Source organism: Mustela erminea, chromosome 10, assembly GCF_009829155.1.
Source record: "Mustela erminea isolate mMusErm1 chromosome 10, mMusErm1.Pri, whole genome shotgun sequence".
NCBI classification, from domain to species: Eukaryota; Metazoa; Chordata; class Mammalia; order Carnivora; family Mustelidae; genus Mustela; species Mustela erminea.
In genome coordinates, this window is record NC_045623.1 from 15,584,262 (window position 1) to 15,725,103 (window position 140,842).

The 140,842-nt window shown below is 50.1% G+C and overlaps 5 protein-coding genes across 8 annotated transcripts; 1 reads left to right on the forward strand and 4 right to left on the reverse strand.

Annotated features, from left to right (window-relative positions):
* Positions 1-14,362: 14,362 nt before the first annotated feature.
* On the reverse strand, positions 14,363-15,088 carry UBL4B (ubiquitin like 4B). The gene is given in 2 exon segments (XM_032303492.1): positions 14,363-14,553; positions 14,555-15,088. Coding segments are annotated over 2 exon segments (540 nt in total). The 5' UTR covers positions 14,957-15,088; the 3' UTR covers positions 14,363-14,415.
* A 28,026-nt stretch (positions 15,089-43,114) lies between these two features.
* Positions 43,115-56,058, reverse strand: LOC116568278. Its single transcript, XM_032303825.1, has 2 exons — positions 55,984-56,058; positions 43,115-44,047 (listed from the first exon to the last, which is right to left on the reverse strand). The coding sequence occupies exon 2, from the start codon at positions 43,976-43,978 to the stop codon at positions 43,340-43,342; it is 639 nt and encodes a 212-aa protein (XP_032159716.1). The 5' UTR covers positions 43,979-44,047; positions 55,984-56,058; the 3' UTR covers positions 43,115-43,339.
* A 161-nt stretch (positions 56,059-56,219) lies between these two features.
* Positions 56,220-66,289, forward strand: ALX3 (ALX homeobox 3). Of its 2 annotated transcripts, XM_032303823.1 has the most exons (5): positions 56,220-56,591; positions 59,908-59,979; positions 61,677-61,993; positions 64,662-64,790; positions 65,148-66,289. In XM_032303823.1, the coding sequence occupies exons 1-5, from the start codon at positions 56,315-56,317 to the stop codon at positions 65,454-65,456; spliced, it is 1,104 nt and encodes a 367-aa protein (XP_032159714.1). In that variant the 5' UTR covers positions 56,220-56,314; the 3' UTR covers positions 65,457-66,289. The 2 variants fall into 2 exon arrangements, with proteins under 2 accessions (XP_032159714.1, XP_032159715.1); XM_032303824.1 differs by lacking the exon at positions 59,908-59,979.
* A 3,519-nt stretch (positions 66,290-69,808) lies between these two features.
* STRIP1 (striatin interacting protein 1) lies at positions 69,809-89,172 on the reverse strand. The gene is made up of 21 exons (XM_032303818.1): positions 88,955-89,172; positions 86,304-86,373; positions 85,409-85,483; positions 84,852-84,986; positions 84,633-84,753; positions 84,289-84,357; positions 83,215-83,321; positions 82,975-83,102; positions 81,746-81,928; positions 81,162-81,379; positions 79,950-80,015; positions 79,762-79,825; positions 78,636-78,707; positions 78,068-78,142; positions 77,780-77,877; positions 76,422-76,548; positions 76,109-76,209; positions 75,096-75,162; positions 74,454-74,558; positions 73,682-73,886; positions 69,809-72,608 (listed from the first exon to the last, which is right to left on the reverse strand). Exons 1-21 carry the CDS (start codon positions 89,132-89,134, stop codon positions 72,361-72,363), a joined length of 2,514 nt encoding a protein of 837 aa, XP_032159709.1. The 5' UTR covers positions 89,135-89,172; the 3' UTR covers positions 69,809-72,360.
* Positions 89,173-101,666: 12,494 nt separating this feature from the next.
* Positions 101,667-140,081, reverse strand: AHCYL1 (adenosylhomocysteinase like 1). 3 transcript variants are annotated; one of them, XM_032303821.1, is made up of 17 exons: positions 139,672-140,078; positions 115,821-115,932; positions 113,393-113,536; positions 112,121-112,221; positions 111,606-111,708; positions 110,350-110,444; positions 109,663-109,769; positions 108,728-108,844; positions 108,391-108,454; positions 107,505-107,593; positions 107,068-107,138; positions 106,611-106,705; positions 106,425-106,523; positions 105,978-106,046; positions 105,463-105,541; positions 104,231-104,351; positions 101,667-103,722 (listed from the first exon to the last, which is right to left on the reverse strand). In XM_032303821.1, exons 1-17 carry the CDS (start codon positions 139,789-139,791, stop codon positions 103,716-103,718), a joined length of 1,593 nt encoding a protein of 530 aa, XP_032159712.1. In that variant the 5' UTR covers positions 139,792-140,078; the 3' UTR covers positions 101,667-103,715. The 3 variants fall into 3 exon arrangements, with proteins under 3 accessions (XP_032159712.1, XP_032159713.1, XP_032159711.1); XM_032303822.1 differs by lacking the exon at positions 101,667-103,722 and having other exon boundaries at positions 104,227-104,351; positions 139,672-139,857; XM_032303820.1 differs by lacking the exon at positions 101,667-103,722 and having other exon boundaries at positions 104,227-104,351; positions 106,425-106,705; positions 139,672-140,081.
* Between the last annotated feature and the right edge of the window lie 761 nt (positions 140,082-140,842).

Here is a 140,842-nt window from a genome sequence, read left to right on the forward strand (position 1 = left end):
GCAAGGGCATCCAAGGGATCGTGGCTATCCAGACCAGCTGGCAGGGCCTTCTGAGCCAGCGACATCAGTGGCAAATGTCCCTGCCCCTACCGCTGCCCCGCCTTGGCTCTCCAGAGGCTCCCCAAGAATTCAAGCAGTCCCAGGGAAAGTGATGTAAGTTCCCCCAACAGTGACTGAGGTTAAATTCTCACCATTCCTCTGCAACAGAGTTAAAAGAGATTTGAAAGCTATTTCAGAAAATAAAGAAAAGTTGATTAATCTCACTCCTGAGTTGGAGATTGAGGATCTACCTTCTATACCCTTCTGTATGACTGTGTCCTGTTCCTGTTCCTTCCCTCTTTCTGGGCTGCCCCCGCCCCCCGCACCAGCCTCTCTGTTTAACACTCCAGCTCTGGTCTTGTCCACTCTCTGAATCACCCCACCTCATCCCCCACCCCCAGCACCTCCAGAACAAACATCGCATTCTCTGAGCTCCTCCATGATGGGCCTCCTCATGTCGCATCCTGGAATGCCACAGACATATCTGTCTCCTCCTGGGGGCTCTTCGGGGAAGAGCACCATGCCCATAGCCCGCAGGGTCAGTCCAAGCTTTATTTGTACCTTACAGTTAGCTTCTTGAGGACTGGAGCCCTGTGCTGGGAGGGGAGTCACCAGACTCCCTTCTCTGGTCCTCAGGGTTCTGACAATCCTGGGGTGGGACTGGATGAGAAGCAGGGGCAGCTATGGACAAACCTCCTTATCTAGATGGTCAAGGGCAGGGTGAAGCCTTGGAGGCAGCAAAGGCATTTGTATAAAAACCTTAGTCAGAACATGTCACTCAAAGTCCTGTCCCAGCTCCCATCTCACTTGGGGTGAAAACCAAAGTCCTTAGCATGACTCCAAAGCCCCAAGAGATCTGATCCCCAATATCTCTCCACCTATCTCATGCTGTGCTCTGCCTCCTTCTTCCTGTTCCAGCCACAGCAGGCTTCCTTGAACACTGCACCTCAGGACCTTTGCACCTGCTCTCTCCCATTGCCCAAATGTCACCTCTAGGGAGGCCTTTGCCTACACACACACACACACACACACACACACACACTCCATGTACCTCTTTCCTGCTCTATTTTTCTTCTTATCATTTATCACCAACTGATACCTATATACTTTATTTATTATTTCTCTCCCCCGCTGGAATGTAAGCTCAGTCAGGGTAGGAGCTTTTATCTGTTTGATGTTCATTCTGCTCCTACTTGATTCACATGCCCCCTTCTAATATCCTATAACAAATTCTGAGATGTAAAATTAACTACTGTTAAGACATCTTATGTCAGATGTTAAAGGAATGAGAGAGGGAAAGAGACAAAAAATACTGGCCTAGTAGCACTATACACATATAAACATATTCATAAACAAAGACAGTCCTTGCTTCTATGACTGGTCATAGCAGTGTTTATAATTCCCTCCCCCACCGGCTGGCCCATGCTCCCTTCGTCCCCAGCAAGCTCCTCAGCTGGTTTCGGTCTTGTCAGTGTGAAGGTGGGGTTGCTGGGGCACGTAGCAGGCCTTCAAACAGTATTTACCTACACACATGACACGAAGTAGAGAGAAGGTAGGAGCTAGTCTTTGATTTGTGTAGACGTTCAGAATAGATCAATAATTGACTTTAAAAAGTGCTACTCCTACAAGAACCACTATTTGCTCAGATCGAAGAATATTCTCTGGTCAGTTTTGCATTTCCAAAAGTGCTATGACACACAGTAAGAGAGCTAGTCCTCTGGCTGATGTCGAGGACTTGCCTGCCTCAGTTTCCCCACACCTGCTGATGGGAGGGATGCACAGAGGGTTCTCTTGGGGCTGGATGTGTAGGAGGCCTTAGAGACCGGGGGCAGCACACAGCGCAAGGTGAAGACGGTCCCTCATGCCCCTGCTGACCTCCTTGCTCAACGTCTCCCTCCGGATGGCATTTTCCAGCATCATTACCAATGCCTCTAACAAGGCAGGGGGACCCTGAGGGACCCTTGGGGGATGACTACCAGGGTCCTCGCTGGTGCCCCAAGAATCCCCACTCTTCCTGCTGGCTCAGAGAACTTACCTCGCAGCGGCTTCTCCTGAAAGATGTGAGCCTGAGCACCGCTCAAGGCAGCCAGGTCAGCAGAGAATGCCAACTCCAGACCACAGCTCTCTGAAGATCCAGCATTAGCCCTCACCCCGCCATCCACCCCAGGGGATGCCCTCAACTAGGAGCTCCCCCAGAGCAGGGGAGAACCTGTCTGCCCACCGTCAAATTCCCACCCATAGCACTGGCCACAGGGATGCCGCACGGTTCCAAAGCAGCTAAGGGGACAGGCCGTGCACCTGGGGCTGGGAGGGCCCTCAGGGTCAGCTGGCTCTTGCTGGTGCTGCTTGTGGAGTGAGTCACCAATCACTTGAGTTCTCAGAGTCTCCTGACTCTTCATCTGGAAAGTGGGGATGACAACACCCAGCCTGCCCTCTGTTTAAATGTCCAGATGTGACCGAGTGTTTCGTGCTAAACCAGAGGGTGGCAACAGTTTCACAAACGTTGCAGCAGCAAAGACAGAAGCAGACCTGCACCCGATGTTGGAAAGATGTTGGGGTTCAGAGCCGACGGCCAAGAGAGAATTCTTGAGATGTCTTTGGTGCAAAAAGGTGGTTTTATTAAAACACAGGAGAAGGTCATTTATTACTGCTTCGTCAAAACTCAGTCATGAGACCCTTCAGATGTGTATTGGTGGGTCATAAGCTTGGGGGATGATTGCTAACATTTATCTTGGGGGGTAGAGATAAAGGAAGTTTCCAGAGGACTTTTTTTATGTTCAGTAGTCTCACAGGGTCCTGGGGGTCGGGCTAGGATGGCTTTTTGCCCTTAACAAAATACCAACATCGAGGCAGCTGAGTCCCTAAAGGAAGAAGATCACTCTGCCTGTTTCAAGGACTTGTCCATGGGCTGTAGGTAGTAAGGAAATGTACGGGCCATGGGGCAGGCAGCTGGAGGGGAAGATCCTAGGCAGCCTGAAACCCTCAGGCTCCAGGGAAAGCTATTGGCCACACCGAGTTGTTTCTCGGGAAGGCCTAAGCCTTCTCTTAAAGAGCTTCCAACTGATTGAGTACGGCCCACCCAGGATGATTTCCATAATTTAAAGTCAGCTGATTAGGGAGGGGCTTTTATCACAGGTACAAAATCCCTTTGAAGCAGCACCTGGATATGTGTTCATTAACTGGGAGAAGGACTGTGGAAGCCACTAAAGGGCTGCTGGCTGGCCCCTTCTGGTCTCCATCTCTCACGAGGGTGGGAGCCAAGCACTTGCAGGCCCCCATCTGGAAGCGCGTTAGAAATGGAATTCTGAGGAAAGTAATTTGGCCCAGCCAAGCCGGGCAGCCACAGAGCCATCACACTGCCCAGGGGCGTAAATCTGCAGAAAGACACAATCGTCACACCTCCCGCTGACGCCAACTCGTGGACTCGCAGTCCCCCGGCTACAAAGCCCATTTGCATTCCACTGTCTTGCATAATCCTCTTGACAGCTCTCTGAACGGATTTAATTGTTTCTCATTTTGTGGGTGACTCAGCCCACCTCACACGCAGCTGGTAAGTGACAGAGCTGGAACTCGAACGGGTCTTGACCTAACTCATTCAAGTCCTCATTAGAGGGCTGAGCTTAAGGAGAGAAGAGCTTTGGTTTCTGGATACACATTAGGAAAGATGAAAGGAATAGAGACCCGGATCCTCAACACAATCTTTGCCTAAATTTTGGTTTCACTCCCATTCTGGATGAAACAAGATGACGGTGTTGTGAATAAAGGATTTTACTCTCCCAAACTTGGAGCTAAAAAGGTCACTTTTCTTTCTTAGGTCACATAATAGTTCTTCTTTATCTTTTTTTTTTTTTTAAGATTTTATTTATTTCATAGAGAGAGCACAGGTAGGGGGAGCAGCAGGCAGAGGGAGAGGGAGAAGCAGGCTCCCCGCTGAGCAGGGAGCCTGCCCGCTGCGCTGATGACAATAATGACGACAAGGATGATGAAGACAACCACCTGGGGCTCCATCCCAGGACCCGGGGATCACGACCTGAGTCAAAGGCAGATGTTCAACCGACTGAGCCAACCAGACGCCCCCACATAATCTTTCTTCTAAAGATTCCATCCCCCAACTCCAGAGCAAAATTCTATGAACTGTTACAGGGGCTTCCCTGCCCTCGTCTCTATCAGAGATAAGCAAAGTCTCTGGGGTCTCCCACATCACAGAACAATCAGGGAAGGCCCCCTGGTGTCTGTGCCCTCTGTCCACAAGGATATGCTCACTGACCAGTTCTCATGGTCCCTGAATGGGGGTGAGTCCTCTGTTTCTGGGCAAGTTTGGGGCAAGGGTCTCTGCTCAGAGTCAACTTCCTCTGGGCACCCTGGAACCCTCATCCTCAGGCCCTGCCCCTCCTGGAGCCCCACAGGGAAGCATGGACATGCTCCAACCTTGGGACCGCCCCACCCATCCATCCCTGTTCGCCTGTTTTCCTTCAAACTTCTCTCCACTGTCTCCTCCTACAAGAACAATCCAGCATAGTCCCCTCAGTGAGCCTAGAATGTTACAAAACAAAAGCCAGGAAAGGGTGGCGGTGGTCTTCCAGGGGCCTGACAACTGACGCTTTGGCCCTCCCCTTCCCCAAATATGATCAATGATCATACCGAGCAATGATCAGACTTACTGAAACATTTACTATATTCTAAGCACTTCATTTGTCTCCATTGGTTCATCCCGTGAGCAGGTCTCAAAAGGTAGATGCCATCCTTATGGCCACTCTTTCATGAGGAACAGGGCTGAAGTAACCTTGCCAAGGTCTGCCCAGCTCACAAGCCACTCCCAGCATTCCCACTCCAGGACAAGAATCTAAGTCTGGCTCTGTGCCATCTCCCACCAAAATCTGCTGTCAGGCAAGCTTGCACAAAAACCTGCCTGTGGTCTTGGGATGGAGGAAGGACAATCAGGTACACATACAAAAAATCAAGTCCCACCTTATTGGGTGGGAAGGAAGTGGAGGTAGGAGGAAGTGAGGAAGGAGGGTCAAGTATTCAGATCCTGATTCTGCTGGATACCAGCCCCCTGGTTCTGGGAGTTACGATCTTCTCAAATGTGAGATGGAGAAGGTAATCTCAACCTTCCAAGCTTTTTGAGAGGACCAAAAGAGAGAAAGTATGTGAGAACTCTTTGTAAACTCTAAACTCTGTACATGTGTGCATTAAGGGCAAGGGCAGAACATGCCTGGGCGTGATCTCAACCTCGGCAGGGAACCAAAAGAAAGCCCATTGCCAAGGTCAGGTCACTGTGCTGGAAGCTAGGACCAAGCAAGAAGCTCTCTTAGACACAAAGTCAAGAGGGAGGAGACAGAGAGATTTTGGTTTCCCAGACTTCTTTGCAGCTAGGGCCCACGTGTGACTGAGGAAAATCCCTGGATGAGACTGGGTAGAGGAGTGGAGGTAGAAAGAAAAGGAAGGCAGCAGCTGGGCAAAGAGAGATTAACTCTCCTGAGGCAAAATGGAAACACTAATTGGAAAACATACATGCACACTTAGGTTGATTGCAGCACTATTTGCAATTCTCAAATTATGGAAGCAAAATATTATCAAAATGTGGATAAGGAAAGTGTGTTGTATATACACTGGAATATTACACAGCCGTAATACAAGACCATCTCATGCCATTTGAGGCAACATGGAGTGACCCAGAGGGTATTATGCTAAATGAAATAAGTCAGACCACGAAAGACAAATACCACATGATTCCACTCACAAATGGAATCTTAAAAAACAAAAACAAATCCAAGAACAAAAACAAATGAATAGAACCAACAGCAGAATCAGACCTGTAAATACAGAGAAACGAGCTAATGGTTGCCAGAAGGAAGGGGGGTATGGAGGGATGGGCAAAATGGGTGAAGGGAGTGGGAGAGCCAGGCTTTCCGGTTATGGAATGAATAAGTCACAGGAGGGAAAGGCACAGCATAAGGAATACAGTCGGTTATATTGTAATAATGTTGTAACGAGACAGATGGTAGCAACCTTTGTCGTGAATGTGTATAAATCACTCAGGGATTGTCAAATTGCTAAGTCGTACACCTGAAACTAATGTAACATTGTGTGTCAACTAACACACTCAAAGGCAAAACAAAGAAAGAAAAAAGTGTTCTGGGTCAGCTGTGGGGGGTTTCCAGCACCTCCTCCCTGGGCAGCCATCAGCAGAGCAGAGCCTTTCCTCCAGATCGGTCCTGGGGGTGCTCGGGTGTTCCTCCTGGCTTTGTAATGTCTTGGATCTCTCCAGGGTTCTATAAACTACCTAATTTCCTTTAATAAATTCCTTTCTGCTTAAATCAGCCAGAGTGGGATCTGTTGTCCCAGATTGGTATCAGAAGAGATTCCAAGCAAGAAACCCTGAAGGAAAAGAGAATCTGGGACTCGTTTTCTGAACGAGTTGCATTTCCAGACAGCGGAGTGCTGGTTAGCATCAGAAGGTGGGATGTTGGTGGGGGGTGACACATCATCATGAACTGGCTGCCGCCGTCACCCGAGGTCTCCTCAGGAAGATGCCCGTGGGAGGCAAGGCTTTGGCAACTGAGCAGCTGCTGAAGGTAACCTCCCTTGGTCCCAGTTCACTGGATTGTTCTGAAGCAGATCTCATAAAACACTTCAAAAGTATTTCAGGGTGCTTCTCGAAAAGGTGACTTTGGAAAACGTAACCACAATGCTATTATCCCATATTCAGAAAATACATAAAACAATTCCTTAACACCATCAAATATTCAGTCAATGTTCCAATGCCCCCACTGTCTTGCCTTTTTTTTTTTTAACAGTTTGCTCAGATTGAGATCCAAATAACTCCAGTCTTTCCAATTAGTTACTACGTCTTAGATTTCTTTTAATCTATGGATTTCTTTCCCTCTTTCTCTCTCTCTTTTTCCCCCCTCTCTGTTGAGGAAACAGAGTCATTTCTTCACAGACTTTCCCAGAGATCAACCCCCTTGATTGCTGGAAGTTTTAAATCTGCATTCCCAAGAGTCTTTCATGTAAGCTGTGACCACGACCTAGCTTCTCCCAAGCAGATGCCCCCATATGTGCCTTCTAGGTGGCATCGAGCCAGGAGAGACACAATCTTCACGGTGGTGCTGGAGTGTCTGAGTCCCCCGGGGACACCTGTGGTAGGGCTCTGGGCTCTTGTCCCTGCAACCCCAGGAACCAAGTAGCAGGTGGGGGGTGGCAGTCTCAGTGTCCCTCCTGCTGCAGCTCCTCATCCTCCCAGGGATTCTGTAAGGCCTCCCCTCCCTGCAACGAATCCCTTTAGATGCAAACTGGCTGGAGAACATTCTGGTGACTGGGGGGGGGGGGTGATTAAGAATAAGCCTTAATTCTGCATAGTGCTTTAGAGTTGACAAAACACTTTCACAGGGGGCCCCTCGTTGACTCAGCCAGTTGAGCATCTGACTGTTGGTTTCTTGAGGATCGAGCCCCACATTGGGCTGCAGGGAGTCAGCTTGAGATTGTCCCCTCACCCTCTCCCCCTGCCCCTCCCTACTCTGCTTTCCGTCAAAAAAAAAACCAACAAAACAAAACAAAAACAAAAACCACTTTCACATGTATCATGTCATGGGTGCTCTTAACTACCCCACAATGGGGAGCATTCTTATCCCACTGAATCAGATGAGCACACTGAGGCTCAGACCAAGCATCTAATCCAAACTCCCACTGCTATTCCGCCATGGCGCTGCTTAGACAAGGTCCTGGGATCTGAGCGCCCCATGCTTTTCTCCTTCTGCGGGACTGTGTTGGAGAAGGTGGGCAGCAAGAGATCAGGAAAGGCAGCCACCCAGGCTACCCCATCACCCCAGGTCTGTCACCAAAATCCCTCCAGTGTCCCTGTTTCCATCCCTGCATTTGGAGAGGGTGCAGCTGGTGTTGGTCAGGGCAATAAAGTGGAAGAGGCTCAAGGGAACCCAGGGAACATGGAGGTTCTCTTCAATGCAAGTTTAAGGTCAAGTTTAAGTAGTCTGGATGAGAGGAGGAGCCAGTGGGGGGCTCCAAGGGCCTCTCCCCTGCCACCTCTGATGGACAGCAGCTTTGATCCCAGGGTCTGAGCTCAATAAATTAACGTCCCCAGTGCGGGCACCCTGGGGCTTCTCCATGGGCGGCTGGCTGACAGCAGGGCCTCCATGCACAGCCCCAGCACCACTGCTGCGGGCTGTGATGGGTTTATGGCCAGTCGGCCAACAGTAGTTACCTCAGATTTATCACCCTTCTGCACAGGCAGAGGGAGCCGCTAAAGGCTGCCAGAGAGCCCTTAAATCACCATAATGGGAAATGCTGTCGGAGGGAGCAGAGGGCAGGTAGGTAGGAGCCATCCTGGGGGCTTGGGCTTCCCACTGGCTCCTTGGGTTACAGTCCCTCCAGAGGATGGAAAGCTCTGGAGCCCAGTGGAGCCAAGAAGCCCCCCAGGGAAGAGAGCCAGGAAGGACCACGGGAAATGAGCCAAGAGAATGAGGGTGCCCAGTGCCTGTTGGACTGAGCTGGGCTGGGCAGAGGCATGTGAGTGCAGGGGCCCAGCACCCGAACGGCTAGCCACTTGACTGGGAGAAGCAGCTCGCTGCCATGACAGAGCCTGCACGTGCATCAGCCCCAAGAGTCCCACCACCCTGGTAGCATGACCATCTGCAAGCAAAGCTGTTTGGAGCAACCCTGTGTGTGTGTGCAGACATCTGTGCCCGCTCTCGGGGGGTGACTGTCCAGGGGTCTAGATCAGCAACAAGGTACACATGTGCAGTGAGGCCATTTGCCATTGCACTTGAGCACGGGGCTGGGTAGCTGTGACTGGGAATTACCACTGCAGATGTTGGCAGGCGGGTGCAGGGTCAGGACATACTCCACATAGTAGGTTCTGGGTCCCTGTCCACGCCTGCGCACTGGGTGAGTCTGGATAAATACAGGAGAAGAAGACATGGGGAAGAGGATGCCTGGGTGGCTCAGTCGGTTAAGCATCTATAGGCTCAGGTCATGATCCCAGAGTCTTGGGATCAAGACCCGCACTGGGCAGTGAGTCTGTTTCTCCCTCTCATTCTGCCCTTTCCGCCTGCTTGTGCTTCCTCTCTCCCTCATTCTCTATTCAAATAAATAAATAAAATATTTAAAAAAAAAAAAAAACACGACACGGGGAGGACAAGGAGAGGAGCCAGTGGTGGCGTTCACTAAGACACCTAGGAATGACTGAATGGGATGAGAAGAAAGGGAAGGCGGGCAGAGGAATGGTGTAGAGACATAACGAACAGAGAGAGAGCCACGCTAAATAAAGTGCCCAGATGTCCACACAATGCAGTCATTCAGCCCCAAATGTGGTCAGAAAGAACAGGAGGGAAAGGGTAAGGGAGAGGTACAGCAAGAAACCCAGAAAGGACAGGAGAGGAGGAAGGTGACCCAAGAGGGGCGGAAAGGGGCAAGGTACCCGGCAGGAACGCCATGAGCTCCAGAGGAGAACCCACACCTGGGCTTTGCAAGCCGTTCTCACCTCTGCTTGGCTCCTTTGAGCGGCTGACTCAGCAGCCCCACCTCCCCCAGGGCAGCCTGCCTTGGGCCCACTCCCCTGCCGCAGGCTGGCACCCACCGACACTCAGCTCAGAGCACAAGGAAAGCTGTCCAGTCTGGGGCAGGGAGATAAAAGACAAGCAGAGAAGGGGATCTGATCTCCGATATCCATGGGCTGATGCGCATGTAGGTGCAGGGGCCCCTGCAAAAGACAGCTGCCACCCAGTACCCAAACGTGCGCACCCACCTGTCCAGCTCCTTGTCCCTGTGCGTCCCTTGAACACCCCTGTCCCACATGAGCCATTAGATCTCTTCCTGCAGCCCTAGAGGTTCCTTGGCTTGGCTCAGCAAAGCCTTCCTTTGCAGTCCTTGAATTTGCTGTGTGGGATCTTTTGGCTAGGCTGCCTGGGTGGAGCCAAGGACCCTGGGCTCCAGGAGCCTGAACTCCACAAGGCAAGGACTGGACCCTAACACCGCAAATGGCACAGAACCTCCAGCTCACTCTGCACACCTGGCTCTGCCCTGTAGATGCCACCCTGTGGGTCTGAGGTATAGGAGCTGTCTTTGTGTTTGTAAGTGTGCACTGGGTGTGTCTGTGTGGTTCCAGGTGTCCTGAGGCACCTAGCAAGGTCAGAAGCTGGGTGCACTAAACCAGGTGACATTTCTCCAGGCATGACATGGGGAGCCTAGGTGTGAGGAAGAGTCCCCTCACGTCTCCTTGGACTGCCCTCCTTTCCCATCCTTCACTGGTTCATATGCTACGGCTCCTCCCGGAAAGCCTCCCTAGGCTTGGCTGGATCCATCACAGCCCCGGGGCAGAAACTAAACCTTTAGTGCATTTATTATCAATCATTTCATTCATAAATGCAAACCTATGTACCATACCCCAATATAGGGGACAGGATGCAAGGTGGCCCCCCACGATCTCTCTCTCCTGGTGTCTATGCCTTTGTGAGATCTCTTTCCCAAGAATGTGGGGTGGGACCCATGACTTGCTTCTAACAGAATCAGGCATCCAGGGTCTCTGCTGCACCTGGAACATTGTTAACCCCCTCTTTCTCCAACATCTACAAGAATTTTCCATCCTGGGGCGCCTGGGTGGCTCAGTGGGTTGAAGCCTCTGCCTTCGGCTCAGGTCATGATCTCGGGGTCCTGGGATCAAGCCTTATATTGAGCTCTCTGCACAGCGTGTAGCCTGGTTCCCCTCCTCTCTCTGTCTGCCTCTCTGCCTACTTGGGATCTCTGTCAAATAAAATCTTTAAAAAAAAAAATTCCATCCTGAAAGACATTCCCTGCCCCATCATTTAGGTCTTGGGTTACAGCGATGTCCCCCGGTGCCCCCTTCCCCTCAACAACACAACCTCCCAGCTCAAACATGTGCTGTGTCTGGTCCGGAGGGGCTTCCCGAACTCCCTCTGCTGTCCATGCAGCACGGGACGCAAGGGGGCGCGCTTCCTTCTGCCGCCTCAGAAAGGCAGGGCTCCTCATCCACCTGCTTAAATGACCAGCGCAAAGCCCGGAACGTGGTAGGGCCGCTATTAGTGTTTATTGATCGAAGAATAAAGGACTGATAAAATAACCCAGCAAGAGGGATGCCGTGTGTGTTTCCAACGGAAGACCATTTTGCCAGGAGCCAGGGGATTGAGAGCGCTGGCCTGCAGGTAATGCTCTGAAGGAACCAGAAGCCAGATTGCTCTGTGGATAGAAACATGAAATTGGCTGTCCAGAGAGGCTTCCTCCCTGAGCAATGCTCCTGCCGGTAGGGACCTGTGTGCCCGTCCGTAGTGGAAGAGAGGCACTGTGGGGACTTCAGCGGCAGAGCTACATGCCCAGGGCTGCCATTTAGAAAGAGCACCTTCCCCATAACCATCATCCTTCACCTGGTGAAAGCAGAGGGGGGAGCCAGGAGTCTTCAGCAGGCTCAACGGTACAGGTCTAAATGTGAAATTAGGTGAAACTGGGCCAGGGAAGGATCTCCGTGGCAGGCAGCCTGAGAGCTCGGGTTCTCCATGCAGAAAAGGGTTCTCACCTATTTTCTGGAGGGTCTGCCCCCACCCCACCTCCTCGTGTAGCACCTGTTGCTCCTGATACCTGTGAGTTCTTCCACCAGAGGACAAAACCTGCCAGTGCAAAATGAGGAACCTTTGGCATTGAATGAAACATCCCGGGAGAGGGTAACGAAGGGAAGCAAATTCTCGTGAGGTTCCAATGACAGCGCCTGTGCCTCCTGGCCTGTGCTCAGCTCTGGTGTGCAGGGACAGGGTGGGGGGGGGTGGTTGGAGGTGGAGTCAGCCGCTGGAGGGCCAGAGCACCTTTCCTTCCACTCCCTTGGGAGTGGAGTCAGCCACCCTGGGCGCTGGGGGACAGAAGCCCGTGGAGATGTGCCCTCAGCCAGCCCTGACACCTCTGCTAACTGGAGAGAAAACAAGGGTTTCCCCGTCCTTCATGCCAGCTTCTCTCAGCAAAACGAATAAAACGGCTCACTTATTTTTATCGCCCACAGATTTCTTGGGAAATGGGCTATTAGTTCCCCTAATGTAAAGATAATAGGCTCGTCCCCCCTGGCAAATGGCACAGCCCCAGCCCAAACGCGCTCACGGAACCTTCGGAAAGCCTCTTCTCTGGAGGACGGAGGATGGGAGGACCTGCCTGGGAGTAGGAGTGGAGAGCAACCAAAGAGCAGGCCGGTGGGTGCTGGTGGCAGCCACCCCATGCTGAGTCCTCAGCGCCCCCCCAGGGAGAGGTCACACCTGACATAGCTCACATCCTCAGAGATCCAACTTCCCTATCCTCTTGGCCCACAGGGCAGGGGCTGGGGCACTGGAGGAGGAGATGCTCATTGGCTGAATGAGGGTCTCTCTGCTATAAAGCAGGCTCACTGAGCCAGAGACCTGGTTTCGGGGGCTCTTCCGGCCATGCCCCCCCTCAGAAGACATCACTCTAGATTGCACATTCTTCATGAAACCCTCACCAACATCTGGCGCTGGGAAGTAGAGGCTGTTAGCATTGCCCTGCTGGTAATCACAGGCTGATGAAAAAGTGAATACAACGCGAAAATTCGGGCTGATGCATGCTTACCCTCCCTCCCTCGTTCCACATGGGAATTCCTCCTCTCTCTCCTGCCCTCACACAAGGGGCTGAGACACCGTCTGGCATTATAAGACAATTAACACTTAAACAACACATAGTTTAGGGGTACTGAACCCCTCCCCCACCCTGCCCCACACAGTAAAAATCCACATAAAACGTTTGACTCCCCCTCAGACTTAACTACTAACATGCAACTGTTGACCGGAAGCCTTACCAATAACACAAACAGCCGATGAACACATATTTTGCATGTTATGTGCATTATATACCGTATTCTTGCCATGAAGTGAGAGGAAAGAAAATGTTTTTAAGAAAATCCCGAGGAAGAGAAAATACATTTGCGGCACTGTACTGTATTTATCGAAAGATATCCACCCAGAAGGGGACCTGCGCCGTTCAGACCTGTGTGATTTAAGGCTCAGCTTTCGAGCGGGGGCCCCCTAACAGGTGACAAACGTGGGCATGAGACAGGCTGAGGAAGTTAGTCCGAGTCACGCGTCAAGCCCGTGGCTGAACTAGGACTCAAGTCAGTCCCGGGGCCCCCCAGGCCAAGGACAGAAGCTTTCCCGGGGAAGTGAGCCCTGCTGTTCCTTTCAGGAGCTCCTCCTTCATCCCGTCCGTCTCCGTCACAGGACAGAGCGACTGCAGTAACAGCACATCAGGGACTTGGGCAGACAGGCTCTCAGGGAGCTCCCTGCCCCCTCACACACCGGGTGCGGGCTCCTCAGCCCTGGGCAAGGACTGCTCTCTCCACCAGGACAGAGGACAAGTCTGGCGTTCCTGTTGCCTGCAGAATGGGCCCCCTGGGGGAGCCCAGCACTCTGCAAGGTGGTGGCTTTGCCTGGGTATCTCTCTAGTCACACAGGCTGCTCTCTATTTTCTGTTGCTGCTTTACTTGTCACATTTCTGCCCTGTCTCTCCACCCAGGCCACAGGCTCTGTGGGGACAAGGAAGGATGTTGGCAGGTAGCATTCTTGGTCCCGGGGAGCCTGGGCAGTGCTGGGCAGAGGATGGGGGCTCAGAGACATCTACTGATTGCTGAGAATTGGGGCGGGGGGCGGGGGCCGAGGCAAGGATCTATCACGCTGACCCCAGGGAGTGAGTGTGCAAACCACTTTTCTTCCCCAAGCCTCAGTTTCCTGTGATTCTTGGTCTGTGTGTGTCTCCCTAAGAATCTAGGCCTGACACACAGTAGGTGCTCTCCTCCCACTCCTGCCTCTGCGAGCTCTGCCCCTTAAACTGTGCGAAGCATAAGCAGACAGCAGGGATAGCCTCATGCAGAGGTCAAGGGGCAACTACCCAACATTCCTTGTTTCTTGGCTGTCCGATGTCTCGAGGGTCGGTATCATGGCCTGGGGACGGATAGAGACGAACTCACATCATCTGTCTCTCTGTCCCAAAGGAGAAAGAGGGTCTGTCTAAAGCCACGGAGACTCTGGGCAGGAGGTCTGCTGACAGCCTGGAAGGTTGCCCCGAAGGGTCTGTCCAGCCCAGGGCGGGGTGTCCAGCCCAGGAGGGTGAAGCTGCCTTTGACCACCCCTTCAGGACCATCTGCAGGGTGATCAGAACCCCTTCAAGGATAGTGAAGGGGGGTAGACTCACACTATGTTGCAGAGGGGGGTACCACGGGCCCCAGAGAGGACAGAAGGGTCCGCAAGCCCTCCGGCTTCTCTAAAGCCCCCCAAGAGGGATTGGGGAGTCACCGGGGAACCACAGAAGGACGAGGCCAGGCGAATTTGAGCATGCAAACTCCAAGTAGGAGAGGCTAGTTTACTGCTCAGCCTTCCCCTCCTCCTCGTCCTCCTCCTCTTTGTCTTCCTCCTCCTCCTCTTTGTCTTGGGGCTCTAAGGTCTCGGCCTCAGGCCCCTTCTCCCCTGTGGGCTCCGCCAGGGGCTCCTCTATCAGGATGGTACCGGGCCAGCTGCTCTAGGTCCCCCAGGCTTATCCTCCGCAGGCGCTCCTGGTGCTCCCGCCGCAGCAGCCGCAGCACCGCCTTGGTGTCGTGGGGCTCGAAGTGCTTGGCCAGGACCAGGCCCAGATGGTGCCACAAGGGCTGGGGCGGGTGGGCCTCCGCGGCCGCTGTCTTTGCCAAGGGCCGCATGATGACATTGATAGAGGCATTGGGCCCGATGCAGTAGTCGGAGAGACGCTTGTCATCAGCCAGATGCTGGCCTCGGAAGAGCAGGTGCTGCCGCTCCTCCGGCACCTGCAGGTGCTCCGACACCAGCTTCTTCAGCATGGCCACACTCTCCTGCCCGGACACCTTCAGGCTGCATCTCCGGCCCAGAAGCAGCTTGACTGTGAGAATCATCGGGCCAGGAATAGAATCAGGAGGGATCCATGCTCCGCGGCTGCCCTGAAGGTTAAGGGCCAGTGCAGGAGACGGTGGTTTCTCCCTATCAATGGAGGGCGGTGGTGCTGGGAGGCCAGGATTGCAGCCCGAAAAGGCAGCCATTGGCTAATGCTTCATGACATCACAATGCGGGGGGGTGGGGCTCATTCTGAGAGCGGGACTCTGGAGAACAGAGGGGACATTGCGAGCACAGGACATCCTTCCTCCAAAAGGGAGAAAGGAGAGTAGGGTAGGGAGCAGGAGGGTCCAAAAGGAGAGGGTAGGGGAAGGAAACGTGACCTCATTGATTCATCAACACATATGTACTGGGTGCCTTCTTTGCCAGGACCTGTCCCCAAGGAGACATCCGGTCACAGTGGATACTTCCTGCCCTCATGAAGCATTCAGTCTAGTCAGCTGGTTAACATTTATTTGTCAGGTGTCTTCTTTCTGTCAAGCACTTGATACGCACTCTCGGATTGGGGTTACCAGACACGGACCCAGAGACCAGGATTCTGGGCACATGTGAGCTGGGGGGTGGCCCCAGGACAGCAGCAGTAGGAGTTGAGGAAGTTATACAATGCAGCGAGGGAAGACAAAACTGCAGTAACGAGCTGGTGGCCCTAGCGAGCAACCACGAGGCTTCAATCCTGCAGGTACCCCAGAAGGTTCATTGTATTCACCTGAGTTGTAGCCCCTGAGAAGCAGAGAAGCTGAAACTGTGTGCTCGGGCTCCTGCCTTTGGCTGTGTGGTCTGCCTAGGGGCAAAGCATGTTTCTGTGACCAGAAAAAAAATGGTTGGCCAGAGATGTGCATGCACTGTCCATGGGAGGGCCAGGTGTGTGGAAGCGGGATCACAGAGAGGGTAGAACGGGTTCCCTGGCCATATCTGCTCCCCAGGACTGCCGCGCTGACTCCTCACCACCGCAGGGGCACTACGGCCATATTCTCTATTGTTGCTGCCGGCGCGACAAATCGACCAGGAATTTGAGGGTAAGAGGATGAAGAAAAGAACTCAAGAAGCAAAGAGATGGGGGCAGGAGGAGCACTGAGGAGGATGTCCAACAGTGCTGATTTCATTTCACATCTTAAAAGCATAAGACAGACCACAATAGAAGGAGTAATACATCAGTATCTAGTCAGATAACCGCAAGTTCCTATAACAAGTTTACATTAACTACAAACAAATCTCGTGATGCCAGGTAGTCACGGCTAATGCCATTAGCTACTATTGATACAAGAAGTTACAATCAGCAAGGGAGTGGATTATGGGCAGTACAGGAACAAATAAGGACCAACTAAGAATTATGACCCTAACCACATTGTTCCCTTCCATAGGGAGAACCTGTGGGAAGTCACGTAGGCGAGTGCATGACACACAGCACAGACCCTCTCAGTGCTACTCAACCTTTCCCGTCCGTAACCCTTTATTAAGGTGTCTGGACTTTAAAGGAGACACAAGTCAGGGCCTGGTTTGATCCACGACTCCAACTGTGCCGTGGCCTCCAACACTGTGTGCCAGAGGAGAGACCACGGAGCTCAGCTTACCCACACGGCAAGCGGACAGCATAGCTATGTCTTCACTGTCAGCGCATGTGGCCTTCTGAGCCATCGGCCCAGGGTCTCCCATGTGCTGGACACTCAGCAGATCCCTGGGGCTCGGAGGTGAATGGGGAACACGTGTGGGGCCTTGGCCTGTGCCATGTCAGCTCCTTCTGTTGTGTTGAGTTTTCTGTTCCACTTGTTAAAGTTCTCCTAGGTCAAGCCCTTTATATATGCTGGCACATTTAAGCCCATGAAGAAGGTATCATAATGCATTTTTTAAAAGATTGTATTCATTTATTTGAGAAAGCAAGAGAGAGCATGAGTGGGGAGAGAGGCAGAGGGAGAGGGAAAAGCAGACTCACCGCTGAGCAGGGACCCTGAACCCAGAGTTGATCCCAGGACCCTGAGACCACAACCTGAGCAGAAGGCAGATGCTTAACCGATAGAGCCACCCAGGCTCCCCTCATAATGCATTTTAGAAGCACCCAGCTCGGATCCCCTGCCCAGGGTCACTCCAACCACCATCCCTCTCTTCAGGCCCTGGCAGCCTCGGGCCGTTCTCACTCTCAGCAGGAACCCAAATTCTAGTCCATAGGGAAACCAACCCCACTGGTCAGGAAGCCTCTGACATCTTGCCCTATCCCACCAACAAGAGTGCTGCCCCCCTCACCCCCAGCTGCTGCTCCAAACCCCACCTGCTTTCCCTTAACAAAGGAACCCTCTCCTTATTTCTGTTCTTCCTCAGAAATGTCTCCAAAATCCACCCCTCAGCTGCATCTCCACTGACCCCAAGCCAATCCAGGCTCTCACCTTCCTCCAGTCTGTAGCTCGGAATTCATAGTTGATCTCTGTCCAGTCCCACTCGCGTGGGTCCCTTCATGCTGCAGCCAAAGAAGTCTTCCTAAATAAAAAGGAGGCCAAGTCCCTCCTCTGGATAACACCTTCCAGTTTAATCCTTTTAGCCTTTGGAACCAAAATCAGCCTCCTTAGCCTGGCACCTGAGAGCACCACCGCTCCGCCCTGCTGGCCTCCCAAACCTCATTCCTTCCCTACACTGCTTCCTCCACTCCATCCAACCACCAGCCGTTCCCTCTACTTACTTGTCCCATGTGAAGTCTTTGAGGCTGGCTAAAAACCACCTCCTCCATGAAGCCTTCTCTACTTTCCCCAGTCCTGGGAGAGGCAGTCCCTCCCTCCCTTTGCGTTTCTGTGAACCCTCTTGAGCATGCCTCCTGAGCACAGGTCTGTGTCTCCCTCACCGTCTGTCGGAGGGAGTGAGACTTACCAGTCCTTGTGACCCCTGCCACCAGCACAGAGACCAGTACAACAAAGACTTCAAATACACATCTGCTGAATTAAGATAAAATTTAAACCTGCTCAACTATGCAGGAGGACTCAGTATAGGATGTGGAAAGATAAAAAAAAAAAAAACCCGCCTGCAGCCTCTCCCTGGCCCCTTCCTCTTCCCCCTAGAGAGATGAAAATCCAAAAGTCACAAAAAAATAAATCAGAAAGTGCTTCTAATCTTTACCAAAGGATCTTCTATGGTATTCTTAAATAGTCAGCTCCCTTAGTGCATTTGAAATAAGATGAAATTTGCAAATGGCATATAGTGTGTGGGGTCCCTGTGGATTCCGTGATGTCAGAGCATCTGCTCAGAGGGAGCAGCATGTGGATGAGGCCTTTCTCCCTGGCCAGCTGGAAGCTCCAGCCTCTGGAGGCAGGACTTCTGCAGGGATAAGCTGCGGGATGGGTATGGGCGGGTATGGGGACCTGTGAGATGCCTAGAGCAGAGGTAATTCAAGAGGGCTTCCTGGAGGGGGCCAGGTTGATTGTCTTCTATAGGATACAAAGAAGGTGAGACAGCCTGCAATCTCCCAGGCCTGGGTCTTCTGAGGAAAGTGGCAGGGACCAGAGTTTGAACAGGAGGGAGGTAAGAAACAAGCTATCTGCATTAGCCTTCTGCCTCTTCCAGACCACCTACCCAGTGAGCTGCTGCCCAGGACACGTGCAGGACTGGGGAAAGGTATGGCTCTAGAAGCATAGTGAGTGCCACATCTTAGGCTCCGCCTCTCCAAGGCTACCTGGTTGGTGCCTTGTGAACAGGGGTTGTGAGGGCCACAACTCCTGGTCATGCTTTTCAAATCATGTTTCTTGGTCTAGAGAGTCCATGTTCCTAACAGGCCAGAGGACAGAAGAGGCAGGAATGGGGGGGTGTCTAATAAAACACCAGAAAGATGATCACCACTGCTCCTGTCCCTGGGCCTGGGGCTCCCATCACCTTCCCTGAGGGGAAAAACAATGGGGGCATCCTGCTGGGCCCTCAAATCGTATCTGGAACCTGAAAAATTGGTCATTTTCCCCATGCAATTGCTTGTCTTAATTATGCAATTAGCATGACCAAAATGTTATTGTGTAATCAAGAGCGTGCAATCAGACAATGATTGCCATAATTAGCGGGAAGGTTAGCAGGAATGACTGGGTTTTGTGACTTGAGGGTAAGTAATTGAACAGATGCCCGGGAGAACGCCGGATGGAGATGGGCTTGGACCCTCTAAGGCAATTGTGTTACCGGGAAACAAGTGCAATGTCTGTGTTGGGGTCAGGGGTCTGGTGACAGGTACACCAAGGTACCTCAGGGCCCTGGCCTATATTCCCGAGCCCAGCCAATGACATTGGCCCGTTGGTCTCACCGAGGCTGTCTGTGAACTCCCTGAACTAATCGCCCTATGTCCAGCTGCCAGCCTGGGGCCTGCCTGAAGCAAGCCTTCTCCTTGAGTTTCCCTTTGCCATGCTCTGTCTCATGGGCTCCGGTCCCTGCTCACCTGTCCTTGCAGGTCGTGCCCCCAGGCCCCAGCCTAGTGCCTGATCCGCGAAGGCATTCAGGGCACATTATATAAGCTAATCAATGTAAGGGCCCCAGGAAGCTCTCACTGTGTGCCACAGGTAGCGGGCCATGAGTGGCCAGCCCAGGGGAAGACGCTCAGATAGCTGGGGGTCTCTGGGCTTTGGGGAGAGCACAAACACTCCCTGGGACTGCACAAGAAGCTCATCAAAAAGATAGGTATGGCCTCTGGCCACCTCACCTCCCATGGGCCAGTTATCGAGTTATCATACTTTAATGACATCTGGCTGGCCTTCCAGGAGCGAAACCAAAGACACAGGGAAGAGAGAACACAGAGAAGGCTGTGGGAGAAACAGTCACTGAGGACCAAGCCAGCAAAAAGACAGATGAGGGACAGAAAGGGGAGGATGGGATGGAGAGCATGAGGGCTGAGCCACAGGATAGGCGGAAAGGGGGCATACGGGGAGAAGCAAGAAAGGGCCAGGAGAGAAGGTGCATGGCCCAGGAGCAGTGTGCAGGGGCAGCAAGAAGGGCACGCTTGTCCTAGGGGAGCAAAGAGTATCGAAGGAGGAGATAGGGAGGACTTGTGAATGAAAAAGAAGTGTAGTAAAGACTTCTGTAGCCTCCCTTCTGAGAGCAGGGACCCTCTTCTTTCCCATCACAGCCTGCAAATGGTCCGTGGCAAACTCTGGCAGAGAGCAAAGCCCTGGGCAGCCATTCCCTTGGCAGAGGGGCTGAGGGCCGGAGCTGTGGTTCTAGCCCCCGGTGGCCTCCAGGTACCACGCCCCCCTCACCAGCACCCCACTATGCTGCAGGGTGTCCCTGGGCGCCAGTGAGGCCCGTGCTCTGCAGGGGTGCTCTCTGAGATCCTGGAAGAGAGAATGCTGACATCACGACAGGGCGAGGGTGGGCACTGGCAGGTCCCCAGACAGCCCCATGGCAACAGCTGCCCTCAGGCCCTCCACTGTGCTGCCAAGACCCCCCTCAGCCAGTGCCACCTCCTGTAGCTCTCACTGGGACCACTTGCCCCTTGCAGGAGGAGTGTCTCGGGCTGCTCTGCATTCAGGCAGGCCTAGCCCAGGCCAGAAGGGGCAGCTCTTTAGGCCGCTCCTGCCCCCGGCTGCCCTCTGAGGAGTTTGGCACACAGTGGGTGCTTGCTGGGTATATGAGGCCCACAGCCCGTGCCTCATCCTCTGGCTGGCACAGGCCGTCTCAGCAGCTGCATGGAAGTGGGCCTGCGGCTGCTCCAAGGGGAACCCTAAGGTCTCCCTGACAGGTCTCGGGGAGCTGAGGCTGAGGCATGGGAGCCTGGGCTGGGCAGAACCCAGGGAGCTGGAGCGGAAGGACGGCGGCAGGTAACGAATGCGAGGCCACTGGAAACGTCCCAGCCCTGCCCTCACTGACTGTGGGCCGCCCAGACTCTCTGTGGGCCTTGGTCCTTGTACCAGAGGATGTTCTGCTGTTTGCCACTGTCCTGGAGCCCCCAGAGGTCACACCCTGGCTGCAGGCCACTGGAAGTCTAGCCCTGCCCCTCACAGGCCAGCCTCCCACCTAGAAAGCCCCGTGGGGTGCGGCCTGCCCACTGTGACCACTAGATGTCACTGGTGACCTCCCAGGCCCGCTCCAGCAACCTCCCCAGGAGGTTCGGGCCTGGTCTCCCTCACACTGCCAGTCGTCCCCTGCCCATACCCCAGCCCATGCCTTGCAGGGCTCATCCCAGGCACAGACATCAGTGCCCACTCTGCGGCAGGAGGAGAGGATAGTAAGACGAGCCCCTCTGTGGGACACACACACACAAACCCACCATTTCGGCCCCGGGCATAGACTTTACCACGGAGGGAAGGGACTCTGGACCCCCACCAGCCCAGCCAGAGAGGCTTTGCTCTCAGGGAGGTCTTGGGATGGGTCTGAAAGAGGAGCAGGAGCCGCCCCAGGGACAAAGGCAAGAAGGGCATCCTGGCTGGGGGTCCGGGCACAAGTGCAAGTCCATGGGGAGGAGCGTGGACTCCGGTGTCGCTGGAGTGCAGTGGCAGGCAGGTGAGGTAGGGCTGACCCCGGGCAGGGACAAAACAAGCAGCAGCCGGTTGCCTTCACAGAAGTGTGCTTTCCAGGGGCTGAAATGTCTCTGAGTTAAAGGTAACACATGCTAAGTCCCTTCAGGGCACACAGGAGTCCCAAAGGAGCAGCCCACAGCCACCACTCACTCTCTTATCCACACACACACACGGATATACACTCGCTCTGCTGAGCTAAGCTGAGATCAGTAGAGGAGCTCCTTTCCCACACTCTCTGAGCTCTGCCAGGGCTGGAGAAATGCCAGGACCCCAACCAGCACTCCACTGCCTAGACTGAGCTCCCGCCTCCCTCAGCACCTTCTCTGGGAGGGGATGACACCCATGGTGTGGCTGGTGGCCCACCATCTCCAGTGGGTAGGGGTGGTGGGGACTCTCCATGATCCATCCACCCTGGGCTGTGAGATTGCAACTAAAATAGTTTGCATTACCCCATAGCCATGGTCCTGCGACATTCATTTGAACATACTGCATGGGGGCACCTGAGTGGCTCAGTGAGTTAAGCCTCTCCCTTCTGCTCAGGTCATGATCCCAGGGTCCTGGGATTGAGCCCTGCATTGGGCTCTCTACTTAGCAGGGAGCCTGCTTCTCCCTCTCTCTCAGCCTGCCTCTCTGCCTACTTGTGAACGCTCTTTCTGTGTCAAACAAATAGATATAAAAAATAAAAATGCATAAACATACTACATGTACTCTGGACTTGAGTGAAATGTACGGAAACCTTCCTGGACTGGGATTCCGCCAGATGACTCTCAGACAAGGAATCATCAGCAAGCACTGGGGTGGGAGGGGGGGCGGGGGGCAAGGGGGGGGGACTCCGATCCATGAGGCCAGGGCTTGTTATTCACGCCCATACCCTGCCGTGCACATCACACTACGTATGTGCCAGGCATGGCATATGCACGCTGGACTGTGGGGAGTGGATTCGGCAGACTCCCAGGAACAAAAGCGAGTGCTCTGACTGGGCTCGGGCCTGGCAGGTGGGGCACCAAGGGGCAGATGTCAAGGGGGAGAAGCCGTTCTCATCAGTCCTGGAAAAGGGGACAAACCCTGGGAAGCGAGTTTAGGCAGAGCCTGCTGTCGCGTCCTTCAGGGCAGGACAGAGGAGCTAACTATGGAAAGCCTCCTCCCAGGCCAGTTTCAGAAAGTCCGCCAGGAGACCGAGGGCAGCACCTGCTCAGAGAGTATCAGAGGCCTGGGGAGGGGTCTGTGGGGCCAGGGAGGAGAGTGTCCTCCTCACCTGGGGCCAGGGAGTGGGGTGAGCCAAAGGGCCCTGGTGGCTGAGGCGGGGGTTGACATCCTGGGCCAGGCAGACAGCATCATGGGGTAGATTCTCAGTCATCACACAGGCGCCCTGGAACCCCGCATGTGTCCCCCAGCCCCTGCGTACTGTTTCTCCTTTTAAAGTGCTTTCGGGGAAAAAAAATCCATAATCTTGTCTTGCGACTATAAGAAAAAAAGATTTATTGACCTCTAGGCTGGAGAAGCAAGGGGTTCGTGGGTCAGACAGAATGGTGGCAGCTACAGAGAGCCGTCTGAGGGCCAGATGGGTCCTGGAGGGGCTGGCATTTGTGGGTACAACCCCCAACCCACACCCAGAATGGCTTTGATGAATGCTCCCTTCCCCCCAGGAGTGATTGTTCCTTTGAAGATCTGTGTCATCAATCAGAGTGGCGGGAAGCTGCCGCCGCGCCGCACAGATGAAGCAGGACGCTTGAGAAGCAAGGACTGAAGAGATGCCCACGGGGCCTGGCCTTGAGTGCCTCTTGCTGCTCTTGCAAGTCCACAGCCGGCTCTGGATGGAGTGGCCCGGGGCCACTCTAAAGAGACAGCCACACTCATCTTGCAGACCCAAAGGGGCTCCCTGTTGCTCCTGGAGAGGAGCCAAGTCTGGCTCTTCAAGGCCCGGCTGTTGGCCTAAGGGTGCTGAGGCCATATGTGGCTGAGATGCTGGCCCGCCAGACACTTGTCTCAGTTGAACTAAAAGCAGGTTCTTGCCAAGGGGGCTGGCATGTAATCTGCTGCCTGACCTTTGCCCCCAAAGGACACTGGAACAGAAGTGGGGGTCCAGAGGGGATAGAGGGCAGAAAGCTGGAACAGACCAGGTGAGGCTGGACTTGCAGGAACTGAGCTACCTGGAGGCAGGCCTCTAGCAGGAGAAGAGGGACCAAATCATAAGTGAACAAGGCAGCTAGTGAACTTGGACTCGATTCGGGCTTTGGTAACTCTGAGGAGGCCCGGTTGGCAGGCGGAGCAACGGGCTGCCCAGACCGCTGATTGCTGTGGCTATTGCCTGCCTGCTCTCCAGCCAGCAGCACCAACCATCCGCAGCCTGGAAAGAGCTGGAGCCAAAAGCAAGAGGGAGAAAACCCTATTCCAGCCAGTAGCTGATTGAATAGCCCTGGGAACAGCATGGGTTATAGCAACAAATAGAAAAACTCCAGCCCAATCAGAGGCTGCCCCCCACCCCGCCACCACCCCCAAGGACTCAACTGAGTCATTCTGGTGTTATAACCCAAGCAAAAAACTGGTGCACCGATAACCTGAAATCCCAGAGGATGATCCTCCCTGGGTCACCAACATGGGCTCAGGAGCTTCCGTCCCGCAGTGCTCCCTCAGCTGTAAGAGGATCATGTGGGACTTTAAACGACCTTTGTCCTTTAAGCCCACCACCTAACAGATGTTCCTGGGACTCCTGGACAAGTCAACTCATCCTCTCACCCACAGGGACCTGATTCAGAGTGGAGTGGGAAGGGGCAGGGCTCATGGTCAGACAAGGAGTACCCAGCAGCCAGGGTACAAGATCCGAGGGTGGCAGGGCTGGTGAGAGTGGTCTGTGGGCTCTTTGTCCCAGAGTGAACTCGAGATGTCCAGGGAGTCATGGGGCAGCTGTCAGTCGGCCCCTCCCTTGGTCTCTCCAAAATACTGGCCCTAGTAATGCCCTTAACATATCTGCATCTCCTCGGAGTCCCCTGAGCCGGCTTCAGTAACTGCTGTCTTGAGACCATCTCTGGCAGTTATAATTGACCTGGATGCTAAGGGCTCAAAAGAGGCCTGGGGGTCAGTGGGCAGGGGGCCGGGTCATGGGTCCACTGGGTCTATGGACACCAGTGTGTCTGCGGTGATGGCCCTAGGGGCAGGAAGCAGGGCACGTGCGGGGACTGTGGGTTCCCTGCCTGCCAGCTCTGAGCCCAGATGGGAAGAGGATGCCTCCTGCCTGGACAGGTTTGGGGAAATGGATAAGAGGGACATGCCTATGGGTTCTGACTCAGCTTGGGTGCTGTGTCGGGTCTTCAGCCTGAGGACCCTCAAGTCCCTTGGCCGATGGGCAAAGGCACAAGTCGTGACCAGGCTGGTTTCTTTGCCAGCCAGGAGCCCGTAGCCCAAGAATGGGGTCTGTTGGGGATCCTGTGGCTTTTCTCCCCGGGCTGCTTCAGGAATCACCCAGTGGTCGGTGCCCAAATCCCCCAGGCTGTCCAAAACCACAGTGCGTGCTCTCAGACTCCCTACCTCACCCCCATTCCCACGGCCACCTCCCTGTGGGGACACAGCAGGGGAGAAGGATGAAAAGGGTGCTTGAGTGAGGAAGGATTTCGGATCAAGTTTTGGGAGGAATTTCTGAAATGAGCCTCAGAGCCTGCTTCCTGCAAACTTTGAACGATAGAAAAATGAGCCCTGTTTAACTGAATCAAGTCAGACACAGAGTTAGTCAGAAGCAGGGGGATGGGCCACACGACTTTGACAAGCAGATGACCTTGACAAGCCCTCATTGGGAACTTGTCTGGGAGGGGGGCTGGACAGAAAGAGCCCCTGCCGTCTTGTACACCAGGCCTCACGTGAATGCAATGGGAAAAGGCCAACTGGGATGGAATCCTGTTTTGACCAGCAGAAGAGGTGACAATCGGTCCTGCCGTGGCCTAGCCTGAGGCCCCTGGGTTGTAGAATCACAGACTATCGGAGGGATGGGGGGCTGAAGAAGCAAGCCCTGCCACCCCATCAAGAAACTGGGGCCCAGAGAGGTAGCTTACTAGCTTCAGTCCTCTTTCCCAGGGGTCTCTGTACCTGGGGTCCCCTGGGGAGAACGCCCTTCCAGGAGAGGCGTTGGCACCAAGCTCAAGGAAGTGGGACAGGGCAGCCTGGGGAGCCGCATGTGGGGATTGCTCCCCAAGGCCCAGCCAAGTTTCTGGGCCCCAGATGAGGAGTGAATCGCTGGTTCCCCCTGGAGGGGAGTAGTCAGTCACCCCATATAAGTTTATTTTTATACATGTCTGATCTATTTCACATCCGCTCAGATATTTTGACACATATACAGGAAATGTAACTCTCCCCCATATGGCAGTGTTTGGTTGGCCAGACCTGGGGAAACTCAATAGGGTCACAGAGGAGCAGAGGGGAGTTGTAGCATCAGGGAAGAATGCCAGAGGCCTGAGGCTGTGATGGGCACTTCGGGCCAGCAGGCGGGGACAGGGGTCATGGTCAGGTCAATCCAGGAATCCCCCTGCCCCTGTACAGAGCTCCAGGGCCCACGCCTAGGAGGCTGTGTGTGCTCTGGCTGTGGCTGTCCCAGGAGGATGGGCTGAGGGTGAAGCCATCCAGCAAAGAACAATGAGAGTGAGCAGCCCAGGGCACGAGCCATTGGACAGAGGCAAGTCCAACGTGAGAGACAGGGACTGAGGTGCCGTGGGCCTCCGCAAAGGAGCAGATCAGCGCACAGGCCCCCTGGCACAAGGAAAGCCAGAGACCTGTAGCTCACGTGAAACAAAAGCCAGTCCCCTGCTGGTCCTTCCCCAGGCAGAACCAGGGACCTCACTTTGCCTCATATGCAAATTGGGCGTGATATTACCCAGCTAGGAGGCTGGAGGATGAAAAGAAAGAATGCAGGCCCTGTTCCTCCAGAGGGGTCGATAAAGGAGAACAGCTCTGCAAATTCTCTCCAAGAGTAAAGCAGGGAGGGGTCCTGGGGTCTCCCATGAAGGGAGGGCGAAGTATGACAATGTGCCCGAGTCCCCTGGCATGAGGCCTGGCTGCAGGGTGGCCAGTGAACTTGGTTCTTCAGTTCTAGTCAAAAGACATAGAGCTCAGAGCCTAGAGAGCGGGAACCCATCAGGTCTTTAAAAGAAGCTGATAGCCTGGGGCGCCTGGGTGGCTCAGTGGGTTAAGCTGCTGCCTCCCGCTCAGGTCATGATCTCAGGGTCCTGGGATCGAGTCCCGCATTGGGCGCTCTGCTCAGCAAGGAGCCTGCTTCCCTCTCTTTCTCTCTGCCTGCCTCTCTGTCTACTTGTGATCTCTGTCAAATAAACAAATAAAATCTTTAAAAAAAAAAAAAAAAGCTGACAGCCCCTGCAGGGGTGTAAACAGGGGCCTGGGAAAAGCCAGGAGGGGCTCCTTCCTCCCGCATGTGGACCAGGGAAGCTCCTTCTCAGCTCTCCCAGAAAGAAAAGTAGACTCACGCAGCCCATCACTCCACAAGGGACAGTGGACCAGAACAACACACTGATTTTGTGGAGCTCTTCGGGTTTGTTGTTGTTGTTGTTGTTGTTGTTTTGAAGTTCAAAGTTATGGTCATCGCATTCCTAGATGGTGTGCCACAGAGCCAGGGTGATGGATGGGCGTCCGCCACTCATGGAGTCAAGATAGGGGTAGACGCCCTGCTCTCTCCCTGTGATCCCTCAGTGCTGCCATTGGACACAAGCATGGGCAAGACTGGCCGTGGCACAGCGTGCCCTGAATGAGGCTGTTTGGATCATTCTAGTCCTTAGAAACTGCACAGGTAGCTGGGCCTCTGCCTCCACCTCCAGGGCCTCCTTCCAGCACCCCTACCCCTGCTCCGGCCATGGACACTGCTGGCCTGGAATATGTCACTGCCTTGGCCAACCGCTGGCTCCGGGGGGCTGGTTCAGGATCGAAAAGAACCCAGGAGGAGCCTCGCAGTTCCTCCTTGGTAAATGGAGTGTGACAGCCAAGAAGTTGCGAAGCCCTCCCCTTCCTCCATTCTCCTCTGGGACCCAAAGAATCGGAGCTCTGAAAAGCCCGAAGCCTGGGGAGTGTCAAGAGGGTGGAGGCTGCTCTTGGCCTCACCTCACCCCGTTCCCCCACCCACCTCCCTGTAAATTCTGGCGACACAACAGGAAGGCCCTTTAACTAGCACATAAAAGTGCTGTGGGCTTTCAAAGCCCCCGCCCCAGTGTTTACGGGGAGCCCTGAGACATTTATGGGCCATTTCCAGCCCCCTTCCCGCTGACCTACTGAGGCATCTTGGTTTCTAGCTGTGGTGTGGGAAACTGTCACAGCCCAGGTAAGGGACAGTGTGGGACCAGGAAGGAGGATGGGAGACTCCTGCCCCCGGGGGGTGCCAGGCCAAGTCTCTATGGGTCAGGCAGTCTGCTGGGATCCCCCTCGGATCCGGCCCTTTGTCCTTGGGTCACAAAATAAGGACGCACCACGTTGTTATTTGACAACTGACTGGTTTGCGGCTATAGTGATGATTAGATCAGTCTTGGAAGGGGCCCAGCAAACACCCCGGAAAGGTGATGAGGGCTTTGTCCCCATAGATATTCAGCCCATTCTGGAGGTGGCCAGGCAGGTGAGCTGTCGTAGGCTAGAATTCCAACAATGGACCTTTAAGATCTCGTTTCGCCTTGCTAGACGGTGAAGCTGTAGACTTGCGAGGATTTGGGGGAATTAGTAAGCATCTGCTCTCTGATGCAGAGCTAGGACTGCCCCAGGCTAGTAGACCCGGGGAGAGCCCAGGAGAGGCTTTTCCCTCAACCGGGTCTGGGATCCTCGCAGGTCCAGAGATCTCCTGGCTCTTAGTGCCTGGCGGGGCGGAAGGGAGCTCCCAGCCTGGGAGCTGACAGAAGCCCGGTGGCGGGGTGGCAAGGAGAGATCTCTGCCAGCTCCTAGCTTCTCCCGCCTGGAGAGCTCAGCAAGGGGGAGCCATCCAAGCCCCACAGGCTCCCAAGGCAGATACGGAAGCCCCGCACTGGGCCCTGCCAGCTGTCCCCTCTCCCCGGCCCCTTCCTACCCTTCCCCACGGCCCCTCCCTTCCTGACCCTCTTCTATCTCTTTGTCTGCTACATTTTGGGGGACAGCTTTTGCTCCCTTTGATATTCCTTAGACTCACTCCTGTTCTCAGCATCATTCCATTTGGTTTTTACCGTTTCTTCTTCCCTTTTGCCTTTTGCTTCCTTTCTATTTGATCTAGCCATCTCTGCCCTCCTCTTTTAGACAAGATTGTCTTTTAAGGTCTCATGTGATGATGAAATCACATGATCTGAAGATCCAATGAATGTATGTGCTACGCTGGTACGTGTCAGGCTCTTCTCGGTTTCTTACTGCGCTGGAAACTCAACGTCCTTTCTCTGACGCTGAGCTTCTCCCCATTTTACAGGTGCAGACTTGAGGCTCAGTGCCCAGGCATGATTTGCTCAGAGCCACAGACCTATCAGATGACAGACCTAGGATGAGCTCCCCCTGCCTTCAGTCACAGCAGCGATAATCAAGACCTCCCATAGCAGTGCTGTAAAGTGTAACACACATTGTGACATACGACATAGCACATTCCAGATATGGACAGTGTATTTAGTGCAGCATACAGGACGGTTCCAGATACTGCTCTTAGTGCTTGTTGTTCTTTTATTTTTAAAGATTTTATTTGTTCGTCAGAGAGAGAGAGAGGGATTGCACAAGCAGGAGGAGCAGCAGGCAGAGCGAGAAGCAGGCTCCCTGCTGAGCCTGATACGGGACTTGATCCCAGGACCCTGAGATCAGGACCTGAGCCGAAGGATGACGCCGAACCAACTGAGCCACCCAGGTGTACCAGTGTTTGTTGTTCTGAGTCCGCACAACTTCATAGCAATCCTATGAGGTAGGTGTACTACCCCCATTTTACAGATGATGAAACTGAAGTGCAGAGAGATTAAATAAATTGCCTACAGGTACACAACTAGTAAGTGGCAGAGCAAGACTCAACCCCAGCGCTTGCCTCCAGCCTCTGCCTGCACCATTCCTGGGCTCTTGGGCTCCCCTCTTCCCCGAAGTTCTTGGGCAGGTGGTCCCCTCTTCCTCCAAGACTTACGACAAGTGGTCCTGTCATCAGGAAATTCAGGGTGCTGGAGATATGGCCTCTGATTCAGACAGTAATGGAGTTTTTTGGAGGCCTATTGGCCTTGCCTGCAAGAGGAGAAAGTGTGTGTGTCTGGGTCTGTATGTCCCCAGGAACTCCAAGGCCAAGTGTTCAGGAGAGATGTCAGAGGAAGGGGTCAGCTGAGACAAGCAGATCCTGTCTTATTTCCAGATTAGAGGGAATAAAGGCTTCTATTCGGAGCCCCTGCACACACACACACACACACACACACACACACACACCCCGGCTGGCTACTCCTAGAAGGGCCTCTTGCCTCTCCCCGCCAACTCTGGGAAGGCCCTGAAGAACTTGCCCTTCCTCCTGACCCTGCCCTGGGAGCCACAGCTAAATCTTGCTCCACTATTGTCCAGCAGCACCCCACTTGGACCCACGGCCTCCCAGCCCCCGGGGACTTCTTGGTGGGTACCTGGTCTGGCTCTCCCCTCTGGCATAGGGAAGAATGTGCCGCTGTCATCCTATCCTCCCTCCCCGACCCTAGCCCAGCGCAGAATTGGATTAAGAACAAAAATACGAGCTGTGTTTGTTTTAATCAGCTTCAAGACATGGGGGCTTTTAAAGGGAAGGAGAGCAGGCTGGAGCTGGCCCCGGGGCAGGCAGGCCGGGCGGTGATGCCATCCTAGGGTCAGGAGCACGCAGAGTGGTGAGTGCATCTGCAGGTCAGATCCTGGGCCAGATAAGGGCTGTGAAGAGACAACCAGGGGGCCAAGGGCTGCAGTTAAGGGAGGAAGGAAAAGATGTTGGGAGGGAGGGGAGACAAGGTCCCCCCTAACCAGAGTGCGGGAGTGATGGCAGGAGGGGAGGGGAGGCAGGAGGCCCAGGAAGCCCCTGTGGAGAAGAGCAGCAGGGAGTAACTAGGGGGAGTAACCCCCTAGCCCCTCGGGGTCTCATCGTGAGGGATGATGGGAAGCAGGTCAGGGAGGGTGGACAACGATCTCCACCACCCATCGCAGGAAGAACTCCTGCCAGGGGCTTCCACTGAGCCGGAGCAATGGTGTCTGGACTGGAGTGTTGCGCCCAGGTGTGCCAGAGCTGGGGGGACCCAGGTGCTCTCATTAAGCAAACATGTGGAATCCAGTGGAAAATGGGAGGAGTCAGGGTCTGATTGAGGGAACCTGCCTGATCCCTGGGCAGACATCAGATCTGATGAGCACCTGGAGGCTGCAAGGTGTGGTGGAAGGACTCTGAGGTGGGAGCCAGGAGCCTGGGTGGCTCGGGGATCCCTGGCATATAAGGAAAAGCCCTGTGGACATACACTCGTACACTACTCTATGAGAGCGGCTCTCCTCACGTTAGCTCTGCGAGCCAAAGAAAGGGCTCAGAGAGGTTCGGGGACTGGTCCAAGGTCACACAGGCCAATGAGAGAAGAAGCTGTGTACAACTACCTAGGGCTCAGGATATCCGGCTGGCACTCCAACCCCTCTGGTTGAACAGCCTCAGCGAGTTCTCAGGTCGAAGCATCCAGATGGAAACAGTGATGGTCAGACAGCTGAGGGCAGAGCCCCCAGAGGTCCTTCCAGAACCTTTCTGCTCCCTAGCCATCAGGCACAGGGAGAAGGGCCTGAATGGGCTCTGCACACCCTCCAATCAGACGCTGGTGCTTCGCACCACCCTTGCCTGGAGACGCCTGCAAGGTGGCGGCCGGAGTCTGAGACCAGAGCACGGGATCCCTGGGCCAGATCTGGGTCTTCTCATTCAAGTCCACAAAGGGGTTCTGGTCCGTGACGATGCTATTACCAGTTGGAGGTGAAGGAGAAAAAACCAACAGGGAATTCTTTATATGGTTACATTTAGTGAGCTTCTAAATTTGAAATGATATCATCCTTTTTCTGATTTAAAATGTTCTTTCTTGTTACAAAACATAATGAAAGCAGGACTTCTAGAAAGTCCATTCTTGGCAAAATAAAAATTGTCAAACCTTTTCCTCCATTCAGTTACAAGCAATTTTTAACGGGTCCATAAAAATCCCCAAGTTTATTTATTTGGGTGGGGTTTTTTTTTCCAGATCTATTTATTTATTTGAGAAAGAGAGAATCCCGGCATGAGTGTGTGGGACGGGGCATGGGGCGGGGGAGAAAAACTAACTCTAAGCAGCCCCATTCCCAGCACAGAGCCCGAAGTGGGGCTCGATCTCACGACCTTGAGATTCTGACCTAAGCAGAAACTAAGAGTCAGACGCTTAACCAACTGTTGCCCCCCACTCCCCGTCCAGGCACCCTTATTATTTATTTGGAGACATTGTTACCTGCCCTGAGACAGAGTCCAGAGCTCTGCATGCATGCTACAAGAACTTAATAAATGCGTATCACAGGACTTCTCATGGTTCAGGTCAGCAGCAGGGACACAGCTGGGAGGTATGGGTATCTGAGCTAATAGCTACATTTCTGCCTCAGTCTCCTCTTCTGCAGAGGAGGAGGCAGGAGCATCTAGGGACCCTGCAATGGATCTCGGGGGCAACATCCCGTCGCTTGGGGAGACTGAGCTCCTGGCACACAGACAGGGACCATCTCAAGCACGGAGCTCGCAGCCATGCCCCAGGCCAAAGACTTAAGGGGGAAGACGGAGGCATGGACTGGCTTACCTGGCCCACGGGAGAGAATGTCTAGTATCAGCCATGGAGGGTCTGTCAGCCATGAGAAAGAGTATCACCGACAGCAACCAGGACTTAGGCCCAGACTAAACGGGTGGCCTTGGTCCTCTGTCCCAAGCCTCTGGATGCATCTCCCAGGTCCTGCAGGCTGGGGCCAGCCTCAGAGCCTCCCCTCCACCAAGAATCAGGCCACCCTCTGTAGGTAAAGTCTATCCGACCCAGTGCAGCTTGGCCCCTGCTCTGATGCCAAGTGTGGGGGCACACACGTTATATGGGAGAACGGTGCACACAGTGGTGCTGTGTTCTTTCAATATAGGACATACGTATTCATACGGGTCTACCATAGTCCAGTCTGTTAAGAGGCAGTTGGACTGGGGTGCCTGGGTGGGTCAGTCATTAAGCGTCTGCCTTTGGCTCAGGTGGTGATCCCAGGATCCAGGGATTGAGCCCCACACTGGGCTCCCTGCTCAGCAGGGTGTCTGCTTCTCCCTCTCCCACTCTCCCTGCTCGCGTTCCCTCTCTCGCTGTGTCTCTCTGTCAAATAAATAAACGAAATCTTTTAAAAAAAAGAAAAAAAAGAGGGAGTTAGACGAAATAAAATATGTCCAGTCTCTGCCCTCAAGGACCAGCTTCTGAAACACACCCCTAGGGACCTGAAAAGAATCCAGTGGACAGAGGAAACCCATTCCATCCCAGGGAACATTCTGGCTAACGGCAAAGGTGGGTGCTTGGCACAGACCCGGCATCAAGGTAAAACCTGAAGCAGGAGCCATGGACTGGTGGCCGTCCATCGCAGGGCCCAGACGAAGATGCCTCTGTGAGTGCTGGAGCCAGGTTCGAATGGGGAGGGAAGGGGCCGAGGCCATCACTGCTCCCTGAAGCAGGACCCTCAGGTCGCTGGGGGTGGGAAGGGTGTGGCCTGTCTGGAGCAGGCACTGTCCCTGGGGTGTGGGTGACGTTTTCCAGCTCTGGTCTTGTTAGGATGCAGGAAAGAGGCATCTTTGCCAGGGCCCCGGGACGCAGGGGGAAGAGGGCACAATGGCCTCCACGAAGTGCTGAAAGGACAGGGCAGCTGTGGGGGCGGGTGGGGGCAGCTCTCCTACCCCCTCAGGCAGCTCAGCTCTGCACAGTCTCAGCCCCATTCCCCAGACACCAGGGGACACTGGTTGCTGACACCACGGCATTGGGTTTCCCCTGGGCTGGTCCAGGCTACTGTCACTGGGCCTGCCAGGAAATTGCAGCTGACACTCAGGAAAGGGCCTGGGGAAGGGCCCAGGGAAGGGCCCAGAGAGTGGGGGTCCAGGATCGTGCCGTCGGTGAGTTCTGAACAGGCCCCAGACCGGCTGGAGCAGGGGGAGGCAGCTGGAGCTCGGAGGAGACAGCAGCCACACAGAGCTGGGCCTTGCATATCCATCCTGGTCCTGCTCCTCTTGAGCTCTCCCCAGGAGCCTGGGAGACCCTGGAGCCTGGGGTCAGCCTGGCTGTGTGGGGTGAGAACGGAGAGGAAGGGTCACAGGACCCCTCTATTTCCCCACCCACAAGGTTGTAAAAACTGGTGCTTTAGCATCCCTCTGGGCGGAAAGCCACAGCTGCCCCACCCTTACCAGGCCACGTGCCGCTGCCTCCACGGGGCCCCATCAGCTTTAATCTAGAGAGGGAACACATCCCCCTAGTCAGGGGCTGTACCCTGTCCTGCTCTGTTCCACTGGATCCCAGACAGCCCGCTCTGTATCCTCCCCCATGCCATCCGTTTCTCTCTCCCTCTCTCCCTCTTCTGCTAGCTCTCCCTTCTCTATTGTATTTATTAAAATAAAAACACATACCGGTTCCCAGGTGCTCTTAAGTTTTTCAAAAACTTAGAAACTGGGGAAGGCTGCGGGTGAGCAGCAGGAGGGACCCTCGGACTGGGACTCGAGATCCTCCGGCTCTCACTGCCCCTGGAGGTTCTCTTCTAGAAAGCATGTGGTTTACCTGCTGGAGACTTTGGGGATGGGACACACAGCACTCTGGGCTCTCAAGGGCAATTCTTATAGGAGCCTGGGCTCCATCCCCACCTGCAAAGAAACATCCATGGACTTACCGCCTGCACTGTCCCACTGTCCACCACACCCGATCACAGATGAAAGCCCCCTGGCCCGGACTGTGACAGCCCCCAGAGCTTCGGTCCTGGACTGCCTCATCGGAGCCTCAGCCCCAGGCAGGAGGACAAGGCAGGCCCAAAGGAGACACAGGTGCAGTGAGAGTGTGGGAAGGGGCAGGCCCCTGGGAGGAAGCTCCCAGGGCACCAGCTAAGGGTGGGGATGGAGATTGGGCTGAGGGGGGAAGGGTGGATAACAGCCACAGGGGAGGGGCAGTGGGAGTCCAGCCAGGGACCCCCAGAAGGCAATGAGCTGTTGAGGATACCATGCTGGCAGCCCCGGCGCTCGGTCTCACAGCCCCCGACAATGCAGGCCACTCTCCCACAATCCCACAAGGGCGGAATGGACCATTCATGCAGATGACTCATCCTCATCCGTGCACACCTGCTACAGCCGTGACACGGTGACAAACGTGCAAAAGGCCCCCAAAGGCCCATTTCTTCCTCAGTCTAGGAGACTCCTTCAGAACAGGGTGGGACGGGGGTGGGGGTAGGGCACATCTAACTTGCTGATTCCCAGATTGGGTAACAACAGACTGTCAAACTATAATTTGGTGTACTTACTGTTCATTTCATCACAAAAGAAAGGTATTTTAACACTTGTTTCGAAAAGAAGTGAAGAGGCTAGAATAAAAGACCATCCTTCCCAGTGTCGATTAGTGGTAAAGATCCAGCGAGGGGCAGCTTTGGAGGCAAGTGACTGAAAGGGGCACCAGGGGTGCCTGGGGGGCACTGGTCAAGTGTGCGCCCCAGATCGTGGCGGCTGTCACAGAGACACGGTGCACAGAGACACCTACCGAGCCATACATCTGGGAAGAGGGCACTGGCTTGCCTAAGTTACACCTGAATGGGAAAAGTCACATAAATAAGGCTCAAGTCAGACATTGAGCTCACGGAATCTCCTGCCCCTGGTGGCCTCTCTTCACAAACTCCAATTCCAGCTCTACCCCTTGGTATCTGTGTGACCTTGCACAAAGTGTCTCACTTCCCTGTTCCTCAGTCTCCTCATCTCAGAAATGGGATCCCCAGCTCAAAGAGCTCCTGCGAGGCGCTCAGGAGTCCGTGCCCACGAAGTCACCTGCGTGGAGCCCGGTCAGATGTGCTCGCTGTCCTTCCAAGAAAGGGCAGCTGCCAGCTCCACACGGAACCGTAAAAGAGATGAAACAACCTCACATTCAGAAAGGAAAACATCATGCGACATTTTACAGGATGAATCATGTGGTACAATGTTGCTATCTTCTACAAACTTATTAGAGGCTCTACCTGTGGTTACTCATTCATTATTCAACCCATATTTACCAAAGGCTGCTAGCTTCGGAGACTGCTTCAGATGGTGGGAATAAAACAGTGAATTAGACAAAGTCTCTGTCCTTGTGAATTTATGTTCTCCTGTGGGAGACAGTCAGTAAACTAAATAAGCAAAAAAAAAAAAAAAATATATATATATATATATATAAAAATATATAATGTAGTATTTATAGTTTATGTAGTAAACTAAATAAGCAAAAAAATATATATATGCATATATATAAAAAACTGTGTCAGCAGAGAACACCTATCGGGAGAAACACCAACAGATCTACATGTAGACATACCATGTTCAAACTGCAGAAAAGTCAACACAAAGAACAAATCTTGAAAGAAGTAGGAAGGAAAAAAATGTTTCACCTGAAAAGATGGGTAAGAATCACATCGGACTTTCTTTTTTTTTTTTTTTCAAGATTTTATTTATTTATTTGACAGACAGAAATCACAAGTAGGCAGAAAGAGAGAGGGAAGCAGGCTCCCCGCTGAGTAGAGAGTCTGATGCAGGGCTCAATCCCAGGACCCTGAGATCATGACCTGAGCCAAAGGCAGAGCCTTAACCCACTGAGCCACCCAGGTGCCCTTGGACTTTCTTTAGATACCATGCAAGCAGAATCAAAGTGGAATGAGATGTTTAAAGTGTTGGAAAATATATATCCCAATCTAGAATTCTGGATCCAGCGAAATTATCCTTCCAAAGGAAAAGAGAAATAAAGACAGTCTCAGAGGAGCAATGTCAACAGTGGTAAGTGCTGTGAGGAAAAACAAAGCAGGGTGGGGGCACCTCGCAGGCTCAGTTGGGAGAGCATCTGACTCTTGATCTCAGGTCATGAGTTCGAGGCCCATGTTGGGCAAAGAGATGACTTTTAAAAAATAAATAAAGCAGGGTAAATGGTTAGAGAATGGTGGGGGAGGTACTCTCTCGGGGTGGTCAAGAGACCTTTCCGAGAGGGTACCATTTCTGTGGAGACCTGAATGAAGTAAAGCATGGAAGCAGGAGCTGTGTGCAGATCAGGGAGAGAGCCCCTGGCAGAGAACAGCAGAGGCAAAGGCCCTGGGGCAGGAGGGAGGGTGTGCTGGGGCAACAGAAAGAAGTCATCATGGCTGGAGTACAACGAACTCAGGGCAGGGGCTGTGAGGTAAGGAAGGAAAGGCACAGGGCCCAGGTCATGGAAGGAATCTGAACTGAAAGGCAATAGAATCAGATTTACGCCTTTTAAAACTCCACTCTCAGCTTTGGTGTGTGAAGAACAGAGGAGGAGTTGCAAGGCATTGTCTAGGCCAGAGATGGTAGGGTGTGGACCAGGACAGCCGCAGAAGGGAGAGGGCGTCACTGGATTCTGGCTCTGTCTGGAAGGTGGAGCCAATAGAACAATGGAGGGACTGGATCTGGGACACCAGGAAGAGAAAGGAGCCAAGGAGATATTTTGGCCTGAGCAAGCGCAGAGCCACAGGGCCTGCAGCTGAGATGGGGGTACCTGGGACCGAAGCAAGTCTGTGGCTGGGTGGGAGGAGGGGGTGGCAATCCAGAGTTGGGGTCTGCTCAGCCATGTCTAGTCTGCGACACCCAGGAGGCCTGCGAGAGGACGGGACAACTGGACAGCTAGACATACACGTCTAGGCCTCAGGGGAGTAGGCAGAGCTGAAAATATCATTTGGGGAATTGTCATCAGCAGGAAGTGTAGCTCAAATGCCCCGCTCGTTCTCATGCTTGGGGTTTTCTCATTGTGGAAAATTCCCTGTAGTTCTGCTAAGGAAAGTGGGAACAGTCTTTCTAGGGCTGTCTCGTTAAAAGTCAGAAGAGGCGAGACCAGCAGCCTTTGTCTCCAGCAACTCCATTGGTCCTCTCCCTGTGGCCCAAAGAACATGGCTCTGCGGCACATCTGGGAAGATACGGTCGGAACAAGCGGAGACGGATGCTTCGATTCCTCTGAGCCACGCCCGCTCCATGCCCCTGGAGGGAATTTGCAGTAATCTTTGATGATGCCCAGAAGAGCGAGCGAGAACATCAGAGCTCTCCAATCCCCTTTCATTTCTGATCACAACGTGTCCTTTACAGGACAGTGACATCTAGTCACTTACAATGACCAGTGGGGCTCTAACGCCCTCTATCCTTGCTAACATTCCTGTTGTAGGAAAGAAAGCAAACGTTTGGACTCAGAGCCTTCTACAGGCTCTACGCATATACACGCATGTGTGGGTCGTGAGTTACTGTAAAGAAAACTGTTAATAGTACAAAGAGTACAAATGTGGACCCAAATCATGAAGGTCCTACTTCCGTGACTGAAGTCTGAAAAAACATGGCTCTCAAAGGTGCAGGAATGGGAATAAGAGCCCTGAGCCTCATGTTCATCCACAGAGGTTATAATGCCCCCAAGCCACCCTAAGATCAAGGATGGGAACATTCTTGTTTCCCTTCATAGCCCCAGCAGGCCGTAGGGGGATAACACTCCCTCTTCCTTGTTGTGTTTGGTATTTGCCACCAAGGGGGTTCACCAAAGGGGAAGTCACAGAACATACAATTCTCACCATCTCAAGGCCGTAAAATTGATGTTCCCAATGATAGCCGCCCTCCAAGTGTTGCAAATTCATGAAATGCCCTTTGAATCAGCAAAGCTGGGGCGCCTGGGTGGCTCAATCGTTAAGCGTTTGCCTTCAGCTCAGGTCATTATCCCAGGGTACTGGGATCGAGCCCCGCATCGGGCTCCCTGCTCCACGGGGAAGCCTGTTTCTCCCTCTGCCTCCCCCTGCCCTTCCCCCTGCTCATGCTCTCTCTCTCAAATAAATAAACAGAATCTTTAAAAAATTTAAAAAATGAATTGGCAAATCTTACGACACACCCTCTAAGTAACAGCAACATCTGGTCACACTTCTAAGTGATGGCAACAGCCGTTCTAGACGATAACATCCGTAAGCAGGGTGAAATTCAGGAGTGGGTTCGAGTGTGACTCGGGGCCTTCTGCAGAGGCTGGCCGGGGCAGGCCAGACCTAAGGGATCTCTGTGCGACAGGTCTCTGTGCACAGCTGTGAGTCAGAGGACAGCGACTGTGTGAACCAGCTCAAACATGGATGGAAGGTACTCAGAAGCCAGTCCTGCTGACCCCTGGGGACCCTGTAGAAGCCAACACCCCCCTTCCCTGGAGCCTTTTGGGTCTAGCGATATTATCCCGTAAGAAGGAAGTGTGGGTCCTGGGTTCTCAGCACCTCCAGCTGCGGCTGTGCTGAGGGAGGCACAGCTGTCTTGCCCGAGGCTGTGTCTCTTGCAAAGGAGAAACATCCGGCCAATTCCATCAAGAATGTCAGTCACCGTGCAGGGAAAGAATCAGTCGGTTCAGCCGTCCTGTCCAGCCACGCCTGCATTCAGGGAGCGGGTGCCTGGACCGTCCTCCGCCAGATGGGGAGAGACCCACCTCCTGTGGACCCCTGATCCCAAAGGTCTGCTGCTGCCTAGAGCCTAGGGCTGGTGGCCCATAGGTCCAGGGGCGGCCCAGGGACTCTTGGAGGTGACCCAGGATGTGGGGACCTGAGCATTCAGAGGGGAAAGATATGCGAAGGTGAAAGGGCAAACCTGTTTCCAGTCTCCTTATCAGGAACAGCCGACTGAAAGGGAAGCAGGCCGCCCTGGAGGTCAGGTTGGGGGCCACGGCGGGGACAGGGCCCAACTCAGGAGACCTGAGAAGAGACCCACTGGGTGGGGGAGAGAGAGAAAGGGGGATGGAGGGAGGAACCAACCGCAAGGCCCTTTGCCAAGCGGAGGAGCAACTACGGTGGCCAACCATCCGGCTCCACCTTCCTGCCATACGGGGCTTCCACGCTGAAAACCAGATGGTTGGGCACCCCTGGAGCCGCCCCAGCCAGGGGACTGTCAGAGTCCCCCACACTGCACACCATCCCAGGCTCACCCCACCACCTTCTCACTCCCCAGCGACACCTTTACTCATCCAGTGCTAATGAGCACCTGCTCCACGCCAGGCCTGCTGGCGGGCACTGTGGGTTTGGCCACGAAAGGACATGCCCCCTGCCGTCCTGAACTTGTCGGTTATGCCCACCCCCCCTCCCCCACCTGCCCAGCCAGCCCACCACAGAGTGCCTCCCGGGCACGTTTCTGGGAAACATCTTTTCTGTCTACCCCTCCAAACCCCCCAGGGTGGGGACTGTACCTAGTTCCTGGCTGGGCCGCGCATAGTGTCCTGTGCAGACGGGGGCTTAAGACATGTCTTTGGATGGAGGGGCTGAGGTACTGAGGGCAGCTGGAAGTGGGGACACCTCAGCAGCCTAAACGCCCACAGCCCAACACCCACGCCACCCACATATGCACCTGGGGTACACCTAGCCTATGGGGGCATCCCCCCCAGCACAAAGAGGCCCCACCCTTCCCAGCTGGAGAGTGGGAGGGGGAAACACAGGCAGCCTGAGGGAAGACCCAGCCCAGGTTGGGGCAGGGTGGTCCCTGAGATAAAAGGTGGGAGGATCAGAGCTGGCTTTTCCCGCAGCTGAGAGGACTTCCTCTTGGTCTCTGCCATCCTCTTCCCTCAGGGGCCCCACCTGCAGGGAGCCCACAACAATGTGCCCCACGAGTGTCTGGGGGCATCATGAGAAGGCAGAGCCAAGCCTAGACCCCTTTGGCCTCGGTCCTTGCAGCCGGAGAAGCCAGTGGGGACCCTGAGGGGAGGCCAGGCATCAAGGACTGCTGGGGGAGGTGCTGGAAGAGGTTAGGGGTTCCAGCTACAACTCCAACAGACTCAGCTGCCCACTTAAGGAGCAGGGATCTGTACCACTGAAGTCACCATGGGACTGTAGGCTTCTCGGAGGCAGGGGCTGTATGCAGTCATCTTAGTCTTCCCAATAGGGCACTGCTTAGCGCCAGAGGATGGCCAGAATCAAGCCTGGCCCTAAGAGAACAGGACCCCATGTTTCTGTCCTGCCCCCTGGTGGCAGTTTATTGTATTGCAACTCACAGGCTCTAACAAGCTAGGGGGGTTTCTGACAGCCGCTGAGCTCAGCCCCCTGGACACCCCCATCTTTGAGATGGTCTTGAGGTATCACTAGGATAGGGCCCCTGGGTGTTCTGGGAACAGCTGGAACCCAGCCACTCCCAACCAGCTGGGGAGTGGGAGAAAAGAGCAGGATGAGGGAAGAGAAGGCTAAAGAAAACGGCAGCCTGGGACTTGATATATGCTCTAGCCATAGGCTATGGACAGACAGGGAATGTATAGAAGGGACTTGGCAAGTTTTTTCATGTAAACTCAAGTGTCCAGGATCAGATTCTGGCTTAATCACCATCTTTGGTTCCTGATGCACTCTCACGCTTTCACTGACTGGTTTGCTAACCTATTTTTTCATTATGCATAAGTTCCTATGAACCAGGGATTTTCTTTCTTTTAAAGCAATACAGACCCCCTTTTATCCCAAAGGAAATTCTGCATGGAACCCCAGTGGAAAAGTGGAACTGTTCTGCTGCAGTGGCAGTGGAGGATGGCCACTAACTGCTTGACTTCCCCTTTCTCTGCCCCACAGCCCTGAGCAGCTCCTTGGAGTTCTGTAGAACATGATCTATACCAACAGTGCCCAGGAGGGCAGGAGCCTGTCTCCTCCACCTCTGTGCCCCAGTGCCCAGCACATGCCCAGTTTGGTGTCCCACTTCAACGCATGTTGAGTGAAACGAATTGAATGAGAGACATTTGCTCCAACAACTACCCAGGTCTGGTGTGGGAGGAAAGCACCAAAAAAATGCTTCTGCCTCCCAAAGTCTTGCCCATCCGCCCAACACAGTGCCTACCGTTCCCCATCACCACACAGCCTAGCCTTGCACGTCTTCTGGAATCCAGAGGAGGTGCCGCCTCCTCCATGAAGCTTTCCCAGATGTTGTCAGCCAGTCATTTTGTTGGCCCCAAGCGCCAAAGCCACCTCATCACACCTCTTTCCCGCATTCTTCACATGTACTCAGCCTTCCGCTCAAGTTATGGGCAGGCACATCTCATTTCCCCAGCAATGTGGACGCCGCACTCCCTAAGAGCCAGGCATGTTTGATTGCCTCTTGCGTCCATCCCACGGCCTTCACTCAGTAATACTCAAAAAATATGTTTGAGAAAGAAGTCAAGTCTCCCCATGCTCCTCAGGGCACTGTGTCTCCAGAAAGTCCTGTTAAAATTCTCCAGAAGGCGCACCTGGAATCAATTTGCCCTACTAAGACATGAGCACGGAGTGTTTTACCCACTTGACAAAGTGTCACCAAGCAGAGCTCATGGAAGAGATCCAGCATAGGGAAGTTTGGGTGGAAAAGAGATATTTAGAGCCACAGCAGTGCCAGAGCTACGTACAGAGGATGGGTCTCTGGCCCTGAGAAGGATTCAGAGAGTGTGGCCAAGGAAGGGTTGGGGGTAGGGGCATGACGCCTTGGGTCCAGCAGCAGAGTTGTCCTCCCCGCGCTGCTCCCCAGGGCCTGGCAGGCTGGGACATAGGGGACTGGTTCCCTTTCTCTCCCACAGAACATCTGGGGCTGCATCAGACATAACGGTCTGGTAAAGAAAATTGTTATGGAAATATGTAACCGTGAGACGTTATCAAAGGCGTCTTTAAAGTCCCTCTTCAGCCCCCAGCCCAGTGGAGGGGATTGGAAATTGGAAAACTGGGAGACAATCACAGGACCATCAAAGTGGCCGAAATTCAATCCAATCTGCGGGGTTGGGGACGGCTAGCAGACCCCTGCCCCAGCCCAGAAGGCTGCAAACCCACTGTTTAAAAACCAAATCAACAGCATCATCAGATCCGGGTCTGGAGCAAACAAACGGCGCCCACAAAGGCTTCCCTGGATTTCCCTTGCGTTGGGGAAATCTGAGAAGGGAGGCCCTGGGGAGGCGCCTAGCCCTGGGAAGGCTCCCAACTTCCAGAGCTTCTATCTCCTCCTCCCCACCTACCCCACCCCCAGCCTGGGCTCGGGCTCTCGGGCTCTTTGTCTCGGTCCCTCCCGAATATTCTCTTCTTCCTAGACATTTTGAGTTTCTTTCTCCTTCCGTCTGTCTCTCTTCTTCATCTCTCTTTCTACATTTTTTTCTAAGAGTGTTTGTCTCTCTCTCGTCTTCTCTCTAAGGCTCCCCTTTGTCATCTGTCTTCTCGTGACATTTCCATCTTTTTTGTGTCTTTCAGCATCTGTCTCCTTACATTGTGTCTTCATTCTTCTCTCTTTTTTCTTTCTCTCTCTCCCTCCCTCCCTTTCCTCCACAACAACCACCTCATTTCCTTGGCCTCTCTTTAATTTTTCGGCCCCTTTTTCTGCCAATAGATTTCCTGTAATTTCAGACTACGCATGAGGTGAAATCCTCTTTGATCCGTAGTTACGAGCGCAAGTTCTGGGTATTTCCCCCAGGTCTCCAAACACACACTGGCCCTCCATGCGAGCCCACATAGGGACTCTTCTCGCATCTCCCAGCACCAGGAACCCTGTGTTGCTGCCATAGAACTGGGCCAGCACATACAGGCACCCGGAATAGACATGTGGCTTTACCTAGGAGCTGGCTCTCTAGACATGGAAATCTATGTCTGGAGGGGCAGAATACTACAGCGCATAAAACTGATACACGCAGAACACTTCCTTAATTTACAATGATTTTTTATTTGGGATGAGAGAAAAAGACTGTAATTTTGCTACTAATACAGTTCTCCGTATTTATCTTCGAGACGTGAGGGTTTATCGCACATTTCCTGTGGCCCTGACCTCGGAAGCCTCTGTTAGATTGCAGGTTTGTGATCCCACGAGAGCCCAAGGCGCGCGTCTGGCTGGAAACAGCCCGGAGATTCACTCCTGCAGAGTCTCCCAGGGACCACGAGAAGAAAGCTCCATTTTGAGCCATTCACCTTAGAAGAATCATTTCGGGAACGGAAAGGGGAACGCACCCGTCTGTTTCTCGAAAAAATGGAACTGCGAAAGGGCAGGAGAAAACGAAAGCAGAGGCTGGGCAGCCGCCGCGGGAGCCTGCAGGGCAGGGGGCGGACCTCCGATGCGACGCGGCCACCCGGGGGCCGGGTGGACCTGCCGCCCTGAGAGGCGGCCGGGACGCGAGCCGCAGCGGCGGGTTCGGAGCAGCGGGCAGCGGCCGCCCGTCGGGCCACGTGTCCGTCGCGGACCCCGGCGAGCTGGCTCTCTGCTAGCGCGTTTCCTCGGCCCGCCGCCTCCGGCTCGGCTCCCGGCCCCTCGGGCCGCGCGGCAGACAACCTGTGAGCTGCGGTCAGTTTACCAGGCCTCAAGTTCACGGGCACTGCATCCGTCCGGCCCGCGTGCGCCCTGGCCCCGCTCGGCCCTGGGCCGCGGTGCCGGAGTCCGAGGCCCCCGCTGGAGAGAAGAATGCGCCGGGCAGCCTGGGGCTCCATCTTCGGGGCTCCCCGAGCCCCGGGGCCCGCGGCGATCCCGGAAGAAACCAAGCGCCTGTTCCCTTTGATCTGGTTTTATAGAGATTTGATGTTGACATTAAACTTTGAATGCTTTTATCTATTTCAATCTCTCTCTCATTCTCATTTTGGGAGGGGATTCCTGGGCCCGCGGCAATCTCCGCGGGCGGGACTCGGGCACCGGGATCAGCAGGTCCAGAGGCACGAGGGTGCAGGGGGCGGGGGTGGGGGTGTGATGCTGGGCACAGCCCCCACCCACACCCACACCCACCCTCTCGCTTGGAGTACACCCACCCCTGCCCCGCTCGTGCGCCCCGCCGCTCTCTGCTCTCCGCAAGGCGGGTGCGGGAGGCCAGCGCGGGATGCAGGAGTGATGGACAGAACACGTCTCCCGGGGGGCGCAGGACTGCGCGCTGCGCTGCCGCTGCCGAGGGACTGGGCGCCGCCGCCGCGCCTCGGTCCTCCCTCCGCAGCCCCCAGACCCATGCTGAGAGACTGAATTACTTTCAGGTGTGGACCACTTAATAAAATAAATCTTCCGGGTCAGGAGGCAAGTTTCCAGGATCCCAACTCAAATCAGCAGACTTCACATTTAGAAAGAAGGGCTTCCCTAAAATCCACTAAGCTTTTTGTGGAGCAGGAGGAAAGGAGGTTCAGGAACACAGGGTGTCTCTTCCTGGGCTGATACTGTCCTTAACTGGGTGGGGGGATCCAGCGGGGCGCTCTCTTTGTCTCTTTCCCAGTTGCTCCTTGGGCTCTAGCCCTCTTCTCACTCATTACTTGGGAACCGAATCAACCGTCTTGAGATCAAATCACCATGTAACCGCCAGAGCCCTCCGGTGCAGCGGGAAGACCCAGTGGAAACAGAAAGCTGTCTTCCTCTCGCTCACTTCTTTCTCTCTCCTTTTCTCCCTTGTCTCCATCATCCATTGCCCAATGGTTCTCTTGATCTGAGATTTCCAAATCCAGTTTTGCAACACCCCAGGGAAACTCCAATTATCTCTAGGGCTTTGTGAAATGCTCAAAATGAAATAAACTTCAATTAACTTTAATTACTTAACTGCAGGTTACGGACCCCTAGTTGGGCAGGAGAAGCTGAGGAGGATGTTGGGGAATCAAGCAAACCACCCTGCTCTCTTGAAGCTTAGGAATTCCAGCTTCAAAAACTTCAGGGCTCAAGAAAGGATCCTGGATGCAGGCAAAGAAAACCAAGTTCCCAGGAGGTCACGGCCTTAGTTTAAGCAAGGTTTGGAGCCAGGGAAGGCTCTCTCTGACTGAAGGCGGGCTCCTCCCCCCACCATCTAGCCAACCATCTCCACGGAGGCCCTTGCAGGAGGAAGGGAGCCCGTTTCTCCCCCACTCTAATGCCACCTACAATTCTGCCCCAAGGTCTAATTGACCCTGGACACCGCGGTTCTTTGACCGTTTGAATTCAGACCACAACAGAAGTCTTACACGGACTTTCCAGGAACTGAGGCCGATACAAACACTGTCAAGGTTCTGCTCTTGTAGAAGAGTTACTCACCCAGAAGTCTCCAAGACCTCCTCAGTCCTCACACCACTGGCTTCAGAACACTGCCCTTCTCCTGAGCTCAGGGATGGGAGCCCCAAGAGGTGACCAGATGGCTGTGACGGAGGGCAGCTCACTCTCCCGGTGTCTGACAGGAGCCCACATGTTTCCCTTACAGAGAACAAATCTGCCCCATTAAAGCGTTACTCCGTTGGGGAAAACAAGGAGGCAATATTGGAAACATGCTGGGCCCAGTGCAGGAGCTGCTGGGAAGGGGAGGCAAGTCTTCCCAGGGCAGCCAGTGAAGGCCAGTGGGCGAAACTAATCCTACCACCTCCACCCGCACTTGGCCCTGCAGACAGAGGGAGGGATTATTGACCAAAACATCTGCAGGGAGCAAGCCTGTGGGGCTGGTGGTGTAGTTACAGACAGAGCATCTGGGGACAGAGAGGGGAAGAAGGTGCTGGTGACTTGGGGGGCGGGGGGGGGGGGAGACGTGGCTGGGCTGAGTTTGAGGCCCCACTGGAGAGTCCACTTCCCAGAACCTGAACTTTATAGCAAATAACTCCATGGTCTGAGCCCCAGCAACACCGCTGATCTAAATAGCTTATTAACAAATGGAAAATATATAAACATAACAATTGCCTCTAAGAAAAAATTTATTAAACACCCCCCACGTTATTTGCAAAATAAATAGCTGAGAACATATGGGTGAGGGGGGAAGTGGCTGTGTCCTAATTAGCTATATGCTCTTGGCAAAGGTTCCCTCTCTCGGCCTCCCTTGCCTCATTTTTAAATGAAGATGACAGCCTAGATCAGCCGCAGTCACGCTGAAGACGCCATCAGTATCGGCCGGAAAAAAATAAAAAGTGTCAAAACAAAGTTTGCTGGGTCGCACCCCCAGGACTTTTTGGCTTGGAAGATCTGGGGCAAGGCCGATCATTTGCCTTTCTAGCAAGTTCCTTGATGCTGCTGCTGCCGGGCCAAGGACCATCGTAAGGTTTAGGTGATGCCCATCCTGATCTAGCATTCTGTTCTATCGCAACGCCCCGTCCGTCCCCCTCACCTGTTGGGAACCAAATACGAGAGGCTTGATGTTTCTATATTCTCAAGCTTGTACCCCGTCATGGGGACAGAATAAATCTTTCAACTGGCCAGCGTGGGCTGATGGTCCTGCCCCCTGAGGGATTCCTGACCCCTCCGAGCGGCGCCTGTATTCCAGTCTGAATTAACCCCAGCTGCCTGACTGCAGGGCCTCACTCTCCCCACGGTGGCTAACACTGATTTCCCTTTGTACCAAGCTGGGCTGGGCCTAATCCTAACCAAATCCCAAGCAGGCCTGTTGTGTAGAGGGCTGCCTTTGGAGGGGCTGGCAGGAGCCCAGGGTACATCTTCGGGCCCCCAAGACAGGCTGGTGTCTGCGAAACACTTGCCCCAACACACACACACACACACGCGCACATGCACACACACACGCACATGCACACAGTTTGCCACACGCGGAACCCCCGGTCGTCAGGAGAACTAGTTTTACTTTGATGTACCTCTCGCTGCACATTTGTTTCAGCTCCTCTCCTGGAGCCACGGCCTTATTTATCTTCTTGGCATGGGTTCTTAGAATCCTTCCATTCAGGCAGCAGCAAAATCACTCAGCTCCACTGTTTTACGGAGTTTATCAAACAGCAAAATATCCGGTCTCTTTGTCCAATGGATCTGGTGTGAATGTGCTTACAGAGCTGCTTTTCCCAGACGTCCTGGGGTCTGTGTGTGGTTACAGACGCCCTCCCCTGCATGGACCCCGCCAAATCCAGGGCTTGCCTGTTTCGGCTGCAAGGGGCCCCCAAAGCAGATGCAGGGCTTTGAGGCTTCTCCCAAATAGGGATACCCAGTCACACATATTCCACACATGCACGCCCTGTGTTCACACCCCACCAGCAGAGCCTCCGACTCCCACAGCAGACCAACGCCTCCCGATGCCCCCACCAGACCCCAGGTCTGGCACAGCACCCCCACGCCCCAAGGGCAGGAGCTGCTTCTAAAATCATTACTGTCACCTCAATCCCAAAGACCTCTTTGGAGAGAGCAACCTTCCCCGAAGCCGAGGGCTTGGGCTCTCCACTCCCATTTAAAGGGACCAAGTGTTTCATAATCTGTCTAGATTGACTCAAAACAGCTGCAGGCCTGGTCTTCTCCACTGTCCTCTACCCAGCGCCCAAAGCATCCTGCTCGTTCCCTGGGAATCATGCCCACCCCAGCATGCCTATGTCCTGTGTATGCCTAGTGCTGTCCCCAGGAGGGTGCCGATCACAGGATTCCGGGGCCTGGCAAGCCCACGGAAAGACTTCCTCCCTCAGCCCCCGAAGTCCAGAGAGTAGCCTTGACTTTGCAGTCGACAATGTGTAGGGAGTGAAGGGCCCCTTTCCGGATGGACGTCTGCCTCAGGGGTTCCACATGTCCCCTGAAGACATATCCCTGTGCCCTCCTCTCTGCAGCTGCTGGTCGTCCATACACCACACCCCCGTCCCAACGGCAATATGTCTGTCACTTCTTCTCACTAAAAACACCTCTTCCCTCAGCCACACCTCAGTTCAGGCCTTAGGCACCTCATGCCAGGACCACTCTCTTACACGACACGCTGTGTCCCCTTGTCCTATGTGCCACTGCTACCTTGGGCAAGTGACTGACTCTCTCGGTGCCAGAGTTTTCTCAGCTGTAAAATAGAGACAGCAGTACTTAGCTCATAAGAAGGTTAGACTTCGGGCGCCTGGGTGGCTCAGTTGTTTGGGTGTCTGCCTTTGGCTCAGCTCATGATCCCGGGACAACGGGATCGAGGCCCGCATTGGGCTCCTTGCTCATCAGGGAGTCTGCTTCTCCTTCTGACCCTCCCTCCTCTCATGCTCTCTCTCTCTCATTCTCTCTCTCAAATAAATAAATAAAACCTTTAAAAAAAAAAAAAAAAAGAAGGTTAGACTTCACTAAGACAGTGTGCTTAAAGAGCCTGGCCCATAGTAACTGCTCAATAAATGTTAGATAGCATCGCTACTATTATTCTGCTCAGGCCACCCAAATTCTCTTCCTACAACACAGCTCTCCTTCTCCTGCTAAATAACAGCAACCATAATAATACTAACACTTACCAAACACTTATTCAGGGCCAGGCCTCCTGCAAGGTCTTCTCCCTACTACCCACTGGCTCCCGCTCTCTAAAAAGAAAGAAGGCTCCCTTTTCCACACCTGCCACATTCTGGTCTTGCCCAGCCCATCTCTGTCACACCTGCTGCTCCTTCACACAGCCTTCTGCTGGAGGCAGCCAAGTGCCACGTGCTCAGACGCACAGTGTCCACTTGACCTGGGCTCAGCAACTGCCCTCCCCTCCATCTGTCCAGATCCTTCACATCTTGTCAGGCTGAACTCTGAACTCTCTAAGGGCTCTCTGCACGGGGGAGTGTCCATTTGCAATGGTCCCCAGGGTTGTGCAGTTGAGAGTCTGGCCCAGGGTGCTGATATGCTCGCGACCATGCAGTGGTTTTCTTCTCCACCAGGAAGTGACTCGGAATACACCGCGCCTTCCTGCTCATGTCTGGTCCTCCGCCAGGACAGCCTGTCTCACACTTAGCAAACATCCTCATATTCCTGGGGTATTGGTCATGTGTCCCAATCTCGTATCCCCCAGAGAAAATAAAGCTAGTAAGAAGGATTCACCCAGAATTTGGAGTGGGGTGCATTTTTAGCCCCGCACCCTCCAATTTTGCCCAGTGTGGTCTCTACCCCATGCAGTGCTCAGATCCACCGAACAGCCAGAGGGAAAGCAAGCACAGCCCTCATCTGTCCAAGGTGACTCAAGGCAGCACAGCACGCTGGAGAGGGCGTAAGCTGATTAGGGCACCTGCCTGGGAGTCCCTCCTGGTTCCATCATTGAGGAAGTGTTTGACACCTTGGACAACTGACTTCATTCTCTGAGTTCTGTATTATTAATTAGGAAATAGAAATGATAGCATCTACCTCCCAGGTGCGTTCTATGCCGTTTTAAAGAGTAGACTGTCCGGCTAAGGCTTAAGTCATAGTGGGCTCTGAACACTGCCCCCAGCTCCTGATCATTCAGTTCAAGGTCGAAGGTCGGTGTTCCCCTTGCTAAGCAGAGAGCAATGCAAACAGGATATTCTAGTACCCTGCTCAGGGAAAAGGTGAGCCTGCTTCCTTCCTTCACCCACATGAATGAAGAGCCTGGGGGAGCTCAGAGATCAGCTCACTGTCCTAAGGGAGCCCCTAGGAGTCTGTGTGTTGTGGCCACTGACGCCCAGGGTACAGAAAAGACCAGGGTATACCTCATCCCCATATCCTTCAGTCTCCCTCAGGATAGGCAGTGAGTATGGCTCTCCCTACCCACTGGGCTTTGCCACTTGCCTTCCAGGCTCCCTGCTCCCCAAGAGCCTCTTCTTAGCTCATTGATGTAGACAGTCTTTCTGAGCCAACATGTGGCCTTCGAGCCTCCCCACAGAGTCTCATGTGTGAATCCCAGCCGCGCTCCACAGCTGTGGGATCCGGGCAGTTTTCCGAGCTTGTCTGTGGTCATCAGCCCCCACGATGGCCCCACACTGGTGGGATCCTCTCAGTCAGAACCAATCAGAACTGTGTAGTCAGTCCAATATGGCCAAAGCATGCGTTCGTGCATGCGTGCGTGTATCCCAAGGCTGGGTCGTAAACGACACTGCACCTTGATTGTTGGCTGTGGGGAAAGCCAGCTGCCAGGTTGTGAGGACACCCAAGCAGCCAGGGGGAGAGGCCCCCCCAACGGGTGGAACTGGGGCCTCCCATCAATACCCAATACCTACCTGCCCACTGTGGGAGCGAGCCACCATGGAAATCCATCCTGCAGCCCACACCAAGCCCTAGAGTCCTGCAGCCCAACCAGTATCTGAGTTGGGGTTGTGAGACTCCCCAAGACACACCATTCAGCCAAGCTGCTCCTGACTATTGTTGTGCTAAGCCCAGCGAGTTTTGGGGTGATTTGCTAAGTAGTATTAGAAAACTGACACACAGGCCAATCTCCATTTCTTCATTTGTTAAAATGGGAATGTTAATGCCAGCTGCGTAACAACGTGAAGATGTGAGGAGGTGGTGTTTTCCTGGCACACTGTAGGTGCTCGGTGAGCGGTGGGCGTTGTTATTACCCAGCCCACCCCCTCTCCTCCCCAGCTGACTCCAGAGGAGGCCAGGCAGAGGCTGTTTGAGCCTTGACACTTGCTTTTCTCCCAGTCCCTCCTAAAGCTCAGACCCAGTGTTCGCGCACTCTCTCTCTTGCCAGCGCAGAAGCAGACCCTGGACTGGAGTGGGTGTCTCTGTGACATGGTGGTGAGCTCCTTCCAGAACTCTGGGGTGGGTCCCACTCCCATCTCTAAGGGTGTTCAATGGTGTATGTTTGCATTTCCTTTGAAGGGCCCCAGATGTGCTAATTACATACTTGTTAGCCCCGTAAAAACAACAAATCTGGAATCTACACTCTGGAACCAATGGATTTCCTGCTGAAATGAGTTCAAGAGGTGCCCCGGCCAGCATTCCCAGGAAGAGCCAGAGCTCTGCTACAGAAGGGTCTCAGGGATCGCGGCGCTCAACCTGCCGCACACAGCTCCTCCGCCCTCCGCCAACTCTCCAACCTCAGGGCGCCCAGCAGTTAGATGGGCATGTTGTTCTGCTGCTTCTCTGCAGGCTTTCTTACTGCCTGCCTGCTAGACATGGGTCGTGTGCCCCCTTAACGTCACGGAAATTCTGGGCCCTAGGGCTTGCTCCCTCTCATCTGCCACTTGCAGACCCAATGCTTAAAACCGGGCTTCGCAGACAGACACGGTGCACGGTGGATGTCTCTGGAACCATCTTGCCCTCCCCCTGGAGTCTCTCTTGATTCGGGTGGACACCTCCCCTCTGTCTCTCTTTCTCCCACTTCAGCCCAGACTCTTCCTGCCCTGGCCCGAGCAATTCAACAAATGCATGTTCCTTTGCAAACGTGGCTTCTTCCTCTTTCCCACCACAGGGCTGTTCTCTCTGGATGCCCTCTCTCCCTGCCCACTCCGCACCCCCTTCCCTGCTAAGCCCCACTTGACTTTCTACCTGGAAGTGTCCCATGACCAGCTACCCCCAGCCCAAAGCTGGGACAGGTGCCCATCTCATGGCCTCCATGGCCCCTGTGCTTCCTGCCAGCACAACACAGCCTGTGATCTAAGTGCCCATTGCTCTGTGTGTCCCCTGCCAGCCTGGAAAAGCCTTATCCTCCTTGTCAGAGTAAGGCTCCTGTCCTCCGACTCAGTCCTTGTTGTGCAGCCCTCCTGTCTGGCACAGGGCAGGCACTCAGTACAGGCTCGACAAATAAAGAGGCAGCGTGTCAACTTATCAGTGTGCTAGAATTGCCAAGAAGTCCAAATCTGCCTCCTTCTGCTTTACACGAAGAAAGAGTTCATCAGAAACTCTCCCATAAAATGACTCCTGGCCTGCGTTGGCATTTGCCACAGACCCCGTTTACCTTCACACAAAGGCAATAAGGCAGCCATCAGGCCAGACCAGGCACTCAGGACACATCCCAGACACAGGACCCCCCCCCAACTCCATTCACTGCCCCCATCCCAACCCAACCCCAGGGAGGTGGGCAGAGAGCATAAGCAGAGAAATATAGGTTCAGGGTGGAGTCAGGCTCAAACACCATCTGTCTAAACACAGTTCTGTTCATTCCAGCAAAGCTGAACTACAAAATCACTGCTCTCGTCTTCCAGGGGAGAAACTGAGGCATGGACAGGTTAAGTGACTGTCCCAAGGAAAGAGATCAAATGAACAGAAGAGCGAAAATAGCTTCCCAATGTCCCCGAAATTTCACCCCTAAGCCCAGACTGCAGCCTGGATTGTCAGCCCAGGATTCTGGGTCTCCGCAACACAAATCTCCCCACCCCCTTCCTTCTTTCTTTTAAATATCATGGGTGAGGAGGAAGCAGCGGATCTGAGGGTTTATTTACCATTCCTTAGCCTGACCTTCCAGGAAGAATGTCACTAATGAGAAACAATCTCCTTGGGCTCCCAAACCCAGAATTTTCATAGGGATCAGTCTAGGATTTCAGAGCCTAAACAGGACAAGGGCAGTACTAACGGTCTTCCCTTCGAGGGGGAAAAAAAAAAAGAAGCAACTGAGTCTTTCCTGTCTGAAAGGAAGGTTTGTCTATGTCAGATCTGAGGTGACATTTTTCCCATTGTTCCGACCCCTTTCGGATATCCACTGGGGAAACGGGATGTGGTGTAGGCTGAGGGATGTCGAAAATGAGAGAGCGGGAGTTGGGGCTCCTTCTCTGATTCTAGAACCCATCTCCCAGGTGAGGCTAGACATCAGGAACTCCACTCTTGAGACCAGGTTCCATCCTAACTCAAACCCCAATGCCGATTTTGTCGTCAGGGAGGAGACTTTTCCAAGTGTCTGCCCCACAAAGGCAGGAGGCACGTCTAGTATCTCAGTGCCCGCACACGTGCCTGCCACACAGTAGGTCCTCCCAGGGAATGAATAAATGAGGCGATTGGCTGGTGAAGAACAGCTGCCTAGACACAGTCAGTAAGTACCGTTGTTATTTTAGGAGTGGTTTTTCTCAGCAGGTGGGAAGTTAGTTGGTGTTGTTGCTTTAAGGTTTTTCATGTGATCGGGATCATCGCGTCAGTTCTCACTTACTCCACGGATCATACAGCAGTGACAGATGCTACCACAACGCATGCGGCCATCAAACAGCAGGCATGGGGAACTCACACATTCTCTTAAGACACTGCCCCACATCTGGCCGTACCAGTGGGTTGTAAAACCTCTCAGGTGCTCGAAGCTCTGTCTCGTTTGGTCTCAGCTTAGCAGAAACCACCCTGTACCTACTGTCCCAGCCACCCTGGCTACCCCCGCATGAGGGGTGGGGTGTCTCAGTAAAGTGCCACTCTGTGGGCAGGAAGGCGGCGCTGTGGTTCCACCTTGGACCACCTCTGTCCCTAGTCCACTCTGGCCTTGACTTCCTTTTCAGGGAAAAGTCCCAACCTTCCTCCAGAAACATGAGGGTGTGCACTGGACGATTTCAACTTTGTCATATTAGCCAAAGAAGAAGGACCAAGAGGTGCTCTGTGTCAGGTGCGGGACCACAGATATGGGCATCAATTCTGATTCTGCCATGAAGTGGCCTTGGCCACCCTAGACAAATGGCTCCCTTCTGTGGCCTCAGTCTCTTCTCTGTAAAATGGGGATAATAATTGTGCCTGCTTCTTGGATTGGGGAGGATTAAATAAACCCGTGTCTGTAGGATACATGAGAGAGTGGCTGACATGCAGGAAGACGTATCAGCCATTGCTTTTATCTGTAAGATGAGGGCCCCTGTGGTACTCCAGGATCTCTCAGCCCTCGTAAGGGGCAATTCCACGAGTGCCACTTTTGTGTTTTCTATGTGCCTCTGCCCCATCAAACTCTCCCCAGATCTCATAGAGGTAAAGAGTTTGCAACGGGATGGTTTGAAACGGGAAAAAGAAAGCGTACCCTGCCTCAAATGATCCTGGGAGAAAAAGCCATCCAGAGGGCAATTCTATCTACCCATCCGATCTGAATGAAAGCTGGGGTTCTCTTCAGCCTCAGTTCAACTGGCAGCATGGAAAATGGTTCTGGTCAGAGAGCAGGGAATGGCAGGAGGAGCTTCTGGGCTTGGGCAGGGCTGTGGGTCTCTAGGTCTGTCTGATCAGGCCCAGCCTCTAGCCCACTCAGCCCCCGGGGTCAGGAACCTTCCACCAATTGCCGTCTCTTGGATATCATAATGGCAATAATAATCTCATGAACTAACACCCATCAAAACATCAGCGAGTCTCCAACAGCCTTTGTCCACGTGCACAGCCCATTTTTTACAACAAGGAAACTGAGGCTGAGAAAGTTTTATCACCTGAGGCAAAACACTTGGCCTTTAAGCCCGGCTTAAACTGTTGGTGATGTTTTTCCTGCATCCTCTGTGCATCTGTCTCACTAAGCTGCTCCATTCCTTTGTGGAACAGAAGTGGCGTCCTGCGTGGGCGCGAACATCGTCCCGGAGAGTCAAAATATCCACAGCCCCAAACCCAAGAACTATCGGAAAACCTTCCTAATAAGTGAAAGGGATTGAGGCACAAATTGACTGCCCAAAGCTGCGAGCCAGTGGGTCCTGGAGAATTGATGCTCCTGGTGAGGCCAAAGAGGAAAGCTTAATTCTGAGCTGAACCTCCCTCTTGGCTGGAAATACCAGCCCCAGGTGCTCCCACCTCACTAGCCCAGTCTGCAGCCTGTGATCAGGGGGCCCTAATGGCCATAATGCCTCCAATGTGGTGTTTAAACCAATAAGGCTTCAGAGAAGTTACGGTATGTTTAATAATGGCTTAATGACTACTTGTGAGATGCAAGGCTTCTGGTTCCTGTTTGGCCTTGATTTACAGCCCAACTCTGGCTGAGGACAGCCAAGAAACCCCCTCTAAGCCCCCAGCGGAAGAGGGAGGTGTTCACACCAGGCCTCTTGGATTCCTTTAAAAATTGAGAATTCAAATGAAATACAAACGATGTTTAACTCCCTGTCCCACTCACTAGTCTCTGGAGGCACTGAAAATAAAAGGCGGTGTAACCCAGACTTGGGGACTCCTCAATCCACAGAAGGGAGCAGGGTCCCAGGTCAGGAATGTCTTCTCAGATCTTAGGGTGGGGGTTATTTCTCTTCTCAGAAATTCCAAGCTACTTCCCTAGTCCTATGCATCCTTTTGTTGGTGGGGGCCGGCGGGGGGGGGGGTTGGGGAGAGACTCAGCTCCTAGGAGATGCAACCCTATCCTCACCTCCCTGTAAAAGGGCAGGCCTGGGGCGGTAGAGCCTTGGGGTCTGAGCTGCAGGCAGCCTCTCTCCAGTAGATCCCCATGCACATTCAGATCACTGGAAAGGTACTCACTTCATGCCTGCTTTTCAAACCCCAAACCTTCTATGTACCCTCTCACTTGCTCCAAAGACAGCCTCTGCTAGGCCCTGTCCAGTCTTGAGCTGCCCCTGCAAGTCTCCCTGCCCCTTCTGGTTCAGCCTCTGCTTCTCAAACCCACCAGGAATACACAGAAATGCTCCAGAGTCAGATGAAGACACTAGCCACAGTTCAAGGTCCCACAGCTAATTAATGACAGCGCCCTGGCCGAAACTTTCCCAGATTAGAGCTGTTTCCAAACACCTCTCCCCAAGGACTCTTGTCCCAGGGAGAAACAAGGGATCCCAAAGGGAGGTGTTTCTGCCTGAGGCAAGGTTTTTCCAGCTCCCAGCAAAGAGTTAGGTAAAGTCCCAGCCCAGCCCCTCCCCCAGACCGCCCTTATCCGAGGCTTCTGTCGGGAGACCAGGCCTAAGAGTGTTTGCTGGGCGTGCATCACGCCTCTAGGGGCGAGAAGCTCCAGGCTGGATGTCAGGACCTAGGGTGCTGCTCTGAGCAAGGGACTCACCAAGATGGGCAGACAAAACGGACCCTGCCGTCGAGAGAAGGTGGCTTCCTCCCTCTGCTCGAACTGCCTCTGAGGAACGCGGGCTGGGGTGAATCCAGGGGGCTCCCGGGCTCCTAGGGGTTAACCCGCGCGGGGCCGCACGTGACGTGGATGGTTCCAGCATTAAGTCAGAGGCGCGGCCCCCTCCCCTGTCCCCCGCCCCCCGCGGCGCGCGCCGCTCCCGGGGGCTCCGCGCCCCCGCGCCCAGGTCCCTCCCCCTTGGCGGGCGCTCACAGGCCGCACGGGCAGCGCTAGCCCCGGAGCCCCCGCGGCCTGTGCGCCGGGAGCCGGCATGGACCCCGAGCGCTGCGCGCCTTTCGGCGTGGGGCCCGGGCCCGGCCCCTACGCGGCCGCGGGGGACGAGCCACCCGGCCCGCAGGGGACCCCCGCCGGCGCGCCTCACCTGCACCCCGCGCCGTCCCGCGGCCCCCGCCTGACCCGTTTTCCAGCCTGCGGGCCCCTGGAGCCCTATCTCCCCGAGCCGGCCAAACCGCCCGCCAAGTACCTGCAGGATCTCGGGCCCGGCCCGGCGCTCAACGGCAGCCACTTCTACGAGGGCCCCGCGGAAGGTAACGCGCGGCGCGGGCGCAGCGCGCAGCCCCGACCCGCTCTCCTTCCCTTCCCCGGCTGGCCCGGGCCTTCCCACTCCCCTCGCCCGCTCGCCCAGCTCTCGACTCTTTGACCCTCTAGCCCCCCGCCACGGCCCCCTCGGAAGCCCCACCGGTGCCGGTCCCGGCCGGGCAAAGCCAGCGCCCCGAGTGAGGCAGAGCCCCCCGTGTCTCCCGTGGCTGGAATGGGAGGCGGGAGGTAGCGCGAGGGTGGAGCGGCGACGGCCCCGGGCCCAGTGAGACCCGAAGGCGACCGGAGGCGGAAAGGAGAAATCACGCTTGGCCGGAGTTGGCCTGGAACTGCCACCAACCCAGAAGCCCGGACGGGGCCCAGGGCCTGGGCGCCACCCTGAGCCCTCCGTCCCGATGCGGGGAGAGAAGCGCGCCTTTTGTGTGCGGCGCCCGTTCAGGGCCCTGAGCTTGGGCCCCGACCTGGAGTGGCCAAGCAGGACTCAGCCGAGGGCTGCGGCCTGTCCGCCGCCGGCTTCTCCTCCCCTGGCCCAGCCTCGGTGGGGAAGGCGCTGCCTGCGCGTTAGGCATTCGGCGGCGCGGCCGCGGCCGGTCGGCAGCGCCGGGCCGTTCTCAATACGGAATAACTGTGTTCTTATTTCTCAGACTAACCTGGCCTCCCCGTCGTTAAGCACGGTGATGGCCGCCTTTCCCGCAGTCTTGGCTTACTGGCCCTGGATCGTCACGGCTGGGGCCGTCGAGAGCAGCCCGGGCGGGCCTATTCCCTGGGCGCCTCGGGCTCCTGGGCCGGTGCCCCATGCGCCAAGGCCAGCTGGACCGCGCCAACTCCGGAGAACGCGCCTGAACGCCGGGGCCTGCCACACGGGCCGGCAGCCCGGCTGCCACCGCTGCACTTGCTGACCTGTATGGCGCCCGCCCCATCTGTGCTGCCACGGCCCGCACCATAGGCCCAGAGCTGAATGTTCTGAGGTCGGCCTCAACCCGTTGGTGCCTGGCCGGCCTCCACCGAATGGCCAGGCAGCTCGGGCCTTCGCCCAGCCGGGGCAATGGGAATGTGTCGGGAAGGGCGGGGAGGTGTGTGGGGGTCAGCGGAGGAAATGAGCGAGTCCGCAGAGCTTCGTGTCTGTGCCCTTTGAAAGAGGCTCTCCTGATAAAAACCATAGTTGGGACTTAATGAGAAGCAGTTGGCCTGGCTCCTCTGATCCCAGCCAGACGGCGGCGGCCGCGCAGCGCCATGAGCACGCCGGGGACAGGTACCCGGGCTGGCTAGGCGCGCTGCGTTCGGCAGGACTCACCCCACAGGCCCGCGTCCAGCTGGGCGCGCCGGATCCCGCAGGCACCGCGGGAAGGCCGGGACTGGCACACTGTGGAGAGCGCTGGGGCACAAGGAGCGGCGGGGCGCGGAGGGACCCGGCGATGGCGAGGATGTCAACAACGAAATGCGTAGAACTAAAACCGAAGAGTGTGAACAGCCACCAAAAATAAGGAAGAGGAAATTGAACAAAACAACGGAGAAGGAGAGGTAGACAAAGTCGGCAAGCAGTGCAGAATGTTAAGAAATAAACGGAGAGCGAACGGAAGAACAGAAGGAAAAAAGCAAGCGGAGGATCGAAGAACGATCGAACGAAGCGGGTAAATGGAGAAGGAGGGAAGGGACGAAGAAGAGTAGAAGCAGAAAAAATGAAAGGAGAAACAGGGAGATCTTAAAAGAGCAGAAAGCTGCAAAATGAGATCAAGTGGAAGAGGAAAATGAACGATTCAAGCGGAGCGGAGGACCGCCCAAACGAAAAAACAGGAGCGCAGCCTGGGACCCCGGCCGCCGCTCGCCTCGGGGGTGCCGTGGCCGGAACTCGGCAGGCGCAGTCCCCTTGCGTCCCTGCGGCGGAGCGGGGCTGCTGGGGAGGACCGGCCCCGGGGGACTAGGGCCACACAGTCTACCAAGTGGGAAGTGGCGGCAAAGGGGGAAACCGCCTTATTTCCCGGATTCTCAATTGACGGGCTACGAGCGTTTCCAGTTTAGACCAGTGAGCGCGCAGCTGCGCCGCATCTGCGGCGCGATCTTGCGGAGGCCCGGGCAGTCGCGCGCTGGAGAGCCTGGAGCTCCTCTCCGGCTCTTTGCGGTGCCCTTGACGGAGAGCGCCCAGCCCTGCCCTAGACCCGGGCCGCGTCGCGGCGGTGCCGGCCACCCTTTGAGCCCCGTGCGCGCGGCTGCTCAGAGGACCGGAGAAGTGCCCGGCCGTTCCTTCCCGCTCCGCCGGGGGCCGCACGGTCCGTTCCCTGGCTTGGCTCTCTGACCTGGGAACGCGCCCGCCACCTCGGAGGCCCTGAGCGGAGCACAGAAGGCCTCGCTCACCGCACTGGTCGCAGACCTCGTGAAGGATTCCAAGTTGGGGAGGGCCCCAAGCTGAGGCGTCTAGGCCAAAGGTGGAAACTCTGTCGAGAGCACAAGGGCCCACTGGGGTCCCGCACCCGGGGTTTATGCCCACAACGGCTTCAGGTTACCAGCCGGAGCTGCCAGAGCCCAGGCCTCTGCGAGCTCTGTGGATGGCGTGGGAAACAGCGCAGAGCAAGACTCCGGCCGTGGTTGAAAACCCGGTCCTCGGTCTGGAGGCCTCAGTGGACTCTGGCTGAGAGGGCAGTGGGGCTGTCGGCTGTCGTGGGGAAGCCCGGGGCTCTGGGGCTGGCAAGGTGCGGGAGAGCAGCCCAGCGAGGGAGCTGGAGGGAGCATGGTGGCAGCGTCAGAGGCTTTTGCCCTGGCTTCTGTCTTTCAGGCCCCACAGACTTCTGCTGTGGTGTTGCGGTTGTGCAGGCTGTGGACTCCCTGGTGCTGGGCCCCAGGATTCCAATTTCTGCCATGAACACTCCCCCTTTAACCACCCAGGGTCCCCACCAGGTGCAGGTGACCCCCATACACTGCCAGTACACCTTGAAAGTGCTTGAGGCCTCACCAGGCACCCTACTCCTTGCAACTGCAGACTCAAATCTTGGGGCTGCCTCTCTTTTCTTGACCGCTGCTCTTCTGGATCCCACCTCCCCTTTCCTCCCCTGAGCTTTGCTCTTCATGAGAAATTCTAGGAGGTGTGCCCGTCCCCCCAAAGAGGGGGGGGTGCCTGCTTCTCCCTGGAGATCTCCAGGTAGATGGAGCTTTCAGGCCCATGGCGATGAAGAGGGGAGAAGTACCCTAGTTCCCTGGGAGGGCTCTAGAATGGGCCGGCATAGGAGGCCAGCAGAGGCCAGCAGGCTTGGCCCCTTTTCTGGGTGGCTGTTCTGAAAAGTCCTGCCACGCTTTTATCTCTCACTCTGGCAGCTCAGAGCCCAGAGCTGGTCACTTCCTTTGGGCAGATCCTGTTCCAACAGACTCGGAAGGCCCAAGAGCCAGGTGAGCAAAGCCTCAGAACTTTGGAGAACCCCCTACAGTGATGTCATTGCTCCCCTCGCCCCCATCCCCTCGCCATCCTCACCCTTTTTTGCCTGGAGTCCAGCAGGACCTCCCTCTGAACCCAGGACTCCAAGAACTCCCTCTCAAACCTGCTAGAGGCAGGGTGTCCCTTTCCAGTCTCCCACTCCCCCTGACCATTTTCAATGATTTGGCTCAGCTTCCATGAGTCCTTCTTCCTAAGCGGCTGCCCATGGAGTTATCTCTAGAACCAAAATATGTTGGCCAAGAACGGAAGTTAGTGGCTGGAGCACTTTCTCCTCGATGCTCTGCCTGAGCTATGAGCCTGGTACCCGAGGGCAGGCCCCTGACCCTGCCAGGCCTCCAGGATCCTTGCACAGCCTGGAGCTTCCTGCACAGCCTGGGTGTCCTGGGAGGTCCCTGACCACCTTCCAGCTGAGGGGGACCCTGCCCAACTTGTCCTCCATAATGCAGATGGGGAATCATCAGAGCCAGAACCCAAAAATCCCATCTCTCTGGTCCCATTTTACCCTGATGACAACTGTGATCCTGACACCAAGTCCCAAGGAGGAAACTGCCTCTTGGTGCTGGCCTTCTGGGCCTCTTGGGGCTCAGACCCCTGCCTGGGATGGGCCAGGGCCAGGCCAGGACCCTGTGAGTCAGTGGGGCGCCTTTGTGGCTGTGCTCCTGCTGTCCCAGCGGGCTCTCGAGATTTCATGGCAATGCCGCTTGCCAGAGGAGTGGGCAGAGCAATCGGGGTGACCTATTTTTCACCATGACCGGGTTGTGGCAGGGCTCCACCAAGCCTCTCATGTGCGGGTTAGCGTGTCAGAGTGGGGCTGCTGGGAACTATGCCCAGCAGCAGTCAGGTCACCCCTCCCTGCTTGCTCATCCTGGGCAATGGGGGAGCCATCGGAAACTGCCGAGGAGGGAGGGACAGTCATTGACCAGGGTGATGGGGTTGGGAGCTGAGGCCTCTTTCGACACTGGTCCTCCAAGCCTTCACCCTCCTGCTCTCTAATGCTGGAGCTCAAATGTTGGGTCAAATATCACAATTTCTGGAGGAATGAGACAATGTCTTGGATGCTTCTTTGCCCCATCTTGTCCTTCATGTCCTGGGGCTGGGGGATTTGTCATTGCCCTGAGATTTGGGCAATGAGGCACAACGAGACCAGCCAAAGGGGATCTCTGAGTGTCCCTGTCTGTCCCCTGCCTGGACCTGGGACCAGAGGCAGGGGCATGAGGACCTGGGAACCACAGCCCCCGCAGTCAGGGCGAAGGAGGCACTTCCTGGCAGGGGCGGGAGATGCCAGCCACCCCGGGGGCTCACCCCCTCCTACCGCCTCTGTGCTAGGCCCTGCCCAGGGGGCCAGTCCTGGCACCCCCACGCCCTGTGGGCCACGCCACCACAAAGCGCTTCCCCGAAATGAACCCTCTTCTGGCCCCAGCAGATCCGCCCGACCACAGAGCACATGGTTCCCCAGGGCCCCCTGAGCTGGAGGCTCAGCACACAGGCCTCCAAATGCCAGGCTCCCATGCAGGGTGGCTGCTGGGACGAGGGAAGAGAAAGGAAGGGGGAGGCGGGGACTGAAGCGTCAAACGTTCTGCCCCCTCCCCCAGTCCACCCACAAAACCTCCTGGTTCGGTTTCCATCCTCCTTTTTGTGTTTTCCATTGCAGCTGAGGAGAAGGCCTCCAAAGCTGCCAGCTTCCCCCAGCTGCCCTTGGACTGCCGAGGGGGCCCCAGAGACGGGCCCTCTAGCTTGCAAGGCTCCCCGGGCCCTTGTCTGGCCAGCCTGCGTGTCCCTCTGTCCCCGGGACTCCCGGACTCCATGGAGCTGGCCAAGAATAAGAGCAAGAAGCGCCGGAACCGCACGACCTTCAGCACGTTCCAGCTGGAAGAGCTGGAGAAAGTCTTCCAGAAAACCCACTACCCAGATGTGTACGCCCGGGAGCAGCTGGCTCTGCGAACGGATCTAACTGAGGCCCGGGTACAGGTGAGGGCACCCCGGCCGTGGGCCTCTCTGGCTGCTTCGACCACCCCGACGGTAGGCCAGGCCATGGAAGGGCTGGAAGAGGTGGGCGCTGGTGCCATGCAGAGCCGCCTTTCCCTGGTGCCTGCCCCTGGCCTGCCACCCCTCGGCTCCCCCTCCATGCCCAGCTCCGCTGCAGCCCAAGTGCCTCATGGGGTAGTTGCCTCTGGCAGTTCAAAGACCTACCTGTGTGGGAGCCCTAGCTCTGCCACTTTCTAGCTGACCAGGTGACTTAGTGCATGTCGTTAAATGTCTCGATCTCACTTTGGATAGTCTTTGAGCATCAAGATGCAGCAGCCTTTCAGAAGCAGTGAAAGGCTGAACACATCCGGCAGCTCCTGAGGCAGCTGCCCAGAGCAGGAGGGTCCCCAATGGGGGGGGTCTGAGGTTCAGTGATGCTCAAAGCTATCCTGATCCAGCGATTTTCAGGCCCCCCAGCTCCCAGACACCTTCCCCACCCAACCAACTCTCCCCAGCAGAGATCAGGCCCCAGGGCTTCCCGGGTAAGGCTGTGGCCAGCTTCCTGTTGGGCGTGAGGGGATGGATGGATGCTGGGAACAAGGGAAAGGGAGAAGGAAAGTCCATTTCCAAGACACATCGGAGGTGAGAAAGAACAGGCAGATGGCAAGCAGAGGGTGGGGATGGGGAAGGAGGCTTCGGGAAAAGCTTGGCCCAAAAGGAAGATGGTGGTTGTTTCCGTGTGGTGTCCAGAGGCTCTCTGAGACCAGGCAGGAGTCACTGGGAGAGGGGTGGGATTTGGGCTTCTTGGGAGAGGTGAGGAAGTGACCTCTAGACAGAGGAAATTCTCTTTCCCCTTGCAGAAGAGATCTCATAGGGACAGAGCTCATACATAGCACACCCTGTATGGGACCTCCCAAAGAGGCCAGCTGCCTTCTAGCAGAGAAGGCCCCACAGCGGGTTTCAGCATAGGACCAGAGGTGCTTGGGCTCTTTCCCCCTTCTCTTCTGGGTCTTCCTGCTTTCATTCCCCCCACCCCACCCCAGGTGGCACCCAAAACACACTTCTAGGACTGTGCTCATAGAGTACCCAGGGCTGGGGCCAGCAGGGTAAGAGGCCGAGCATTCACAACAGTCCCAGAGCCCTTGAGCCACCGAAGTCCAGAACATCAAGTCTCCAGACCCTCAGCAAGCCTCTGGGGTAGGGTCCCAAAGGCCATGGCCGTGGCACTCCTTGGAGAGCTGGAGTACATCTCCGTACTCCTCTCCCAGGCCTTCTCCACCCCGAGGGGGTGCTGGGGCGGCTGTAGGCCCCCAGACTGACGCTTGAGGCCCCAGAGGAGGGCTCTTTTCTCTGACAGGAAAGTGACAGCCACCTGTAGGCCCTGCCCCACAGAGAGCAGTAAGCCACCACACAGAACAGAGCAGAGGGCCAGGCCCAAGTGCAGGGGGAAGGCTACGGTGGGGTCTGTAGAGACAATCAGGGATGGTGGGGAAGAATGCCCAGTGAAGCAGCCCCCTTCACTCACTCCAGACTCTTTCAGTTGCCCGTGGGGCAGGGAGAATAGAGAAGGAAAGGCCCAGCAGCTGGGCAGGCAGGATGGTCCCTCCCTGACCTTGCCCCAGGCCTGCTCTGGGCTCTCTGCCTCTGAGGCTTGGTGGGCTGGGGGTCTGCCAAGCTCCTTAACTGTCGTGGCTTCACCTGCCTGTGTGGGTAGGAACGGCCACCATGGGGGTGTGAATGAGGGGCTGAGGTGGGGCTCCTTACACACTCACACGCACACACACACATAGAATTTGTTGTGGCTCCCAGCTAGATCCCTAGAAAGCAAGGGGATGGTTTGGTTCGGTTTTGATATTGCCAACATCCAGCCCAGAGTCTGACACAGAAGTGTTTATTAAATGATAGAAACACAAAACACATGCATGGGGACCATAAACATAGAGCCGCAGGGCCCACAGATCCATCGCAGATGCACACATAAGCGCCCTGCACACGGGTGGGCGCCCCTCACCTGCCAGGCGCTCGCAGATGAGGGGAGGCACAAAGATTACAAAGCAGACAGTGGTAATTGGGTGGGGTGAGTATGAGAGAGATGCCCGTGTGACACCAGGAGATGTACGTGTGTGTGTCAGGGTGAGTTGGGCAGCCTTGGCAGGGGAGGCCCAAGCCAAGACAGGGGACTCTCAAGGTGGTGGATGGGTTCAAAGGCAAGCGGGCATGGGAAGCAAGTGGGGAGAATGCAGTGATACTGCCTCACTGGGGATGAGGCTGTAGGGAAGAGCGGGCTCAGGGCCCAGGGGTCTTCTTACGGAGCTGCCCAGGACAGATGGCCTGGGACTGGAGATGAGGTAAGGGAGGCCTAGGTGGGGCCCAGAGCCTCTGAGGCCACAGATCCCATGATACGCTTAGTGGCCCAAGCGGGCAGGAGAACCAAGAGAGTGACTTAGCCTGGTGTCTGAGGGTAATGGGGACCCAAGGGACCAAGAAACTCCCTCCAAAGTCAGAGCTTTCCTAGACCTCATTCCGGGCTCCCCAGCCCTGAGAACAATAGGAATTTATAGGCGGCTCAACGTCCTCCAGGCGGGAGCCAGCTCCATACCTTCCAGAAGGACACTACCACCCACCTCAGGGCCACTGTGTCACTCCCTCAGCCTCTCCCCTCCGTCCCCAGGTGTGGTTCCAGAACCGCAGAGCAAAGTGGCGGAAGCGTGAGCGATACGGGAAGATCCAGGAGGGGCGGAACCCCTTCACATCTGCCTACGACATCTCTGTGCTGCCCCGAACTGACAGCCACCCGCAGGTGACACCCCACCCGGCCCCACATCAGGGCCTGGCCCCCAGGAGACCTGAAGCAGCATTAGGGCTCTGTGGAACTGTGGGTAAATCACTCGTCCTCCACCAAGCAGGGCTCCTCCCTGTCTCATGAACGATGCCTGCCTAATGGCAGGCACCGCAGAAAACCTCACTTGGCGCAGTGGCAGGGGTCTCCTGGATTCCATTTTGAGGGTCAGGGGTAGGAGGGAGCAGATTCCAGACCCCGGTCAAGCAGAGCTTGCCGGGTAAGTTTCTGGAGTCCTAAGGGCAGAGACAGAACCCCCAAGTAAGGGAGGCAGCCCCTGGGCTATTGATTCATGGGCCTTCTTTTCTCTCTTTTCAGCTGCAGAACTCCCTGTGGCCCACTCCAGGTTCTGGAAGCCCCCCCGGACCCTGCCTCGTGTCTCCAGAGGGCATGCCCTCGCCGTGCATGTCTCCGTATTCCCACTCTCACGGGAATGTGGCCGGCTTCATGGGGGTGCCAGCTTCCCCTGGAGCCCATCCTGGCATATACTCCATCCATGGCTTCTCCCCGGCCCTGGGGGGTCACGGCTTTGAGCCTCCCCCAGATGGCGACTATAAGTCTCCAAGCCTCATCTCGCTCAGGGTGAAGTCCAAGGAGCCACCCACCCTACTGAACTGGACCACGTGATTGGTTGTGTAGACATGCAGACTACGCTGCCCACCCCGCTTTTCTGTTCCCAGCTGCTCCCACCCCATTCCAGCCTGGGGGCCAGAGAGGACATACCTCTGTCTCCAAGCCCCAGAGATGGTTCCCGGAGGCCCCAGGAGAGCAGCTGGGATACTCAGCCTCCTGCAGGGGACAAGCTAGAGTTTTTTTTTCTCTTAAAATAAGGTGGGGCTGCCCAGGACAAACGGGGCTGCAAAGCAGGTAGGACTCTTCCTACTACACACTGGGTCCCTTCATCCAACTCTGGGCTCGAGGAAGACACTTGCCCTGCTTCCTTCAGACTTTGTCTGAGTTTAAGTGTCACCCCACCAGCTGAAATGGCTGAATTGGTTCCTCATTCAGGGAACCCAGGAGAATAAGAGGATGGCAAAGGTTGAAGCTGGAAAAGCTCTCCGTGACTTAGGGGAAACCTGGCTTGCATGAGCATCTGGGGCCAGCCTTATTTCCCCCAACCACCACTAGGGGGCGAGCGCTCAGCATCTGGAGCTCACAAGGGTGCATAGGCTGTCCCTGGAAATGGTGCCAGGGCACTCCTGATCCAGCCTACCCCTTAACTCCTGCCCTGTGCTCCCTCTCCCAACATGCCACGGAGTCCTCTCCCCCTGCAAGGGGGCAGAAAGTCCCCCAGACACCACCAAATATTTGGATTCTCTTCAATGGGATAAGGCCAGAGCTATGCCATGGAAACTGTAGGCTCCCTTGGTTTACTCGTTAGATGTTGGTAAGAATAAAAGAGATTTCCACAGAGTCTAAGCCCCTGAGATCTCAACACCCCCTTTTGTAAAAAAAAAAAATAAAAAAAAAAAAAGTGCTGCCCAGCATACTAATAAAGATGGCAGTATTTTTTGGAACAGGCAATTGTGTCGGGCTTTGGCACTTGGTTAGCTGGTCTGTGCCCAGGGTTGTGGCTGGGCCAGGCCCTCCTGAGGGGCCAGCAGGGATCCTGGGGGCTAGGGGAAGGTAGGCCTGCAGCAGGGCCCCTAGGCTGAGCGATGCCATGCCTGGCCCTGTCACCTGCTCAGGATCAGCTGGTGTGGGTGGCAGGAAGAAGAGCCCAGCTCTAGGGCAGTTGGGCCCATGTGGAAGGGAAAATGGGGGACTGGGAATGGGAAGGTGAGTGGGAAGGCAAAGATAAACTTGTGGCTGAACTGGCAGTGGAAGTGGGGGGTGGAATGAAAGACGGGGGAGCCCACTGAGGGCTCTGGGCTCTCCTGGGCCAGAACCATGGGGGTGGGGCAGCCCCCTTCTCCCAGAAGCCCCAGGAGCTTGTCTGAGCTGTGGGGCAGAGACGAAAGCCAGGACTCTTTCTTGTGGTTTCAGAGTATTAGCCATTCTATCCTTCATCCCCACTTTCTGCCTTATCTCCAGAGCCTGGAAGGCAGGAAGAAAGCGGGCCTGGCCCTCCCACCCTCCCAGTAAACACAACCACATTGCTCAGAAGAGCTCAGCCTCAGCCAGGAGCCCAGCCACCACACCCCAGGCCTCCTCTTCCAGGCACAGAGAAACCCGAGCACACAAAGACACCAGTGCTGTGCTCATTCCCAAAGAGGCAGCAAGTCCCCATCAGGATCAGACCTTCCTCTAACAGTGTGGCTAGGTTCAAGCACCCTTCAGAAGAAACCAGTGTCTTCCTTCCCTTCCCTTCATTCAAGGGCCAGGCTGCGGGTGATTTCTCTCCTCTCTGTACTGACGCTGGCTCTGAGGTCCACATGAGAGCCGTGTAGCCATCAGGAAGGGAAGAGCTGAAGTAGTAGGGGCAGGCAGCCCCAGCACCTCCGAGGAACACAACCCCCCCTCCCCAACAACCCCCCCACCCCGCCCTTCACAAAGCTGGTCAATAATGACTGGGCTCAAACCCAAATTTCTAACTCAGGGCTAAGACCACTACACTCGAAGTTTCTGTACCCAAGGAGTGGCCAGCAAAATTCTGGAATTCTGTGTCACAAAGTCAGAGAGATGCAGAAAGATTAGTTTGTTCTACAAATATTTATTGAGTGGCCACTCTGTGCCAGGCATTGTGCTGGGTGCCAGAAACAGAACAATGGTCAAGAAAAAAACCACAATTCCCTCTCTCACATAGCTCTGCGGGGGGTCGGGGGTGGCAGTACATGGAGAGGAAGGGATCCGTGAAAGCAAAGCAAGCAAAAGGGAGGGATGAGAGAAGCCAACAGAGTAAAGCCAGCAGAGATCCACGCAGCAAGAGTGGAGGAGGCGGCTGAGGCTGGGAGCGAACCCTGCAGGAGGGAGGCCCTGGTGGGGGAGGGCATGGGGAGGCCAGAGACCAGCTACTGGCTCCCATCCAGGGGCATCTGCCCACAGCTCATATTTTTCTGGCCAGTGACAGCTAAATGAAGAGAAAGCTAACTTTACAACCGCCCACTTCACACATAATGAATATGAATGGGCATCCCGGAGCCTGTTCCCTAGGATTATCTGTGAGCTGATGGCTTCTCCCACCGACTGGGCCATCCTAGCCGGCCTGTCCCCTGGCTAGGACACAGGCAGCCCTTCCACCTGCTTCCCATTAGCCATCCTCCCATCCTCCCCTCCTCCTCCACACCCTAGGCACCTCACCCCTAAGACACAGCTCCCCTCCCCCCCATCTTCAGATGCCCCTGCCCCCAGCCTCACTCCAGAGGTGACCTCGGCTCTCAGCCTAGTCCCCAGGCCAGGCTGGGGGCTACGCTAACTCCTTCTGGAAAAAGAAAGGGGAAGTGGCCCCACCTGGAATCCAAAATTTAAGAGAGTTGCTAGGCTCAGTGCCCCTTTGCTAAGGCTCCTCTCTGCCCTAGTGAGGCCCACCCACCCTGTCCTAAATCTTGGTGCGGGCAGGGACACAGACCCCAGGTCCGGAGCACAGAGCCCTTGTTAGCGGGCCCTTCGGTCCAGGCTTCTGGTCTCAGTCGGGCATGAGGAAATGCTTCTCATTAGAGGCATTCAATCTTCCTTCCCCACCTTCCCCCAAGCATTTACACATCAACCTGAATTACAGCCCTTAGGAGCAGACCTTCTGCAGCCCCAGACAGGAACTGAGCCCAGCCTGGCCAGGAGCCGGGTATTTCCCCCCTGTCAGACGGAGGGAGCACACGCTGCACTCCCACTCCAGCCTCATCCTGGCCACTTTCCCCAGGGGCAATACTCTCAGGACCCATGGTCCGGACGCTGGAGCCCCCACCCTCCCCACAACCCCACGCAGGCTCCTCTACCCAGTGTCTTCTCCAGGGCATTGGCTGGGGCCGGTGGGGCCCAGGTGGCCCCACGGGTATGTCTTGGGGTCCACCATGCTACTGCTCTCGCTTGCTGTTGGAGGCACCTGTCTAACGACCGACAGCTTGTCAAGGAAAGGGAGTGTGGTGTTCGGTTCACCTGGATGCCCAGGGCACCTGGAACGAGGCCTGGCCCAGAGAAGACGCCTTCGAGGGAGGGTGGCAGGGTGGCCCGGCAATGGCTGACTTTTGGAAGCCTTCTGTGTACAGAGCAGTGAGTTTAGGAGGAGGGACTGGTGGAGGCCTGAGACATTGTTCTGGCCCTTGAAGGGGGCAGGAAGTTTTTTCCAAGGGATTCAGGAAGTGGAAGCAAATTCAGAGTGGGCTAGAGTTGGAAGGGCCCTTAGCAGAACTACGAAGAGCTGTCACTTATGAGCTGTGCTGTCCCCCCACAGCCAGGCATGGAAGCCATTATCCATCATCTTATTTAGCCCTCATGACCACCTGTTATTATTAAACCGATTTTTACAAATGAGCCAGCTGAGGGTTGAGCTCACTGAGCTCCAGGCCCTCTGCAGTCTGAGGCTGATCGTGCCAAGTGACAAGTGAAATGGCCCCACTACAGCTTCCTGGAGCAGTGGGCTTCTGAGAGGACAGAGAGAGCCAGCCTCCCGGGACAGGAGCCTGACAGCAACAGTGGGGTAGCCACACGCAAGGCCTCTGGGACTCGGGACAGAAAGACAACCCAGCTCAGGCCGAAGAGGAAGATAGTAGTGACAGCCCCCGAATTACCTCAACGAAGGCACATTTGGGGCACATGAGAAGCCAGAGCAAGGCCTAGTGGACATCTGCCAAAAATCTTCTTGCCAAGGACCATGCTTAAGCAAATACTAAGTACTGACAGACTAAAGGGAATAAAAGAGCAAATGAATGCACTGGTGGTAAATGCTAGGGGCGGGGGCAGCGGGGGGCAGGGAGGGGGGACGATGGCATTGACCTACACACTTTGCAGAGACCTTGGTTTGTATCCAGGCCCTGGCTCTCACTATTCTGTGACCATGGGCAAGTTCCTTACCCTTTCTGTGCCAGTTTCTCATGTAATGCTGGTACCTTTCAGAGTTATTAAAAGCAGTAAGATATTACATACAAAGCACTCAGAGTAGCGGCTAGCATACAGCAAGCACTGAACACTGGCTGGCTCCTGTGTGGGGAACAAGCTTTCAAGAAGCATGGGGACCGGACCTGGTACCTATGTGGCACCAAGTGGTAAACGCTTTTGATTAACAAGGGCCAGTTCCCTCAGGTGATAAGGCCACCAGGTAACCCATCTGTCAGTGGATGGAAGGAGCCCTAGCCCTTCAGCCTGGTAGCAATCATCAACATTTTGTGTAACTCAACCATTTACGAAGGGCCTGCATGTACCCTGCCCATCTCAGGGCCCAGATGAGAAAGAAAACCGCGAAGAGAACGTGGCCCACTTGCTCCAAAAGCTGTTTTTGTACAAAAGCCTGGATCTGAATGGCCAGCCCAGCACTAGCACACTCTGTGGCTAGGATATGGCTCTGCCTCTCTGGGCCAGCCCCTGGGCCCACAGATGCAGGCATTCACTTGCCCATTCCGGCTTCATGAAGCTGCAGCGTTGATATTCTGCATTCTTGTTTGCACAAACTTATAGGTAAGTTAGATATACAAGTATTTACAGACCTTTGCAAACCAAGAGGGGGAAAAAAGGGCACCTCTGGTTAAGGGAAACTTCAGAAGAGACTGGGGAGATCATAAAAAGGGGAACGAAGCAAAACTTCAGACAGGCTGGTTCAGTGATCCAGGCTGCCTGGTGGAGTAGGAAAGTGAAAATCTGTCTTACCTGAACTAAAATCTCAAGATACATACTTCCTATTGGTCCAGGCTAGGAACAGAAGAAATTCCATCCCACACACATGAATGGTGTCTGTTTCCCTTGTCTGGTGCAAGTTACCGAGGAGCAGAAATTCAGTCAGTCACAGGGAACTTCCCACCTCAGAAGCTTACAGAAAAAGGACAGTGTTGGCTTCACCCTTGCTGCTCCAAATCATGCAGGCTTACCCTGGAAGCCCAGCTTGGGGCCTGCACTGGGGCTCAGCCAAGACCCAGGCCAGGAAGGCACTGAACCAGCAAAAGGGAGATTCTCCCCAGAGTACATTTCCTTTGTAAGTCAAGACCCCTCAGAGACTTAAGATCCAATACACATGGCCTACAGGTAAGAGAAGGGACCTTCAAATAATTCTGAAAAGAGAACGGTCCTATGGTATCACTTGCACCAGAAACAGAACCTCAAGATGGAAGGAGGTAGAAGCGGAGATGGAAGTAGGTGGAAGCACATGTGTCCAGGGATTAGAGGCCAGGTGCAGGCTCCAGGAGGCCTCCAACCAACACCTACCACAGAGAATCCCCTTGCCTCTTCCCCAGCAATGTGGGCTCCTGTGCCCTCCAAACACACACCTTCCCCTTGTGAGGCTGACTGCTTCCCCAGGCTCTGGGCACAGCGGTTTCCTCTCGCTCCCAACCACCCACCCTTGTGAGGGCCCAGAGCAGCTGAGCCCTCGCTGACTCAGCCGCTCCCTCGCTGGCACTACAACTGGTTTGTAGTGGAAGCCAACTCAGAAGTGTGATCCAGAGATGCCTGGGGCTTCTACTGCGATCACATCAAACCCAGGCACACAGGACTACGGGTCACCCCAGCAGCCAGGAGCCCTGGAGCTGGGCTGAAGCGATTCCAGATTGACGTGGGGAAAAACACTCTGGGTAAGTGTCAACTCCCCCATTTCTCCCTCTCAGGTGGGAAAGGCAGGTAGCCTGGCAGGGAACAAGTGGGTGACCCATCAATGCTGGCAGGAAAGGCTACTTTCTAGATGGGAGGAGATAGGGGCCATACTTCCTGCAGACACGGCAATGGGGATTGGTTTCGCTTCTTTTTAATGTAAACAGAATACACAAACACGTTAAAAACCCCACAAGACATGAGAGAATACACAGAGATATATATATATAGATATTTACAGACCCTCGCAAACCCAGAGGAGAAGTGGCATCTCTGGCGAAGCGCAGCTTCCCTTCCTACCCCCTAACCCCATCCCAAATCAAAGCATTGAGGCAGATGTAGGAGCCTCTGCAACTGCTTCTGGACGAAACTTAGCAGGAGGCTGGAATGACATCAGAAACCCCCAAAGCAAAACCAAGATTCCAACTTTCTGGCCCTGGCCCATACCCTAAGCCCTCCTCCTCAGCAGGCTGACATGCCAAGAATCTGTGCATCTTGGGAAGAGTCAGCGTGACCCCTGCGATTCAGATGCAATGGCTTCCCAGCCCACTCCAGCTTTTCCCAGCCTTGGGCTGAATGAGAAATGAGCTGCAACCAACCGTGTCCAGGAGAAGAGGGTAGGGAGGAGTGAAGGAAGAGGGGATCCCAAGCTGAGAGCAGACTGCACTCAGAGCAGGACGCTGGGAATCAATGAGGGGCCAAATCTGGCCTCCCCGACCAGCCCAGCACGGCCTAGGGAGGGCACCGTGGGGCCATGCTGCCACCTGGAGGAAGGTGGGAGCACTGCACCCACAGACTGGGACAGCCCCTGGGGCACCTCCAGGTCACTCCCCCTTTCCTTGTCAATCCCTTGCCCAGGACCTCACTGCAGCAGCTCCTCCCAAGAAATGGGCTTGGAGAAGACCTCCCTTTCTAACCAGAGGTCATAGTTCATCTGGAAGTCCTCAGGGAGGTCCACCCGCTGGCCCAGGACACTCTGTAGGCAGTTGTCCACAGGCAGGAAGTCCGGGTTGCTATGGGCCCGGTCGTACCGCCGGGCGTTGAAGCGTTCAATATTGGCACGGAGGGCACATTCCTCTGCCTGGAAGTCCCAAGGCCGGGCATCAAGATCTGGGACAAAGCAGGAAGACATGTTTAGGAGCCAAGCCCTTGTGGCAGCTCTCCCGGGTTCACTGAAGCTCGGGGCCAGGCTGACTCTGGCTTGCAATGCTGTCAGCCCAGAGCAGAAGACTTCCAATCCCCATCCTCAGGAAGACTGACAGGACTTTTTACTTTGATACAAAAGAAAACCAGGTAAAAAGAGAGAGACCATATCTATAAAGAGGCCATGTTGCAGCTAGTGGGGACCCAGCTAGGGAGGGCCACGGAATGATACACTTCTCTGGAAGTCACATTCTCCCTGGATCTCTGGGATGGATGGCAGGAAGCTCACTGTCTCAGTTCCCTGGCCAGGGCCCCAGGGGCTACTCTGGCTCCGCACAAATTCACAGGGCACGGGGGCGCTGATGTGGTCACCTGGCCATGGGGCTGTGGGCAAGAAACCGAATGGGGTGGCAGCACGCTCAGGAAAGCCCAGGAAGAGCCCACTCCACTCTGAGGTGGCCGCCCAGACAGGAAGCACACATGTGGATACCCAACAGCTACAGGTATGAGGGAGGTACCCTGCTGGGAGCAAGGAACATAGGGGACAGTGGGGCTAATGGGCCAAGATCCCTGTGTGGGACAGAGACTGAGCTGAAGAGAAGCTGGATCAGGTTACGCAGAGACACTAGGCCAGCCTCACAAGCCTTGCTTAAGAGTTCAGAAGCTAATGAAGGATTTTACTTAGGGAGTTAGTGCCACAGGACCTGCTTTTTAAAAAGATCACAGGGGCTCAGTTTGAGGCACTGATAGAGGGGAAGAAAAGGAGGGCAAGGAAACCATCTGGTTCTGTGAGAATTTCAGTGGTCAGAACCGAGGCAGTGGTCGTGGGGAGAGAAAAGATGGGTAAGCGTCTTGTGACAGTTTCTGGAAAAGGAACTCCTTCAGGGGGACAGAGGAATGGGGGTGATCACATGTGCCAATCCCAGGCAGTTTCTCAACATCTTTCCTGGAGCTCTCAGCGGGATGGTACAGAGGCAGGACCTGGACTCTGCGGGTTCCTCAGAGGAAAAGGAGACCCCCAGCTTCGCACCAGAGCTTACCGTTGCCATACGCCCAGTCGTCGTTCAGCCGATGCCGCACCTTCTGGTAGATGGCAGACATGGTCTTCATGTTGCTCTTCCGCCACTGCCGCCCCAGGTACTTGGTCTGCACCTTGAGCAGCTTGAGCACATACAGCTGCATCATGGCCTGCTTCACCTTGAGGGCGCGCTTCAGGATGGGGGCCGACTTGAACACCACCAGCATCTGGGAAGGGCCATGGAGGGCCGGGTTGCGGGCAGAGATTAACACCTGAACCTTGCCCTCTACTCACTGCTTCTGGGGTTATAGGTAGGGGAAGTGACCATCTCCGTCTCCCCAGAGTGAGGGGTTTCCCGGGACACTCCCACCACTTAAATCACGGGTCATCCCGAAATCTGAGGCAAGCCGAACCCTCTCACGTTCCTACGTGCGCATATGTAAAATTTCCAAGGACTCACGGACATCCCCACCCCAAAGGCATCCTGACTCAGGGTTAAGGGAGACTCCCAGAATCGTGGTTGTGGTACCACTGGAGATTAAGAGGACATAGAAAAATCCCTTTTCTCTGTGTCCACCGGCATCAGGGCACAACTGAGCCTCTTCTAGCTTCCAGTTCAACTCAGCAAGGAACCAGGAATGAGCCATTAAATGCAAGGACATGGCTAAAGGCTGTGAGAAGGATGTAGGGGCAGCAGCGAGCCCGCCCTGGGGACACCCTGGGAGGGGACAGCACGGGGTGTGGCCCTCTGCCTAGACTTCCAAGTTGTGTGCCTGCTGACTATACTAGCTCACCATGGTCCTCGAGTGCTTCCACTTTGTCAGCTTGTTCAAGATCCGAAGCAGATTGATACAGGAAAAGAGGTTCCTCCAGCAAAACTGGTTATTGTCACCTGCCTCCTGCAGGGAGAATCCGGGAACAGTTATAACCCTCACAGCTGCAGGTGTTCAGCAGTGGCCAAGGCCCGCATGCCTCTCTCAGAACTGCCGGGTCTTCCTCTCCTCAGCCCTGGAGGACTGCTATCCCAGAGCTTGGCAGGGGTATGGAAGCTCCCTAGAAATTTTCTGCAGGACACGTGGAGCATGTGGATTTTGGAGACTGTGCCCTTAGCCCCCACACCTGGGGCACTGGCACCCACCTCAGAGCTGCACCCCACAGAGATCCAGCGTGGGAGAGGGAAGCAGCCAGGCCAGGGGAGCTCGGGGTCCACAGCCCCTGAAGACCATGCTCCTGACCAACTACTCCCTACATCCACATCTTTCCCCTCGGCAAGCTCCCTCCTCTGGCCCTTCTATGCCCTCTCGGTGCTTTAAAAGCCAGCACTCAACAGTGACCTCACACTTGTGCACACCTCCATCCCCGTGTCGGGGGAGGTAGGCCCTCCATCAGCACCCCTCACGCCAAAGAAACAGCTGGGGAAGAGCACAGCCACTCACCAGACTCTCGGCGGTCAGCTCCGGCAGCTCGTGCACCACGCAGTGGGGGTAATCCAGGACAGAGATGCTGCAGAGAGCCAGGGCCCCCATCCTGAGCAAAGGCTAGGGGCTGGTGAAGCAGCTACAAGAGGGCTGGCTCCTGGCCTTCCTCCCTCACTTGGGAGTGGAAGTAGGACTCTGCCTTATCTACACCCCTTGGTTCCCCCAGTTATAGGAAGATGAAATCCCTACTATCAGAGAGCTTGTAGGGTCCCTCTATGGCCAGAGACCAGCCTGCCATCTTGTAAGGTCCAGAGTCCCTGCTTTCCTCAAAGTAATGAGCCTGGGGCCTGGGGAGGGGGAAGATTTCTCAAGGTAATTAATGTACGCCGAACCCCTCGTGGAGACAGTGTCCAGATGAGAGCTCACCCTGCCGCACATTGTCAAATCTGCTGGCCCCAGGCGAGGGGCGGCAGGGGTAGGAGCAGACAGGGTCTCACGGTGCACATGGCAGAGCCCCTCAGAGATCAGGAAGCCTAGCCAGTCTCCTCAAAAAAGCACCAAACAGGGGCACCTGAGTGGGTCAGTGGGTTGAAGCCTCTGCCTTTGGCTTAGGTCGTGATCCCAGGGTCCTGGGATTGAGTCCCTATCAGGCTCTCTGCTCAGCGGGGAACCTGCTTTCCTTCCTCTCTCTCTGCCTACTTGTGATCTCTGTCAAATAAATAAATAAAATCTTTTAAAAAAAAGAAAAGAAAAGAAAAAAAAAAGCACCAAACACTGAGGACAGCACTGGAGCCCAGGATGAGAACCTTCCTACCCAGCACAGATTGAGTCACCTGTCACTAGAGTAGCTTAGACTCAGACTGGACACACTGGCATTCTCCACAGCAGGAACCATGTCTCACTCATCTTTGTGTCCGGGGGCCTGGTGGAGTGCTGGCTTGTTGGGCTTGAGCAGGCTCAGGAGGCGAGGCCAGCAGGGAGCCCTGCCATCTGGCCATACCCACCCCTTCCTGCTCCCTCATCCTTATCACCTGTTCTTGGCGGTGATGTAGGACATGATGTTTTGATTGAAGAACTTCAGGATCAATGGGATGCAGTTGGCAAACACCAGGTGCTGGGCCATGTATTCAAACTGAAACCAACAGAAAAAACTAAGCATGCCCTTTAGGACCTCACCCTCCTTCCTCCGATGATAAAAGGCCTTGGTCGGAGAACTGTGTCTAAAAACATTCATGCAGAGCTCAAGGGGGTTTGAAGGTCAAGGCCTGGGTTCTTTAGGGCTGGAGGAGCAGCACTGTCTGAGGCCCTGGCCCAGTGAGTAAGGCAGGCAGTCCCTGGAAGTACCTGGTAGACGTGGTTCAACTTAAAATGTTTGAGCAGCAACAGCAGAACAGCAGAAATGGCCTTAACAATGACCTCCTTGTGGCGGTTCACATCCACGCCCAGCTTCATGCTCTGCAACACCGTGGTGCTGGAAACACAGTTCCCCGGTGAGCCACCAGTGTGTACAGCACAGCCTTTCCTGGTGCTCACAGGAGACACGGGATTCCTGAGCCTTCCCTGGGCAGAGGGTGCCGCACCCCATTCCTCCCCGTCCCCCCCCACACACCCTCACCCCAGACACCTGAGAGATCAGGCCCCAGGCTCCTCCCACCCACCCTGCAGGCAGTCCAGCTCAGCACAATTTATTTCTTGTGAGGCCACAAACACATTCTTAGCCTGTTTCCCTGATTTCCTCGCAAAATGAACTTCTCCTTTTCAAGTTGTTCCTAAGTTTTTGCTACCATCTGAACTTAGGTCCCTCAAAGTGTATTCTGTGGAACACTAGTACATGGAGACATTTCACACTATGGAGAAAAAAGGGCTTTGGCGTCAGATAAATTGAAGAAGCACTGAGTTCAATCAGTTTCTTCATTCAGGGCTTCTCACTGTAAATCTCTGTAAAAAGAGGTTTAGTATTTGACTCTGGAACCTTTCTTCCAAGGATCATCACGATGGCCTTGTGTTCTGGGACACTCCCTTTGGTATTAGCCAATCCCTGCCTCCTCCCTCACAGGGCCATCACTCAAGGGGCCCAAACCCCAGGGAGCTGGGAGGTACTGGCAGGCTGGCAGGAGGTCAGATCAAGGCCCAGGTCCTTCTCAAAGCATAAAATGATCTCGGTTTGTACTCTTGTATCAAAGCAATGAGGTCAGTGCCCCAGAGAAAAAGAACCCCTAAGGATTTCACCAGCGCCCTGAGATAACCCATAAATACTTTGTTTGCCAAATCACCGGTGAATAGAAAAGAACCCGCACCCCACTCAGGTTCGGCTGTTGGCTGGTAAAGTGTCCAGAAGCTAAACCTACATGTCCTGGCTGTCCTGATCACACCACTTTCGAGGGAGGGTTTCAGGAAATGTCAAACACAGCCTGATTCATTTTATAGGGGAGGAAAGGACGTTTCCCCAGTTCACTCAGCGGCAGAGTCCACATCAGAATCCAGGCCCACCACACTAAACCACTTCCCCAACCAGTAGAACTAAATATTTAATCCGATATAGTTTCTTTCTTCTGAGCCAGGAATACCCTAAACTTAACCTACAGAGAAACTGAGCCAAAGAGAGAAACAACCTAGCAAGACTGGGGCTCAAAGGAAAACACTTCCCTTTCCCCTCTACCCGGGGGTCCCCGACCTGCGCCATTCACGGGAACACCACTCACGGCATCTCCTCAGGCAGGACATCTGCTAAGATGTTGATTGAGTCCGTTTTGGCCTTTGAGGTGGGGGCCGCAGCCAGCAGAATCTTCAGCAGCGCAATCTGGGGAGAGGCAGACCTGAGCCCTGAGAGGCGGTCCTTCCAGAGGAGCGCAGGTGGGCGGCAAAAGGGGCTGAAGGACACTGGCAGGGCACACTCTCAAGACCAGTGTAGTGGGCAGGGACACCAAAGGGGCCCCAGACCGAAAGCCCTCCTGAGCAGGATGTAAGAGCCCAAGAACAGGAGCACTCACCATGTACTGAGGCAGGCTGGGAAGCAAGCCTTGGTACAGGGTTTCTGCAGGTACTTGCTCTACTTCCTCTTCTCCCTTTTAACACAACAGGTACAAATAGAGATCCCCCCATCCCGACTGGTCTCCTGAGCCAGCTTGCTAGACAGCTAGAGGAGCATATGTAAGTAGCAATGTAAATAATGACATTGATCATGACAGCAAACCTTGAATAATACAACATGTGAGGCACTTTACCTGTACTAACTCATTTAATCCTTTCTGCAACTCTTGTGAAGAAGGTACTACTACTATTCCCATTCTACGGGCGAGCAAACCAAAGCACAGTAAGATCCAGTAACTTGCCTGAGTGGCCACCTACTGAGTGGTGGAGCGGGAGTCAGAAGCAGGTGACAGACTCAGAGTCCGTGCTCTTGACCCCCACACTAGACACATGCCACCCCTGCAGCGGGAGTAAGACTGGGAGCTTTGAGGGCAGGGCCTGGGGCAGCTTTGCGATCTGGGCCCAGCACTGTTCCTAGTGACTAGGAACAGCTGGGGGTCCAGTGGCCAGAGAAAGCCTCAGACTCACCCCTGAGAGGGGAGAGCGAAGGTACTCCTCCTCCATCTGGGCCTGGACCTCTGCAATCGATGTGTACTTGTGCTGGAGAGAGAGAGAGCAGAGAAACACCTCTCATTCTCTGGCCGAAGCCCCACACCCTGGCAAAGACCCTACTCAATTTTCTTCAAACACAATCTTCTCAAAGAGGGCTAAAACACCACAAAGATCCCTAACTCAAAACCTGAAATATTTTTCTAAGTGGGCACGTTTTCTTAAATCCAGCCTAAAACCCACATGACAGATTAGAAAACAACAAAGGAGAAAGGGGCTTTCAGATAACTATAGAGCCGGTAGAAAACTATCAGAGGGGGAGTCAAGGATTCAGAAAAGCCGAGCAGCACAGGACCTACTTAGCCCACTTATACTATAAATCTCAAAAATACACTTCAAAAAACTACATCAACATTTCCACTCCTGATACGTTGTCAGGGGAGACACCTCTTCCCCACTCTTGATGCTTCCTCCCACACGGAGAGTGTCAAAAACCCCTACTCTCCCAACCCGTTCCACCACTCCCTCCTCCTTTTGCCAACTGGTGAGTATCAGGGGAGGTATAGGACTTTGAGCCCAGCCAACTACTCTTTTCTCTTTAGAAAAAAGAAAAGCCTATGTTCACTTCTGTTCCTCAACCAGGCTTAGGAGGGTTCCAGCACCACCTGGCCCTGGGTAGAGTCTGCCTAATTCTGGAAGTAAAACATAGGGTGCATATCACTGTTGTGTTCTCATGCCTCATTGTCCAGTCGCTCTATTAGCAATAAAGTTGGTGATTCAATTGCCATCTGTCTACTCCTCTATCTCAACTGCTTAGAACTTGGACTCAGAAAAGGGAGGGCAATTTATTGGGCCCTTTAAAACAGCAACTATCAAGTAATATCTCTAATAAACTCCCAGTCAAGTCCCCAACAAAAATTCAGTTAAAATAAGTAAAACTACAAAGAGCTGTATTAAAGGGCATTGCCAGAGCCCACCCATGCCTCCACTCCAGGTTCCTTCAGGCAAACAAAACTCTTCAAAAGGTTTCTCCCAATGGACTGCTCTCACTTTACTCACTTGGGACCAAAGTAGGTCAAAAGCTCATTCAAAGCCACCTACCTACCTGTTTCAGAGTCTTGATGCTTTCGTGGATTGGCCTGGGCAGCCCCACCACTGTGTTTGTATCACTGGAGAATAAAGAAAACCTGTGTTAAGCCTAGACAGCAATTTGCCTCGATCCCTAAACACCAAAGGCCAGGAGAAAGAACTCCCATTACCTCTTTCTTCAAAAGGAAGTCAGATCACACTCACCTGCCTAGAGTGTAACCTATAAACTTGCTGCGGCTGGACTCGAGGAACATCTCAATGTCCTTCTCTCTGCCAAAGACAAAGACAAGGTTTTTACAAAATGTTATCTCAAGGTGTCATGGTCAATAGAACACAGAATGCACAAGAAGCCAGGAAAAACGGTATCCCACCATTATTTTTCTTTTTAGGGGGAAGAAAAAAAGCAAAGAAAGAAAGAAAAAAAACAAATCAACTGAAATCTTCAGACTATTTTAAAGTCCTTTATAATGTTGTTGGATCTATAACCTGAAAATATTATGTGTAACTAGTTTACCGGTAAAATTAAGGTGCTACATCAAACTGAAAAGGACACTTTATTCAGCTAGTGAGTCTGTCAAAAGAATTTCTCAAATATCTAAAGTTATTACAACCATTAGATCTATCAAATACAGCTATTTTCCTATGCGTCCTGGGTCCATCTTAAACAACTGCCACGTCTTGCATTTCCTGACAACTAGCTCTACATTGCTATCAGATATCATTGAAAACTGGAGTTTCAAATCAAGAAACTGACTTCTGTATCCTTTCACATGTCCTCCAATTTCATAAGTTGGTGGCTTTTTTTAAAAAAGACTTTATTTCTCCATTAGAGAGTGAGCGAGCGAGAGCACAGGCAGGGGAGGGGCAAAGGGAGAGGGAGAAGCAGACTCCCCGCTGAACAAAAAAGCCTGATGCCTGGGCTCAATCCCAGGACTCCAGAAGCAGGACCTGAGCCAAAGAGATGCTTAACTAACTGAGCCACCCAGGCGCCCCTAGCTGGCACCTTTTCAAACAGATACCATTTCTATACACCCAGGCACATTCCCACCTATTGATTCATTCACACATACCTCAAACACCTTAATTATGATTCTAAAAACTCTTCCTTATTCTTTAATTTTTCTGTTAAAAACACATACAACCCCAGGGTAAGTGGAGATGGGTTCAGTTACCTGTCCTGGTTCTCCCCTTCATTAGTACGGCTTGCCAAAAACTAACTCACATTACTGATTTAAGAGCCATACACGGGTTTCTCAGAGCAGGGCCAGCGCCCTGAGACCTCTGGGCCAACACAGAGTACTTTAAGGAGCTTCATCCCGGAGCCAAAGTCAGCCTGGCCCTGCAGAGGACCTCCTGCTGGGGCTGGGAGGCCTCTGGTTTTAGGAGCCACGAGTGTGCCAGATATCTGAGCCTTACCTGACCTTGGGAGCCCACGGAAGCCCCTTTGGGCAGGTGAGCCTGTCAGTCTGAGGCTGCTGTAACGGGGGAGGCATCACTTCATCCCGCTCAAGGGGGAATGTCTCCCCCTCCAGACTGTTGTCATCATCATTCTCCTCTTCCTCTTCCCGAGAGTCATCAGCCTTGTAGGGATCCCGCTCGTTGAAGGCATCCAAGTTGTCCTGTTTTATCAGTGCCTGAAAAGAGAGGGAAGGGGAATCAGACAAGCGCCAACCGAGCAACTGTAAGGGCAAGAAGGCTAGAGAGGCTATAACAAAGAAAAGTGGCAGGCGGAGCCAAGCGCAGGGGAAAAACCTAAGAGGAAGGCCACGCTGGGCCCGAAAGGCTTTTCTTGCCCCAGTGTCTCAAAAGTGCCATGCTGTGAGTACCCTCGGTCAACCAGACCCTGGGTTAGAGGCACAGTGTCCCTGGCCCAGAGGCCTTCATTTGGACTAGCTGGTCAGAGAGGATTTCCAACAAGCCCGCTTACCCAGGGAGCATGTTGCCATGTGCTGTGCACCTTGGGACCCTTGGGACTCACAGGGGACATCCGTCACCCTCACCTTGTGCTCCCGACGGCCCCGCTTCTGCTGCTGCTCAATCAGGTCCGAGGCAGACGCTGGCGGAGAGGCAGCCCTCATGTTGCGGATCACCTTGATGCTGTCCTCAGGCAGCGGGGGAAGACCCAGGACCATGCGCTTCTCAGCCTTCATGCTCTGGAGCTCCTCAAAGCCACCCAGGGTGCACTGTATCACGGACAAAGGCAGGGCCAGGCTCAACACCTCCACGAGTGGGTCCCCAAGCCCTGCGTGACACCACAACCTGCACCAATCTCTCAACAAGGGACTAAACCTATTCACACGAGGATCTAGCAACACCAACGTGGGAGCAGAGCAGTCAGACCAAGGGAAGGAGACATGCAGGCTGACTGAGCTAGTGGCCATGCTTTGCTCCGTATGATACACTCATCATATCAGGAGGGCAGACTGAAGAGCCTACTCCTTCAGGTTCCTAGAAGAGACTGTGAGAGTCAAACACTTCAAAGGCTATACATGCCAGTCTTTCAAAATGGTGATACACTATTACATACTCCCCCACAAAAAAACCCAGGCTCCCTCTCATCATGCCCCTAGAAGCCAGACCCCAGTGGTATTCAGCTTTCGTCTCTGGCTTCAGTGAAGCTTTGACCTCTGACCAAAATAAAATGTGCACACCGTTCTAAAGAGGCCCTAACCTCCCTGAGCCCGGCTCTGCAGAGCTGGTCTGCTCTGGAAGGAGGAGGTGAGCCCCAGGGGTAAGGAGGAACCCCATCTGCAGCTCCACTGGGTGCAGAAGGGCGCTGGGCAGGTTGCTGGCCATTCCTCCCCCAGCCAGAAACAAGTTCTACACAACCCCCTGAGGAAGAGAGCACTAGCACAAGGCTTGCTCTTGCTTCCCTCAAGGGACCTCTGACCGAGGGGACCCAATTACACCAGCTCTAGTTCTGTCTCCAATCACTTCATACACTCTAGGTTCGGAAGCAGCCTGTCTGGGGAGAAGGTATTTTATGACTAGAGGAGCAGCTTGTAGGTGTCAGGGAGCCAACAATCTGTTCTGACCAAAGGGCCAAGTCCTCTTCAGCTACAGTGAGACAAAAGTGCTGTTTTGTTTTAAACCTAAGTTTTATAGTTTAGTTATCTATCAATTTATATAGAGTTTATCACATAATTCAATGTTTAAAAGGATATATAGTGAAAAGTCTGTCTCTGGCCTGACCCCTACCAGCTGAGTTCCCCTTCAAGGAGGTACTCACCAATACTGTTTTCCAGAGCAGCAAGAGAACTTTCTTCATGGGGAAGTGAGGGGCATGGCCGCTGCAAAATTTGGTCACCATCCCAAACAGCATGATGGCAAATGGTTCATTGTTGTACAGGGGGGAACCTAGAGGCAACACAGAGGGATCAGGATCACCAGCAGAACAGGACCCTCCCAAAGGCCAGCAGCCTCGGCTCCCAGGCAGGGCCTCAACACCCCAGGGGTTCCAGGGCCCTACCCAGCTCAGCCCTGAAGGTCTGTCGCATGGTCCTCCACTCAGCCTTATCACCCTCACACTCCTGATGAACAGTCTCCACAATCAGGTACATGATGTTAAGCAGGACCCTGGGAACAAGAGCCAGCTCATAATGTTGCACAATCGTGAAGCAAGGGAGCGTCCTGGCTTCTCCATGGTCCAGCTAATGTGAGGAAAGCATGTGCACAAAGGCTAGTTGGTGGCGGAGGGCTGTGACACAGAGCAAACTTAGAGTCCCACAGAATGCCCCTTGGGGTGGCCTTTCTTGTCCTCTGCTGTTAAGGGCATGACAGATCTTACTCTGCTTTGCATGCCAGCATCGAGCTAGGTGTTCATCCAAGCAGGCACTTCATCAATGGTTGCTGACTAGATGAATATGAACAAGAATGGCCCAAAGCATTTCTGGCCCTAAGCTCCCCTGAGCAAGAAGAGCTCAGAGGTGGGAGCAAGCTGTGGAAGTAGATGCCAGGTCAGACAAAGCAGCACAGGGTCAAAGCAAAAACAAGACCACGCAAGTGCTACCATGCTGGAGTGGAAACTGGGAGCCAGGGGTAGTACCCAGGGACGGGACCACAGTGGGGAACACCATGAACACCCAGTCTGAAAACTACCAAGCTCATAGAGACAGATGCTAGGCCGCACAAAATGGGAAGGTGACCCCATTGTTTAGCAGCTGCTATTACTGCCTGTGGGCAGGACATCGTGAGGGAGATGGGGGTCAAGCTGCGCACCAGAGGGTGGAGCCCGAGGAGCCACACGGCGTGCATTCCACCAAGCACAAAACATCACACCAGCAAGTTGTCAGCAGCAGTGTGGGCAGGAGGCCGCACGTCACTTGGGCTCTATTAGGTGGCCTTACCCTAGATTTCCTGCGGGAGCAGTTCTCAGCCAAGCCCCACCAAGGGAGAGCCCCCGCCCCCCGCATGGCCGACTCAGGACACATGGAGATGGGTGAGCACAGAAGGATCACACACATAGCAAGGGCTCCCAAAGACATCCTCCCATTCCCGGCTCTGATCTCATTCTTAGGGAGCCTAAGCCAGCTGCCTGCCTCACCTCAGGTCTGTGCTGTCTGCCAGGGAGATGGCCGGCTTCCTCACTGCGCTGCTGCAGGCCGCACTGTTGCTGCAGGAGACATCTGGGAGTCAGGCCCTCCCCCAGGAAGGAAGACAAGGAGTTGCCCGGACAAGGGCCGCCCAGTGGGGGAATGAAATGCTACGATAAGTGCTTCGACTGCAGAAGAGCCCACGGTTCAACCCGACTAGTCAGAACAGAGCCTGGGACGACCCCGTCAGCCCCACTTGGCCCATTCCCCCTTCTCAAAACCACTGAGCTCTGCCAGCCCTGTCCCCTCAGCCCCTGCCTCCCCTTCCCTACTCCAGCTCCTCAGAAGAACTCACTCTATCTCCATGTTCAGAAGCTCCACCAATGCATTGAACGTGCCCACCTCCAGGAGCAGAAAGATGTTGTAGCGCATCCAGGACTGCACTTCTGCCTCCGAGCTGCACTCTCCAAACGTGCCTGCAAACACAGGCACAGCTCGCGGGGGCCCTCCCAGGATCGCACTGGACGGCATCACTGAAAGCTGCTGCAGGGTGCCTGGGGGGCCCGCTCAGTACCTTGGGCAACATAGAGAATTGCTCGAGCCACCTTGAGTCTTTTCTCCCTGGCAGTGACTTCCAGGCCATCCAGGAGCCTCATGGCATGGGTACGGTGCTGGTTGGTATCCAGCTCGGTCCATTTCTTATCTGTTACTGTGGGGCAAGAGACCAGGTGCACTTGAGCCCAGAAAAATCCTCATGATGGAATGAACCTATGTTAACTCACCACATTCAAGACTGTCACAAGGCCAGAACACTCAGAGAGAGAAGTTAACTCTCTAGGTAAGGCAGAAGGTCATGTACTGCTCTACAAATTTCCAGACTAAAACACTGCTGTTTTTTGATGCAATTTTAATCACATAAAGATTTGCCCCCAGTACTCACACTCTGCAAAGCCACCACCAGAACACCAGCAAGCCCACCCTAAAGGTCACATGGGGCCTGGCACAATCATGGTTTGGCAGGTTTCTTGGGCCAGTCCAGGATGACTCAAGTCACTCAGATGACTAAGAGAAGCCCTGCAGCTCTCAGGACTCTGGGTCAAAGAAACCAAGAAGTGCGGAGAATCATCTCACCATGGATCCGGAAGTCCTCCTCAAAGCATTTTCGATTCATCAGGAATTCTGGCCCTTCTGTGTAGCTGTACAGCTCTATCAAGAACAAAGTCTCATCAGCTCCATGTCCACATGCCACAGCAGGTCTTGTCCATAGCAGAGACTATAAGGCATTTGCCTCTAGGCTCCACTCTCTCCCTGAGTCACAGTGACTCTTGGACTATCCAGTTACTAAGGGGATCTTAGTGCTCTGATGTGCACAGTGGAGAGAATGCAGACTCCCCTTGCAGCACACAATCAGAATGCTGGTTACACAAAAGTCCAGGCATTTCCAGTCTGGTGCACATCAATCCCACCATGCCACGCAAGGCGGACTGCCGCCATGGACATGTGCCTCTCAAATGGCCATGATCTCCTAACTAGGACCTGTACTATGGAGGCCTGAGAAGCAGCTCAGGCTAGCCTAATGTTACATGTGAGTAGCAGTGGCAGCAACACATGTGCACAGATGCAGGCACACCTGTTGACAGACCTCATGCATGACCTACTGCTCCAGGAGAAACCACTGTCAGGCAGATAGTGTATGGCCCAGGAGTACCACTGTCTGCGACTAGGCCACAGCCAGCTTAGCTGACCACAGCAGAGAGGCTTCACCAAAGCAAAGGAAAAACCAAAGTTATGAGATACACATAGCTGGAACCCCATAATTAACATGTATGTATATATATATGTGTGTGTGTGTGTGCATATGTATATATATATATATATATGCAAGTTTATACAACTGATATATACGAATATATATCACTAGGTAACCAAAGGAAAAAATGAACTCCAAAATGACATTCATTCTTAATTTTATTAAAGATCAATACAGAAAAAAAAATCCTAAATAATAAGAAGGTCTGTGCTTTACCCGAGAGCTCTGCAGCCCACTTGTCTGTGTCAGCATATTCAAACTCGAGATCTGGTGACTCGGAATAGCCCTGAGGAGGAGAGGAGACAGTAATGCAAAAGACCACAGTGAGTGTTTTCTGAAGGAGGAAATAATATGCGTCTAGAGACACTGCTGTGTTACAAGACACCACTGCCTCCAATTTGCTGGGGTTTTATCACATTTTGTCTCCGGGGTTAGCTCAGGTTTCCCTATTGGGCCCTTGCAGAGCACCTTCCACTTTCCCTTAAGAGCACAACTTCTAATTATATGCCAGCATGTGTACTTGTTTTGTGTCTGTCTCTCCACAATATGCAAGTTCCATTCCTTGAGGAGAACTTTGTCCACTCTGTTCACCAGCAACTTCACAATGCCCAGCATACTACCTCGCCTGAATGAATGAATGAAGTTTTTTTTTTAAAAGATTTTATTTATTTATTTGACAGAAATCACAAGTAGGCAGAGAGGTGGGCAGAAAGGGTAGGGGGGGCAGACTCCCTGCTGAGCAGAGAGCCAAAAGCAGGGCTCGATCCCAGGACTCTGGGATCATGACCTGAGCCTAAGGTAGAGGCTTAACCCACTGAGCCACCCAGGCGCCCTGAATGAAGAGTTTATAGTCAAATAAAATCTTGTGAGATAAATGAACACAGAATTTCTAAGTGTTCTGTGCAGTGAATGACCCCTTCCATACAATGCTAAGATTCCGGAAGCCTTGCTTCTTTCTGGCTAGTAGTAGGCCATTAACAGCTCAGGACAAAATGAGTATTGATACCCTCAGTTTTCCTGCCCTTTTCTCAAATTTCAGTGAGAACTGACAGAGAAGGCGCAGTCTAACAGAATGGTTTCCCTCTCACACACACAGGAGAGAATGTGACAGAGGATCTTTTCACTGGTGGGGATAGGTGATCACTGAGAACACACCTTGTGCTGGGAAGAGAGAAGAGGTGACAAAGTAGGTAAAGTCTTCAGGCCTAATTATAAGCTACTTAGGAAGACAAAGACCACCCACAGAATGACATAATAAACCCAGACACTGAAAAACACGAAGAACTCTACTCTGTCAGAGGCAACAGACTGCACACTTTCACAAGTTCCTGAGCTTCAGTTCATTTACGGAATGGGGATGACAAAAATCTATCTTGAAGGTTTTTAAGGACTAATCAAAATTATGTAGCACACAGTGGGCTCTCATCAAGTGATGTCCTCCCTGTCCTCCAGGCATTGCTCAGGCTACCAGGCTACTGATTCCAGCTTTGCCCCAAGAGAGAGTGCAGCACAGACATCTCTAAGAAAATAAATTGAAACAGATCTCTCAGCTTAAGTGTTCACTGGCTGGCCTTCCACGTGTTGAGTCTATATGGAAATTAAAGGATAGAAGGAGAAATTCAAATCCATCAAAGGGTATTTATTTGATCTTTCAAGACAACCTAGAAAAATTTTAAACCGTAACTCCTCTCCTGATAAGGGTGGGCTCACCCCCACAACTTTCATAATCCTCCCACCCCACCAGGCAAAGGCTCCTAAAAAGTCAGCTTCACTGCTTTTTCAAATAATTCCCATCAAGCTCAGTGCACCTCTATTTTGGACTTGCCAAATTTTGACACTGCCTTGCCAGAGATTTGTACTTGACAACAAAATACAAAAGCTTGAGAGGAACTGATTTCACTTATCTTCAGCCTTTGGTATGACTGGTATACTGCCTCTGGACAAGGAGGAATTCCCTCTCAGTATTAAGAGCTTTACTGCTGATCAGCCTCTGAGTTCTCTCGTAAAGACGACCTCACAGTAAATACTCTGGGAACGTACTGATTAAGAAGCCCTAAAATCCTGCGACGTGCGTGTCTTCATTCATGAAATCTACATTGGGAGGGAGTGGGAGGAATTCTTTAACTCGGGGTGAGGTGACTAGTCAGCTTCAGACTACGGTGTCTCCGGAACCGGAGGAACAGCCCACTAGCAAGAAAGGGAATGCTGAGCCCTAATGCCTGTTTACAATGTATATTTGTGATCGTTAACACTTCAGCATCTGGCGCACTAGGCACTGTGAAACTATGGCCTGGACCTGTAAATAGCTAAGGTCAGACCGAACTGGGAATGTTACCTCCGCCTACTCTCAAATCTCCGGACGAGTAGTACTATTAGTGATAATTAGCTCCGTCCGGCTTCCAGCTCCCTTCCCTGCCCACACACACCGCCCACCGCACGCTGCGGAGCCCACAGGACCAGGCGACAGAGATGATTAGGGATCTGGGTGCAGCCGCCCGCCCCTGGAGCGCACTCACTCCAGTAGACCACGGATTCCTCACCCCCGAACTGGGACCGGGTGCGGCTTCCCCAGGAGCTGGGGCCTGGAGGCCGCACCCTTAGCCCCGGCCCCAGAGAAGAACACGAGGAGTCGCTGGCTCCGGGAGGTTCTGGCTAACGACGGAGCTCGGGGATGGGACCCTGGCTTCACGCCCCCGGCCCCAAGGGTGCCAACCTTGCTTCCTGCTCCTTTCACTGTAGAATGACAACTCTCCCACCGGGCTCTCTCCAACCCTCCGGAAGCCCAGCTGGAACCCGAAAGCAGCCCCGGGCCCGGGTCCCCCGCCGTCACCCGCCCGGTGCTACACTCGCCCCCCGAAGCTCCTTACCTCCGAGTCTTTGCGCTGGTTGCGGTTGAACTCTCGGGCTTTCCCCCCGGGCAGGAGGCCTCCGCCGGCCCGCGGGGCTCCGGGTGGAGGCTGTGCGGTTGCCGGTGGCGGAGGTGGTGGCGGCTGAGGCTGTTTGTTGTTCATGATCAGCGGGCCGGGACTGCCGGCTGCCGGCTCCATCTTGGCTGCTCCACACCCCCAGCTCAATTCTCGGACTGTAGCTGTGATGCAACTCTCGCGTTATTTCGTCCAGGAACCCTCCCTGGGGTCGCCATATTAGGTGTGGCGGTAAGTGCTGGAAGCCATCTTGGCTGCCCATGACCTCGCGAGATTCCTTCTGCCGGGACTCTCACCTTTCTCTTTTTAGTTTTCACCCCTTTTCCGTACTTGTTTAGGTGCGGTTTGGATCTGTGAGTACTCCCATAGCTCCTTAGGTCAGTTTCGTTGCCCCCACCTTGCTTTAATATGTCTTTGCACTTGTGAGTGTTCTAGCTCTGTTCAAAGCTTAGGGGATATAACAGTTAACACAACGGACACGATCCCAGCCTTCACGGAGTTTATGCTCACATGGGGGCGTTACGCTAAACAAATGGATAAATCAGTAAAACAGAGTTGTGACCAGCATGCATTCATCATTCATTCAACAAACAATAAATGTGTCTGTGCTTCCAGGCAGTGCGAATGAATGGGGAACAAATCAAGTTCCTGCGCTAATGGTACCTAACATAGTACCGAGTGGGAGAGACGCGATGAGCGATACGCTACTAGAGAAATAAGTGTTGAGAAGAAACAAAAGGAAGTGTAAGGGATTAGGAAGTGGCAGTGGTGATGGGACGCGTGGCTATGTTAGGTCGGATGCCCAGGGAGGTGAGCCTGAGAATACGATTTTAAATGAGTTCTGAAGAAGTGAGAATCCTGCAAACTGCCAATGAGCAGCTTAAGCAAAGGGACCTGAAGTTGGTTGGCAGGTGAGTGAGCCAGGGAAAGAACAGAAAGAGGTTAGGGCTAGATCATCCCCCAGACAAATAAATTTAGAGCCTTGAAGGGCATGAAAAAAAAAATTGGAATTTTATTCTTAGTGAAAAAGAAAACCATCAGAGGGTGTTAACCCAGGGAGCTGACATGGTCTGATGTTTACAAGACCAATGTGACTGCGTTTTGGAGAAGGGATTGGAGAGTTGAGAGTGGAAGAGGGTAGGCAGGTTAGGACACTTCATGTGACAATGACGATGCTTTGCACCAGGATGGAGTTAAGATATTTCTATACCATGTAGGTAGATTCAACAGGATTTAGTGAAAGGCTGGAATCCTCCTGGCAGAATAGAGTGGAGTAGATTTTGGCTGGAGAAACTAGATGAGTGATTGTATTGCTTATTAAAATAGGGAAGTCTGGGAGAAAGAAAAAAGGTTTAGGAAGAAGATCAAGATTTCTGTTTTGAGATGCCCATTAAACTTCTTAGAGTTAATGTTTGATAATTACCTGTTACTATACTTTGAAGTCCTTAAAGACATTTTCTCCATCTTTGTTTCTCCAGAGCTCCATCTTGGCTACTCCAGCTCAAATCTCAGAAAGTCCCAATGAGGCAACTTTGGCGAAATTTCCATCACCCAATCAGTAAGTGCTTTCAAAGTCTTTGTTGTAAACTAATGAACAAATCTAAAGCCACTATGTTGCTACTTACTTCTACTGATGATCCTGTCCTTTGCCCATTTCTTCTCAAATCCAGTAGTTTACTTTGTAAATTAGCATTTCATCCAGGCAGGGCGAGGCCAAGGTGATAGGAAAAACTAAGGAATTTTCAAGAAAAGGACTAATGCGGCAAGTCTTCTTGGATAAAACCAGCAGGTCCCACAAAACCCAAAACATAACACCTCTCTAGTTTTGCTTACCAGTTTGGCCAAGTTCTAAGACTGACCTACCACAGCGCTTATCACCTGGGGGAGTGGGGGTGGGGGCAAAATAGAGCTTTAAGTATCCTGTACTGTTTTAGCTCCATTCAGGATAGGGAGGATTTAAGGTTTTAGTTCAGTAATTCCACTTCTAGTAATAGATCCTAAAGAAACGAAGACTTAGACAAAGATATATGTATGATGATGCCAGTGGTATTTTCAATTGTGTAAAGTTGGAACCAACCTAATTTGAGGAATAGCTAACAAGAAAATGACTAACTAAAAATGAGGGCATGAATAAAATTGAATATACAGAAGCCAGGAATATTTGTGTTTAATATTAAAAAGAACTTTTAGTGACACTTTGGAGAATGGTTAAGACTTCCTTCTTTCCTCATCTGTAAAATGATGATAATCCCATCTGTTTTATGAGGCTATAGATCAAATGAACTCATTTATGTGAAATCATTCTGAAAACTATGAAGCATTTTGTTTTGTTTTGTTTTTATAAAGGGTTTTTTTAAAAAGAATTTTGGGGCACCTGGGTGGCTCGGTTGGTTAAGCATCTGCCTTCGGTTGAGGTCATGAGCTCAGGGTCCTAGGGCTGAACCCCATGTCAGGTTCCCTTCTCAGTGGGGAGTCTGCTGCTCCCTCTCCCTCTGCCCCCCTCACCCTTCCCCCTGCCCATACGCACTCTCTCTGTCTCTGCCTTTGTTTTTCTCTCAAATAAATAAATAAAATCTTTAAAAGAAAAAGAATATTATGGCCAAGAGGTGAAGCCTGAGGTGAGAAGGCACTTCTTTCACCACAAGTAGTTTTGGTTCCAGAGACTGGAGGAAGGCGAATTGCATATTCAAGCTGTTACAGCATTGCGGGGGAGTGGAGGGGGGGTTGCCAAGAACATCGTGGTGGTCCTGGGTGGGCTCCGTAGTAGGAAGTCAGCACAAACTATGTGCCTTCAGGGTGTTATCTACCAGGCAAGATGCTTCACATCCATACACACCTAACTGCATGCCGGGAGGCACTTTCCATCTTAGCCTTGATCAGGTTATTACCAGTCCCTGAAATGCTCGATATTAAAGTTGTGACTTGTAGAGCATCTGTGGGCCAGGTCTAAACCTCTAGTTGTAGTGCTGTGTGGCATTTTCTCCACTAATGGCCATGAGAAGAAGAAAAAGTGGATAATGTGACAGTTAGTTAGTTAGTTAGTTAATAGGGCAAATAACATTAATCCTGTCTTCCAAAGGAATCAAGCAGCTTAACTCTGTCCTAGCCTTCTTACCTACTCGATGGCTTAGTCAATAGAGGACCCAAACATACATCTGATGGCTGATTTGACATCTCACTCAGATGTCTAACAGGCATTTCAAACTTAGCACGTTACAGACAGAACTCTGAATTCTCCCTCCCTTTTCGCAAACTGGCTCTTCTGTTGTTTTTCCTTCTCTGGATAGATGATGTTCCCAACCCCGTCCACTTTTCACAAGCCAAGACCTAGGACACACCCTTAACTCCTCCCTGCTTCACCGTGTACCTGTACCTACCGGCGGCTTCTCCCACCCAAACTGTCCCCGCGCTCCCATTTCATGAACATCACTACTATAGTCTGCCTTCCTCCTCTCCCTGCTGTTTGCCTGACTCTACCGGCAAGCCAGGCTGGGCTTTTATTATTATTTTAAAAATATTTTATTTATTTATTTGATAGAGAACATGAGTGGAGAGGAGGGGCAGAGGGAGAGGGAGAAGCTGACTCCCCGCTGAGCAGGCAGCCTGACTCGGGGCTCGATCCCAAGACCCCAGGATCATGACCTGAGCCGAGGCAGACGCACACCCAACCAACGGAGCCACCCAGGTGCTCCCAGGCTGGGCTTTTAGAACCCCAAAGCAACTTGTATAACTGACTTGCTCCCAAGCTCCCATGGCTTCCCACTTCCCTTAGATTTATTTATTTATTTATTTTTATTTTTTAAAAGATTTTATTTATTTATTTGACAGAGAGAGAGATCACAGGCAGGCAGAGAGGCAGGTGGGGGTGGTGGGGGAAGCAGGCTCCCTGCTGAGCAGAGAGCCTGATGCGGGGCTCAATCCCAGGACCCTGCAATTATGTCTTGAGCCGAAGGCAGAGGCCTAACCCACTGAGTCACCCAGGTGCCCCCCACCTCCCTTAGATTTAAATCCTTTTTTTTTAAATCCTAACTCTTTACCCTAACATCCAAGGCTCACATGGGCCCCCAGAGGGTCCTGCCTGTTTCTCTGACCTCATCTCCTGCCGCTCTCCTCCTCTGGCCTCATGCCCCTTGCCTCTTGCCCCCCGCCCCAGGCTCTATCTCTCTAGCAGGTCAAGTTTGCTGCTACTTCAAGACCTTGGCACTGGCTGGTTTGTTGAAGTGAGGGGAGCAGGGAGCTTGGAGTGTTCTTTCTATAGATAACAGTAATAATAATAACAGCAACTATGTATATATCCTTAATTTATGTCAGGCACCGTGCCAAGGACCCAAACTCATTTAATCCTCACACCAGTGCCTCTGGGATGGATCCTGTTGTTTGCTGCTGAAGAAACCGGGATAAAGAGAGGTGAAGTATTTGCTAAAGGTCACATCCTATCTGAGACCAGCTTCCCCGAAAGCAAGCTCTGAGGCAGAGATCTGCATCTGGCAGGTGTGTTGGAGACCGACCCTGGTAAAAACCCCCTTAGGCAGGTGAGAGCACCAGGACTGGGGGAGGGAGAAGTTGAACTGTGACATGGTTGCCATAGAGATCTCGGTGGACCCTTCAAGGCCCTGGAGAGTGGAGTTGTCCCGCATTGGAGGCCAAGGAGTCAGGCCTTTCTATTCCTGCATGGATGAATCCTCAGCTGCCAGACTGCGTGGGCGAGGGGTGTATTTTTAAGCTAAGGGAGCTCTCTTGACTGGAGAAGGACTTCTGGAAACTGCTACTGCTAAACAGCCAACACTTCGGGCACCAGAATTATGAAAGCCCCAGCCCCGAGAGGAGAGTTTGAGCAGCGGGTCACCGTCCCCAGGACACACCGTACCTTAGTTTCTAGTTCTGCGTAACAAACCAGCCTCACATTTAAGGATCAAAATAACAAATAGTTATTATCTCATCGTTTCTGTGGGTCAGCAATCCGGGGATGGCTTTGCTGAGTGCCTCTAGCTCAGGATGTTAAAGCATAAATTGTTCTAGCACCTGTTAACGCGGTAAGGAAGACTTCAGTCCAGACTCTTGGAATAGGCATCTGGACTATCCCTAGGTGAGAAGGCTTGGGCTTAACTCCAAATCCAGCAAAGACTGCTGGGAATTTGTAGCCAACAAGTGGGATGAAAAAAAAGATATTACTAAGAGGAGGCACCAAGGGTAGGGTGATTCTTGCTAAACTAACAGGATTCTTGCTGAAGGTGGGCCAGGGTGATCAGATAGCAAGGGTGAGGAGATTCTTGCTAAACTTACTTAGTAGAATTCTTATTATACTTGGGCTATGCAGGCCCGGCAAGGACAGGGAGCCAAGGTCAAGGCCTCATCAAGGAAAGGGCTCAGAGGAGGCTGACTGCAGTTTGTACAAGCAGAGCGTCTATGTCAAGGTCTCTCATGAGGTTATGGTCAAAGCTGTTGGCCAGGGCGGTGGTCTTACCTGACAGCTTGACCTGGAGAAGGAGAAGGATTTTAGGAAGAAGGCAGAGTAAGAAGCACCAGGAAATCTGTCTCCCCATTTAGTGGACAATTGTACTGTCAGAATGTGTCTGCCTTAACTGTTTTGGAACTCTTAAGTTTGCTGAAGGCTCTGCAGGGAAGACCTGGAGAGTAAATTACCTTCACTTTGATCAATTTCAGCTGTTAGACACCATAGCAATTACCCATCCCCCAAAGACTTGTAACTGTACCTTTAGTTTTCTGCATGAGACTGATACGTTTAAAGAAAAAGACTGTTAGTGTGAAAACTAGTATTACTATATCTTCGGTTTATGACTCCACACTTTGTCTTCTATATAATTTAGGAGAATAGTGAATTTAAAAGAATTATTCATTTGTTTTGGGGCACACAATGTATAAGGATGATATTTTGTAACATCAGCAATCAAAAGGGGTAAGGACAGAGCTATAAAGGAGCAGAGTTTTTGTATGTTACTGAAGGTATAAATTCAAACAAGAGCATTATAAATTTAGAATCTTAAATGTAATCCCATGGGAACCACAAAGAAAATAGCTGTATAATATACACAAAAGGAAATGGGAAAGGAATTTAAACAACTCACTACAAAAAATAAACTAAACACAAAGGAAGACAGTAATGCAGGAAATGAGAGACAAAAATTTCAGGACATATGGAATACGAATAGCACTATGCCAGGAGTAAGTCCCTCTTGATAAGTAATTAAGTGTAATAAATTTAACTTGCCATTCAAAAGACAAAGATTGGCAGAATGGGCAAACACACAACCTAACTCTATGCTATCTATAAGACTCACTTGAGATCCGAAGGTACTATCAAGTGGAAAGGGGAGGATAGAAAAAGAGATTCCAAGCAGTAGTCACCAGGAGAGAGCAGAGGTGGCCATATTAATATCAATTGATTTTATTTATTTACTCATTCATTTATTCATTTATTTATAAAGATTTATTTATTTACTTGAGAGAGTGTGCACAAGTGTGAGCATGAGGGCAGCGGCAGAGGGAGAGGAAAAGAGCATCTTAAGCAGACTCCATGCCGAATGCAGAGCCCAACACAGGACTCCGTCTCACCACCCTGCAATCATGACCCTGAGATCACGTCCTGAGCTGAAACCGAGAGTCAGTAGCTTAACTGACTAAGCCATTCAGGCACCCCAAAAGAGGATTTATGTAATAAGAATAGGCTCAAAACAGCACAAAGCTCTAATAATTATAAACATGTATGGCATCTAATGAAGACTGTCAAAATATATGAAGCAAACACCAATAGAATTGAAGGGAGAAGTGGATAGTTATACAATAATAGTTGGAGACTTCAATACCGCACTCACGATAATGGATAGAACCAGACAGAAGGTAAGCAAGGAAAGAGAGGACTTAAAACAATAAACCAACTGGAGCTAACAGACACACAGAACACTATCCAACAGCCAAAGCACACACATTAGTAAGCCCACAGCAGAGATAGGAAAAAGCCACACAAATGGTTGTTCCCCATTGTATGTGTGACAGAGAAAGAGAATACCCTTCTTTATCTTACCATTAGATCTGATACAAAGCCATCTTTGCTTGGAAGAATATTCATGCACAGCTATCCCCTCTGTGGACAGATTTGCCTGAAAGCAAGCTGTAAGAGCTAGTGCCCCTCAGGGAAGGCTGTGCTCAGCAGGAGAGTTGCAAGCCTGTATTTGTCCAGTTCAAGCTCCTTGTCACACTTTCCTTGATAGGAAGACACCTCTAAGTGGCCCTTCAGAAGCATTTTGCCCAGAAAGAAATACAAAGGCAAGGGAATCATAGAAGAGAATGCCCCTTTCACTTGGTGTTTGTGCAAGGAAACAGTGGGGTGGGTAGATTATGTGTGTGAACTTCTGTGATTGACAACCCAATGCAGAGCACAAGGGCTCAATGGGTCATCAGGGGATCTGTGGGGCCCCAGGAGTGGGTGACTTTGACCCAGTTTGGCTCTGGCTCTGGGAAGCAAGTATTCCGTGCCCCCAGAAACAGCAGGTTCCCTAGGTGACCGGGGCTTGCTATTCAGGAAACATTTGCAGCGTGGGGCTTCATGGCCAGGCCGTTTCTTCTGCTGAAAGGATCTTTTTTAAGAAATGAGAACCACAGGGAAACTGCTTCCAAGTACCCTTGAGGAGCTTCAAAGTGACTCAGAAGAAAGGCCTCAGGGAGTCAGAAAGCATGAAGGTCAAATCCTAGGTCTACCTATCAACTGCCCTATGACTCGAGATGCTTGATTTCCTCCTGGCCCTAAGTTTGTTTCAGTGGGCCTGGGACAGGATTGGGAATCTATATTTTTAACCAGCCCCATATGTGACTCATACTAGAAACCTGGTATGAGCCTCTTTCCTATAAGCCGTATTGGCTCGTGTTTGTTACGCATGGACCCTGGAGACAGACTGTCTGGGTTACTTCCAGCTCCACCAGCTTGGGATTTGTGTATCCTTGGGCAAGTTATTTCACCTCCCTGTCTCAATTTCCCCATTTGTACAATGGGGAGAATAGTAGTACCTGTCTTACGGGGTTATTGTGAAGACCAAGTATGCTAATTGTGGAAAGCCTTTAGCATGGAGCCAGTTACAGCAAACACTGTGTGTTCCTCCTAATATTCCAGAGCCACAGACCATTATCCACAAGTCCAAAATTTAAACAAATTCTAAAAATCAAAAAGTTTTTCCTCGGGATGCCTGGGTGGCTTGGTTGGTTAAGCGTCTGCCTTGGTTCAGCTCAGGTCATGATCCCAGGGATCGAGCCCCACCATCAGGCTCCCTGCTCAGCGAGGAGCCTGCTTCTCCCTCTGCCTGCCATCCCCCCTGTTCCTGTGCTCATGCACGCTCTCTCTGCCAGGTAAATCTTAAAACAGTTTTCCCCTGAAGTTTGGCACAAATCAATGTGGCAGCGAAACCTGATCTGAACTGATGGGAGGCTACTGATAGTCTTTATCCCTCATTCTGTGCATTAAAATTTAATTGAATAAATAGCGACACATTTGTTTATGGAATGCTGCCTCACAGCCCCAGTAGGTATTACATGATATACTGTGTATTTGTGTATTTCCTAAAAATCTGAAATACTCTCAACCTCAAAACACAGGGGTTGTTGAGAAGGGAACTCGCAGCTACAGCTCATTATCTTTCCTTGGCCAGAGACAACGTGGGATAACCAGACAATGTGGGAAAACTCGCCCTCTGGTGGTTGCAGTGGAGAACCACACCACAGGAGGGCCAGAGGAGAAGGAAAAGCCTCATCAGAGACTCATCCTCTGGCCCACAATTCAGAAGAAAAATTCTTTTTAGAGGACATTTCTTAATGTCTTCGAGGGCTGCTGTATGGGCAGAGAAGACATCACTTCAGTCAAAAAAATTAATATTCAATTTACTGAAGTAATAAAAACATTACATCAGCTTTTTATTTTTTTATTTTTAAAGATTTTATTTATTTATTTGACAGAGAGAAATCACAAGTATGCAGAGAGGCAGGCAGAGAGAGAGAGAGGAGGAAGCAGGCTCCCTGCCGAGCAGAGAGCCCGATGCGGGACTCAATCCCAGGACCCTGAGATCATGACCTGAGCCGAAGGCAGCGGCTTAACCACTGAGCCACCCAGGCGCCCTACATCAGCTTTTTAAAGTTCGGTTTCTAGATCTTATATTTATAAAGCTAACAAATGTTAATTACTTTTAATTAGGGGAAATTTGAATATCCAATTTATAAACAAACTCCTTTAAACATTTACTATTGCATTTTTGTATTTAATATATTCGATTTCCTTTTCAGAGTACTTTAATTATCTGGCCAACCAAACTCAAACAAAATACTATTAAAAGTTCCTATAGTATATATATAGTTTCCAATATCATATAGAGAGAAATGATTGCAATTTAAAACTGATTACTAAGTCTAAATTGATTACTCACTCACGTACTCCAGACTGGAATCACAAATTATCTTCCCCAAGTTAATTTTTAAGTTGCTTTATCAGTTTGCTGAGATTTCCTAGTACCAAAGGGAATCTGGGCCAGGATGCAGATGGATTGTGGATCTGCTAGCCGACTAGAATACTCTGTTCAATATCCATTACTTTTCAGTGCTTTCATTCTGTTAACCTCTGCTCTCAGACTCCCTCTTCTTACCTAATAGAATGCAAATGCAAAGCCTTTCAACACATCTTTCCCTTTGTACCTACCACACCACCTTTATGCCTGTGGTCAGCAACTCTTTCCGTAAAAGGCCGGTCAATACTTTGCACTTTGTGAGCTCTTTGGTGCACCTACTTAACTGTTTGCCATCGTGAAAGGAGTCTTAGACATCACATAAGTAAGTGTGCCTGTGTATAAAACTTCATTCATGGACACTGAAATTTGAATTTCATGTCATTTTCATGTGTCACAAAATAGCAGTCACAGTTTAAAAAGACATTTAAAAATGTGAAAACCGTTCTTTAGCTTGTGAGCTGTACTACCACAGGCAGTGGGCCAGGTTTGGCTCACTTACTGACCCCTGCTCTAACTGAGTTTTGCACGCAGTTAGCAGGTTAAGTACTGATGTCAATTCTTGTTCTATGCTCTTTGAAAACTCACACATTTCTCTGAAATTTTTCCTCATTCTAAGTTATTTGGCAGCTAAGACTTTGTCCAGGGAGCACTCTGGAGCGGTTACACCACACTGAGCCCACACAGGGATGTCCACACTTTTGTTGAACTGTCCGGGTCTGTGTATTACCTTCACTGGGGTTTATCAGTGAAATAACGGTTTTGTGTAGACAGGTAAAATACTGTTTCTTTGTCAATTTCTTTTCCTTTGCTAACCCAGGAGTTTTAAACTTTACTATCTGGTCTAAGATGTTCCTAAATAGAGCCAATAGATTTAAAAAACTTTTCTCAATTGATGAAATTAAAGTCTGATTTTTTGGGGGAGAGGTGTCCTTGAACTCTCATTAAAATTCTTTTTTTTTAATTAAAATTCTTTAACTTTGCAATAAAACTTACAAAATAGTAGCAAGTACATTACAAATAACCTTTTCCTAGCCTGTCTGGGAATGAGCCATTTTCCTGATGACACATCACCCCCCAATATTTGAGTCCTTATTTCCTCCAAGCAAGGACACTCTATAGACAACAGTTCAGTTGTTAACATCAGGAAAGCAACAGAAGTTCCTACCACCTAGTCCTTGGCCTCCTTTCAGGTTTCACCAGTTGTCCCAGTAATGTTTACAGTAAAAATGATCCAGTTCAGTTTATTTAATTGTTTTATTAGTCTCTGCAGTTTTTTGGTCATTCTTTGACTTTGGTGACCTTGGCACTTTGGAAGCCTGACTATAGGCCAGTAATTTTGTAAAACGATTTGGATTTGTCTGATGCTTCCTCATGATTACATTCAGGTTTTACATCTTTGGCAGAAATATCACAGAGGGATGCTGTTCCTTTTCAATGCATTCCAGGGGTGGAGGATTGAAATGGGAGGTGAGCATCTTCCCATTACTGATTTTTTTTTTTTAAGATTTTATTTATTTATTTGACAGAGAGCTCACAAGTAGACAGAAATGCAGATAGAGGGAGAACAGGCTCCCCGCTGCGCAGACAGCCCGATGGGGGCCTCTATCAAAGGACCCTGAGATCATGACCCGAGCGGAAGGCAGAGGCTTTAACCCACCGAGCCACCCAGGCGACCCCCATTACTGATTTTTATTTTGTTCAATTAAGGTGGTCTGCCAGCTTCTCTAGTTTAAAACTATTCCTTTCCCCCTTATACTATTTTATAGGAAGGTACTTCGAAACTATGTACATAGCCAATTCCTTATTTAACCATTCATTCATATCAGCATAAACTTACAGTTGCACTTTTATTAATGATTTATAAGCCCTTATTTTGATATCAGGTTGTCTCAGATTTGCCCAGCGTAAATTCCTTTAAAGCTGGCTTCTGTGTCCTTTTGACGTGCTCCCATCACTTTTTAACTACCTTCCTTCTTTCTGGCTCAACGTGTACTTTTCCTGCCCAGCCATGGAATCAGCCCTTTCTCCGAACAGTCCTGGTTCCTTTAAGTGGAGAATGTAATGCCTGAATCTGGATGCTAGATGTGTACATTTTATCAGGGGAATGAGACTGCTGCAAGGCTCATTTAGTTGACAGAGCTAGGGAGTGTTTGTGCATGCACACACACGTGATTTTTCCCACCATAAGAAGCAACTTTTTATAATCTTAAAAGTCATCAAAGAGACTCCTGAGACAGTTAAAGTTTAAATCTCTAATTAAGCAATATGAAGTTTATCTTAAATTTGGATTTATGTGCATGGATAAAGCCTCCCAGCATTAAAAACACTCATTTTACCAGTCTGTACAGAAATCAACAACATCGTCTGGGACCAATTTAACAAAACAGAAAAGGTATTACTTTTGAGTATTATTAATAGATATATTGTTACATCCGAAAACAGGGGACAACTCCAGAGTTGGATATAGTTGTGGGAGGGGGTGAAGCTTTCCTAATTTTGGAGACATTCTTTTTTTTTCTTTTCTTTTCTTTTTTTTTTTTTAAGATTTATTTATTTGAGAGCAAGCAAGCAAGCAGTGGGGAGTGGCAGAGGGAGAGGGAGAGAATCTCAAGAAGACTCCATGGTAAGCACAGAACCCAACGTGGGGCTCGATCTCATGACCCTGAGATCATGACCTGAGCTGAAACCAAGAGTCAGCCGCTTAACTGACTGAGCTATCCAGGCACCCTGGAGACAATCTTTAAGGAAAAGAATTAGGTGCGGGGTCTTGAAGGGGGACTATGCAAGTGAGGGGCCCTGAAGTTTCAGATTTTTCTTTTTTAGATTTTATTTTTAAGTAATCTCCACACCCAACACAAGGCTCAAACTCCCAACCCAGAGATTAAGAACTGCACACTCCACCTACTGAGCCGGCCAGGTTCCTTGCAGATTTGTTTCTTGAAGAAATTCTGAGTGCAAGTGCTTTGGCACAGAGCAGGCACACACAACTTAAGGTACTCCTGAAAAACTCTGCATCCAGCCTGTTCCTCTCTGTACTAGGTCCTCAGCACATCTCTGTTAGAGACTGCTGGCTGACCTCTGACTCATCCCACCCTAGAAAACAAGTTCTAATGACGTTCTGCTGTTCAGGCAAGAATGACACAGAATCCCAATAAGGTCTTATCATTTTAATTGACTTTAATGATTATTGCTCATCTGCAAGGATTAATATTGCATTCATTAAAAATCATTCAATACAAAATAAACTTGTTCTTCCCGAGTTGCTCTCCACACGCTCCCTCTGATGCCAGACATTTTCCCACACTGCCCTTTGTTACATGGCTTGACAGAGATGGAGCCCTTACCTATTATTCCTATGGACACAGTAATAGATTGGGAGCAGGGGGCAGGCCAGAGGGCAGCAGGACCTGAGCCCCCTGCCTCCAGCAGAGCTGATGTCATGGATACCACTGTTGGCCAGGTTACTGCCCCTCCAGGATGGGGTATTCTGATTGGCTGGTTCAATGCCCTGGGAAAAAGGGCTTGAACCCTTAGCATCTACAGAGAAGAAAGCATGGTCACACTGAAAAGAAGTGGGAAGGGGCAGGGGAGGGGAGAACCGGGAGAGGAAAAGGAAAAATGTTTTGGCAAGACTCTGCTAGAAGGCCGCAGAGTAAAAGCTTTCCTTTCTTATGTTTTTATGTCTGTCTCTCTGATCAACGGCAACAGAGAAATGAACATTGTTAGTACCTAGCACTAATGCCTGACCCAACTTTGAAGGATCACCATCTAGAACAAGTTGAAGATTTAGAATCCTGGATAATTATATACTTAAAGCTCGTGAGCATAAAGCTCATCGGACCATGCAGAAATGCTGGTAAGCAGGGTGCATGGCATGGGAATACATACCTCTCCAATCTTTGAGGGCCTTTCTAGGGATTCTTTCCGAGCGTGAGCCAGGACGCACTGATTACATTCTTTGCCCCTTAAGATCTTGGTTCATAAACTTTTTGTGACGTGTCAATTAAAAGAGGTACCACTTCTGTAAAACTAACGTTATACAAGGGGCCTAAAGTCCCAGACCAGTTATATGGAACTACATTTCCCTCACTCTGGCCCAATTTATCCTTTCCCTCCCATCCACATCTACCTCCCTTTAAATATTTTAGGTTGCAGAAGCACAGCTGACCAGAAATTTGCTCTTAAAGGATAAATCCTAAAGATAGAGCTCAGTGTTTTAGACTGAGTAATGGCTCAAGAAATTTGCCTTCAGCACAAGCTGTATGGGGCAGAGCTGACAGAATTTGCCTTTATGGCCCCAGTTCATTGAAGCTATAAACTAAGGGCTAGAAACAGAGGGACTTATCAGAGTTTGAGGCCAGCTTTTCTCCAGACTCAACTCTGCACTCTCAGCTCCAAAGGTTCAAAAGAGAAACTGGGAATGACTAATCACCCAAGCAGTTCCTCAGAGTTAACACTCAACATTTATCTTACCTTTTTTTTTTTCTTTCTCTCTCTCTCTCTCTTTTTTTTTTGTACAACGAAATCAATGCCAGGGGACAAAATTAAACTTAATAGAGTGCAGTCTGGTTAAAAACTTGAAAAAATGAGAAGGTCTGGTGGGAGTGGAGGAAGGGTTGTACTAAATCCAAGTGGACCAACTGGATCGTAACAGTACACATCTCTGAACCAGACACACCGCCTGCACACAGGAAACAGGGCTTGGAACACCTGGAGAAATGAGCATGCGCCACCTAACATCTAACCTACCTGGCTAGTGGGTGTCAACCCTGCTCCTCTGACAAAGTGAAAGAGCACTGATTTCAGCAGCTAAGAAATGGGCTCTTTTAAGGCAATTTAGACATTGCAGATTGTTCAACAAAGAAGGTACCTTAGCATTTCCTGTTAATAAGGTACCCAATTAAGACTAAAGTCCCCAGAAATGGGAAAGAAAGAATCACCTTTCTGGGCTGGGAGAGTAAAATCCTTCTTTAGTGACTAGGGTGAGGAACCTTGAACCTCAGTTTCATCTAAAGAGCCATGAAGCAAGTTCCTGTGTGGTCTGCAGAACTTGGACAATGAGATGAAGAAAACGAAAATGAAATTACAGAAAAAAAAAAAATCAACAGGAAAGGAATAAGAAGAAAATAAACGTTATCTTAAAAAATATTTCTTTTAGAGTTGTGTGGTACACGTGGACTGGTCCTTGGTAATATGGTCCATTAGTATCTGTAAAAGAAGAGACTGTTTAGTTAGCACTTGGGTCTTCCACATGAGAGATCCAAGAGAAAAATCAGAAACAGAGGGTCCCTCCCGGCCCCGGCGGGATCCCTACAGCCATTCCTCATGGATCATTCTTCCCTCTGCTTCCATGGGGTTTCTGGCAATGCCATCTCTGGTTTCATTTCCTGCTCCCTGATAATATAAGCCAGTGGTTTTTAACCCTGACTATACATTAATCCAGGGAGCTTTTACAAAATAAGTCTGGGCCCCATGCCAGACCAACTGTATTAGAATCTCTGGGGGGTGAGGCCAAGCTTCCTGCTTCAAAATTCTCGAAAACCCTCACCCCTTACATCTACTACTAGATATACAATTTCTCTGCTACCATGTTAGTCTGGAGCAGAGTTCTGGTACTCTTCAAAATCAGGCACACCACTTTATTTAAGAAAGCTGGCTAACATGCTTTGTTTAATATTGGGTAAAAGAACATCTCACTTGTTTTCCCCCAAGTTACCTGTAATAATTGGGTTTGAATGGCCCATTTTTGTTGAGTCCCAGATATTTTGCTTGGTCATCTGTCAGCTCTGTCAGGTGGGCATCAAATGATGGCAGGTGCAAGCTGGCAACGTACTCATCTAGGAAGAACACAGTGGCAGGGGAGCTCACTCCGTTTCAATCTGCCTCTCAGGGCACACCCTCCCCCTATTTTCATCTGAAGCTTTTTGAGGAGGACAAGGAATGGAATCACTGTGAAAGCACCTGTAACTTGAAATATTTGCTTAAAGAACCCTCAAAGTTGCCTTTCTGGCAGGGTACTTCTCTCTGTATATCCAGAATGCATTTGGAAAGCCATTTGCTAGGGTGACAAAATGGGGTAGACTTGTACCTCCCCATCCTTCCCTGGCAAAGCTTTAGGCTTTACCCCAGTGGCTAACATGCTACATATGACTCTCACCTTCCTGTAGCAACTTCCTTAACTGAGTTACATTCAAACTATGAAACAAAGTAGATACCAATAGCTCAAAAGTGCTTTGTATCATTACAATTTCTTTAGAGTAATACCCATAAAGGTCTCAAATCTTAGGATCACTGATTTCTAAGGCAGCTGATGCAAACTGATTACTCTTCCATAGATAAAACTTCCCAGGCTTTACTTTTATGAATACGAATTAAAGAAAAAAAAATCTGAGATAAGCTGGTTGGAGGAGATGAGAGTGAGAAGTCTTTCACCTTTAAAGAAGGGGTAAGGGGCTGACCAGTTATAGATGGGAGGTGGGTGCCACTATTCCAGAAGGGCAAAGAACCAGAAAGGATGTAGTATGCCACATGAACACAACACAGCTGTCCCCCAGATTATCAGGAGGTTCCATATTTACAGAAGATGGATGATAAAACCTAGATTTGTTTCTGTTTCTCTCATCTTGGTCACAGGCTATAGTCACTGGTGGTGGGAAGTTCACTGAACTCCATATGGCTACTAAGAATAAGAACATCTACCTTAAACCACTATGCTAAGCACTTTTACTCATTAGCTCTAATTCTTACTACAATCCTACAATAGTATGTAACTATTACTCTCACATTATTGATAAAGATATTGAGGAGATTAGAATTGGTCCTGACGCCCAGAAACCATGAAATGCTAGGATGCAGATTAGAACTCTGACTCTAAATCCAATACTTTCATTTTACCAAACCATGCAAACATCTGGGGCTCGGTACAGGCTCCTACTGTTTCTCACTCACCCATTTTCTTAGGAAGCAGGTATACATCTTGTTTGTATCGTCCCTCAGGTGCATTATACAGCTCTATCAGTGCCAAAGCCTAAGTTGGGAAAAGAGGGTCAGAAGACACAAAAACACTTCTTAGGGACCTAAAAATAAAACTCAATCTAACAGGGTCTTGGGGTAAGTACTACAGTGATCTATCATGATGACAGTACCCAGGACTTGGCCTGCAGTAACCACCACCACACATCATAAGAGGATTTGCTGCTGTTTTTGTTTAGTTCCTAATAAAAGAACAGACTAAATACAACTAGGCTGGAACCCTACCTTCTCAACTAACATAGCCAACTCAAAGGGGCACAGACACTGACTCTGCCTGAGGACTCTTTTCTACGCTTGAGAAAGCCCATCTTGGCCCCCTGTGGCCTGAAACAGGTTGAAAAGAACACAGCACGGCACACTCTCATTGAACTCTGACTTAGGTCTGGTTCCACTAATCTCAGGGCAAGAGAGGCAGGCATTTGGCCACATACCTGTGTTGTAGCTGTGATGGACAGAACAAAGGTGGGAACTGTGGAGCAGCTCAGGTTGAGAAGACGACCCTGAAAAGGTAAGAGAGCCCCAGGTGAGCTGTGCTCCCCCTCCGTCTGATTCCAGTATCATACAAGTGAAGCAGAGCAGGACAGGACTCAGTCGGTACAGAAAGAATTACAGTTCCACATCAGGCTTCTAGATTTTATCTTATTTCCCATAAGCCCGTGTGAGCATGACAAGCGGAAGCAGCCCCGGGAGTCAGGAAATAGTGTAGTACTTGGTAAAAGGTAGATCTTTTTTTGAGTGGTTCTATTTTAGGGACCAGAAAGTGTAAGGACTAGATCTCTATCCAGAGATGAAATTCAGGAAAACCTGGGCCCAGTGCTTTCTCCCTATCTCCCCTCCTCCGCCATGGATCTAACGACATTGCCCTCCCGTGTGTGTACCTCTGCCAGGAGGACAACGCGTTTGCCATCTGGCCAGATGACATGGTCCACCTGAGAGCGCACGCGCTCCCATGTCAGCTCTGGAGTGCGCAGGCTGGTCTGAAAGGAAGATGGCACAGTTGACGGCGGCGACAGTGGAAAGGAGGGGAAGAAGGCCTTGCAGCAAATCAATGAGGGAAACCTTACCACATCAATTTCTGTGTTGGAGTGCCCCATATTGCATACGATACAGCTGTTTTTCATGCGGTCCAAATGCTCCCGTGTCACTACATTCTTATTTCCTAAAGGTAAAGGAGAGCAGCCAAAGAAAGATGCTGGGGGACAAAGGTACCTGGCTTCCAGTGAGGACATGGGAAAAGAGGACGCCTGCTGCACTGAAGGGAATGCATCCTTTATGAGAAACGAGTACACTGCATAACAGCTTTTTACACTCAGTGATCTGGTTTTAAGATTCAACAGTATAAATCACCTTCAAGAAAAAAGGCTCTTGGTTCTGGAAACATATTAAGGTTCCGATAGCTTATTCTGGTTCTGAGACTTTTATACCGAGCACAGGTCTCACCTACTTTATCTGAAAGACCACTTTCAAGATTTGGCCTCAGAGCTACCAGTCCTCCATGTACACCAAAGCACTGATACTTACCCGTGCAAGTTATTACGACATCAACTTGCCGGATGACTTCATTTAGCTTTACCACCCTGAAACCATCCATGCTGGAAGGAAAGGAAGGAACACAATGAGCAAAGCAAGGAGGCAGGGGCACAGAGGCTGGTCACAAAATGAGACCAGCGAAATTCCCTTCTGAAGTCGGGTCCAGTGCTATCTCACGGGTAAGTGACAAGCTGTTCTAAGCTACACACTGGCCTCTGTGGACTCCCTGATATTCCAATCAGGAAGGGAAAATGCCAAGAAGCTCTAGGAGTGCCCTGGGCTTACAGTGGAGGGAAGAGCCATCCTCCTAGCTTTCTCTTCCTTTAGAGAGATTTCTGCAAGGAATGATTAATATAATCAATCATAAACTCTCAGAAACACTAAAAGTACCAGGAATGAATCTAACAGTATTACCACCCTGTTCTTACCAGGCCTGCAGAGCACAGATGGGGTCGATTTCTGTGATGTAGACAATTGCTCCAAGGGCCTTGAGAGCAGCACAGCAGCCCTTTCCCACCTGCAGAGCATAAGAAAGAAGTAGGGGTGTCAGGTCATTTAAGGTATGGGTAGGGGGTATGTGGCTAGTCGGGAGATGGGAATTAACCTCCCTGAAATCACCAATGCTCTAGTGAGCCCTTGCAGGGATGCTCCAAGCCAGGCAGAGCATAAACAGATCCAGATTATGCTGTGACCCTCAGCCAGAGAGATGATCTGACATTCATATTTCACAGCAAGGGCTGGGGCTCGGAATAGTGAAAGAAACTGGGAGATCGAATAAGTGTTACCATGAGGAAAACAAGACCAAGGAAGAGCAACTGTAACCTCTCATAGCTTATTCCAGAAAAACCTGATTAACTCTCATTTAAGATGCATCGAACTGAAGGACAGCCCAGCAGTTCCAGAACCTCCATGGGTCACTGATGACAACAGTCTCCTTCACCTAGTCTAGTTCAGGGATCATCAACTATGTACCACTTCGAGTCCCACCCTTCACTCCAGTCCCGGGTCACTTGGGTGGCTAAAATGCCACATGTTCACTTGAAGTCAGTCTCATGAAAGGTAACTGTTATCATGGTGGAGGGTGGGGCGGGGCTGCCAACAGGCCGTTCCACAAGACAGTGTGGTTGAGATCTGAAAACTCTATGGATTTTGTACATCTCTATTCATAATTCTGAATAAAGCACTTCTGCTACTGAGATACATTATCTCGAAGCGTTTTTAACCCTGTGTCAGTGACCACACTGACAGCATGGATTGCCTTCACTCCACATTTCTAGAAAGTCTATGAAAAGACACTGAGACCCAGCTATTTACCTCACCATAGCCACACACCACCACTTGTTTCCCACCAAACATCACATCTGTGGTCCTCTTCAGGCTGTGGAAAACAGATAAGGGCTCAACTTAAACATTATTAGCCCAGACACAGTCCCTCTGCACAAAAGCAAAAGTGTGAGGCAACGCCCCATGAGAACTCCAGCTGGAAGCTGGCTGGGCCCAGTATGACACGAACCCCTCTAACGAACCTTTAACACCAAAGGAAGACAACGGGAAGACCATGGGAGAAGACCAGGAGTAGTATTAGAATAACACTGCGACCCAACCCAAACCTGTCCCCTAGGAGTCTGAATATCTATACATTTCAACCTACCCATCCAGAATGGACTCTCGGCAGCAGTACAAGTTATCAAACTTCTGTTTGGTAACAGAGTCATTGACATTCATGGCCGGAACACAGAGCTTCCCAGCTTTGGAGAGCTGATACAGCCTAAAGGGAAAAGAAGCCACAAAAACAAACAAAACCGAAATTACTACACAGCAAAATCTGCCTAATTCTCTTCGAGCTCCATGCTTCCCGCCCCCCACCAGCTGTATTTATTGCCCAAGGATATCAGTAAGCAAGAGCATTTCCTTGTCCTCACCTCTTTTCATTTTCTCTCCCCCTGGGCCCCCCGCCCTTTTCTTGGAAGGGGAAAAAACCCCCTTTCAACAGAAGAAATTGACTTCTCTTCCATAAAAGGGGATATATTTCCTTAGACCAGCATTTTCTTGATAAAAAAACAAACAAACATGCCTACTTCTGATAAACAAAGATTATCAATGACTCTGATTCAGTTGCCTATGTGTGCTTGTGTGAGCGTGTGCAGTGTGCACACAACGGAGAAACACTCTTCCAGAAAGAGATCTTTTAGGGTTTTTGACAAGCCAAGAATACTCTGCCCAGTTTTACTTTTTGTAGTGTGTATAATATTTAATTTTACAATAGGATTTTTTTTCATATTTCAAATATAAAATTTTAATACAATATTGAATACAGTTTTCCAGATACATTCATTCCCTATACCTCCCAACACTGGTTGAGACTCACAGTGGAATAAGTGAGAAAGAAAAATGTGTGAACTAGAACCTGAAATAACTGCCATTTAGGATCTCCTGGATTCTTCAGAAGTAAAAACAGAGAAGTTTTATCTAATGAAGGTACTCCCATTTAGTTACACGTCTGAAACATAGCCCTCAAGCCTAATGGAGACCAGGAGAGTTTGCTGAGGCAGGGACACAAGGGGCAGCTACTCCAGAATCTGTTACCTGTGAACACCAGTCACGCTCTCTTCCACAATGCCTCGGATCTTCTTAAACACGTTTGGATACTTCTTATAAACCCAGTGGGTTAAGTCTCCCCCATCATCCAGGATCTACAGAACAGCCAGAAGACTTCTATGGGCATTCAGGCTGCTAGAGCTGGGGGGAACTTTGAACCCACTTTCTGTTCTAGTAAGAGAGCCCTGTATGTTTTGGAGGAGCACTCCTCAGAGCTCCTTAGAACAGGTTTAGACAGTGGAAACACAGTCAAATCTGTTGGTGTAGAATGGTTAAAAGGATTCCTAAGTTTGTTCTTGGCTATAGTGAAGAGTACTAGGCTAATCACAGACTCGTTTTTAGTCTAGAGTCTTGAAACATATAGCTCTGTGGGATGCAAAGGCGAGCTGGGGCAGGAAGGAAAGAAACCAGAATTCTACTCCAAAGAGGAACCACATTATTTCTTTCTATTTCATTCTGCTGTGTTTGAGCCACAAGTGTTCACTTTAGTTTTACCCTTCCCCCACCTTTCCATTCAGTACTCAGACCCATTCTGAATAGGTACTGAGCTAAACACTCTGACAACAAAGTAAGTGTATCAGAACATACATCCAAAACATATTTAGGGAACCATGCTTTGAGGGAAAAAAGGAAACAAATCTATGGTCAAAGTGTGGGATGAATATACATCATTACCATGTTAGCTTGCCAACCATCCATGTTCACACAGCGGTCAATACACCACCAGAAGTCATCTTCTGACTCGCCCTTCCAGGCAAACACGGCAACTCCTGTGGGGATGGGAACAAATCAGCTCATTCCTCCTCTGGGAGTCTGCTATACCAATACCACTTTCTGAGATCCATGTGAAGAGGAAAAGGGCTACAGGAACTATGTTGGACAGGAAACAACTCTGAAAGGGCAAAAAGTCAAAATGGCACCTGTGGTTCAGAAGTCGGTAACAAATTTAAGAGATTTTTGTTTTTTTAGAAGTATTTTGGAACCTTAAATTGTTACTCTCTTTCGTCAGTTTTATACTTGGAACTCTTAACAACCTAAGGAGATAAAGTGAAATGGGATCATAATAAAGTTGTTCACTAGAACATTATTTGTATTAGCAAGAATCTTGGAACAACCTAAATGGTCAACATGAGTAAAACAATGAAGAAAAATCATGTGGCCGTATGATTATTACAAATGATGCTTTCAAGAAGTTTTCAGGGACATGGAAAACTTCTTCTGAAAGTGTTATGTTTTAGGTTATAAATTATATATTGAGACTTATTTATTTCTGTAAAAAGTGAATAGAAAAAAGGAAAAATGTGTAAAATATTATCCCTGTGCAGTAGGATTATTATTATTATTTGGAAATTCCTAAATTTTCTGTAATGAACACCAGAAAAGAACAAGAAAATCAAGAGCATTATAAAGTTGCTCTCTGAGGATCCCAGGGAGATGGTAAGTCCTTTAAGAAACCTCACAACGATTTTCTTCTGAACATTTTTACAGTAAAAACTGTTTCAAGCTGAGCTGAACTTATAAGTAGTCCATATAGTTTCAATACAATATGGAACACCAAATTATCTAATGAGCTACTAGTACTAAAGGCACTTCTTACTTGTGTGCCCTCAAAAGCGATGAGCCTTTGGTGAAAAGAGATCAGCTGAACTCCTATACCTCACACAGTTTAACATTCCTCCTTGTTCACTTACCATTAGAATTAAGCATCTCCCCATATAATTAAGATTCTTTTCAAAGGTCATTCTTTATGATCATATCAGGGATATGGACCTTCCTTTTATTACCCATCTTCTTCCTGTTGCTATTCTTATTACCCTCCAAAGTTTTATAGCCTCTAGACAAACACGTAACCATAAAGATAGTTTTGATACGTAAATATTTTACTTAAATAATTATTTTGAAGCACAGTTGGTGAAAAAGGCTAAACCTACCAGCCTCGGCCAGGGCCGCAGCCACTTCGTTCTGAGTGGAATAGATGTTGCAAGCAGACCAGCGGCACTGAGCCCCCAGGGCACAGAGTGTCTCAATCAACACCTGCGTAGACATACGGGAGGACGGAGTCAGAGAGAGGAGGGCCGGGTGGAAGCAGCACACAAGGGGACCATGCCCGCAACTCTGCAGCAACTAGTGCTACACTGGGAAGTTGTAACAGGGTATGGTCCAGTGAGGGAGCCTACTGCTATCTAACTTTACCCCAAAGATGTGTTCCTAAAAGTCTTCCTAACAGTCATATTTTTGCAGATCTAGCTCTCCCTGAGTCAGGTCTGTAAACATACGTTGTAACTATACACAGAGTGGAAAACCCCATTACTGTGTAACAGGAGGTCCCACCTAATAGTCATTAGCATTTGGAGATTGGATAGACAGGGAAGGAAAAGCAAATTTTAAAAAAAGTTTATTTTTCCCCCTCATCAGAAGTCCCTCTTTAGTCTCCCAGCAAACTCACCGCTGTCTGGGCTGTGATGTGTGTACAGCCCACTATTTTAGCACCAGCCAAGGGCTTCTCCCCCTGAGCACGTTTCCTGAGTGAAATCAGAGCAGACATGTCTGTGAAAGAACAGAGGATTTGAGCTAGGTCTGCACTAGCAGTATTACCAATTTCTGCCCCAGCAACATCTAGGGGTGGTCTAGATCTGTTGAGATATTGCAAGATAAGGTAGAAACACCAAATAAATTTCCATGATGACTGGCAGCTTCAACAGCAGAAAGACAGCTGAGGAGTTGTTATCCAACTGCTTGGAAATTTCTGTCTTCCTGCAGAGGACTGAACAGAGAATGAATTCTCACATCTGGTCAAAATGGAGAGTGAGTCTCATCATTCACTTGGGAGGAGGGAAGTTGTTATGGCATGGGCTAAAGGACTCCTAATCATCAAACCAGGAAGGATATCTTCACCCTCAGCAGAAGAGCACTTGTTTTTTTCTATGCATCCTAACCCCATTCTGTCAGTCTGTTTGGTTTTGTACTTACCCCCAGCAGAGAGCACACCTTTAGTGTGAAAGTAACAAGAGTAAAAAGACCTTATCAGGAGTGGGGTGGGTGGGGAAAACCAAGATTTAACGGACTGTCAGTCACTTTCACTTTTGCTCCAGCAGAGGGTGCTAAGGACCAAAGACCAAAGAGACATTGGTTACCACATCCTTAGCTGAAAACCCTCCCACATCTGCTGCTTCTGGAAAATGTGGGTCTCTGAGATTGGCAGCTGTGGTAGAATCCCGCAGAACTAACCACCATGTAGTGATCCAGGACTTGCTGAGTCCACAAGGAGATCTCCGAATATGGTGTCATGGGGGAGGAAAACAGAAACTGCTCTGTGTAATTACTACGTGCTGAGAACAGGAAGCAAGGAGAACAAGAACCCTGGGGCTCAAGCTGCACGCAGAGAGATCTGCTTATGCAAGAGCCCAGAATGTTGAATTTTTCAAGGTGACTTTCAAGTGTCAAGTTGTTTGTGGATCCTGATGACCAGCAAGTGGGTTGCTTCTGGTCCCCTACCCACTCCCTTTCTTTTTTTTTTTTTAAAGATTTTATTTATTTATCAGAGAGAGAGAGGGGGAGAGAGTGAGCACAGGCAGACAGAATGGCAGAAGCAGGCTCCCTGCTGAGCAAGGAGCCCGATGAGGGACTCGATCCCAGGACGCTGGGATCATGACCTGAGCCGAAGGCAGCTGCTTAACCAACTGAGCCACCCAGGCGTCCCCCCACTCCCTTTCTTTACCTTGCTCTGCAATCTCAATCTCCCGGCGTCCAAATTCTGCCTGCTTGATGTTCTTCACACAGAAATTGCTGCTGCCCTTGGAGTTGGTCTGCTGTTTCTCTCGGGGGGAAACCTCATCATCAGAGCTATCTGTGTAGGACGCAGCTAGAGCCAGGAGAGAAAAAAACAAGGACAGAAAATCCTCAATGGCCCTAACTCCACAAAGTGTACTCCCCCAAGGACTCTCATTTAAGTTAAGCAGACTCAGAACTGGAGCCACCTTTTACACTACTCTCAGGTCTCCCTCCTCAGAGTCTAATGGATGAATGACATTGTTGTGGATCTCTCAGTGCTGGAACCCTTTCTTTCACCCTGATGATACCCTACCCTTAGTCCCTGTAACGGGAAGCTACAGAGCCCACTCCTGCACCAGCTCTACGGATCCCAGCCAATAGGGGCACTGGGTCCCAATGTGGATTGGAACAAGACATGGCGAAGATGGAAGAACACTTTAGGGCATGTAAGGAACTCCACTGCTGTAGAACACTGGTTCTACATCTACAGCATTCATCAGAATCATATGGAAGGTTTGTTAAAATACAAACGGCTAGGCCCCACCTCCAGAGGTTCCCAATCAGCAGATCTCGGGTGGCACCCAAGAATTAGCATTTCTAACAAGTCCCCAGCTGTTGCTGCTGTTGTTCAGAAGACTGCACTCTGAGAACTAGTAACACGGATGACAGTGCTAAGAGAATCTTATAAGGGATTTTACACTAGGCTGTGCTCAAGGAATACAAAGATGGAAAGAAACAACTCAAAAGGTGAGTGAGTAGCTCTGGTTCTACTGCCAGCCCTGAGATCACTCAGTATGTTCAACTTTAAAAAAACCAGCTTCACATAAAGGCTAAAAATGTCCTTTCAGATAGATGTGTAGGGGGACACAGAGTAAACACTCCCCTACTCTCAAATCACTTCTTTCCTCTCTGAATCAATGAGTGGTTCCCAATCTGTCTCTGCCAGTGTATCAGGTCTCTCTCACTGTCTTCCACACACTGCTAGCCAACACAAATACTCCCAAAGGTATCTGTCTCACCAGACAAATGAACTAGATCACAAAATTAAAAAAAAAAAATGCTCTGATAAGCTCCTGTTAATGCATGGACATCAAGATTTTTGAGAACTTTGCTATAGCTTTCTTCACTCCCTCCTTCCATCTTCCTCTTAGAGCCCAGCTTTTCACAATGAATTCTCTCTTTGCTGGAATCGGTCTGCTTATCACTCCTACTCTTTCGTATCTGTCACTTCAAAACACCTTTTATTTTTGACAGCCATTATGTTTTGAACCTCTTGCACACATGCCACAGTGACTGAATATTCATTTATTTCAATACTTAACCCTGTAGACCACCATTTCCTCTTATCTGCTTATCTTATCCAAGCTGGGTTATCAGTGGCACAGGGCAGAAGACACTTTTTTAAAAAATGCATTTACTTTTAAAAACAAAACCAAAACAAAAACAATCCTTTCCCCTCAAGTCCAGTCCTTAATGTTAATAACACCATATAAACAGTATTCTGGCAAAGTCATTTATGGAATGGCAAATATCTTTGCTGAAACTAATAGCAATCTATGACCTTGGGCAAGCCTCTTAAACTCTTAAATGTTTCTTCAGTTGAACAATGGGGGTGGGGTTATATCAGACACCCCTGTGGATCTTCCAGTGTCTACTCTGCTAGTACTCAAATTATAACTTCTACATCCCAAACCACGCTAACTTTCCAGTACTCCATGTAAAGTTGAGGACACAATTAAAAAAAGAATAAAAAAAAAAGCCTACTTATATAGGATCAAATTAGGAGAGGACTAAAAAGAAACAGAGCTGGAGCCACATTATCATACTTGAACCTCTCCTACTCCAGAGGTGAACAGGGGAGGGCACTTCAACATAAAGGGTAACCTAGCTAATAAAAAGGAGCTTATTTTAAAATACTCACTCTTCTTGTTACCAATCAAGCAGTCTTAGAGCCAAGAAAGAAAAAGACAGGTGGCAGGGTATATCTTAAACAACAGAGTTGGAAATTATGCTTCCAAAGTACACCTCTTTTTCAAGGCCAGTTCGATCAGCCAAAATAGAATTGATTTTCTCCCTTTGTGATGTGGGTGGAGAAACGTGGGAATGGGAACTGGCCCAGCACTACCAAGCAGGCACTGGCCACAGACCACACGCAGAGACAGCCAGGGGAAGAGAAATCTCCGGATGACAAAAGCCTCCCCAGCTACAAGCCTGACTGGGGACATTCCCATTGCCCAAGTGCTAATTATCAGCTCTCGGCACAAAGATGGGAAGTACTTTCAGATTCTAGATAAGTAAAGTGCAGTGGGCAGAGAACGAGCTTAAGACTCTGGAACTGGGAAGGGAGATCAGTATGGACATAAGTTCACACCTACCTGAACTGTAGCTGTCCGTGGAAGACTGGGAGATGGAGCGAGACAAAGATCGGCGGCCTGTCTTGGTGGGGAATTTGGTGAACTCCTGCATGTCATCAGCAAACTGGATCTGCTGTAAGAGGAAGACGAACAGTTGAAAATTTACAACAGGAATTCTAGGAAATGTTCCATTTTTTAAGGCCATGTATTTCCTTCCCTAAAACCCAATGTTACTACATAGTTCCTACAAGCCAGCAATTCTCAGACTAGAGTGAGGGTGGGCGGAAGTTATTGCTGACTCCTCCCCAAATGCCAATTACTGCTTCTTTCCAATTGTTGTAGAATTTTGGGGTGGGGGGGAGCTCAAGACTGAACTTTTTTAAGCATCTGTCCAAATTTCACAAATCTTTCTTCTTACATTCCATGAAGTCTTCTTTCTTCTTACAAACTTGACAGGCTCTTTACCCTTCCTCCCAACTCTACCAAAAAAATACACAATCTCATAGTGCTTCTGCTTTTTTTTTTCCCCCAAAGGATTCTCTTGAAGCACATTCTCATCCTGAAATTAGCAATGGTCCTGTTGTTTGAAGAAAATTATGGAGTTGCCTTGAAATGGTGATAGGCACTGGGGTGCCAAGTCAGAGTCCAATGATAGTTATACTTCACAAAGCCATGCAGTATGCCCAGAACTTTCCACATCCAATAAAATACTGGCATACAATAAAGCATGCGAAATTCAAAAAAATATATGCACTCCACAGTAAAATCTAACTAATTAGGACAAATCTGAAGCAGAAAATAAATGACTTGGTAAAATCTCTATTAAAAACTTCATTAAATGAAATACACCAGAAGTAGGTAATTGTATGAAGGATACTTGGAAAATGGGCTTTAATAAATGGCAAATACCTTATAATTAATGTAACTCAGAAATTTAATGGATGCTTCTAAAATGTATGAAAACATTTTCTTCTATTAAATGGTTTAAACCTTCCTCCTGAATGCTGATAAACCCTTTAAAATACAAAATAAACTTCAGCCTCCTGCAAAACAGAACAGTTTGAGACTATGAATTGAGATTCTCCTCACAATCTGACTAAATCTGAAAAGGTTCCCATGGAGAATTCATTAAGCTAAGTCTTTAGCAGATAACTCGGGAAATATAAAAGCTATTACAGATTAAAATCTTCTCCCCATAATGCTAGCAACATGGTTATAGCCACTCTGAAGCCAGAACAGTAAACTGCTTGTTTGTTACAGCGGCAGTATAAGAATCAGGCGTAAAAGTGCAACACAGAAAAAGAACTCAGTAAATAAAAAGCATTCAGTCTAAACAACATACACGACACCAGAACTTGATTAACAAGTATCTTTATACATCCTAAGCAGCTTTTTTAGTTTAGTTGCTAAAACTTAAATAATTTAAATGCCAAAAGCACAGTGCCTTTCAAAACAACCAACCAACCAACCAACCCACCCCACTCTTTGGGAGCACCTGTGTGGCACATTTGGTTAAGCAACCAACTCTTGCTTTTGGCTCAGGTTGTGATCTCAGGGTCATGAGATAGAGCCCTGGGTCCATGCTCAGCATGGAGTCTGCTTAAGTTTCTCTCTCCCTCTGCCCCTCCCACCACATGCACTCTTTCTCTCAAATAAATAAATCTAAAAACAAAACAACAAACCCACTCGTTGAAGTGGCCACAGGTCAGCATGTGCCCTTCAAGAGCGGATTTCCCACTGCATGTTCACATGACTTCTGCAGTCAGCAAAGCCAGTTTTACTGAAGAGATTTATCCAGGACCAAGGTAATGACTTTCAAAACCAACATGCAGTTCTTTTGGTGGGAGAAAAAATACAGTCAAGAGACCATCAATGCTTTTTAACAACCTGCAGAGGCAGCCCTTCCTCCATCAGCCTCCTTGTTCCTGGCATAGGCAGTCTAGTCGGAAGCTACTCTTTTCTTTTGGCTGTTATGATTCCCTCCCCTGTTCATCTTTTTTCAAAAGGCTCTGGGCACATTCCCAGACACCACCTACCTGGTGGTGGCGGGGGTGGGGGAGGGAAATGCAGTAACATTCGCAGTTTCTTAAATAAAAAAAAAAAGGAGAGAGCGGGAGAGAGAGGTGGCTGTGGCAAGATAGAAATGTTTCTGCAGCAACCTAAGAACTGATTTAATAGTCGTAATCCTACCTTGTATTAACAAAGCTCATCAGTAGTCTACAGCTTAGCAAAATCTTTCCCATCTAAAAATATTAGGCTGTGTTGCAAGCAGCTTAGTGATCAGTGCAGTGCCCCATCTCTCAAATAATGAATATGTCCATATTTGAAGTGGGCAGACTGTTCATTCAAGCCATGGCATGGATGGGTGGCTGTCTATTCTTGGAGCTCTCTGATATTTTCATTGCTTACAGATAAGGTGGTCCAGCTATACGAAGATGCCTGATCACCGTGTCCTTCCCCCCCCCCCCCCCCCCCCCCCCCCCGCCCCAACTGCGTGCTGAGGAGAACCCAGATCACAACTTATGCTCTGCCAGTGCCCACCAGGCCTGCTTGCTCCAGGGCCGCCTGACAGCCTGCAGCTCTGTTTTTCTTTTGAAATATGGCCTGGAGCTGTTCACCTTCACATTGTAAACAAAGACACTGCAGTCAAGAGCAGGGTTTGAATATTACCTGTTTTTCCCTCTAGTGAAACCAGATCTCAGCAACAGCCCTCTAAGTTGGGATGGCTTCACCCCACTTACAAAAATATGATCATTTAGGTAAAAACAAAATCTGAAGATGGCTGCAAAGCTGTTCTGTTTACATTACTTCCTATTATCATCATTTCTTCCCATCATAATTAAGTCTCCACTGGTGTACCTCAGTGCTTCTTCAAAGCTGTTATCTTTAAGGAAGGCTAGTTCTAAATAGGATGTGGAATGGGAAAGGGAGAGGGAAAAAGAGATAAGGTAGCTGGAACTTCAAAAAGTATCTGAAAATCAAAAAGTCCTATGTTAAAGAACTATTTTGTGTTTGAATACTCACCATCCCATAAACAGACTTATCCACACCAAGCATGCCAGTGTTTCATTCTTGAACTAATATTACAACTGAAAAAAGTTAGAAGGTCAGATTGACCCATTCTCCAAATAGCACATCCAAATACAGAAGTCTATTTGGCGTGCCTTAAAAACTCAATTAAGTATCAGGCCAATTCAATGTGCTATTTTAAAGCACCCATTCGAAGGGCTCAGTGGGTACAATGGTTGACTCTCTTCCATGTGACAATGAAAAGGATGAAAAGAAGCTTTCCAAAGAATCTGGGATCTGGTGCACCCACCACCTGGTGGGTAAGTGTGGTGACAAGTGAGCTGAAAGAACTGCTGTTTATAATTTATGAAGAAAAAGGGATCACAGGCAACCCAAAACAGTTATCAGCCTCCAGGGAAGACAAACTGTTTAATACTATTCATTCGATTTATCCCAACTGGTTTTTACCATCAGAAGCTGAAAAGTTTACTTCCACAAACACATGTTCTACCTACCCAGATGTTAAATAATAGCTTAGCCACACTTCCTTCCCAGGTCCCACCCAATCTTGCTGTCTAGCTCCTGAATCCCCAAGAACTGAAAGCCATCAGAATTGCACTATGTATAGCCAAGGGATGATGATCAGGATAATACTCATGGAGTGTTACATTCTTTTAGTTAACACATTTGGGAGGCACCGACTAAGTACGCAGCGCTATCCCAGGGAAGATCTATGAAAGGAAATAAGGGCCCTTACAGTCCATAGATTTCGTCTACTGAGAGGGTAACCGTAACACAAATGGCCATCATAGAATTTTACTGCTTCTTGAGGAAGAGCCTAGATATTGCAGTCTAACAGTCTTATCTGGATATTGTTCAGCTTAGGGCTCCAAAATTCAGAGGTTAGGCCAGACATCTTAAGAATCTTGTGATATCACATGCTATCTAGCAGCTTTTAATTTCCTCAGAAAGGTTTCCTCCTAAGGGTGAAGGATAGACTCAAAGGTAAATAGCAATCATTAGGAAAACAAACCATTAAGAAAGCACAGCTTAGAAGTGAGTAGAGGGACTGGTCTATCTTTCTGCTGGGGAGTATGTGAAGGGCCAGTATCCCCCCTTCTGGTACACGACTGATCTTCTGAGGCATTCCCAAATTTACATGATCTGTCCCACTGTCTCCTCCAGCATACTGTATGTGCAGAATTTTCTGCATATTTCTCAGCTAATACTTAGCAACTGAGCAAAAAGATGACTATCAGAAGGTAGAAATTTTAATAAGGTCAATTACTAAGGTGTTGTAACACCTTCCAGGATTCCTACATCTTTTCTAATCCCTCTTCCACACATCTTCTGGCTAATAGATTCCTTCTTCTATAGAATCTACTCTCATCTGCTCTCTTTTCAAAGGGAAGGAAGAGGGTATGGCTATCAGCCTAAACAAAACAGGTGCAAGATCTTGCCTTGATACTTACCACTGATCAGTCTGATTCCATTTCGGATGAATCCAAAGAAATAGTTATCAATAAACACCAATACTTTGGTACAAGAACTATGTAAGTCTGCACATCTATCACACCCTCAATTAGGTAAAAGAAATTTCCCAAAGAAGAAGGGTATCCTCTTCCCAACATGCTGCTCCTAGGTACACCACCAGAAAATAATTTATCTCAAGGGACTCAATCTCAGGCCACTGAGTTGAATCCACAGCCTCCTTCAGTCACTTCTTCCACTCCCTAGTGCAGAAACCAGTCTTCTGAGACTCAGCAGGTTTTGGCTGCTCCCTGTCCTCCTTCCCTGTCTCAAGTTTCTTAAGTTCTCAGTTTCCCCAGATGGGGCCCGAGCTGGGTGGGGGGCGGGGGAGGGTGACGGCAAGATGACTAATCACAGCACATATCTCCCTCCACCACTCCACCTATCTCTGTCTCAAGGGTAACAGGATATAATATGCACATGCACATGCACGTGTACACACACACACTGCCAGAATACACTTCTGGAAGAAACAGTGTTTTCAAAAATGGGACTTAACTTGATCTTTCATCAATGCTGGTGGGAGGAAGGGGTGAGGCAACACCAGGGCTCACACTGCCGAGTCACTTAACCGGTGAGGAAGGAACATAAAGCTTGAAAACCTCTGCCAAAGAGCAGTCTTACCCTTATCAACTACTCCCCCACCCCCCACCCTTCTTATGAGACAATGTACCTCATGGATTTCTATTAGCTCCTATGTTGTATCCTACTCGTTATGTTGTATCCTACTCGTACAATGAGTAGGATACAACACATGTATTTTTAATATATACATTAAGTATAAATATAAATTGTGTGTGTGTATATATATTTTTATTTCTATTTTATTTTATTTTTTTTGTAGAGGTGACTGAAGAAATCTAGATTCCTGGAACATATCCATGACTTCAGTGATACATGTAAGTTCCCTTTCAACTCACTCTCCAACCCCACTGTCCCATTTTCCCAACTTTATTCTCATTTTCTACATGTAAACACTTCAAAAGAATAGTATAATAAACACCTGTATACCCTCCCTCTACACTGAATCCTCCCATTTCCACAAGTTTCTACCTCTGTATATATACACATGCATCCTTTCAAGTGATCCTGCCAAAAAAGATTGCAAACCTGAAAACTCACCAATCAATTCTTCAGAATGAATCTTCTAAGAATAAGGATATTCTCTTACAGAACCACAGTAACATTCTCATACTTTTAAGAATATTAACAAGCCTATATCATCCAGGCTGTGGTCAAACTTCTCCAATTATCTCAAGAATACCTTTCATGAAGATATGGTATGTGCACAAGGGACTATTACATGGTCATAACAAAGAACGACACCTTGCCATCTGCAGCAACCACAGGGTATTATGCTAAGTGAAACGAGTCAGAGAAAGACAAATACCATACAATTTCACTCGTAAGTGGAATTTTTAAAAGCAAACAAGAAAAAAGAGACAGGGGCACCTGGGTGGCTCAGTGGGTTAAAGCCTCTGCCTTCGGCTCAGGTCATGATCCCAGGGTCCTGGAATCGAGCCCTGCATCGGGCTCTCTGCTCGGCAGGGAGCCTGCTTCCTCCTCTCTGGCTGCTTCTCTGCCTACTTGTGATCTCTGTCTTTCAAATAAATAAATAAAATCTTAAAAAAAAAAAGAGAGACAAAAAACACACTCTTAAGTACAGAGAACAAACTGGTGGTGGACAAGAGAAGTGGATGGGAGGAGAACAGGGAAATAAAGAAGATGAAGACTTCACTTGATGAGCACTGAGTAATGTATAGAACTGTTATATCACTGTACACCTGAAATTAATATAACACTGTGTTATTCACACTTGAGCAATTAAAGAAAAAAGAATCTTTCATAGTTATAGACCCAAATGCCTCCCCAACTCTTCCAGCCAGGATGGAATCAAGGTTCACTAAATGCATTTGGCTGTTAGGTTCCTTTAGTATCTGGTAATCTAGAACAGCTCTCCTGCTTTTATTTTATTCCCCTCTGCAGTATTTTTTTCCTGGAAGAGTACAGGCCAGTTGCCTTATGGAATCTCCCTTATTCTGAATTTTTCAGATTAGTTCTTTCCTGTAAATTGGAAGTTCAGTTTTGAAGTTTGACTTGGAAGAGATTAAAATTTTGGCAAGAATATTTCATAGCTAACATTGTATACTTTGCATCGTATCAGGCAGCACATAACATCAGGTTGTGCCATGATCAGTGACACCAAGCTGAACCCTGGGTTAAAGTGAGACCATCAGTCTCTGAAAGGTATATTTTCTCCTTTGCAAGTAAAGGTTAAATTGTGGGGTGTTATTTTTCAGCCTGTGAATATCCTGTTCCCTAGTGACTTTACCATCTGTTCATAATCCTTGCCTGAACCAATTATATTGGGGGGGGGGGGGTTGTTACAGAATCATGGTTTTTTCCCTATCATTCTTTGCACATACATTAACTGGCATTACTTTTGTAAAGAAAAGTTTTTCTTCTCCTTCTTTTACTTTTTTCTTTACTTGTCATTCATATTTTTATTTATCCAATCTGTTACACTAAATTATACAATGAGTACACTCAATGCTCCAGTTGTCCCAAACTGGGCCAGTGGGAGTCTACTTCAAGCTGACTCTTCTGTTTAAGCGCTTCCTTCCTTTCTGGCATAAGATACACTAGATTCACCTTGTTCTTTCTCTGCTTCAGACCTGGAATCATCCATTTCTCCAAGAAGCCCATATTTCTTTCAGTGAGGAATGTTATATTGAAACTAGTTTCTGAGTATATAAATTGAGCTAGTTGTTATTAGAGGTGTCAGTGCTAGTAAGTTCTTTTATGGGACAGAGAAATCTTTTTGTTTACTCATGAGTTTATATTGATATTTCCATTTCAAATTTAACATTGTCTTTTTAAAACTTTTAATTTTCCTATTTGTATTTCTTTCCTCTTATGATGACAGTCTTGGTCTCTAACAGCAATCATACACTTACTTGTTTTATTCTGTAATACATCTAAAACAATTTCAAAATCTTAAGAGTAATATTACTAACAACATGCTACACAGTAAAGTATCAATATTTCACTGAAGTTCTTTTTGTCTTTAGAAAATACCTCAAAGGATGATTCAAGTATGATTTCCTAGGTGATTATATAATCAATTTGATATGTAGTTATTCATTTGTTTCTATTAACAAGCAATTATAAGGTTTCCTTTTTTCTCTTTAATTTTTTGATATTTTATGAAACACACATCTCAAAGTTTTAAAGGTATAGTCAGAGATGTCTCTCTGCCATTTCCAACTCCACCCCCCTCCCCCATCACCATTTTCATTGGTTTCTGGTTTATGTTCATTTCTGGAGATTGAAAAAAAGTATATATTTATACTCTTATTTTCCTTTTCTTACCCAAAAGGCAAAACGCTAAAATATTCTGCACCTTGGTTTTTTTGTTTGTTTTTTCCACTTAGGAAATCACTTTGAATTGGTTCAGAGTATAAGAATCAGTAATTCTTCTTCTTTTTTTTTAAATTAAGGTTTATTTATTTATTTATTTATTTATTTAAAAGAATTTTTTTTGACAGACAGAGATCACATTTAGGCAGAGAGGCAGGCAGAGTGAGAGGAGGAAGCAGGCTCCCCACTGAGCAGAGAGCCCGATGTGGGGATCAATCCCAGGACCCTGGGATCATGACCTGAGCTGAAGGCAGAGGCTTTAACCCACTGAGCCACCCAGGTGCCCCAAGAATCAGTAATTCTTAAATGCTGGGAAGGACTGCAGGTTACTACTATTCACCTTATATGTTTTTAATAAAAAGTCATTAACCTAAAGTCAACCTTGACTTTAAATAGAGCTCAAAGAAATTAAACTGGCAAACCTCACTGCATGGTATGCTGGGGTATTCTTTAAGATGAAAATTTGTCAAATGCTTATAAATAGGTAAAGCTGTACACATCAAATGAATTTTTATGCAAAGAAAAGTTAATAACAAATGCAAGCAATCTATCAATGGACAGATCTAGAAGGAAGATGGAGTTTCTGACATTTTGGAAGGTGGCCACACAGACTGAGTAAATGCCATCTGTATAATTTCTTAGCCTGCCAAGAAGGAGCAAGATTGGAGATGTATAAAAACAATTCTTCCTTCCTTGATCTGGAAGTTTAGCTTACATGAAAGTGAAAACCAACTACATCTGAAAATTCAAAGCCTCTACACATACTTGTTTGAGTGACTGAGTGCCACCTGTAAGTCAGAGCAACTTTGAGGAAAGCTATATCCACTGAGAGGTGCAAGACATGCAAATCCTTGCCAAACAGTTTACAGCAGAACAACTACAAGCAGTTCCATAAAAGCAGTAGCTGAGTTTACCTAGATGTGCTATCTAAACTCGAGACAAACACCCAGCCAAGGTTAGTAAGACAGAAACCCTATCAGTTTTTTAGTTACTATCCATTGCTTCCCATAAAGTATAGGCTCAAGGGAGCAAAAAGTCATCAAAACTCAACATTAAATAAAGATATTAAAGCCCTAATACTGAACAGTGACTATGTAGTAACAGGTATTGTATCCAAATGTGGGTGGGTTAACAGGACCTTTCAGAACCACTCCGTAGACACATAGTTTCAATTTCAAAAAACAAGGTAAAATCACTTTTTAAAGATTCAGCTGCAGGTGGCTTTAGCTTCCACAGCTGTTAACAAAACAGAAAATATTAAACTTCTAGGAGACTAGAGACACAAGGACAAGAATGTGACCAACGGTTACATCAAAAATATAACTATATTTTTCATTCTAGAGCAGTAATGTTTGCCAACTCTTCCTGGCTTTCTAACTTGAGATGTGTACGTTCATTTTTTGATAAAAGTCTCAGGATGAAATCATGACCTCAGATAAACCTGTAAGAAAGAAAATGGTGAAAAGAATTGTTGGCTGTAATGTCTCTGGGGCTATTTAAAAATAAGTACTACCCAGATACCTGGGTAGCTCAGTTGGTTAACTGTCTGACTAGATTCGGGCTCAGGTCGTGACCTCAGGGATCAGACCCTACATTGGCTCTCTGCTGGCTGTGGAGGCTGCTTAAGATTCTCTTGCTCTCCCCCCTCCTTTCCCCGCCACCCCATGCACTCGCTCAGTCTCTCTCTCTCTCAAAACAAACAAACAAAAAACAAAAAGCAAACAAAAAGCAAACCAAAAACTCCAAACACACCAAAAAAACCCCAAAACAAAACTACCTATTTGCTCCAGAATGAATACAGGATAATCCCCTCACTCTATTTCCCAGGCCAGAATACAAAAGTGGAGCTTTCCTGACCCATGACTTTCTTAACGGTCATTTTCTAATGAGTAAAGTGGATAGACGCACAAGGATAAACTCTTGCTTTATGTTGTATCGCAAACTAAAAGTCAAAATCAAATCTGCTATAGGAGGAGTTACTCAGCACGTTTTATCAGTAAGTAACAATGCCAGAACATCACTGATCTCAGTATTTTTCAAACCATTTTTGTTCAAATGTTGGCATACAAAGAACAAGTAAAACCACCTGTAAGCATCACATCAGGACTTTTACTTACTGCTGATCACAAATTTGAAATCCACATTTAAACCAGTATTGTAAAAACAAAGGTCCTGTGAATGCCTGTGTTCTTTTTAAAAATATTTTTATTTTATTTATTTGCAGAGAGACAGAAGATAGAAAGCATGAGTAGGGAGAGTGGCAGGTTTCCTGCTGAGAAAGGACCTGGGATCATGACCTGAGCCAAAGGCAGAGGCTTAACCAACTAAGCCACTCTGGCATCACCTGAATGCCTAGATTTCAATGACGTTCTAGTTTAAGCACTCTGCTTCAACATCAGTGGCCCACAGATATGACTTCTTTATAGAGGATTCCTTACAGAGGATCTGTATTTTCAAAATATTTTAGAATCTTTGAGTGCAGGATTTACTCTTCACAGATGAAAAAAAAGAAAAGGGGTGGGGATTAAGTGACTTGCTGAAGGCAAATTTGCTAACAATGCTGAGATTTTTTAAAAAAAAGGAAAAAGCAAGGGAGACAAAAATCCCTACAGGTCCAGTACTATTATCCTTCTTTTGGAATAGGCTGGAATAGCAGCTTTCCCCTGTATTTTCAAGAAGTCAGTTACAGAATAGTCTACTATTGCACAGAAGCTCTCTGAGCTTCCAGATGAGCACTTGTGAATCTAGGGATGGAAAAAAATTCTTTCTGTTCCAAAGTCTACATTGATTTTGGGAGAAGTACAATGATGCAAAGAAATATATTAAAGTTGCCAACGAATTGCCTTGAGGAGTATGGTTCCTTGGGCTGGAAAGGGTGAGGACAGAGTAAGAGACCAAACATTGTGGAAGCAAAAAGTTCTGTGCTGGCATGTATGTCCACTGTCTTCTGGTGGCAGAATGGGGAGGAGGAGAATGCACAGGCAATCTAACCCTGACCACTAGGATGAGAGAAATGACCCCAAAATGTCTTATAGGCATCAAGAGCAATGTAGAAATTTCATCTGTATTTATTATACAAGGAGATTTTCAAATTTGGTATGGTTAAAGCCAACCAATGATTTTTTTTTTCATCATCCGGGAAACCTGCTATTTTCATAAGAAATGACCATACTTGAGGGGCGCCAGGGTGGCCCAGTGGGTTAAGCCTCTGCCTTCAGCTCAGGTCTTGATCTCAGGGTCCTGGGATCGAGCCCCACATCGGGCTCTCTGCTCTGCAGGGTGCCTGCTTCTCCTTCTCTGCCTGCTGCTCTGCCTACTTGTGATCTGTCTCTCTCTGTCAAATAAATAAATAAACTCTTAAAAAAAGAAAAAAAGACCATACTTTAAAACATGCAACAGAAAATACATTTTAAATGTGTTTTTTAAGGCAACTTATTTATGTTGTGCACAATGGGAACGTGGGCGTTTTACCTCTCACACACAGCACAATTAGAGTATATGTCCTTAAACTGAGAACTCCACCAGGTCCCTTTCTCACCTGTGGTGTGGTATTCAAAAAATCTACTCCAAGTCACCTTGCATCTTCTTATGTGTCTGAAAGATCTGGCATATTTATAGATCTTTCTGTAAATCTTTCAGATTTTTCCAATACAAAACAAGTTCTCTGACTTTACAACTAAAAAATAGTGTTTTTTTTTTTAAAGATTTTATTTATTTATTTGACAGACAGAGATCACAAGTAGGCAGAGAGGCAGGCAGAGAGAGAGGAGGAAGCAGGCTCCCTGCTGAGCAGAGAGCCCGATGTGGGACTCGATCCCAGGACCCTGAGATCATGACCTGAGCCGAAGGCAGCGGCTTAACCCACTGAGCCACCCAGGCGCCCTAAAAAATAGTTCTTATATGGTTATTAATTTTATTGAAGTGTTCTGGATTTAAGCAATATGATTATTGAATTTTGATTTCATATCTATGGTAGGTATTTAAACTACTCATTTAATGAATGAAGAAAACATTCTGGCTATATGGTTTAGGATAATTTTTCCAAAAACTGAGTAGCAGGTTTTAACTATATAGCTTACATGCTGAATAGAACCTTAAACAGTCCCAGAAGTGAGGTCTGAAATTCCTCTGATCATTCAAAGGGCTTTTTTAAAAATAGAAAATAAATTGGTGGTATGATTCTATTCCCCTAGATTAGGGAGATTTGGTTTTTAATGGATCATTGAGCAAACATCGAGACATCCATATATTAACAGCAGGTTGGAAGGTTTCATAGCAGATCAGCTTTTCCATATGCTGGACAAACTGGAGCAGTTACAACTGAATCATCTAGAGCCTCCAGTCTCCTTTGGCGGGGGACTGTGGGGTCTGTTCTTTAATGGGCTCTGAATGTACAGCAGTTTGGCTTAGAAGGCCTTGAATACAGCACTTTCTCAGTGTGGGTCTGGAAAGTTCCCCTTAGATCTCTGGAAAGAGAAACAAGAATTCCCTGTAAAGATCACCCTTCAAGAGGTCTTGATCTGTAGTTATGCTAATGATCAGATTCCAGGGAGGTCAAGGTAGAACTGGCACAGGGCTCTGGGTGCTCACTGTGCTCCAACCTCTATTTTGGCTGTGTCCTTTCTACAAAATTCTTTTCCCAGTGTCCCAAATGAAATTTCATTCATACTTCTGCAGTATATGTTATACATGGTACTAACTCTAAGGCAGGGTTTAGCCATTCATTCAAGTCAAACACCCAGTCTCCCAAGGACAGAGACATATTAATATTGGTATACATAAAGCAAAGCTTGGTCTGCTCTCCCCTTTTTATCCTGAGTTCTGTTTGGTAATAAAGGAATAGTGGCAGACCCTTATGGAGTAAAAAAGAATCTTCTTTTTCCTTTTTTTTTTTTTTTGGCGTGGGTCTCAAACCTACTCCCTTTGGCTTAAGGCTACCTGGCTTGCCAGCTCAAACACCTTTCTGGGTTCCACCCTACCTTGTTTCCTCTCATCTCTCTCCAGTCTTTTTGCTCCTTGGCTATTTCCTCAGCCCCTCATCAATCAGCTCCTTCTGTGAGGCTGTATGCTGAAGCCAGAATTTCGCTAAAACGTCCTCTCATGATCTTTACAATTTTACTACACTCTTAGTCTAGGAATTGATAATATAAATTATCATGTTAAGAAAATTCTCATCTTCTGACCCAACTTTTAATCCACTGAGTCCAAGAGGCTCAGTCAACCAGAAATCAAGAGGTGGGAATGGGAACAGTGTCAAAATCATTCAAAGAGCGCAGACTCAAGAAATGCTATTGGTGTAGTGGAGGCTTAGAAATTCCTTGCACTTGCTTTTTTAGAGGCACCCTCAAGTTCTTTACAAATGGCCTTGGCTATGCATAAGAAGAAACTACAACCCAATGTGGCTAGGACAGAACAATCCCAAATATCCAACTCATGGCCTGGCCTGATCCTAACCACCAGGTTCTCAATTCTAGACAAGCATTCTAGGTTTTTAGCCTGGGTTTATGGATGGGCACCAGGTTGCCAACTCCCCTTATATGTGAATTGTCTCATATATACACATAATATTTACACTAAAATGTGTGTTTATTTTTCTGGAAGATAAACACAGTTCTGATAGGGCTCCAAACCCCAGATGGTTAAGAACCACTACACTTGACTTATGTGACCCGAATAATAACCTCTCAAGAATGTAAACTCCAGAGGATATGGATATTTGTCTTGTTCACTGTTGAATCCCAAGTGCCCAGCACAGGTCCTCAGATATAACAGTAGATGCTCAACCCTGAGCTGATTGAGCTGAATGATTTCTGGTCACAGTCTATGCTGAATATTTTGGAAAAGAAGAGTAACCTTAGGCTATTTTCAGGACCTCTCACATGGGGCACAAGATTTTTCCTCAGTGCCAAAGTCATTCAAGGTAGGTGGGAGCTACATTACCATCCCAGTATCAGATTTCATAACAATTTTGGCCAGTCTTGCTAGATAATATAAAAGACTGGTTCTAAATATGGGATCTTTCAAGTTTAAGTGGTTTCAAAAAGCATATACTATCCTATTCTCCACTTGCTCCTATCCCTCAACTCTTACCTATTCTGAATAAGGAGATCTAGGTTAGGGTCCTGAAATGAATGTTTTGAAAAGCTCCCTAGGTGACTGATTTCTTCTGTTCCTTTCACTCCACGAGAAGTACTCATCGAAGACAATCTAAGCAGGATCCGAAAAAGCAAACCCAAGCACAGTGAGTTCACCAGGCTCTTAAAGCAACTGAAGGCACACAGGGAACAACCGGGTTAGACACAATTCGTTCAGAGATAAAACAAATACGGCAAAGGAAGAAGAAAATCTGCCTCTTTAATACTAACTCCATCTGTCAGGTACAGCCAATCCATTAAACAGATCTACAGGGTTTAGGAGAACATGACAAAGAGCTTGTCGTAGGAAGACAGACTGTATTTTTACAATGGCTTGGTCCAAAATCAGTAAGAATTGGCAAGGTGCTCTCATTCCAAACATGCCCAGTGTTCAGCTAATCCCCTCCCTGTGGAGTCAAAAAAGAATGTGCAGAATTCTGAACCCTCTATTCCTCAAATAGGAGGGGTTCCTTCTTCTGAATGCAAGGCTTGAAACTAATCTCATCAACTCTCCACTCCTAATTACAAACTAGGTAGACGAATGAGATACCTCCCAACGTGGGTGCTCTCCATCTAACCTTTATGATTTGTAAATATCCTTTACCCCATCTCACAAAAGTCATGCCTCAGCCAACCTCAATTTATTTTCAACTGGCAAATAAGAGCAGAAACCACCCCCAGAGTAATGTTTTCCCCGGGGAAATCCTGGGGAAGGGGTGCAATAAGGTCAGTGCCTCCAGCATGCGTTTTCCCTGGACTTACAATACAGCTTATTACATTTAGAACATCATGTTCCCAACCAGCTTGGTCTCTTTTCTGTTATAAATCTGAAGTAAACAGATTCTACAGCAGCTACAAGTCTGTTACCAAGGCCACTGTATTGATCAGTATAATTAACATTCACAATTCATCTAGTCCAGCATGACAAGCCAGCTGGGCTACTCTCCATAAGAACTGAACACTGGGAATCTTCATGTCTTGCGTGCTAAGAAGTCTGGTGGTCTGAAGCTGGGCCCTAAAACTTGTAGGAGACTACCTGGTCACCCACAGGAAACTAAATTAGTTACCAGAACAAACACACACATCTGTCTTCTTTACAAAGTGCCTATTTCTACCTCCCAAACTACAGAGGTCTGAAGGTCTCCCTTTCCCCTGAATCCTGCTTACATCACATACTTAGGGAAACAAAACACACAAAATCCTCAATGCCAACTAGAGCCTGATTCCTGGTTAGGACAAGCACTGGCCCAGTTCCCAGAAGACTGTAACTCTGAAGAAGGTGTCTTTCAAAGACAAGGGCATATAAAGCTTTTGAACATGGAGCTCAGCCATTGGTTCAGAAGAGGCAGCTAGCGTTGCAGAAGGAGAAGAATCAGAAGTTTGCCCACTGTTGTTTATTACTTTTAGGACTCCAACACAAACTCCAAAATGAAACCGTTCAACTCACTGCCGGCCCTCAAATCCCAAATATCCTAAGAGTAAGCCTCTGCTCCTTAAATCAAGAGCATGTGTAAACCAGAACACCACTTTCAACTTAGGGCAGTGTCCTTAATGCTAAGGGTTTAAAGCTTGGTGGGACATCAAATTACCTTCTCATTACATGTAAGGATATCCCTAAGCTTCTAGCCTACTGCCCTGTGGTTTAAAACTTGGTGGGACATCAAATTACCTTCCCATTACATGTAAGGATATCCCTAAGCTTCTAGCTTACTGCCCTCTGGTTCTTGGCTACTCAGCTAAGAAGCTGGAGGATTTGTATCTCAACAGCCTCCTCCCTTACCTCCTATTTCAGGCATTATAAAGAGATCTACTAGGCTGTTGGAAATTATCAATTTCTCACCTGCAGTTTTTGGTATTTCCATTATCACCCACATGAGGGGGATCGAGTTAAAAAAACAACCTTTTGCCAACTGAAAGGGACAGGGAGCCAAAGCAACCAAGTGAGTCCAACTCACTTTCTCCCAGTGATAATCATCTCACAATATTTTCCTCCATAAACAAGTACTGACAGTACTCCTATGCCAGGCATTGCTATACATAAATGTGAGATATGGTCCTTGCCCTCAGTATGCCTGGGTTACAGAAACCAAATGAAAATTCAGATTCAGGTATTAAGTCAGTCCTGAAAATAGTTTTGAGAAATACTACACTGAAATCAAACCTATTTTTGAGAGATACAGAGAAACAAGTTATTTTGTTTAGTTTTAATAGTGAGGCATGTGAGTTCCCTAAACACTCCTGAGAATCAGCTCTGAAGCTTTGGAGGCACCACGCTTCACATGAAGGGTAGAGGGTATGAGACAGTGTAAGAACCCCTGGAAGTTGCTGAAATGCTTGTTTCAGTATGCCTAAGTTCCTGAGTTGAACCCTCGAGGCACTGATAATGAGTCTCTTGGGAAGCTGAGGAGCATCCCAAAGAGGGGGCTGGCAAAGAACACCAACAACCTCGGCTTTGTTTCAAGGACAAACTGCAAGTTGGAAACAATCTCAGCAGTTTCTGCATCTGTAAAGAAAAGAGACACTACAGCTGAAAGACCTCCGCTTCTAAATCAGGGTTTTTAACCCAGGATCCACGAATGCGTTTCAGGAAGTATTGCAAGTCCTCTGAAACTTACACAAGTTTTTGTGTTGCTGAATCTTCCCAAAGAACTGTAATTTTCATAAGATTCTTAAAGGGATCTATGACTCAAAAGATTAAGAACCACTGTTCTAGAGTTTCTAATCCAGTGACTATCTCAGGAGCATCCCTCAAACTGGCAAAAGGGAAACCTATTTCAGTTCTCTAGTTTCCATACAGACTCACCTACTTACTGACCTCTCTCCTAAAAGGAGAAACAGAGATGAGGGTGTGCACTTTGAAAATTCAAGGCGAAGAGCTCTTTTCTACATCTCCAAAATAAAGCTAACCATCCTGAGAGCCCAAATAAATCTTTCTCAAGATCTTTGAGGAGGGAGGAGGCCAAAACAGGCAGAACAGAACCATGGTCCTACTTACTTATTCTAATAGGTCCCGTTTTTTGGTTTCAGGATCCTAAGATCATGATGAACACAAGCCATAGCCCCAGAACTCTGACTTGAGGTCAAGCCAGTCCTGGGGGAAAGGAATAAAGTAATTCCCATTATGTCTGTGGAAATCTGTGCCCCAAAGGTTCACCTTAATTAATAAGTACCACAAGAGCTGGAAACATTTACAAACAAAACAAGACAAAACCAAACCCAGAACTTCCAAAATCCTGACACTATTCAAACCACAGTGCAATGGACAGCTTCATTCAGGAGATGAAAATGAAACACGGTTACACTCATCTCCTCTGGGCCTTTAACCCCTCCCTCGCTCACTCACCAATTCCCCATCTAGCTCACACATTAGCGTTTTCCTTGGCACCTGGAACATACAGCATGCTCAGCGGGATTCCACTGACGCCACTGTGCACGCACACACTCTTCAAGAAAGAAGAGAAAGGGCTTTTTCTAGTTGGGCAGATTTTCAGATTTACAGAGAACTAAGCCTGAGGCAGGTCCAAGATGAACAGCATGGAACAGTGGGCAGTCCCAAGCCCTCCTGTTCAAGCCTTGTTCCACCACACAACTGAGTACCAGGTGTCCACTTTAGCAGGGAACTGGTTTGGGCTGGTGAAGGAGAACATTTTCAGCCCATTAAGCTCTACAGGTAAAGTACAGAGGCATGTCAGCTGAGGTACTGGGACTTCTGTGGCAAGAAAGCAGGAGCATGCTGGGCCAGTCCTACATTTGTGTTTCTTCAAGGTCTTTTCTTCCTCTCAACCACAGGATTCCAAATACTACCTCTTACCAGTGGTTCATTATGCTTTTTCACTTTGTGACCCGTTTGCATAGTAAATGATTAAGCCCCATTGTATATTGCTAAGTAGCACCAATCATTATACTCATTCTGAGATTAAGGCACCCGACTGAATCCTTTGGAAAAATTGAACAGAGATAGGAAAAAAATGAGACCAGTCTCAGTGTCAACAAAAGCACGGGTGTTCCACCCTAGTTCTGTAATTGCTTCAGAGCAAAGGCCACACACTTCTGCAGGAGAAAATCAGTTAAATGTAATTAGCAGCAGGCTGTTTAGAGCAAAGAGAAAGAGTACCTGAGGGAGGGAGTTGGAATACACAGGGATGGGATCTGATGGTGATTATATAAAAAGATAAAATCACACCTCCAAAGGGTCTTTGGAATTGTTTTATGTAATTCAGGGATTCTAGTTTGGGAAGACTCCCAGATGATTGCAGTTTGAGAAAATAAACTCCTGGACTCAGCTAGCCCACTGTCTGAAAGGCACCCACCTTCCACAGGTGCACTGTGTGATGTGAAGGGGGGGGGGAAGGGGTCAGGTAGAGCACGCCCCATTTCTATCACAAACTCTAGGTTCTCCCGTTGTCTGCGCACCTCTGAGAAGTCCACTATTTTAGTGTTCAATAGGTTTAAGTCCTACATAAAATAACATTGTTCTCGTGGAAAAATTTTTTCCTGTTGAAAAGACATTCCAACAGAAACATTGTTGTTTTGGCTCTTAATTTAAGACCATTTCAAAATTCCATATAAACCAGGGTACTTTTCAAAGTTTACAGAGGCAGTCACCACAGCATGGTGGGACAACAGATCTAAACCAGAACTGCACCAGGCAAAGGAAAAATATGGTCCCTCTAGTTATAAAGGAACAAAAGCGCTAAGTAAATTTACTAAATGCTAATCCCCTCAGCAATCCCGTAGTACTATCATTATTCCTCATTTTACAGATAAGAAAATGGAGGCTCCACAGATTCAGTCACTTGCCCAAAGTCACATGGTTTTTGGACGCTAGGGACCCAACTCCAAAAATCAAGTGCTTAATGTACATTGTACTTCTCAGTTTTAGGAACAAAAAGGGGAAGTTAAAGAGATCTTATGTAACAGCTAAGCAAGAGTGGGAGAGCAAGAGAACTACCTGAATGAGTCAAAGGGAAATATGGAATTGTAAGAAAAAAGGTGACCATACTTTTATGTGAAGTTTTAACTGCTTATATTCAAGATGCTGACATCGTTTACTGACAAGGGTAGGAAAGACAATTTGTGGTAAGAATCTTATTTACAGATCATAACTTCTTGAGGTGGCAGAGTAAATTTATGAAGTCGCAGGCAACTAGAAATCTACAAGATTCTATGTATCAAAATATCCTTATAAGTAACTTCACAAGAATACATAGGGAAACACACACTGGACCCAAATGATACCCCCCCCCCATAAAACAAAACATAACACGACTGTAATCTTGCCAGCAAGGGATCTAGACAATGAACAAATTATAAGATAAAAGTGTAAAGGAACTTAGAACAAAGTAATTTGGAAACTAGTGTCCAACAACCAAATAAGAAAGCGAGATAATCAGTATCTGTGGAGAAATCCAAACATGATCTTCTTACACCCTTGACTTCTGTCCCTAAAACAGCAGCTGTCCTGAAGAGAATCAAGAGATTCTAATAATGTAGAGAAGATAGGAAATATTCACCTATTAAACCTCTTCCTGGTGAATCCCAAGAAGTATTGGTGCAAATTCAGTAACACTGCACCAAGAATTAGCCATAACATAGCCCTGATGAGAAGAGGAGCAACCTGCATTCCACCCGACAGGTTAATAGCTAAGTAGGACTCACTAGGGCTCTACTTGCTCTCACTAGCTCACCCTTTTGATAAACTGAGGCTGCTATATGTGCTTTATTCAAAGAATATCCTACAAGCAAAAGTAGTAGTGTGTCTTCTCTTTTCCCCTACTGCTGGTGGTAAAAGTCTGTCTGCATAGATCTTAGGTTTAATGCCCAATGTATCACTCTGGAGAGTACCCCCCCCTTAAATATTCGGAAGTACAGAGTGTCCCCCCAGGAAACGTTTAGAAGTGCAGAGAATAGCAAATGCTCTGACAGGCTTCCAGAGAAGTCCATCTTCGGAAGTTTCATCAAGCTGGAGATTTGGGTTTACTCTTAGAAAAAAATAAAATCAACTCGATACAATGTCTACTTCCAAAGCCCAAGGACAGCTCTCACTCCTGCAATACAAAGTAGCAAAAAGAGGGATAAACACCCAGGATTATGGGAACTAGCAGGTTTATTTGGGTCTACCAGTAACTGCCAACATTAAACAAGGATCCTCTTTAGTTGAGGCACAATGTACACTACCCTTACAACTAAGGAACCCCTTTTCCAGGGCGCCTGGGTGGCTCAGTGGGTTGGGGCCTCTGCCTTTGGCTCGGGTCATGGTCCCAGGGTCCTGGCATGGAGCCCCTCATCCGGCTCTGTGCCTGGTGGGGGGCCTGCTTCCCTTCCTCTCTCTCTGCCTGCCTTTCTGCCTACTTGTGATCTCTGTCAAATAAATAAATAAAATCTTAAAAAAAAAAAAAAAAAAAGGAACCCCTTTTTCCACCCCAATTTTCCTGGCAATACAATCTGAAATCAACAGTAACAGTTATGAACAAGTCTTACCATGTGACTCATACTACAGCTGTTAATACTGTCCCATGAAAATCTCCTTTAGAACTCTGGGTCGGCCAAAGCTGTCTTCCCAGGTAAATGGTACATGTATTACCTCCCACATCTGTTAATGCAACTCCATTTATCATCTGACTCCTAGGAGGGAAGAGTTGCATGTGATGATCAGCCTCATCAATTGTCTTAGTCCTCAGGGTTAATATTTTTTCCCTTCCTTCTACACTTTTGACTTTTTCTTTTTTAAAGATTTATCTATTTATTTGAGACAGCGAGTGAGCGCATGGGTGGAGGGGAGAGGGAGAAGCAGGCTCCTCACTGAGCAGAGAGTGGATGCAGGACTTGATCACAGGACCCTGAGACTACCACCTGAACCAAAGGCAGAAGCTTAACCAAATGAACTACCCAGGCACCCCTGTTTTGACTTTCTATCTATATTGTATGTATCTTGTGTGACAAGCCATCTCAAATGCTCTCTAAAAAGATAGTAAGTATACCAACAGACTTTCTTAAAACCACTTTTGCAATCTTATCTCCTAACATGCATCTATCTCTACCTGTTCCAAATGAAAAGCATTCATTTGGTAGATGAGGAAACTGAGATACAGAACCTCACTTGCTTAAGGTAGCACCCATTTAGTTGACTTCCTGACACCTAGATCAAACCTTGAATCAAACCAACACGTTCCTATTAACTTCACAGTACTGTGGTAGACCCTGGGGCATACAAAACTAAGTTACAATTATCGTTGAAGAATCTCAATCTTTGCTCTTAAATGATGGACATCTACTCTGCCCCCAAAGTGAACAAAATTTCACCAGTTACACTGGAATCTGATCTAAGGACCATCAAGGTCACCCTAAAGTGACCTATAGCCTGACTGGCACCTCACTTTCTGAGGGGCCCTGGGGCTTGGAATGATCTAAGGATTACTTAGTCTATAGCCACATTGGCATCCTCACAGGGTAAGGCCGGCACCATCTGAAGAGGTCTTTTTCTTATATCACTCAGAACACACCACACTGCATTTTTTCTCTTTTCTCAAGCTTTCTCACATTATCCACACATGGCAGAGGTACAAAAGTTACTTAAGTCATAAGGTCCAATTCAGTTCTGAAAAAACGGATCACCTAGAACTTGCTATGTGACCTTGACCAGTCCTCAGTCAACTCATTAACTAAATAAATGCCTTTTATCATCACTAGGGGAAGGGTAATTAGTCATCATAAATCACTTTAATACAAAGTGCTGTGTAAATGCTAAACAAACCTCAGGCAGAGCAGGATTAATAAGAAACACGGGGGTACATTTACCAACAAATGGAAATTTATAATAGGGTCTTCCCACATTCCTGGCAGAGACTGCTCATTTCAGCTAATGCAATGAGTCTTTAAAATCATTAGCATTTGGCTTGACAATAGTATACATGAACAATATTCCTCCTGGGAAAAAAAGAGGAAAAGGAATATTTATTCTTAGTAGATGGTCCTACAGACTTCTCAATTACTAGTTAGCTAGGTGGGCAATTAATATTTGAATACCTACTACACGCTAGGTATAAAGCTAGGCACAATACATACACGGGTGAACAAGAGTCCCTGCCTTTATGTAGTTTACAATCTACAATACAAACTTTGCCTTACTAATAAGTAGCACTTGCAAGAATACGGTCTTACTAAAATTAAGGCACGTAAGAATAAAGATGCTTAATCCCTGAAGCTATTAGACAAAAGAGGATAGGCTAATGGGGAGAGAAGAGTTCAGGGAATTAGGGTACCAGGACCTTCCTCTAACTCATTGTAGGTATTACCCTTAAGCATTCTTAGAAAGGCTGTGCCTGTGATTCCAAATAGTGCAGATTACAGTTACTGCCCCAACAAAGCAGTCAACTGAACTGAAAGTGCTAAAAATAAGTTAATCAGACTCCACAGAATCAAAAGATCTTCTACTACCTTTTAAAGGCATTCTACTGGTACATTTCTCAATTTTGTGGGAAAAAAGAGCTACAGCACACAATGGCGACCTGTCTTTTCAATCTTGCGTTTGATTTCTGGAGTGGTAGATTAATCTACTTTAAAAACAAAGTCATCCCTCCCACTATGACAGCTTAACTAAATCAGGTGTAGGAGCCTCAAGGACTATAACTATTCCTGCAAACCTTGTATGCAGCTTACACAAGCACTGCATCCCATCAAACACTGCAGGCAGAGGCAGCCTTGAAACACTGTCTTTACAGAAGGGAAATATTTATCCAGCTTCTCACTGGTTTCAGAAAGGTCACCTCTCTGCAAAGATTCTCCCGTCTACTGTTAACTGGGTGCCAGGTATGTGGAAAGTCAAGATGCGGTTGACAGCAAATGCTTACAAAGCACTTGGGATCCCAATTCCACCGTTCAGAGAGCTAGTTAGGCTAAAATCTCCAAAGGTTGCTATTTAATCTTTCACAAGAGAATTGGTAGGGTGTCCTTTGAGCTCATCCCGCAGCACAATAGACTAAACTTGTTCTGCCTCAGTTAAGTGCGGTAAAGAATGAGCAATCCTTCCTTACCACCCACCCCTCCAACCCACCCAAGCTCCTTTCTCAAGGGATGCCTAAGTGATCTATTCACATGACTACGATCAACCTATATCCAAGACAGGGTCTGCTGTCACCAACCTCCAAACGTTAATATCTTACATATGTCGAAGCAACTGGACGAGCGTAGAAGGTGAAAATCATACTTTCCTTTTCAATCTCATATTGCCCTCGCTGCTTTCACCTGTATAAAAGAGCTAGCTCCACGTATTTTTTCCTCTTGCCTCCAAGCTAGCACGCAGTTGCTGGATAAACCAGCCACTGCTCCCAAAGATTTGCCCAAAGCAGCTCTGCCAGACTTACCCACTCACCTGAGGGGTGATTTTCTGTACAGCGCCATCCCCTGGGGCTGGTCACAAGGGTCGACTGAGTTGGCTCACCACGGCCCCCCCCAACCACTCCCCACCCCCGTCTTCGAAAGCCCCTTCATCCAGGAAAAGTCAGCCGCAAATTTAAGGCCCGGCCCTTTCGGATTTCAGAAAGATACCGGAGGGCTAGGGCCAAGGGACAAAGGAAAGTGAGGTCAGGGGCGGCCTTTCCAGCTCGGGATAGGCCTGGGGTCACTCACCCCCCACCCCTCACACCACCTCGGTCGTCCCGGACTACCTCAAACCTGGCCCCTTAAGTCCCGAACTAGCCGAAGCCCGGGCCCTGGGCTAGCTCGCGCCCCTTCCGCGAGGCCCCATCCCAGGCCCCCGCCGCCACCCAGAGCCCCCGCACCTTCTTGGGCGCCTTGGTGACGGTGGCCATGAAGGAGTACTTCTCAGCGTCCTCAATCTCCTTGGCCTGCTTCAGCTCCTCCCCGACCCCGGGCAGCGGCATCGCGTCAGGCATCGACATCCCCCGGCCGGCCCGGCCCGCGGCTGACCCGCCGCCCCCGCCTCTTTCCCTCACCCGCGCCCGCCCGCCCGCGCGGCACCCTCAGACACGCGTTCGCCCACCCTCCCGCAGAGCCCGCGCAGAGCTGCGTCCGATGCTAAGGTGCTGTGGCCAGCGTCTCGTCCGCTCGGCAGTCTAAACCAGCCAGACAGGGACGGCGGCTACAGGAGCACCAAGAGCAGCAGCTCCGAGGTCCGACCGGCCCGCGCCGCCACCTCCGCTGCACGCAAACACGCACGCAAACTAAGGGTAGAGGGCGGTGACGCCACGTCAAGTACTGGCAGCTTCGAGTGGGGCGGGGTCAGGGGAAGAGGCGGGGAGAAACGGCGCCCTGCCGTGACGTCGCCACGCTGGATCGGGCTACAGAAGCCACGCCTTCTTCTTCCCCGCCTCGCTGGTTCCCAGAGTGAGCTGGATACCTTCCGACGCCAGGTGGCGGCATCAGCCCTGTGAGCGGCGCGTGGTTTCCTCAAGGACGCCTCGGAACTCGGCGTGGGGGAGAAGGGGTTTCTTTGGGCTGTGGAGTTCCCCCACCAAGACCTCTGAGGGGCATAAGACTGACGTTTGGAAGCAAAAACCGGAGTCCTACGTGACACATTCTACAGCCAGTACCAGGAAATATGCGGGGACCCAGACGATCCATTCACTGCCCCAGACCCTTTGGACCAGCAGCCCCTTCCCCTTGTGCTCACCCCATAAGGGTCAGCGGAACAGACTCACAGCACGCTGGTTTCTGTGCAACCTTTTGTGACCTCCACCACCGTCTCCGCTAGGTCTTGCTTGTTTAAAAGACCTTCAGGCCGCAGAGCTAGTGTTATCTGGCCATTGGGATGGGGTTAATGGGTAGGGAGTGCGGAGAAGGAGGGGGAATTGGGGGTGGTAGAGAGAAGTCCTGCCCTGAATGGGTTTCCTGCTCTCCCCCAAGCATGGACTCTGCCAGCTCCCGGTGGCACCTGGGGCATTCTCTTACTGGTCCCTACAATGTGCTCTAGGTTAAGGGCCTGGATAGTAG

What these genes read in the sequence shown, in the direction of transcription:
- AHCYL1 (XM_032303820.1), bottom strand. Translation starts at nt 139,791, where the DNA reads ATGTCGATGCCTGACGCGATGCCGCTGCCCGGGGTCGGGGAGGAGCTG. An exon ending in TCACCAAGGCGCCCAAGAAG is followed by an intron (nt 115,933 to 139,671) that starts GTGCGGGGGCTC and finishes TTCCTCTTACAG; the next exon opens with CAGATCCAGTTTGCTGATGA. An exon ending in TGTCGTAATAACTTGCACGG is followed by an intron (nt 106,706 to 107,067) that starts GTAAGTATCAGT and finishes CTTTACCTTTAG; the next exon opens with GAAATAAGAATGTAGTGACA.
- ALX3 (XM_032303823.1), top strand. Translation starts at nt 56,315, where the DNA reads ATGGACCCCGAGCGCTGCGCGCCTTTCGGCGTGGGGCCCGGGCCCGGC. An exon ending in CTACGAGGGCCCCGCGGAAG is followed by an intron (nt 56,592 to 59,907) that starts GTAACGCGCGGC and finishes TCACTCTGGCAG; the next exon opens with CTCAGAGCCCAGAGCTGGTC. An exon ending in TCGGAAGGCCCAAGAGCCAG is followed by an intron (nt 59,980 to 61,676) that starts GTGAGCAAAGCC and finishes TTTCCATTGCAG; the next exon opens with CTGAGGAGAAGGCCTCCAAA.
- LOC116568278 (XM_032303825.1), bottom strand. Translation starts at nt 43,978, where the DNA reads ATGGAGCCCCAGGCTGCCCGGCGCATTCTTCTCTCCAGCGGGGGCCTC.
- STRIP1 (XM_032303818.1), bottom strand. Translation starts at nt 89,134, where the DNA reads ATGGAGCCGGCAGCCGGCAGTCCCGGCCCGCTGATCATGAACAACAAA. An exon ending in GTCCTGCCTGAGGAGATGCC is followed by an intron (nt 76,549 to 77,779) that starts GTGAGTGGTGTT and finishes CTGTGTTTCCAG; the next exon opens with CACCACGGTGTTGCAGAGCA. An exon ending in CGACTGGGCGTATGGCAACG is followed by an intron (nt 72,609 to 73,681) that starts GTAAGCTCTGGT and finishes GCTTTGTCCCAG; the next exon opens with ATCTTGATGCCCGGCCTTGG.